Source organism: Macaca nemestrina, chromosome Y (assembly GCF_043159975.1).
Source record: "Macaca nemestrina isolate mMacNem1 chromosome Y, mMacNem.hap1, whole genome shotgun sequence".
NCBI classification, from domain to species: domain Eukaryota; kingdom Metazoa; phylum Chordata; class Mammalia; order Primates; family Cercopithecidae; genus Macaca; species Macaca nemestrina.
In genome coordinates, this window is record NC_092146.1 from 3,514,943 (window position 1) to 3,659,121 (window position 144,179).

The 144,179-nt window shown below is 44.3% G+C and overlaps 1 protein-coding gene and 1 non-coding gene across 5 annotated transcripts; both read left to right on the forward strand.

Annotated features, from left to right (window-relative positions):
- Nucleotides 1-8,355: 8,355 nt before the first annotated feature.
- LOC139360993 (cAMP-dependent protein kinase catalytic subunit PRKX-like) lies at nucleotides 8,356-107,984 on the forward strand. 4 transcript variants are annotated; one of them, XM_071089489.1, is made up of 9 exons: nucleotides 8,356-8,915; nucleotides 37,539-37,707; nucleotides 60,049-60,312; nucleotides 66,427-66,546; nucleotides 81,887-81,982; nucleotides 86,758-86,815; nucleotides 93,830-93,907; nucleotides 98,397-98,545; nucleotides 102,122-107,984. In XM_071089489.1, the coding sequence occupies exons 1-8, from the start codon at nucleotides 8,750-8,752 to the stop codon at nucleotides 98,520-98,522; spliced, it is 1,077 nt and encodes a 358-aa protein (XP_070945590.1). In that variant the 5' UTR covers nucleotides 8,356-8,749; the 3' UTR covers nucleotides 98,523-98,545; nucleotides 102,122-107,984. The 4 variants fall into 4 exon arrangements, with proteins under 4 accessions (XP_070945590.1, XP_070945591.1, XP_070945593.1 ...); XM_071089490.1 differs by having other exon boundaries at nucleotides 98,397-98,523; XM_071089491.1 differs by lacking the exon at nucleotides 93,830-93,907 and having other exon boundaries at nucleotides 8,357-8,915.
- LOC139361012 (U6 spliceosomal RNA) lies at nucleotides 105,084-105,190 on the forward strand. The gene has a single exon (XR_011618585.1). It is a non-coding gene; the product is annotated as a U6 spliceosomal RNA (small nuclear RNA).
- Nucleotides 107,985-144,179: the final 36,195 nt, after the last annotated feature.

Sequence of the window (144,179 nt, forward strand, 5' to 3'; positions counted from 1 at the left end):
CAATGGTGCCATCATAGCTCACTGCAGCCTCAAACTTTTGGGCTTGAAAAATCCTTCCACATTAGCCTCCCTGGTAGCTGTGATTACAGGTGCACCGTCATGGCAGCTAATTTTTCTATTTTTTGTAGAGATGGGGTCTTTTTATGTTGCCCGGGCTGGTCTTGAACTGCTGCCTTCAGGCAATTCTCCCTCTCAAAGTGCTGGGACTGTAGGTTCATGCCACCATGCCTGGCTAATTTCATCTTTAAAAACTTGTTTTTCTCCCAAAGATCTGTACCAAGCCCATTAGTAAGAATGTAGCTTATTTATAACAGGCATGAGTTTCTCAGAAGGAAAAGCTTGCAATATGTCAACTCTCTTATTTTTCTTTCAAAGTAGAAATCAATCCAGTTCTCATCACAGTTAATGAGAAATGTCAGGTCAGGTGTGGTGGCTCACACCTGTAGTCCTAGCACTTTGGGAGGCCGAGGCAGGTGGATCACCTGAGGTCAGGAGTTCAAGACCAGCCTGGCCAACATGGTAAAACCCCCTCTCTTCTAAAAATATAAAAATTAGCTGGGCGTCGTGGCGTGCACCTGTAATCCTAGCTACCCAGGAGGCTGAGGCAGGAGAATTGCTTGAACCCAGGAGGCCAAGGTTGTGGTGAGACAAGATTGTGCCATTGCACTTCAGCCTGGGTGACACAGTGAGACTCTGTCTCAGAAAAAAAGAAAAAGAAAAATGTAAGTAACACTTCCCTGCATGGAAAGACAAAAGGCAAAGTTTATACTATTAAATTATTATTCATTAGTGAAGCAAGAAATGGAGTTTATTAACCAAACAATTTTGTCCAGTCCTTTTCTTGATTCTATTTTCAGGAACTTTATTTATTTATTTATTTATTTATTATTATTATTTTTTAGATGGAGTCTCACTCTGTCCCCCAGGCTGGAGTGTAATGGCATGATCTCAGCTCACTGCAACCTCCGCCTCCTGGGTTCAAGCAATTCTCATGCCTCAGCCTCCCAAGTAGCTGGGATTACATGCACCTGACACCATGCCCAGCTCATTTGTGTATTTTTAGTAGAGATGGGGTTTTGCAATGTTGGCCAGGCTGGTCTTGAACTGCTGACCTCAAATTATCCACCCACCTCAGCCTCGCAAAGTGCTGAGATTATAAGAATGAGCCACCATGTCCAGCCCTTGTTTTAATTTTTAACTTAAAACATTTTTTTTAGAAAGGGTCTTGCTCTGCCACCCAGGCTGGAGTACAGCACTGTGGTCATAGGTCATTGCGATCCTCACAAGCTGAAGTGATCCTCCCACATCTGCTTCCCAAATAGCTGGGACTACAGACATGTGCCACCATGCCTAGTTAATTTTTGAAGTTTTTATAGAAACAGGGTCTTGCCACAATGCCTAGACAGTTTTTGAACTCCTGGACTCAAGCAATCCTCCTACCTCAACCTCCTAAAGTGTTAGGATTACAGGAGTGAGCCACCTTGCCTGGCCTCAGCAACGTTTATTGTAATTTTCCCAAGCTTGTGTGGCAAGCAGAGGAAGAGAGGGATTACTGGGTATGGAAAACCACAGACCCCTTTGGTCCTATAAACCTATCTCAAGTATCCCAAGTAGGGTGGGATACTCAAGCCTATGCCACAGAGACGCAGAAGAACAAATGCCCCACCATGCAACCCCCAAGCCCTGCAGCCATCCAACAATGCCCCTGAGAAAATAACACTGCCTCCCTTTTTCATGACCAATTTCAAGCAACACTGAGGAGTGAGGTGCTGTCTTTGTAAACTGGGTTTAGGTCCTATTGTTAGATGCAGATGCAGTTCTAGAAAAGACTTTAAGCACAAGAAAATTGGTAGCAACGGCTCTAGGTGAGGTCAGAGTTTGGAGGTGGACATCCTGTGGCAACTTCATACCTTACCTTGGGTAAAGGGCATTCCAGAGCCTTCCTGTAGTAAGCAGTAGCAGCAACCTAGAATGTGATACTGAGACCTAGGTAAGTCCTTGACCCAACCTCTTCATTGAATAAAGAGAAATGCAAAGTTTTGTTCCTGGAAGGACCTGCAAAAAAAAAAAAAAAAATTAAAAAGGACAGAGAAAGAGAGACAGAGAAAAAGAAAGAAAAGAAAAAAATGAAAGCTACAAAACTACTAAAGATATAATAATATTTTAAAATTTTTATTTTGCTATAGATTGGGTCTCTGGGTCTCCCTCTCCTGGTCTCAAGCAAACCTCTTACCTGAGCCTCCCAAAGTGCTGGGATTATAGGCATGACCCATTGTGTCTAGGTGAAAACAAATTTTTTGAATGTTTTCAATGTGCAAAGAATCGATTCTGTGTTTCTGAAGTGATAGAAGGAAATGGAAGGTCTACAGATGCATAACCAGAAATAGACAGGCTGCTTGTTTACAATAGTGTTGCCAGTAGTATCAGTACTTAAAACATTTTTACATTTTATTTATTTATTTTGATTGACAAATAATAAATGTACCTATTCATGGGGTGTATGTTTTGATGCATATACTGTATAGTGATCAGATCAGGGTAATTAGCTTATCCATCATCTCAAACATTTATTACTTCTTTGTTCTAGGAAGATTTGATATCCTCCTTCTAGCCAGTTGAAACTATATAATACGTGTGTGTGTGTGTGTATGTGTGTGTGTATATATATATACACACACACACATATATGGAGACAGGGTCTCATTCTGTCGCCCAGACTGGAGTGCAATCTCAGCTCACTGCAACCTCCACCTCCCAGGTTTAACTGATCCTCCTCTCTCGGTCTTCCAAATAGCTGGGACTACAAGCATGTGCCACCACGCCTGGCTTATTTTTCTATTTTTAGTAGACATGGGTTTTCACCATGTCAGCCACACTGGTCTGGAACTCCTGACCTCAAATGACCCACCTGCCTTGGCCTCTCAAAGTGCTGGGATTATGGGAGTGAGCCATGGAGCCTGGCATATATATATACACACACACGTATATGCACACACACGTATACATACATACACATATATATACACAAATATGCACACACACACACACATATATAATTTTTTTTTGAGACAGGGTCTCTCTCTGTCACCCAGGCTGGAGTGCAGTGGTGTCATCACAACCACTGCAGCCTCAACTTCCCAGACTCAAGGAATCCTCCCACCTCAGCTTCTTGAGTAGCTGATACTACAGACATAAGCCACCATGCCCAACTAATTTTGTATTTTTTGTAAAGACAGGGTTTCATCTTATTTCCCAGACTGGTCCGAAACTCCTGCCCTCAAGCAATCCTCCTACCTTGGCCTCCCAAAATGTTAGGATTACAGGTGTAAGCCATTTCACCTGGCCTATATCATTTTTAACTCCAGTTATCATGTAGTGCTATAGAACTCTAGAATGTATTCCTTCTATTTAGCTGTAATTTTCTTAGACAAGGTGGCATGAAAATGATATCACTGTAATCCCTAAAAACCAACAAGGAATGAGGTTTCAGAGTCACAGGGGACCTCCGGAGGAAAAACGTCAGGGGCAGAAATTACTAACTGTTGCTGTGCCAAGAGTATAGTCTCTGCTCACCTGGCTCTCTGCCATCATGGAGAACCATTATATTTGCATTAGTAATTATGGTTTTATCAGAGGAGGATATGTGTTTCCTTCAAGAGGTAGATGTGAAATATTAGGTTGGAGCAAAAGTAATCGCTGCTTTTCCCATTACTTTATTTTTATTTTTTAATTTGTGTGTGTGTGTGTGTCTCTGTGTGTGTGTGTGTGTGATGGAGTCTCACTCTGTCACCTAGACTGGAATGCAGTGGCTTGACCTTGGCTCACTGCAACCTCCTGGGTTCAGGCGATTCTCCTGCTTCAGCCTCTGGAGTTGCTGAGATTATAGGTATGCACCACGACATCTGGCTGATTTTTGTATTTTTAGTAGAGACAGGTTTTCTCCATGTTTGAACATCACAGGTAATGTTGTACTCAAAGAATAATATTAATGATATGTATTGAAGTGAGTCAGTAAGAAAGACGACTTAGGAGTGAATTCACCATGGTTGGCTGCAGTAGCTCACACCTGTAATCCCAGCACTTTGGGAGGCTGAGGCAGGAGGATCGCTTGAGCCTAGCAGTTTGTGATACCTGCCTGGGCAACATATCAAGACCCCATCTCCACACACACACAAAATTTAATTAGCTGGATGTGGTGGCACTTGCCTATAATCCCACAATTTGGGAAACTGAGATGGGAGGATCACTTGAGGCCAGGAGTTTGAGGTCAGCCAGGGCAACATAGTGAAACCCCATCTCTATTTAAAAAGAAAAAGATTATGGTCACCCATCACTGTGTTTTGTAATATGTTAATGAGAGATCCTTTAAATATTTAGATCCCTATAATGTCAATGTGGGAAAGCAAAGAAGTGTGTGAAAACTCTTAACCAAATCTTCTGTTTCCTATAATATACAACACTGGCCTTGTTATTTGGAATTCACTTGAGTCAGATCCTTATTTATTTATTTATTATTTTGAAGACGTGGAGTCTTGTTCTGTCACCCAGGTTAAAGGGCAGTGGTGTGATTATGGCTCACTGCAGCCTCAAACTCCTAGGCTCAAGTGACTCTGCCACCTTGACCTCCCAAGTATGTTGGGATTACTGGTGCATGCTACCATGTCTACAGTAGGCTGGAGTGCAACGGTGTGATCTTGTTCACTGCAATGTCTGCTCCCCAGGTTCAATTCAAGCAATTCTCCTGCCTCAGCCTCCTTAGTAGCTGCGATTACAGATGCTTGCCACTACGCCCAGCTAATTTTTGTATTTTTAGTAGAGATGGGATTTCCCCATGTTGGCCAGGCAGGTCTGGAACTCCTGACCTCAGGTGATCCACCCATCTTGGCCTCCCAAAGTGCTGGAATTACAGGTGTGAGCCCCTGAGCTCAGACAAGAAGATGTTATATATACACACACACACAAACACACACTATGGAATACTATGCAGCTGTAAAAAAGAATGAAATAATACATTTTGCAGCAACAGGGATTGAAGTAGAGGCCATTATCTTAAGTAAAATTACTCAGAAACAGAAGATCTGCACTTGTACCTTCTCAATATATAAAAATGAAAAAATAAAAAATAAAATGAGAACAAAAAAGATTTTATATCAGCATATATAGAAATATTTTATGTAGCATTTATGCAAAATATATTATATGTCATATATATGCATACTTAGGTACACATACATATACACAAGTATATAACATATCTAACTCACTATATATAACATATAGTGGATATATGTACACTATATAAACACACATACATACACAAACACACACATACAGTATACATGCTTAAAGAGTGTTCACCTCCCTTCAGAGATGGTAGATTTTTTTTTTTTTTTCAGTCAGGATCTCATTCTCTTGCCCAGGCTGGAGGGCAGTGGCGCAGTCATAGCTCACTGCAGCCTCGACCTCCTGGGCTCAAGGCATCCTTGTGCCTTTGCCTCTGTGCTGGGATTATAGGTGTGCACCACCACACCTGGCTAGTTAAAAAACTTATTTTTGATAGAGATGGGAGGTGTGTTCCAATGTTGCCCAGACTGGTCTCAAACCCCAGTGCCTCCCAAAGTGCTGAGATCACAGGTGTGAGCCTCTGCGCTCAGCCAGATGGTACAATTTTGATTCCTCTCATATTTAACAACACCTGCACCTATCATTGTATTGAATTTATAGCTCATTCTGGTTTAGGGTCAGGGACTTATTCCTTCGGAATGGCAGAGTTCAGCATTTCCTGACTTCACTGCAAATTAATGCCACTTCATTAAGGCGATAATGACCCTATCATGCCTAACTCACAGGGATTTTCCTTTTTTGTCTCTTAAGTAATAGGCTGTGGTTTCTCAAGGATTTTTATGATCCTTCCAGATGAAAGCTGCTTTGTCAAGCAAGGTGTTGAGAAACGTGCAGGGTCTGTTTCTAAGAAGAGGTTGCTATGTGTTCAAGTTCAGAGTGGGATCGGTGGAGTCAGACTAACAAGCTGCCCAAGCAGAGTTTGACGCTGCAAATCTGCGCCACGTTCTTCTTCCTGCGCGCAATCTGCAGGCAAAGACATCTGCTTAATTGGGTGTGAAACCCAGGCCTTGATTAAAAGGACTTTATGAGGCCGCAGCCTTGCATTTCCAAGGTCAGGCCCTAGTGGAGACGGCGCGCGTTCCGCGGGGTGACACGAACTTTTCCTGAGTGCGCGTTCCTGGCTGGCCCTTAACCCCTCAGCCAGGCAGGGCTTGGCAGGGCCGTTTCCTGTCCTAACCAGGGTCAAGGGATTGCACAGCTTGCTGGTGAAGCTTGCTTGGCAGGGCCGTGACTTGTCCTAACCAGGTTCAGGGAATGGCGGGGGCCTGCTGGTGTCGCACATGTTTTGCATTCCAGCTCAGGATTTTGCAGAGCATAGAGAGCGGTGTCACCCCTGGGGGGATATGCCACCCACAAAATGCAGGTGGAGGCTGGGGCGAGGCTGGCAGCTAGGGGCCAGAAATCCAAAGCCTGAACCGAGTTCAAACTTCCTGACTCCCACTCACTGTTAGCTGCACAAGGATGGCTCGGCCTGGTCCCCTTAAAAATGTGTCCATTCTGACTTACAGGCCGCTTTGCCTCTCAGAAGGCCCCCCTGACCTGCGGACTGAGGGTCTGGAGACCCTTCCAGTCTCAGAATCGCTGAGATCCCTCAAAACAAAAGACGTTTGCGGTTTGACCCCTTGTTGCTCAAAGTGTAGTCGGCGAAACGGCAGCCTGGGCTGCCTTGGTAGCGGGTCACGGGCGCAGTGTCCAGGCCATGTCAGGCCTGCAAGTTAAGAAGTGTCTGCATTTCCCTGGGGAAAGTGGTGACCAAATGTCTAGCTATATTTGCATTTCAAATCCACACGGATAGAGTTTTTAAATATAAGTATGTTCTACTATTGTCTGAGCCACACTTAAGCCAGGAAAAACAAAAAACAACTTTGCGTTTCTGAAATTGAAATGCGTCTGCACAATTCTTTTTTGTTTTTTTTGACCTTTTTTTTTTTTTTTTAAATACTTTTAAGTTCTAGGGTACATGTGCATAACGTGCAGGTTTGTTACATATGTATACTTGTGCCATGTTGGTGTGCTGCACCCATCAACTCCTCAGCACCCATCAACTCGTCATTTACATCAGGTGTAACTCCCAATGCAATCCCTCCCCCCTCTCCCCTTCCCATGATAGGCCCCGGTGTGTGATGTTCCCCTTCCCCAGTCCAGGTGATCTCATTGTTCAGTTCCCACCTATGAGTGAGAACATGCGGTGTTTGGTTTTCTGTTCTTGCGATAGTTTGCTGAAACTTAATTGGTCACTGTTTGAAACGCTCCAGCGACAACCCGATAAAGAATTGTGCAGTGAGACCATCCTGGCTAACCCGGTGAAACCCCGTCTCTACTAAAAAAATACAAAAAACTAGCCGGGCGAGGTGGCGGGCGCCGGTAGTCCCAGCTACTCTGGAGGCAGGAGACTGAGGCAGGAGAATGGCGTGAACCTGGGAGGCAGAGCTTGCAGTGAGCTGAGATCCGGCCACTGCACTCCAGCCTGGGCGACAGAGCAAGACTCCGTCTCAAAAAAAAAAAAAAAAAAAAGAATTGTGCACAAGTCTTTATCGGGTTGTCGCTGGAGCGTTTCAAACAGTGACCAATTAAATTTCACGCGCTACATTTGTTCGGGAGATCTCTCAAATCTGTCTCTCCTGAGTTATTTAATGAAATGTTTATTTGGAAAGAATTCTTGATCCACAGGAAGCTGCAAAGAAACGCACCGGGTCGCGCCCGCCCTTCCTCTCCCCTTCCAATTAGAAATCTGGAATCACCAGGCCTATAGCGACACCAGGCCGCTGACCTTGTCTCCCAGACCCAGCAGACCCTCTCGGGGATCCGCGCGCAGCGCGCGTCTTGAGTAGCCAGATTAATCCGAGTCCCACTCCTCACCAAACGCCAATTGCAGGTTTTATTTGTGAACTTCACTTTTGCTGAGCAATGCGCTCCCAGTCCCCGGGCCCTCCAGCCTCCCCCTCTCGCCTCCCGCCTCCCCATCTTCTGGGCTTGGGTGCAGCGACGCGGATGACCGGCCAGTGCGTCCCCAGGGAGAAGTCAGCCTGGGTCCCACCCCAGGGTCACCCCGGGCGCAGAGGGGGCGTGGGCACCTTCCCAGAGCCGCCCCTGCCCTAGACGGCTGGAGTCGCCCGCACGCCCACGTCTCCGGCTACTGAGATGGGTAGCGGCGGCTGCGGAGCCTGCGCGAAGGTGACGCCCCAGCCCCGCGGCCCGGTGGGGGCGGGGAGAGGCCTGACCACGCCCAGGCTGCTTCTGCCCGCCCCATCAGCGCGTACGCGGCTACCCAGGTGGAGCACGCGGCTGGCGCGAGACCAGGAATACTCAGGACCCCCTGGCTCGCGCACCCAGAGCCAGGGCCGCGGCCCCCGCCTTTCCCGCAGCCTTCTGGCATTCGGTGCCGGCCCCGCGAGGCCAGCGGCTGCTCGCTCCGGGGTCGTTGCTGTTTGTGCAGTGAGCGCCGCCCCACCATTGTCCCGGTCGCTCTGTCAACAGCGCCGGGCCGCGCACCAGGAGGCTAGGGCGCGCATGGGGAGCCTGCGTTGATGCTGTCGCCGCGCGGCCCTCCTAGGCTGCGTCCCGGGAAGCCCGGCTACCTGAGCACTCCGGCCTGGCTCGGCGCCCCGGACCTGAGTGCGTTCCCATGGAGGCGCGCGGGCTAGGCCAGGAGGCCGCAGCGGCGAACATCGCCCTAGAGGTGGCGGAGGAGACCCCCGACTGGGTGCCCGCGCTCTGCCCTAGCTCCGAGGCGCGGTCGCTGGAGCCGCCTGCCTACCGCCTGCAGGACTTCGACACGCTGGTCACCGTGGGTGAGCGAGTGCGCGCGGAGACTTGGCCCGTAAGGGCGCGCGGCGCGGCCGGGACGCTATAGTCAGACAAAGGGCCCCGGGTGCTGGCCTCCTGGGTAGGGCCCTACCCCGCCGCTCTGGCTCAGGGTCCCCGCGCGGGGTTGCCCCTGCCACTGGGTCTCCTAGAGGGCCACTCAGAGAACTGGAGCGTACCCACACCCCCAGCCCCGGCGAGTCCCCCAGACCGGCCCGGCCGGTTGCGTTCCCTGGAACACCGACGGCTCCTGTCTGAGACCACCCTGCATCCACCGCACACACAGCAGTCTGGGGCTGGGTGGTCCGACGTCACCAAACTTCCTGTGGGTCCCCTCGCCTCGGCAACCTCGTGCGCCTCCCATACGGCGGCTCCAGGGTCTCGGGCGCGAGTTCTGAAGGCCCCTGCGGGTCTCCTCCAGGCCAGCCTCCCTGTTTGCCTAGTGGCAGGGTCCTCGGCGGGGAGTGTACAGGTTTCTCCACCGGCTGCGGGAGCAACTGGGCTCCAGGGAACAGGTATTCCGTGGCTTTGTGGGGATGGGGACGGCGGAGTTGGGAAAGGATCCTAACATGTCCTGACACTGCCTGTGCTTTTCGTCTTGTTCGTCTGAAGTGGATAATTACTGTATTGGGCGCTTTCTTCGTTTCCTTTGTCCTCTGTCTTTGAACTTAACCCCGAATGGGCAGCTTGACAGAGATTTCGAGTTCTCGGTACGCTTGGATCCGGACACGCGCTGGTTTATGGGACAGCCCTGAGTGGGTCAGAATATCCCAACCGAACATGGGAGCTGAGTTTAAACAGTTGTCACCAGCCCGCCTGTGCCTCTTAGGGACTCTGTGTGGCTAAGTGGGGTGTTGGTTGTCAAGAAAATAAACGGGAGAACAGAGGGGGTGTCCTGGGTGTGTTGGTGATGCGGGGGCTCTCAGGCCCTCTAACTCCTGTTTGTCCTCACATTTTGGAAAGGAGGAAGCTGGGCTGGGAATCCCAAGGGTTCAAGGTCATACTTTATGGCATAGGAAGACCCGCGGGCATAGCCAGTGGGTCTTCAGAACCGCTGAGGAAGAGGGGACTTAGCTTCCTTCAGTGAGTTCTTTGCCACTTAGACCTTGAAGGAAGGGCCCACGAATAAAGCCTGAGTTTGGAAAGACAGTGTGGGACGAGGCCCTCTCTCTCGCTCCCTCCCTCCTCCTATCTCATTCTCTATCTCTTTCTCTGTTTTTCTTCTCTCTCCCTTTCTGTGACCCTGTTCGTGTATTTGCATTTCTCCTCCTCTGTCTATGCCTCTCTCCCTGTCCCCTTACTGTCTTGGTCTCTCTGCTCTGTTTCTGACTCCCTCCCTTCGCTCTTTCTGCTTTCCCTCTTCTCCTGGTCCCCCCCCCCCAAGGTTGTCGTGATCTAATCTTAATGCTGTGTGTGTTTTGCGGGGAGGAAGGGTGGGGCAGGAACCCTGACTGCTTCAGCTGCCACAATCGGTGGAAATACAACTCGACAATGGAAAATGGATGAGATCCAGCCTTTCCTTGGCACTCAGCACCAGAGTTTGTCATTCTTTGGGGCACCCACATGGGTCTCTTGGGAAGGGTGGAGCTGGAGCTGGAGGCCGGGGCAGAGAGCAGGAAGCGGGCCCCAGGGCGGCAGAGGTGAGGAGCTCTGGTGTGACAGGGGGCCACTCAGTTTGACATCAAGTTAGCTTAGGGTGCCCAGCGGGTAACCTCATTTTAAAAAATAGAGTGTCATTTCCTCTGGGGACCAAGCTGGCTGGGCGGGGAGGTCAGCTGTTTTTTTTTCAGTCCAGTCAGTGCTCTCTTAATGAGGATGATGCTCTTTTCTCAAGTATAACTTCTGGTGGGCTCCAAGGGTGTGACAGGAGAGGTAGGTATCCCATATTCATTGGACAGCAGGAGACCAGGACCCAGGGGGTGTGTGTGTGTGTGTGTGTGTGTATGTGTGTGTGTCTGGAACACTCTCTCATGACAGCTTCACAGCTACCAAAGCTGTGACGTTAACTGCAGCATTTTATCCGAGCCCTTTTCTTTATTGTTGATTAAAGAGCAGTCTAAGTGTGATTCACCTAAAAGAATTAGAATAAATTCTAAAATATACTAAGCGTTGTAGAGCCTTCACGATTGTATCTCTGAGCCACAATCTACAGCAGCTTTGGACTCTTTTCCAAGGCTTGATGAAGAGTGAGGAACGAGCTCGAGTCTCAGTCTGGAGTTGACACCCAGTCTGGCTGGGTGTGACCTCTCTTCATCCTAGGCTGTCCCTGCAGGAACATAAGTTTGCTTTTCAGTGCTCTTTTCCACTCATTCCTAATTCTCTCAGGCCCCAAACAAGCACCCCCAGGAGTACTGAACTTTTTGGGGGGTGGGCGGAGGGGATCTATATGCAGATTGCCAGTTGAACAATCCTATTTTCTATGACTTAAAGCCAATCACAGGCTGGGTGTGGTGGCTCTTGCCTGTAGTCCCAGCACTTTGGGAGGCCGAGGCAGGCAGATCTCTTGCGCTCAGGAGTTCCAGACCAGCCAGGCCAACATGGCAAAACCCTGTCTCTACTGAGAAAATATAAAAATCAGCCGGGCGTGGTGGGAGGTGCCTGTAATCCCTGCTTCACAGGAGGCTGAGGCAAAGGAATTGCTTGCACCCAAAAGGCAGAGGTTGCAGTGAGCCAAGATCACACCCCTGCACTCCAGCTTGGGCGACAGAGGGAAAAAGAAAAGAAAGTGTCAGTGTTCTAGATTGACCAGTTTCCTCCAGTTCAGGTAGTTAGGAAAAAGAGTGCAGTTTGCACTTGTGAAAAATCTGATAATGGATTTTTTTTTTCTTCTTTGTGCATAAAGGGATTCTGTAGTACGTCTTGTTTAAAGGCTGATTTAATAGTTTTAGGAACTTTGTATCAGAACAGCCATACTACTCCTTAGAGAAAAAAATGGGTTTCAATCTGGTTCTTCACATTTCTGTTCATATAACCAAGCTGTGCTTATTTCTATGAGGGAAAACAATTGTGCTTTAAAAAAGGAAAATCTGGGCCGGGTACAGTGGTATGTGCCTGTAGTCCCCGCTATTTGGGAGGTTGTGGTGGGAGGATGGCTTGAGGCCATGAGTTCCAGACTAGCCTAGGCAATACAGAGCGACCCTCATCTCTTAAAAAAAATAGTAATAATAGCTAGTTGGGCATGTTGGTGCATACCTGTTCTCTTAGTCACCTGGGAAGTTGAGGCAAGAGGATCACTTGAGCCCAGGAGGTCAAGGCTGTAGTCAACCATAGTCATGTTACTCTACTCCATCCTGGGTGATAGAGTGAGATCCTCTGTCTAAAAAATGAAACAAAATCAAATAAATATATGTTATGGAAGTGAAAAACTTACACTACATAGAGAGGATGACTCTCTGTGCAGCAATCTACCAGCCTTATTTTATCAATCTTCCCACTTAAAATGATTACTTGAGAATTACTTTCTCTATATATCAGATAAAAAATACTTAGGTGTGGATGGGCATGATGGCTCATGCCTGTAATCCCAGCACTTTGGGAGGCTGAGGCAGATGGATCATGAGGTCAGGAGATTAAGACCATCCCAACCAGGGAGTCTGAGGTTACAATGAGCCGAAATCACGCCACCACATTTCAGCTTGGGTGACAGAGCAAGACTCCATCTCAACAACAACAACAACAACAACAACAACAACAAAACTCAAAAAGCTTAGGTTTTTTCCTGAAAGTGTTTTTATTGAATCATTTGGCATCTACGACCCAGTGCTTGTTTCTGTGGGCACCCCGAGTGTTAACCTGTCAGGAAGGAGGTAATTCAGCAGGTAAACCGGTGGCCAGGCTTTGGGTCCACATTTCGTTTTCCTTTGCTCAACCTAGTTCGCATTTGCTTATTTAAAAAAAAGGGAAGTAATAACAGAACCTATCCTACATGGTTACTGTGAGGAAGACTTCAAAGTTCCTAGACCAGTATTAAAAATGTGTGTATTTTGAAATACAGACTTCATAGGAGATTTCAAAAACAGTACCTGGAGTCTCACGGACCTTTCAGCCAGCTTCCCCATAGTGACGTCTTCATATCCGTGGGACAATATCAGAACCATGTCATCGATGTTGGTATATCCCTATTAAAGAGAACACATACCTCGTTCAGCTTTTTTTTTTTTGAGACAGGATCTCACTCTGTTGGCCAGTCTGGAGGACAGTGGTGTGATCTCAGCTCACTCCAGCCTTGAATTCCTGGGCTCAAGTGATCCTCTCAACTCAGCCTCCCGAATAGCTGGAACTACAGGCATGCACCATACCCGGCTAATTTTTGTATGTTTTGTAGAGGCAGAGTCTTGTTATGTTGCCAAGTCTTGATCTCCTGGTGTCTCAAGCAATCTTCCCACTTCAGCCTCCCAAAGTACTGGGATTGTATACAAGCATGAGCCATCGTGCCCGGCTTGTTCAGCCTTTGTTAGTTTTCAGAAGGTGCTCATTTGTGTTTGCAAGTGTGTGTATAGAGTTCTGTGCAGTTTTACCCAGTGTGTGGATTTGGGCAGCTACCACCCTCCAAACCATGGTGCAGAATGAATTCCCTCACCACAGACTACTTGGTCTTCCTCAACACATTTTTTTTTTTAACTTTCACGTGGTATACTATCTGAAAATACTGTATATTTTTTAAGAGCTAGTAGATCTTCATAATTAATGATACATGGTTCTGAAATCTGAAGTGTTTAATACTGGTAGTTTTTAATCCCGTCCTTGGTTTTTAGAAATAAAGCTTGGAGTTGTAAGGAAAACGAGCCCTTAGACAAAGGATTTCTCAGCAAAACAAATTTACTGCTGCACACGAGGGTGCCCTCCCATATGGCTGGTTGCCCCAAGAGCACCCCGAACAAAGGAGAGTAGAAGTTTTTATTCGTAAGGCAATTCCTGTCCCTATGTCCTTTCCCCGTTGGCTGGGGTCAGACTGCACAATCTAAACTAGACCCGATTGGCTTAACATTTAAACTTTCTTTAATGATAAGGTGGGCACATGATGGGAGAGAGGGGAGAGGAGGAGGCGGTCGTCTGTGCTGAACTAGAGAGCCAGTCTTTTCCCAAATAAGGGAAGGAATGTGAGCTGGTGCTGATAACGCCACTGGTACTGTGGGCATGCCTGGTCATGTAGTAAAGTCAGAAAGAAGAAAAGGAGAAGAAAGAGATGCAGGGGTGGATACTGGGAATTAAAGAATAAAAGGTTCTCCTAAACTGGGCAGAATTTTCCTTTCCTCTCCTCGTTGCTGGGGTCTTATTAATACCATAAGATAGTTCATTCAGGCTGTTGTACAAAACACCACCGACTGAGTGGCTTTTTTGTTTTTTTTTTGAGACAGAGTCTCACTCTGTTGCCCAGGCTAGAGTGTGGCGGTGCAATCTAGGCTCATTGCAAGCTCCGCCTCCTGGGTTCATGCCATTCTCCTGCCTCAGCCTCCTGACTAGCAAACCACAGACATTTATTCCCAGTTCGGGAGGCTGGAGGTCCAAGATCAAGGCGTGGCAGATTGGGTGTCTGGTGGGGACCTGCTTCCTTGTTCATAGATGGTGCCTTTTTGCTGTGTCCTTACATGGTGGAAGGGGTGAGGGAGCTCTCTGAGGCCCCTTAATAAGGGCATTAATCCCATTCATGAGGCTCCACCTTCTAATCCTATTCATGAGGCTCCACCCTCACGACCTCATCACCTCCCTAGGGCTTCACCCCCTGACACCATTACCTTGCAGGTGAGGATTTCAACACAGGAATTTTAGGGGCACACAGACATTGAGTCCATGGCATCTCCACCCTGTCTCTCACACCAGCATGCAGCCGGCACGAATGGCATCTGAACTGGTGAGATTTTACTGTGTGCATAAATCAGCAGCCTTGTGGGCAGTGTTGACATAGCAATTAGGAGTGTTGTTTGTGGCCTAACAATACACAGAAAGTGGAGCTCAGCCCTTTAATCTTGTTTATCTTGTGTGGTTGCCCCGTGTGAAACCGGCTCATGCATGTAGGAATGACAGTTTCCATTTAAGTGCATCACACAAATGCCAGGAGATGAGATAAAATATTACACATCAGAGAACATTTCCAAGGATAGAAGTCCTGCCGGTTTCTCCTCTTCATTGTTTATTTCATTTTATTTTTTAAATTTAATTTAGTTTTAAGTTAAAATGCATGTTACATTAAATTTAAGTTAAATTAAGATACATGTGCAGGATTTACTTTAAGAAAAGAGACGGGGTCTCACTGTGTTGCCCAGGCTCGTCTTGAACTCCTGGGCTCAAGCATTCCGCCTGCCTCCGCTGCTGGAACATAGATGCCAAGAGTGCCGGGACCTCTGTGTGTTGGAGTCACTTTCATCTCCCACATTCAGAGAACAGACCCGGCACTTAGTGCGTGCCCAAGACCAGCCACTGCATGGATAGAGAGATCAACCCTCCTCATGTGCCAGGGGTTTCCCGAGGTGGGAAACCTTCAGTGCTAGCCAGGAAAGTCGCAGTCAGAGACAGGGACAAGCTGGTCACTCTGTGTGTGAATAAAGAAATGATGGATGATGGCACTATCGACAGTTGTTCTTATGACACTCACTGATGCCAAGTACTGGACGGGTACACTATGTACATTAGTTTCTCTATGGGCAGAAGCTCCACCATGACAACATTAGCGTTATTTTCTTTTTTCTCTTTTTTTTTTTTTTTGAGACAGAGTCTTGCTCTGTTGCCCAGGCTGGAGTGCACCGGTGCAATCTTGGCTCACTACAAGCTCTGCCTCCCAGGTTCACATTGTTCTCCTGCCTCAGCCTCCCAAGTAGCTAGGACTACAGGCGCCTGCCACCATGCCTGGCTAATTTTTTGTATTTTTAGTAGAGATGGGGTTTCACCATGTTAACCAGAATGGTCTTGATCTCCTGACCTCGTGATCCACCCGCCTCGGACTCCCAAAGTGCTGGGATTACAGGCATGAGCCACCACCTCTTTTTTCTTTGTTTTAAAGACAGAGTCTCACTCTGTAGTGCAGTTTAGGGTATAGTCGTGCAGCCATAGCTCACTGCAGCCTCCACTTCCCTGGCTCAAGCAATCCTGCCACTTCAGCCTCCCAAGTAGCTGGAACTACAGACATGCACTGCCACACTCAGTTAGTTTATTTATTTATTTTTGTAGGGATGGGTGTTGCTATGTTGCCCATGCTGGTCTCGAACTCCTGGGCTCAAGTGATCCTCCCACCTCAGCCAACCAAGTAGCTGGGACTACAGTTCATGGGCACGCTGCAAAGAAGGGAGACGTTAAAGTTTTGAAAGCAGCAGACAGCCACCTCCAGGAAGAGACATGGTTTGTGAAAATCAAACGAGGGCGAAGGCATGACAATCGCGAGCTCAGCAGATTGACGCTGCAGTGGGCTGAGATCTTGCTACTGCACTCCAGCCTGGATGGCAGAGACCTTGTCTCAAAAAATAAAAATTCATGGGAGGCCAGTTGTGGAGGCTTGCGCCTGTAATCCCAGTATTTTAGGATGCTGAGGTGGCAGCATCGCTTAGCCCATGAGCTCATCTGTCTGGGCAATGTAGTAGGACCCCATCTCAATTTTTTTTTTTTTTTTTTTTTTTGAGAACCTGGAGAACGATTCTCCAGGTTCAAGTGATTCTCCTGCCTCTGCCTCCCAGGTAGCTGGGATTACAGGCTCCTGCCACCGTGCCTGGCTAATTTTTGTAGTTTTTAGTAGAGACATGGTTTCACCGTTTTGGCCAGGCTGGTCTTGAACTCCTGACCTTGTGATCCACCTACCTCAGTCTCCCAAAGTGCTGGGATTATATGCATGAGCCACCACGTCTGGCCAAAAAAAATTTTTTTAAAGTAGCTGAGTGTGGTGGCATGCACTTGTATGTAGTCCCAACTACTAGGGAAGCTGAGACAGGAGGATTTCTTGAGCCCAGGAGGTAGAGACTGCAGTGACCCATGATGGTGCTTCTGTGCTCCAGCCTGGGCAACAGAGCAAGACCCTATGTCAAAAATAAAGAAAAGGAAGTATCAAGGCACATGATTACACAATGCCTGCTACACTTAGAGTCTCCAAAAAGTGAACCTTTTCTGTCCATCAGTTTCCTCTTCTCCCCAGTGTGAAACTGCATATGCCTTCCCGGTGGCCAGGTCTTGCAGAGCTTGGTGGCAGACTTTTTTTTCCCCTGAGATGGAGTTTAGCTCTGTCACCCAGGCTGGAGTGCAGTGGCAGTCTCGGCTCACTGCAACCTTGACCGCCCAGTTCAAGTGTTTCTTTTGCTTCAGTCTCCTGAGCAGCAGGGACTACAGGTGCCTGCCACCATGCCCAGGTAAGTTTTGTCCTTTTAGTAGAGACGGGGTTTCACCACTGAGATAATAAGTTGCAGGTTTCTTGGTCTGTTTTGGAGGTTGAAGCCACAGGAGTCCTTTTGAGAATGAATGCAGGGTGTAATTGTGTTAGTTCGCTCTGACTGTCATAACAAAATACCACAGACTGAGTGACTTATTTAATAGAAATTAATTTTCCCACAGTCCTGGTGACTAGAAGTCTGAGATCACGGTGTGGGCAGGGCTGGTTCCTTCTGATGCCTCTCTCCTAGATAGACGCTGTCTTCTCCCTGTGTCCTCACAGGGCCATCCCTCTCTGTGTCCTCATCTCCTCTTTTTTTATTTTTGTTTTTTTAGAGATAGGATGTTGCTCTGGCCCAGGCCAGAATTCAGTGGTGCTATCATAGCTTCCTGCAGTCTTGGCTTCCTGGGCCCACGCAACACTCCATACCTCAGCCTCTTGAGTAAGCTGGGACCACAAGTGTGCACTACCATGCTCAGCTTATATATACACATTTTTCCTAGAGATGGAGTCTCCCTATGTTTCCCAGACTGGTCTCAAATTCCGGCCTCAGTCAGTCCTCCTGCCTCAGTCTCCCAAAGTGCTGTGGTTACGGTATGAACCACCACACCCAACCTCCTCTTCTTACCAGGATAGCAGTCCTATTGGATCAGGGCCCACCCTAATGACCTCATTTTACCTTAATTAACTCCTCAAGGGCCCCATTTCCAAATAGCCACATGCTAAAGTCTGGGGATTAGGGCATCAATATACGATTTTTCGGGGGACATAATTCAGATCATAGCCCCTATGCAAATTGTAATGCATCCAGGGATATGTTGGAAATTCTCCTGAAGCAATATTGTAGTGTCACCACAATTAAAACTGACTTCTTAGAAGATTCCCCTTTTTGGTTGACTTCTGATATCTCTCTCATGTTCCTTCATACTGTCTTAGTCTTGCATGGTTGCTGGAATGAAGGACCATAAATATAGTAGCTTAAAATCACATACAATGAAGAGATACCTGCACTCTCAGGTTCACTGCAGCACAAGTCACAACAACCAAGATAGGGCAACAACCCATGTGCCCGTCAGCGTCTGTACACAATGGAGTACTATTCAGCCTGTAAAGAGAATAAAGTCCTCTCATTTGCAACAGTGTGGATGCAACTGGAGGTCATTATGCTCTGAGAAATAAGCCAGGCACAGAGAGATAAATACTGCACAGAGAGATAAATACCATTATCTCCTTTTTTTGGACAGGGTCTCACTCGGATGCCCAGGCTGGAGTGCAGTGACATGGTGTCACTGTAGCATCGATGTCCGAGGCCCAACGGATCCTCTCACCTCAGCCTCCTGAGTAGCTGGGACTACAGCGTGTGTCACCACACCAGGCTATTGTTTTGATTTTTTTGTAGAGATAGAGTCTTGTCATGTTGCCCAGGCTGGTCTTGAACTCTTGACCTCAAGTGATCCTCCCAGTTTATCCTCCCAGAGTCCTGGGATGAGAGGCATGAGCCACTGCACCCTGCCTGACCTATGCACTTTAGAATCCTAGAAGCAAATCTTGTATCCTATTGGAGGAGCAAGACAGAAACACAGGTGCAGGTGCTAGAGGGCAGATTGTTTGCACAGAAACCTGGGCATGTGGATGAATTTGGTAATACCCACGTGTGTGTGGGTAAACTTGGCCAGCCCCTTTTTTTCCAAGGTTCCCTTGTGCAAGAAGAATGAAACCAGTGCAACCAGTACTTTGAAGAAACTCCTCCTTTCTGGAGCGTTTTCACGCTGTGTTTCTCACGTGGGCATGTTTTCCCAGTATCTCCGATTCTGTGCTGTGTTGGTTGAGACAGGATGATGGACATTTTGTTTCCCCATTAGGATCTTAAGTGAAAGTCCATTTGGCATTTACATTGATCTGAGTAGGAGAAAACATGATAAACAGCCATTAGAGGCCGGGCCGTGGGGGCTCACGCTTGTAATCCCAGCACTTTGGGATTACTGCATCTTGAGATCAGGAGTTCGAAACCAGCCTGGCAAACATGATGAAATCCGTTTGTATCCAAAAATTAGCGGGTCGTGGTAGTGGGTACCTGTCATCCCAGCTACTCAGAAGGCTGAGGCAGGAGAATCACTTGAACCCAAGAGACAGAGGTTACAGTGAGTCTGTGCCACTGCACTCCAGCCTAGGTGATAGAGTGAGACTCCATCTCAAAAAAACAAAAAACCCAAAACACATTAGATGCATTTGAAGCCGCCCAGCAGTTCTCCCATGATGGTGGAATAGGCATCCGGGAGACTCACCCTACCCTGTCTGAACACCTTTAGCGAAGATGTAAATGACTTGCAGAGGAAGGAGGCGCAGGTTCGAGGATGGAAATTCCTTCCGCTCCAGCACTGGTGGCGTCCACCTCCACCTTCCTGTGGTCTAAGGAAACCGCACGGAGACTGTCAGTGTGGGAGGCGGTTGCCGGTTTGGTGAGTCTCCCTACGGAGAAATTTCCTGTGGGACGCCTCTGGGTAGTTCTTCTAGCTTTTAATGTCTTCTGTCAGATGATACAGTGGCCAAGTCAAGGGATTATGATTTTGTTTGTTTTTTGTTTTTTAGAGACAAGGTGTTGCTCTGTCGCCCAGGCTGGAGTGCAATCAATCATAGCTCAGCTGCAGCCTCAAACTACAGGGCTCAAGTGATCCTCCTACCTCAGTCTCCCAAGTAGCTGGGACTGCAGGGACACACCACCATGCTCAGCTCATTCTCTCAGAAGGTGGAGAGAAGAGAAGAGAGGAGGACAGAAAACTGTCCATATGACTAGTTTGGGTCTTTCCATCCTGCTTAATCCAGAACTGTCAAGGTTAGACCCTAGTCATTTCTCTAATATGTTTGAAAAATAGGGCTGGGCACAGTGGCTCATACTTGTAGTCCCAGGACTTTGGAAGGCCAGGGTGAAAGGATCACTTGAGTCCAGGCGTTTGAGACCAGCCTGGGCAGCATAAGAAGACCCTATTTCTACAAATGGAGAAAAAAAATTAGGCAGGGGGACGCATGCCTGTGTTGCCAGCTATTTGAGGGGCTGAGATGGGAGGATTGCTTGAGCTCGGGAGGTAGATGCTTCAGTGAGCTGTGATTGTGCTACGACACTCTAGCTTGTGTGATGGAGTGAGACCCTGCCTCAATTAAAAAAAAAAAAGAAAAATAGACCTTCCTTCTGTACAGTGTCTTCCCTGCAGGCCTCCATGCCCTTGTACCTGTTTAAAAATACTTAGCATTTTTCACCAGGACATAGAAAAAGGAAGTTGTCTCACACGGTGTCCCGTCTCACGGGATCGTCAACGTAGACCCTAGAAGAGGGAGTGGCAACTCGGGCGGACAAGAGACACGAGAAATGGAGACAAGACAGTATCCTGATCAAGTCTGGTTTATTGGTGGCAGCGTAATGCCTTATATAGACCAGCAGGGGCGGAGGTTGGGCCAGGGCGATGACGTGGCCCTGCGGTGGGTGTGGCCAGGTAGGTTTCGGTTTCTTCGATGGGACGTCATGTTGCGCCTGCGCCGTCCGTTGGTAATTTTCCGTGGTGCGGAATGGCACCTGCGCTGTAAGTTGATCATCTTCCCGGGTGCAGGAAGATGGGTGGTGAAGAACCCGGAAGAGTGCCATTTTGTACTGGCGTATGAGACAGCAGAACAGGGAAGAAAGTAAATCTAGGAAGGAGGCATAGAGTAGAAACTTATAGAGCTCAGGCATCAGTTGTCAATTATTATCGCTATGGCCGGGCCACGCGGGGCTCTGGACAACACGGTTCCTGTTAAATTGTGCAAGTCTACACAGATCCTTGCAACATGTGCTACCATTTACTTAGCATGCATTGTATGTGGGCATTACATGATTCTCTGAGGTAGTTATATTGGGGAGGCACCCCATCAAAGAGATTTGGAGGGCAACCTGTGGAGGGTTCTTTTAAAATCGTTGACAACTGATTTGGTGGATGTTTTCACCTTGGTGAATCATTCCCTTGGGAGTCATTTTGCAGAACAAAGGGGTTGCATGCAGGTGTGGCCAGAGAAACCTTGGCACAGAAGAAACAAGTGCTTTGTAATGCTTAGGGCACCTGGGATCTCTTCGGATGGGCGGGCCTAGGGGGACCCTGTGCGAGCCTGCCTACATTTATTTGGGTATGCGAGCTTATATTGGAGTCTTGGCAATGAGAGGACAAGAGTGGAGGGAACAGAGCTGTTAACAGAAAGGGGTCCATATCCAAAGAGGGTTCTTGGATCTTGTGCAAGAAAAAATTCAGGGCAAATCCATAAAGCGAAAGAAAGCAAGTTTATTGAGAAAGTAGAGGAATAGAAGAATGGCCACTCCATAGGCAGAGCAGCCTCGAGGGCTGCTGGTTGCCCATTTTTATGGCTATTTCTTTATTATATGGTAAATGAAAGGTGGATTATTCTTGCCTTCCCTTTTTAGACCATATAGGGTAACTTCGTGATGTTGCCATGGCATTTGTAAACTGTCATGGCACTGGTGGGAGTGCAGCAGTGAGGACAACCACAGGCCACTCTTGTTGCCATCTTGGTTTTGGTGGGATGTGGCTGGCTTCTTTACTGCAGCCTGTTTTATCAGGAAACTCTTTATGACCTGCATCTTGTGCTGGCCTCCTATCTCATCTCGTGAGTTAGAATGCCTTAACCATCTGGGCATGTGGCCCAGCAGGCTTCATCCTCATTTTATCCAGCCCTTCTTCAAGATGGAGTTGTTCTGGTTCAGATGCCACTGACAGAGCTAACTTATGGTTGGAGACAATGTCATAGGGAATTATTCTTCAAAGACTGCAAAATTCAGCTTGGATGAGATTCCAAAAGTCAAAAGGGTGTTGAGAAAACAACTTGTCTAGAATTTCCTCTTCATGGGCTATTGATTCTCTTTATAATAACACCTTAAGAAAAAAATAGACCAGGGTGCGGTGGCTTGCACCGGTAATCCCAGCACTTTGGGAGGCTCAGCCACAAGGTCAGGAGTTTGAGACTTAACCTGGCCAACATGGTGAAACCTCGTCTCTACAAAAAAAATACAAAAATTAACCAGGCATGGTGGTGCTTGCCTGTGGGAGAATTCCTTCAATCCAGGAGGCAGAGGTTGCAGTGAGCTGAGAGTCTTGCCACTGCACTCTAGCCTGGGCGACAGAGCAAGACTCTGTCTCAACAACAACAACAACAAAAAGAGAAAATAGGTGACACGTAGTGGCTCACGCCTGTAATCCTGGTGCTTTGGGAGGTCAAGGAGGGAGAATCATTTGAGGCTAGCACTTCTAGACTAGCCTGTACAACATAGTGAGACCCTGTCTTTACAAAAAATAAAAAAAAAATTAGCTGTGTATGGTGGGTCTCATACCTGTAGTCCTAACTATTCAGGAGGCTAAGGCAGGAGAATCACTTAAACCCAAGAGTTGGAGGCTGCAGTGAGCTATGATGGTGCCACTTCTCTCTAGCCTTAGCAAAAGAGCAAGATGCTGGAAGAAAAGAAAGAAAAAAAGAAAGGGATATAAAACATAAAAAAAAAGAAAATAGAAGAAAATAGAAAAATAATAATTTATATAGAAAAAAATTCATAATGATGCAAAACGTTCCATGGACACAAATATAAATAGTTGTTGTGCATGATTTTGTTTATTAAAGCTTTTTTTAGTTCTTCTGTAAACAGTTTAGTATTTTCTTTTGAGAACAAATTCTGTCTTGTCAACTATATTGATTTTCAGACTGGGTGTGGTTGCTCAATAACCTGTAATTCCAGAACTTTGGGAGGTTGAGGTGGGAGGAGCACTTGAGGCCAGGGGTTCGAGACTAGCCTCGGCAACATGGTGAAACCCTATCTCTACAAAAAACCAAACAACAATTAGCCGCTCATGGTGGCACATGCCTGCAGTCTCAGGAACTTGGGAGGCTGAGGTGGGAGGATCACTTGAGTCTGGGAGGTTGAGGCTGAAGTGAGCTATGATTGTGCCATTGTACTCCAGCCTAGGTAACAGAGTGAAACTATGAAAGAAAAGAAAGAAAAGAAAAAAAGAAAAGAGAAAGGAAGGAGGAAAAGAAAAAAAGAAAAAAGTAAAAGAAAAAAATATGTAGTAAAAGTCAGTAATGTCTGGAAATATTCCCTAGATGGTTGAATACAAACTGTTGTTGGATGTGATTTTATCTATTAAGGCTCTTGTTTAGTTCATTGTTAAACGGTTTAGTATTTTATTTTGAGAATAGATTCTGGTTTATCAGTTGCATCAGTCTTTGCAAAGAAACTGCTTTGGGTTTCTTTAATGTTTCTCTGTTGATTTCCTGTTTTCAGTTTCATTACATTTTGCTCTGGTTTTTCTTTTTTCTTTTCTTTTTTTTCCACTCATTTTAGGTTTCTGGAATTTTCCTGAAGCATTGTATTTTGATACAGATTCTGAGCTGGTGCTTTGGCTGTCCAAGCCAGAGGGTCCTAGAAGAAGTAGAATCATAACCGAGGAAAATTTAGGAAACCCCTCCCCTTCTGACCTTCAAAGGTCTTCAGGGCAGCGCCACAATGCACCGCCTGATTTTGGTGTTTCATAGTCTGATGTGTTCACAGTTTGTGACTATTAGACTCTGATTGAGCTCTGCTTTTTTTAAAGTTTCTGTTACCCAGCTGGTGCTGTTTTAGCTCCAGCTTCCTACTGTGTGTAATCGGCACGCTAGTTGCCTCTTTACTCAAAAAGTCACAGAAATAACTGCAGAGAAAACAAGTTAGCTGCCACCTGCTATAGAAGCATGTCATTAAATGTGTTCCTGGTCCCGTGCCTGCATCACTCTGGTCTCTGCCTCCGTCTCCACATGGGGACTTCTCCTCTGTGTCTCTGTCTCGTCTTCTGTGTCTATTTATTTATTTATTTATTTATTTATTTATTTATTTATTTATTTATTTTGAGTTGGAGTTTCACTCTTTTGCCTAGGCTGGAGTGCAGCGGTGTGATCTCGACTCACTGCACAATCTGCCTCCTGGGTTCAAGTGATTCTCCTGCTTCATCCTCCCGAGTAGCTGGGATTATAGGCACCTGCCCCCGGGTTATTTTTCCATTTTTAATAGAGACAGGATTTCACTGTGTGGCTCAGGCTGGTCTCAAACTCATGTCCTCAGGTGATCCACCTGTCTTGACTTCCCAGAGTGCTGGGATTACAGGCATAAGCCACCATGCCTGGCCATTTTTTATTCATTCTCTTCTGTATCTTAGAAGGACACCTGTTGTTGGATTTAGCTCCCACCCTAAATCCAGGATGGCCGCATCTGGAGATTGTTTACTTAATAGAAACTACAGTGACCTTATTTTCTTTTTTTTTCATTTTTTTTTTTTTTTTTTTTTTTGAGACGGAGTGTCGCTCTGTTGCCCAGGCTGGAGTGCAGTGGCACTATCTTGGCTCACTGCAAGCTCTGCCACCTGGGTTCACGCTATTCTCCTGCTTCAGCCTCCTGAGTAGCTGGGACTATAGGCGCCGGCCACCATGCCTGGCTAATTTTTTTGTATTTTTAGTAGAGAAGGGATTTCACCATGTTAGCCAGGATGGTCTTGATCTCCTGACCTCGTGATCCACCTGCCTCAGCCTCCCGAAGTCCTGGGATTATAGGCGTGAGCCACCTTGCCCAGCCACGACCCTATTTTCAAGTAAGGCTCTATGCACAGGTACCACGGGTTAGGACGTATTTTTGGGGAGCACCATTCAACCTAATCCACCCCTCAACCTAAATATGTCCACTGGGTTCAACATGAACTGTGTCCACTTCTCCCAAAGAGAACAACTTAAGAGACCCCTGTGCACCTGTACACCTTGCCTGAGTCATCAGCACTCACTGCTTAGATGCCTAAATCCTAAGCCGTGATCATCTCCGCCCTCCCTCTTGCAGCCCAGTTGAGCCCATTCTCTGCCCAAGCACCTTATAAACAGGCTTTTAACCCTGCATCTCCACATGTTTCACACACTGATTTCATACATTATAGTATTTAATGTTCTTTTACTGATTTTTCCCAGTGGGGAAAATGTCAAGGAAAGTAACTGAGTTTGACAGTTTTAAATTTATACATTGTGATTCAACATTACTTTGAAACAGTTATTTAATGCAGTGCATCGGTTTCGTTTATCAATTTAACATAAATTGAACCTATGTAGATGAAATATTTCGATAGTTACATTTTAAAAGGTGAGAAAGTTATGCAGTGAAATGCATCTCTGTTTTTGTGCCTCACCTGTAGAATTTGCCCTCTCCTCCTTTCCAGGTTCCCATATTAATGTGTCTTGTATATTTCTCCAAAGTCCTTTCTCCATGTAGAAGCAAATATCACTTATGGAGAAGAGCCTCACTTTTTTTTTTTAAACAGATTGGGGTCCCACTCTGTTGCTTAGGGTGTAATGCAGTGGTACTATCATATTTCACTGCAGCCTCCAACTCCCGGGCTCAGGCAATTCTCCCATTTCTGCCTTATGAGTAGCTGGGACTACAGGCACATACCACCACACCCTGTACATTAAAAAAATTTTTTTTGTAGAGATGGTGTCTGGCTGTGTTGCCTAACCTAGTCTTGATCTCCTGGACTTAAGTGATCCTTCTGCTTCAGACTTCTAAAGTGTTGGGTTTACAGGCATGAACCACTGCTCCCGGCCTCCACCCATCTACAGGTGTGGAACAAGAGCATGTTCTCTCCCAAGCTAATGTGGCATGTACTGGCCTCCCAGGCTGTAGACAAGATTGATGGGGACTGTGCCCACTTCCTGATTTACTTTTTTGTTTTTTTTGGAGACAGAGTCTCACTATGTCAGTCAGGCTGGAATGCAGAGATGCGATCTTGGCCTATTGTAGCTTCTGCCTCCCAGCATTCAGCATTTCTTCCACCTCAACTTTCTGAGTAGCTGGGATTACAGGAGCCTGGCACCATGTGCAGCTAATTGTTGTGTTTTTCATAGAGATGGGGTTACACCATGTTGGCCGGGCTGGTCTCAAACTCTGGCCTCAAGTGATCTGCCCGCCTCGGACTCCCAAAGTGCTGAGATTACAGGTGTGAGCCAGTGTGCCCAGCTGGGTTATAACTTTTTCTTTTTTTTTTTGAAACGACCTTTTTTTTTTTTTTGAACAGCCTGTTGCCCAGGCTGAAGTGCAATGGTGCAATCTTGGCTCACTGCAATCTCAGCCTCCTGGGTTCAAGTGTTTCTCCTGCATTGGCCTTCTGAGTAGGTGGGATTACAGGCATGCACAATGCCTGGCTAATTTTGTATTTTTAGTAGAGATGGGATTTCTCCATGTTGGTCAGGCTGGTTTCTAATGCCTGACCTCAGGCGATCCACCCACCTTGGTCTCCCAAAGTTTTGGGATTACAGGCATGACTCAGCGCACCTGGCCGGTTTTTACTTTTTTGAAGTGCATTTTCCACATAGGCATCTCTCTTGGAGTGTCCATGAGGAACACGATACTGTCCTTTTTGGTGTCTCTGCAGGGCCACTGTGACACTGTCTTCTTTCAAAGATTTCTGTCCATAATGTCTCAACATTGACTGTTTGGGTTTTTTTCTCTTGCATTTTAGGGAGAATTGGGGCTCATCCATCCTCATCTCTCTCCCATTGAATTGGTGCATCCTGTTTTGTTAGCACCTGGGATGCCCATGTTCAAGGTTCCTTAAGCACCTCAATTTAAGGAAAGAAATGCACATATTTAAAATATGTGAGGTAAGTGTGCAGGGTGACAATGGGCAATGCATGTGTTTACTTTGGGGACTGTTGTGTCAGCTGTTTTTGAGCCGTAGGTATTCTTTTAGGAATTTTTTTTTTTTTTTTTCTTTTTGAGACAGAGTCTCATTCTGTTGCCCAGGCTGGAGAATATGCAGTGGTGTGAGTCTCGGCTCACTGCAAGCCCTGCCTCCCGGGTTCATGCCATTCTCCTGCCTCAGCCTCCCAAGAACCTGGGACTATGGGCGCCTGCCACCATGTCAGCCTATTTTTTTGGATTTTTAGTAGAGACAAGGTTTTGCCGTGTTAGCCAGGATGGTCTCAGTCTCCTGACCTCATGATCCGCGTGCCTTGGCCTCCCAAAGTGCTGGGATTACAGGCATGAGCCACCGCGCCCTCCTGAGGCTTAGGAATTCTTATAGTTGATTGGCATTTACAATTTATTAAGGGACTTTTTAAGTGTATAATCCTCAAAACTTCTAAAAAAAAATGGTGATGTTTTGTTATCCAAGTTACTTTGACATCAACCATTTGCTGTCCCACCACATAATTTCTCATTATGTTACCTTATTACTGGCTGAGTTAATATGCTTACTGGGGACCTGTATATGACTTCTCCCATTAAAAGTAAGTTAAGTCTGGGTGCAATTGCTCAAGCCTGTAATCCCAGCACTTTGGGATGCTGAGGTGGGAGGATCACTTGCGCCCAGGAATTTGAGACCTTCTCGGGCAACAAAGAGATCTCAAAAAACAAAATTAACCAAACATGGTGTACATGCCTGTAGTATCAGCTGCTTGGGAGGCTGAAGCGGGCTGATGGCTTGAGCCCAGCAGTTTGTGTTGCAGTGAGCCGAGATTGTATCACTGTGCTGTAGCCTGTGGGTCAGAGTGAGACTTGTCTCTAAAAAAAAAATAATTATTTAATTACTTAAAAATAAATAAATAAAAGCAAGTCCAAATGGAGATGGTTGGTGGTGTTGGTTGGAATGGATGACATTATGAATGTATTTAACACCACTAATCTGTACACTTAAAGATGGTTAAGATGGTAAATTTTATGTTGTACATATCTTACCATAATTAACAAATAATAGATTTAAAACAAACAAATTAAGTATATTCAATGCCAGGTGTAGTGGCTCACGCTTGCAATCTTAGCACTTTGGGGCGTTGAGGTGGGCAGATTGCCTAAAGCCAGGAGTTCAAGACCAGCCCTGTCTCAAGTAAAAAAAAAAAATTGACTTTCATTCTGGATCGTAAATAGAGACATTCTTTCCTAGAGCTGGCACTTGAGGGAACCTGCCTACATGTCTTCAATGGACATCTTAAGACTTATGTTTTGGACATATTAGACTATTGGAATAAAGGAGCTGAGTTGGGAGTACAGACTCCTTTTCTTATCCATTTCCTTGTGTGGCAGGAGATTTTGCTCCTAGCCCGCACTTACTGCTGTGAGATCGTTGATGCTGCAAGGTGAGCTGTGCTGTTCAGGTCCTCATGAATGCCCATGTTCCGTGTCATGCAGAATAAGAAGAAAGGAATACCAGCTCTATTTCTATGAAGCTTGCTTTTGTTGTTGTTGTTGTCGTCGAGAGGGGGTTTTGCTCTGCCGCGCAGGCTGGAGTGCAGTGGTGCAGTCATGGCACTCATTGCAGCCTCTACCTGCTGGGATCAATAGATCCTCCCTGCTAAGCCTCCTGCATAGATGGGACTGCAGATATGCTCCACTACACCCAACTAATTTTTAAAGTTTTGTGGAGACACGGTTTTGCAACGTTGCCTACCCTGGTCTTGAACCCCTGGGCTCCAGTGACCCACCTGCTTTGGCCTTCCAAAGTGTTGGGATTATAGACGTGTGCTACTGAGCCTGGTCTTGCTGAATTATTATTTATTTTATTTTTTTAAAATTCCTCTTAGCCTATCTTGGGGGAGGTGAGTCAGTGTAATTCAGGTGTACATATAGCAAAATCACCCATTTTAAGTGCACCCTGGAAGGAGTCTTTGCCAAATGGATAGGACTTGGTAACCACCACCACTTGGGACATTTGAGAAGCCGATGTTGGAATGTTTTCACACGGATGCATTCATTTACTATGTTTATTATTCTATGTGATTTGCTTTCTGTGTGTTATTTCACTTAAACCCAGCAGGGGTAAAGATTATGATCCCTATTTTGCAGATGAATTTTAAAAGGTTAGGGGGCTTGTCAAGGTCATGCGGCTTTTAATCGTGATGGGATGATGCCTCTTGAATGAGGCTTAGAGTAGTAAGATGGCTGAGGAAGGAAAAAAGTAGAAAGGAGAGAAAAAGAAGGAGGAAAGGAGGAAAGTAGGCAGAAAGGAAGGAAAGAAGAGGGAAGGAAGGAGAAAGGAGCAAGGAAAGAAGAGGAAGGAAAGAAGAAGGCAGAAAGGAAGGATGGAAAGAAAGAATGAAAGGAAAGAAGGAAGGAAACAGATGAAAGAAGAAGGGAAGGGCTGAAGGAAGGAACAGGTCCCTTGTTCAGGTGGGTTTATTCCCAGGAACGATCTGGGAAATAGTGTGTATGTAAAGATGGAAAGTGTGTATGTAAGAGCTATTTTAGGCCAGGCGTTGTGGCTCATGTCTGTCATCCCAGCACTTTGGGAGGCTGAGGCAGGAGGATTGCTTGAGGCCAGGAGTTGAAGACTGCCCTGGGCAACATAGCAGGACCCTGTCACTATAAAAAATAAAGAAATTAGCTGAGTGTGGTGGCTTATACCTGTAGTCCCATCTACTCAGGAGATTGACACAACAGGTTTAGGGAAAAAGAAAAACAAAATAAAAAACAGGCTGGGTGCAGTAGCTCATACCTGTAATCCTAGCACTTTGAGAGGCCAAGGTGGGTGTATCACGAGGCCAGGAGTTTGAGACCAGCCTGACCAAGATGGTGAAACCCCGTCTCTACTAAAAATACAAAAAAATTATCCAGGTGTGGTGGTGGGCACCTATAATCCCAGCTACTTGGGAGGGTAAGGCAGAAAATTGCTTCAACCGGGGAGGCATAAGTTGCAGTGAGCCAAGATGGTGCCACTGTACTCCAGCCTGGGCGACCGAGTGAGACTGTCTCAAAAAAAAAAAAAAAATTAGCTGGTTGTGGCGCATGCTTGTAAATGCTAGCTACTTGGGAGTCTGAGGCTGGAGGATCGCTTGAACACAGCAAATGGTGGTGGCAGTGAGCTGTGATCGTGCCACTGTGCTCTAGTCTGGGCCACAGAGCAGAACTCCATCTCACAAAATAAAAATAAAAATAAAAACATACAAACAGAGATGAGGACACAGACAGACACAGAGGATGGCCCTGTGAGGACACAGGGAGAAGACGGCATCTCCAAGCCAGGAGAGAGGCCTCAGGAGGAACCAGCCCTGCCCACATCTGGGTCTCTGACTTCCAGCCTCCAGGCCTGTGGGAGAAGAAAGTTCTCTTTAAGTCCCCCAGTCTGTGTTATGTTATTATAGTAGTTCAAGCAAAGTACTTTATTTACATAGAAGTCTGCCAGAATTATGGGCCCTGAAATGCTTTCCAGGATGAGTTGAGGTCAGATGGAGCGTAATTTATAGGTTCTTTTTTTACATTTACTATTAGCCACTGTGTTTTTTTTTTTTCAGCAGAGTAGTGAATACGGCAGAAACTGAATTAGTTGACAGCTTAAGTCAGATCTTTATGCATCTCAGAATATTTGTACTGATTAAAAGAAATAATCAGCACTTGATAGGTTGGAAGATTGAGACCCAGAAAGTAATCTCTCCCTGTGACGACCAAATTCTTGCTTGACTACCTTGGGTTTTTTTGGATGAAAATGTGTTTCTTATATCAGTAGAGATTATGAAGGTATTTAGGTACCAGTGACTAAAATATCAGCCATAGGTTTCCTGTTTGTTGTTGTTGTTGTTGTTGTTTTTGGTGGGTTTTTTTTTTTTTTTTTTTTGAGACAGGATCTTCCTCTGTTGGCCAGGCTGGAGTGCATGATGTGATCATAGCTCACTGCAACCTCAGCCTCCCAGGCTCAGGCAATCCTCCCACCTCAGGCTCCCAAGTAGCTGGGACTACGGCTGTGCACCACCACACCTGGGTAATTTTTTATTTTATTTTTCTAGCTGGCATCTTTCTATGTTGCCAAGGCGGGTCTTGAACTCCTGGCCTCAAGTGATCCCACCATTTTGGCCTCCCAAAGTGCTGGAATTACAAGCGTGAGCCACCCCGCCCTGCCTAGTTTACAATTTGAACTTGGTTTTTCATCTCAGCTCCTTTGAAGACTTCTGTCTTCTCCCATGTTTGGGGTGGCTCTGCGTTGTGGACATTCCTTAGTGATCAGCCTGGGAAGGCTCAGACATGTCTAGGCTGCCTTCATAGGAATAGGGATTAGTAGCTCCTTAGCCCCTTTCTTTCCTGGGTTGTTGCTGTTTGCTGAGGTCTGCACAGTTCAGACCACCCTGGAAGCCTCTCTCAGGTTCTCAGAGACAGTGGAATTATACCTTTGACTCTGAGCTCGCAGCATTGCTAGGGAATGTGCTTGGCTGAATTTGGCACTGATTGGTTGAATTTGTACTCCCTGGGCATATTTGCTTTGGTAACAGATACTACAGACTGGGTACCTTGAAATAACAGAAGTTAATTGTCTCACAGTCCTGGAGACCACAAATCTAAAGTCCAGATGTGGCATGGCTGCGCTCCCTCTGGAGCCTTTAGGGGAGGCTCCTTCCTGTCCCTCCCAGTTCCTGGGGGCACCAGGCGTCCCTGGGCTTGTGGCTGTGATGTGGTCTCTGCCTCCGTCTCCACATGGCCTTCTCCTCTGTCTCTTTTTCCTGTTTTGACTCTTATGAGAACACCTGTCATTGTGTTTAGGGTCCACTCCAATCTTGGATGACCTCACATTGGGATCCTTAACTTAATTACACCTGCAAAGACCCTTTTTCCAAATGAGGTCTCATTTACAGGTTCTGTGGGTCAAGACATGACATATCTTTCTGGGAGAGCATAGTTCAGTCCACTACAGTTGTATCCAGTTCTTTCTGGAGGCTCCAGGGGAGGCTCCTTCCGGCCTTTTCCAGATCCTGGGGGCTCCAGGTTTCCCTGGACCTGTGGCTGCATCACTGCACTCTCTGCCTCTGTCTTCACGTGGCCTTCCCTCTGTCTGTGTCTCCTTATTAGTTTCACCACTCATACTGGACTGCCTCCAGGATCACCTCACCTTAATATATATCTTTTTTTTTTTTTTTAATTTCATTTTTTAAAAGTGGAGATGGGGTCTTGCTGTCTTTCCCCGGCTGATGTTGAATGCCTGTGCTGGGATTACAGGTGTGAGCCATTGTGCCCAGCCTTTGCGTATATCTTAATTACATCTGCAAAGACCCTATTTCCAAATAAGGTCTCATTCACAGGTACCAAGGATTAGAACATCAATGTGGCTTTTCCAGGGCACCCAATTCAACCCACACAAATGGGGAGAGGGGAGATTGGCTGTATTTAGGTGATCCATGAAAGGCTGAGCTAGCTGTGGGATGTTGCTCTTGCAGCACAGAGGAAGAACTGGGCTCAGATGGTGTCAGCTGTTAGTGTCTGAGATCGTCCGTGAATCTACTCTCAGGGGTGTGCTGTAGTGAGACACAGTCCTTCTCTGTACCCTCCTGACCCTGTCCCATCTACCCACGGACCGCAAGGGAAAGTACTCAGGGTTGGTTGGTTTCTTTTCCCTTTTGTGACCGCGTGAAATTCCATGTCACAGTCCCTGTGTTTATTCCATACAGATCTCCTGAAGTGTTTTGAGTTCTAGCAAAATTTAAAAATATAACCAAAAGAGACTTAAATCCATGTTTCTCCTTTTTCTGGGCACTTCTTTAGTATGAATGGGCTTCATGATGATAAACACGGAGGCCTGCTGTCTTTCCTTCTGTCTCTGCTGGCCATCTCTTTCCTTTCCTCCGAAGTCACAGGCAGGCGGAATTTTGGGTTTGTTGGGCTTGAGGAAAAGAGGAAAAGGGCATCTCTTTTCACAGTGAGAAACGTGTTTTTTGCGCTTTCTCATACCTCACTTTGTAGATTTTAAAATTTTATTTATTTTTCTTTAGATTTCTGAACCAAGATATTTATTTATTTATTTATTTATTTTTGAGACAAAATCTCCTTCTGTTGCCCAGGCTGCAGTGCGGTGGTGCAGTCTCAGCTGTCTGCAACCTCCACCTCCCGGGTTCAAGAGATTCTCGTGCCTCAGCCTCTGGAGTAGCTGGTATTACAGGTACCTGCCACTGTGCCTGGCTAATTGGTTTTGTATTTTTAGTACAGAAGTGGTCTCACTAAAATTAAAAGAAAAGACATAAACTCCACATCAGATTTCCCTCGTGTGTAACACTACTACTTAGCTTGGAGAGAGATGGAGGGGATTTCTAGGGCGGGGAATGGACCACTTACCTTCAAGATTTCTCTTATCAGGAAGGAAAGATCTGACCTACCTAGAAACACTTGAAAAGACTATTTTTTTATGTCTTATTGGGCAAAGCTGGGTCAGATGTGGCCACCCTTAGCTGCAGAGAAGGCTACAAATAGACATTTTCTACTCAAGTGGGATAATGGTAACTGGGGAATGTGTACTGGAGAGCCTCCGAACACCAAGCAGGGAAAATCTACCAGCACCATTAAATGTTCCCTTTGTCTTCTGTGCACTTAAGCTGATAAACCTTTAACATTACAGCATGCCACTTCTGTCTGCTTTGAATAAGGTTGTTTACCGACATACTTCTGCAGTCTGATTGTGGCGTTGACGGGACTGACCACATCTCCCAGGGTAGTGCAAAGATCTGCTGCAGTGCACGAATAACATGTTTTGAGTTTTGTATGTTTATAACTCACACAGCTCAGAGAAAGGTTTAAAGAAGTCACAGAAGCGTGAAAAAATCTGTTGAGTCATAGCTGTTGTTCTTAAAGTAGGCATGGAGAATTATCTCCATTGATGGTCAAATACAAGTGCTAAGAAGACCGAATGTTATGGAGTAAACACAGCCAGGTAATAAATAGCTTCCCTGGAGTGGTGATAGAGAAAGGTAAATAAGGAGGAAGGAACCAGACAGAGGAAGAAAAGTCAAGGACCATATTCATTGCCTTACTAGAATTTTAGGGTGTGGCAAGAATTTAATGTTTCCCAGTAATCTGTATGTTCTGTTGGAAAGAAGAGCAACAGGAGACTAAAAGGTTACTCTGTTGCCCATTTCATAGGTCTAATCCCAGGCAAAGCTTGGGTAGGATGCCAGTGTTCCTGATTCCTGATTGTGTTTTATCCAGTTGAAACATCAGTGGCCATAGTCAAACACCTAAACTGGATCAGTTCACAGTCCTCAAAGCCCTTCTCCCACTTCCTGTCTTTGACGTCATTCCACCTAATTTTGTCCACACCATGTCGTACTGTAATAAAACCTATTTTATTTCCAAATTAACTAAGAGAATATGCTTTAAAAATTTGTTACTATTTCATTATTTGTTTACTTTAAAAAAAAAATTTAACACTTGTCGGCTATTGACATTGTTTAACTTCTTACACTTTTTCTTTATTTTGTAGTTCACTTTCTGTTTCTACCGTAATAAAATATTCATTATTAGGAACTTCTTTTAATAGCCGAGGTTACTTCTCCGCCCTTCCCAGTCTGCCCTATAAGCTAGTAAATTCATCATTCATTAGCTTATATGTTTTAAAACACGGGGATTTTAGTTTATAGCAAATACTTTAAAAAATTATTTTCATGTTACCATGTACAATTAGTGGTGTTCCAGATTCTTGGAAGGAAATCCATTATATGGTTGTGGTCTTTTTTTCTTCTTAACCCAATCAGGAATACCCAGTCACAATTTAAAAAATTATTCGCCCTTAGTGGTGCACAGCCCATAGTTCCAACTACTTGGGCTGAGGTGGGAGGATTGCTTGAGGCTGGCAAGTCAAGGCTGCAGTGAGCTATGATTGTGCCACTCTGCACTCCAGCCTGGGCAACAGAGAGAGACCCTGTCTCCAAAAAACAGACAAAACAACATAATGTGATCTACCCTCTAAGCAAATTTTCATATATACAGTTTCACTATTGTATATGTGAGATTTTTATATATAGAACTTCACATATCAATTCAGTTTTGTTAACTATAAGAACTGGGTGTATGGTAGATCTCTATGGTTTACATATCTTGCTCATCCTTTAATCAATATGTTTCCCCTTCCCCCTCAAGTCCTATCTTTTGATAACAGTCGCTCTACTTCTATGAGTTTGACTATTTTAGATTCTGCATTAGTCCATTCTCATGCTGCTAATAAAGACATACCTGAGACTGGTTAGTTTATAAAGGAAAGAGGTTTAATGAACTCACAGTTCCACATGACTGTGGAGGTCCCACAGTCATGGTGGAAGGTAAAAGGAGGAGCAAAGTCACATCTTACATAGCAGCAACCAAGAAGAGAGCACAAGCAGGGGAACTCCCATTTATTAAAACATCTGATCTTGTGAGACTTACTCACTATGGGAAAAACCCACCCCCATGATTCAGGTACCTCCCACCTGGTCTCTCCCATGACTCGTGGGGATTATGGGAGCCACAATTCAAATCAGACTTGGGTGGGGACACAGCCAAACCATGTCAGATTCCTTGTATAAGTGAGATCATGCGATATTTAATGTTTGTTTTTCTGTGCCTAGCTTATTTCACTGAACATAAAGGCCTCCAATTCCATCCATGTTGCCGCAAATGACAGAGTTTCCTTGTTTTTTAAGGCTGAATGGTATTCCATCATGTATATGTACCATGTTTTCTATATCCATCTGCCCTTGGACGGACACTGAGGTGGTTTCCATGTCTTGGCTGTTGTGCATAGTGCTGCCATAAACATAGCAGTGCAGGTGTCTGGAAGATCCTGGTTCTCTTGAGTTTTGCAATCTAGCATAAAGCAGGCACAGGAGTATCAGCAAATGAATGGATAGGTAAATGGATTAATATTGATTAGTGAGCTTTGCTCGTCAACAGATGCTGGTTCCTCAGAAGGATATACTTCCAAACCGTCCTTTCTCTGAATGTCAGTTTCTGAGAAGCCTGCTCTGCTGTCTGGGGTGAATGTGATCACATAATATGGGAGGGCAGTTTTGTTTTAGTTGCTCATCTCTGTCTGAAGCTGTGAATGGGTTGTTTAAAAATATTGCTGAGGAAATGACTTGCATGTCAGTAAGGGGCTGCTAACGCTGGGATCAAGGTAGATCAAAGGCAATTTAGTGATACACTAGAAATCCTGCATCAGTCGCAGTGGCTCATGCCTGTAGTCTCAGGACTTTGGGAGGCTGAGGCAGGAGGATCGCTTGAGCCCAGGAGTTCAAGGCTAGCCTGAGTAACGTAGTGTGATCCCCTTCTACAAAAAGTACAAAAATTAACCGGGTAGGCTGAGGCAGGAAGATTGCTTGAGCCCAGGAGGTGGAGGCTGCAGTGAGCTGTGATGGCGCCACTGCACTCCAGCTTGGGCGACAGAGTAAACTCGTTTGTTCCCAACCCAAGAACATTTATGCTACGTGGAGAATATTTCAATATGCGCGTGAACATATATGCACACCTTGTAGGATCAGTGTGTTACAGGAAGAAGAGGAGGATGAAGAGGAAGAAGAGGAGAAGGAGGAGGAGATAGAAGGAGGAGGAATAAGCATAGCTTGTTTAGAGATTCTGAGTTTCTTTTATATCTCATTGTTTATTAGATTTCTTCATTTAGATGCACCCCAGTGAGAGGAGGACGGTGAGGAGGAGGAGATGGAAAAGGAGGAAGAAGTAGAAAAGAAAAGGAAATAGAAGAGGAGGAGGAGGTGAAAGAGAAGGAGGAGAAGATTGAGGAAGAGAAAAAAGAGAAGGAAGAGGTAGAGGAGGGGAAGGAGGAGAAGAGAGTGTTTGGATTGAAACTGTCCCAGCAGAATACTGTAGAGCTGTTGGTTTTCTCTGGTATTTGTAGTGGTTGCCGTTGTTGTTGTTGTTTTCTGTTTGTGGGCACCTACAGCACTTCATCCCAATCCACAGCAGATTGTAGAATATGGACTCCGTGCTTTGAGCAAGCCTTCGTGTGCGTTAAGGAAACAGCCGTGTTGAGGAGGGCTGTGTGTTTTACACCCTGTCTGGATTTCTGATGAAACCAGAGAGCCTGAAGAGAAAAAGGCATGTTGCACAAATCCGTTTACTCTTACTCTAATGCTTCTCCATGTGGGTGTGTGGGGCGTGTGGGTGTGCTGTCTGCAAAGACTGATCTGCAGATTCTATGGCCAGTTTGTCCCCAAATTGAAGAACCGTTCAGAGGCAGATGGCTCTCTCTGTCTCCCTCTCTCTCCCTCTTTCTCTCTCTGCAATTTCTGTATTCAGTGGAAAATTCCAGGTGAGCGCCTCTCACTAAATGCCATCAGCCCACGTGTGCCGTGACACTCAGTCTCTGAAAGTTTCGCTTGGGGTCTGTGTTTGCTGTCCTGGTGCAGCCCCCCGCTGATTGCGTGGCTGCGGTGGTTTCTCCCTTTGTCAGGAGACTTAATGGCCTCTGTCAGTTTCTTCTTTCTCTAGGCACTGGGACGTTCGGGCGGGTGCACCTGGTGAAGGAGAAGACAGCCAAGCATTTCTTCGCTCTCAAGGTGATGAGCATTCCCGATGTCATCCGCCTGAAGCAGGAGCAGCACGTGCACAATGAGAAGTCTGTCCTGAAGGAAGTCAGTCACCCGTTTCTCATCAGGCTGTGAGTCCCCTCCTGAGGCCTCTCCCCACACACCCTCCCTAGGCCCCTGTGTGTCTCTTCTTGTAAGAAGCAGGGTGGGCCGAGACCGTGGCCTGCGTGCAAAGCCTCAGGCCACAGCAGTCTCCACCTGTCAGGTCTTATCAGCCTCTGATCTCGGAGCTGGAAAACCTCCAGGGCTCCTGACCTCCATGGCTGACCAGGTCCAAAAAGAAATGCTCAGTGTTCAGAAGTCCATGCCCAAGGCCCCTAGCTCCTCTCCTGGGTGAGCCAAGTATCTCTGCCTGGAAAAGGATGCAAGAATCTTTGTCTCCTCACCTCCTTGGGTTCTGCTTCTATAGCTCTCTGGAGAACTGGTTAAGTTGATTTTTAAGGGACCACAGTCTTTTGGACGGGGCTGGGCTTCAGGTTTCGTGGGTTTCTGGTTGACTGTGGATGAGAAATATCCCATTTAGATGCAGCCCACACCCTTCCAGCTGATGGTACACAACAGTCTTATGTCCTAGGGTAGGTGTGTGAGTCCATTCGGGCTGCTATAACAAAGGATCTTAGACTCGGTAATTTACAAATAACAGACATTTGCTTCATGGTTCTGGAGGCTGGAAAGTCCAAGATCAAGACATGGCAGATTCAGTGTCTGGTGAGGACCTGCTCCCTGGTTCATAGATGGTGCCTTTTTGCTGTGTCCTCATATGGTGGAAGGGGCGAGGGATCTCTCTGGGGTCCCTTTTATAAGGGCACTCGTCCCATTCATGAGACTCCACCCTCATGACCTCCCAAAGGACCCACCATCTAACACCATCACCGTGGCGGTGAGGATCCAACATAGGGATTTGGGAGGACACAAGATATTCAGACCATTCCAGCAGGGTAATTCCGTTTCCAGCCAGGTGTCTTAGACAAGGATGTCCTGCGTGTCTCTCCTTTCCCTCCATGGGTGCCTTCCATCCAATTCCCCAAGTCTTCCCTCTGCCGTCTTATTACCACGCCTCTCCTGTCCACCTATCCATCTTCTGCTTTATCTGGGTCCCGTCTCTCTGCCCTGATTTTCTGTACTGGCGTCCCTCCTACCTGATCTTTCTCTCCCAGCCTTGCTCCCCTTGAAGACATTCCTCACTTTATAGCCTCACTAGTCCTCCCAGGTACCTTTGCAATGACCTGCCTCTCTCTGGTCATTCTCAGGGAACTCCTGAAGTATCCCATATAAAGCCCCAATAATGTGGCATCCTCCTACCAATATCCTCATGGACTGGCTTTCTGCCAGCACCTCCCTGCAGGGGAAGGTAGAAGGTGCTGTTTACACGCTCACTATGGGGCTTCTCCTAGACCATCCCTCCTTGACAGACCTCCTTCTTTGTCTTTATTATCGTGCTTCACTTCCCCCACCTAAGAAACACACTTGTTTTCCCTCACTTACTTGCTGTCCCCGGGACACAGGGTGCCTCCTATGATGTTCTTGAAGCACCTTATGTGTAGTGGAACAAGTACACCTGCCTTCTCTAGACCCAAGGTGGCCTGAGCTCCAAACAATATCATATGCAGAGGATGGGTGCAGTGGCTCATACCCGTAATCCCAGCACTTTGGGAGGCCAAGGGAGGTGGATCACCTGAGGTCAGGAGTTCCAGACCAGCCTGGCCAAGACGGCAAAACCCTGTCTTTACTATAAATGCAAAAATTAGCCCAGTGTGGTGGCATGCACCTGTAATCCCAGTACTCAGGAGGCTGAGGCAGGAGAATTGCTTGAACCTGGGAGGCAGAGGTTACAGTGAGCCAAGATCTCGCCACTGCACTCCAGCTGGGGCAACAGAGCAAGGCTCTGTCTAAAAAAAAAAGACCAACCAACCAACCGAACAAACAAACAAAACCACAGTTCTTTCAAAGGCTGGGCTTGCAGGTGGGACCCTTCCCTTTCTTGTTTGCTTCATTGCATCTTTCTGTGGCTTGCAGGTGTCCTAAGCATGGTACTGTGGGGTATGCGTGAAATCTTGAGTGAGGGGCTCCAATTCCGGGAATTCCTTCCTGTTGAAGGTCAAATTGTGTCTCCTGAAAAGATATGTTGAAATCCTCACCCTGGCTCCTGTGAATGAAATTGGAATGCTGTTTGCAAAAAGGGTCTTTGCAGATGTAATTAAAATGCAGTTGGGCAGGCACAATGGCTCACGCCTGTAATTGTAGCACTTTGGGAGGCTGAGGGGGAAGGATCACTTGAGCCCAGGTCTCACTTGAGACCAGCATGGGCAACATAGCAAGACTCAGTTTCTACAGAAAATTAAACAGTTAGTCAGGTGTTGGGTGCACACCTGTGCTCCCAGCTACTAGGAAGGGTGAGGCAAGAGGATTGCTTAAGGCCAGGAGCTTGAGGCTGCATGGAGCTGTGATGGCACCACTGCACTCAAGACGCTGTTTGTAAAAACAAAACGAAAAATGAAATGCAAGTAGGTTGGGCTCATGCTGCTGTACGGTGTGCTTTTAACTTTTTGTGACTGGTGTCCTTAAAAGAAAAGGAAGGAGACGCAGACACAAAGACGGCCGAACACCGAGAGAAGGACACCTTATGAGGATAGTTAGAGGTTGGAGGAATGGTGCATCTCCAAGCCAGGGGACTCCAAGGATTGCCAGCTACTCCCAGTACCTGGGAGAGAGGCCAGGGGCAGATTCTCCATCAGAGCCTGCAGAAGAACCAACCCCACCAACACCATCATGCTGAACTTTGGATTTGGGGTGCTAAAGTCATGAGAGAATACATTTCTTTCTTCCTTTTCCTGCTTTTTTTGTTTGTTTGTTTTTTGAGACAGAGTCTAGCCCTGTTGCCCAGATTGTGCAATGGTGTGATCTACTGCAGCCTCTGCCTCCTGGGTTGAAGCAATTCTCCTGCCTCATCCTCCCGGAGTAGCTGGGACTATAGGTGTGTACCACCACACTCGAGTTACTTTTGTATATTTAGTAGAGTTGGGCTCTCACTATTCTTTCTTTCTCTTTTGTATTCTCTCCTCCCTCCCCCTCCCCTCCCTTCCCCCATCTCCTCCCCCTCCCCTCCCCCTCCCCTCCCCCTCCCCCTCCCCTCCCCTCCCCCTCCCCCTCCCCCTCGCCCCTCCCCCTCTCCCTCTCCCTCACCCCTCCACCTCCCCCTCCCCCTCCCCCTCCCCCTCTCCCTCTCCCTCACCCCTCCCCCTCTCCCTCTCCCTCACACCTCTCCCTCTCCCTCACCCCTCCCCCTCTCCCTCTCCCTCCCCCTCCCCCTCCCTCTCCCTCCCTTTCCCCCCTCCCCCCTCCCCTCCCCTTCTCCCTTTCTCCCTCCCCTTCCTTTTCCCTCACCCTCTCCCTTCCCTTTCCTCCTCCTTTCCCCTTCCTCCTTTTCTTTCTTTTCTTTCTTTTGAGACAGGGTCTCACTCTGTTGCCCAGGCTCACTGCAGCCTCTACCTCCTGAGCTCAAGTGGGGTCTTCTACCTCAGCCTCCCAAATAGCTGAGACCATAGATGTATGCCGCCATGCCTGGCTAATTTTTAAAAACTTTTGAGGGATGAGGTCTTGCTCTGTTGCCCAGGCTGGTCTCAAACTCTTGGCCTGAAGCAATCCTCTGGCCTCAGCCTCCCAAAGTGCCGGGTCTGTAGGTGTCAGCCACTGTACCTGAACTGAGAATACACATCTGTTGTCTGCCACCCCACTCCCCAGTTTGTGAAACTTTGTTAATGATAGTCCTGAGGAACTCATGCACACCCATTGTACTTTCTGGAGCAGGAGAGCAGCCTGCAGGATGGGCTCCCAGGTGTTTTAAAATCTAAAAGCCTACAGAAGAATTGCATAGACATGGGGGTGGTTGGAGTGCGCAAGTGAGACAATTCCCTGAAATAGCATTCTTGAGCTCCTGCAAGTTAAAAAATAGGGAGGAGCTTGCAGAACAGAGCTTTAGTTAGATAGTTCTCCTTTCTTCAAGCCAGGATAGCTCACAGCTGTTTTCCTTAGCAGATAAGGTGGATTCCTGCAGGGACGTGGATTATGATTGTGATGTTCCCCGATTTCTTTTTTTGAGACGGAGTCTCACTTTGTCACCCAGGCTGGAGTGCAGTGGTGCAATCTCGGTTCACTGCAACCTCTGCCTCCTGAGTTCAAATGATTCTCCTACCTCAGCGTCCTTAGTAGAGTAGGTGGGACTCCAGGTGCGTGTCATCATGCCTAGCTAATTTTTGTACTTTTAGTAGAGATGGGGTTTTGCCACGTTGGCCAGGCCGATCTTGAACTCCTGACTTCAAATTATCCACCCACCTTGGCCTCCTTAGTGTGCTGGGATTACAGGCATAAGCCACTGCACTGAGCCTGCCCATTTTCAATTTTAAGGAACAAAGTCGTTTATGTTCCTTAAGTCTCATTTAAGCCCTAGAGACTTTAGATATTCTATCCAAAGTTATTTATTTGGTTTATTTTTATCTTTTTATATAAAAAAGTATATATATATATTTTTAATTTAGAGACAAGATCTTGCTGTGTGGCTCAGGCTGGACTTCAGTGGAGCAATCAGCGCTTACTGCAGCTCCTAATCTCCCAGGCTCAAGCCGTCCTTGTGTTTCAGTCTCCAGAGTAGCTGGGACTACTGGCATGCACCACTACACTGTGCTAATGTTTTTAGTTATTTTTAATGAAAAAAAAAAGTATTTTTCACAACCTCTTTGGTGAAGATAATGTTTTTGTTTTTTTAATAAACAGAATCTTGCTGTACTGCCCAGGCTGGGCTTGAACTTTTGGCTTCAAGCAGTCCACTTGCCTTGGCCTCTCAGTGTGCTGGGATTACAGGTGTGTACCACCATACCTGCCTCTTTTTAAAATTTTTTGTAGGAACCAGGTCTCACTTTGCTGCCCAGGCTAGTTTCAAACTCCTGGGCTCAAATGATCTTCCCACCTTGGCTTCCCATGCTGAAATTACGGATGTGAGCCATTGTACCTAGTCTATTTTTGTTTCTTAAGGAGTGAAATTTGTCTGCATCATGATAGCTTTCTGAGAGGACAGTTTGGATGCTTTGTGGGTTGTCCTTTGCCAGTACAGCTCCTCCAACTACTGGTTACAGTCGAAAGTGAGCTGTTATTTGTATGTTTAGTCTGCCTGGTGGTGTTGCCGAAAAGCATGAATTCTTCCTCATCATTTAAAGTCTGCATGGAATTTAAGGCCACTTGCAATATTATTCTTGGGAGGATTATATCCAGTGTTTTGGGAAAACATGGCAGGAGCTCATTTCACAATTCTCTGATTTGGGACTGAGCTGAGTGGCTAACACCTGTAATCCCTGCATTTTTGGAGGCCAAGGCAGGAGGATTGCTTGAGATCAGGAGTTCCAAACCAGCCTGGGCAACATAGTGAAATCTCATCTCTTAAGAAAAATATTAAAAAGAAATTTTAGCCTGGCCAACATGGCAAAACCCTGCCTCTGCTAAAAATAGAAAAATTTGCTGGGCATGGTTGTGCACGCCGGTGATCTCAACTACTTGGGAGACTGAGGCACTAGAATCTCTTGAGCTTGGGAGGCAGAGGTTGCAGTGAGCCAACATTGCACCACTGCACTCCAGCTTGGGTGACAGAGTGAGACTTCATCTTAAAAACAAAACAAAACAAACAAACAAAAAACACCAGAGAAAAATAAATAAAATTATTCAGTTTTGAAATAGTGCAGAAAACAAGGCAGGCTCTGAAGTCTGCAGCTCTTGTTAATGTTTTGGATCTAGGGAAATGATTGTCAACAATGAGCCTTTAAAGACTTAAGGGTGATAGCAATTTATAGGTGACTTTTAACAGTGATAGCAATTTACAGGTGACTTTTAACAGTGATAGCAATTTACAGGTGACTTTTTCCAAAATTTACAGAAAACATGTTTGCCACTTGGGCACGTTGACTCACACCTATAATGTCAGCATGTTAGGAAGCCAAGGTGGAAGGATTCCTTGTGCTCAGGGGTTTGAGACCAGCCTGGGCAACATGGCCAGACCCTGTCTCTACAAAAAGTACAAAAATTAGCTGAGTGTGGTGGTGGGTGCCTATAGTCTCAGCTACTTGGGAGGCTGAAGTGCAAGGATCACCTGAGCCTGGGAGGTGGAGGTTGCAGTGAGCCGTGATTGTGCCACTGTACTGCAGCCTGGGCGACAGAGTGAGACCTTGTCTCAAAAAAAGAATCCAAAAACCAATATGCACTTGGAGAGGGTGACGTAACTTAGCCCATGAGACCTCCTTAGTGACTTGCTGAGAATTGATTTTTCAGTGCCCTGCAGTATTATGATAACCCGCTATAGCATTTTGCTTTTTCTGTGCATGAATGCTTGAGAGACCAAGTGGCTTTAAGAAGTGCATTAAAGTTGATCCAGGGTATCCAGGCACTTGACATTCCCTATACGTAACACGAGAGAGAATTCTTGATCTGGCTAGCTCCGTGGATAAGACGCTCAAGGGTGTCCAGCATATCCCTGTGGATAAGATGCTGGAGGGTGTCCATTGTTGCATGATGAGGAGCATGTCTTAGAGGAGAATCCTAGATCCTCTGTGAGGAATTAATTTCATCCTTCCAGCTGTGCAGCTTCTCTTCTAAATGTATGTTGCCTTGTTTAACATCTGCTTCCCTACTGACAGTTTTAGGTCTCAGATTTCTTGATGAAAGTATAAAACAAGGACTTTCAGTGGAGGTGCTTCACAATTACGGCTGGATGAGTTTCTGTGGTGGGGACTCCCTGCACACTGTAGGGTGTTGGACAGTGTCCTTGGGCTCCACTCAGCATATACCAGGGCAACAATCCCAGTTACAAAAACTAGAAATCTCTCCAGACATCACCAGGTATTCCTTGGGGTAGGAAGGGCAAAGTTATCTCCACTGGTGAACCACTGTGATAGACAGATAATCAACAAATAGAGAGATGATAGGTAGGTATGTGTTGAGATGGATAGGTGATAAGTAATAGATATTAACATAGGTCTAAATGATAGGTGATTGATAGGTGAATAGATGATGGGTAGCTAATATTAAGATAGATATTAAGATAGGTGATAGATAATACATATTAATACAGACAGATAGCTACAGATGATGGCTATTGAGATACATATTGAGATGGATATGTGATTGATAGATTGATGACATTGCAAATAGAGCTCTCATGTTATGGAAAAACATGGAGTAGGTTTTGCTTGCATTTCTGGAAGTTGCATGGAGTGCTGCTTATGACAAGAATCAAGTTGAACAGTGACTGTTTGGAGTTCAGAGTTCCAGTTGAACAACATGGTGGGTTTGCAAATGGCGTTATCAGCATGTGGTTTTTGAATAGCTGCAGGTAGTAAGTTTGAAAAGACACCAGGGAATTTGTATAGGGCACACGAAGGACCACATTCTGTTCAGTGATAATTCCATTTCCCAAGGCCATCTCAGACTCTCACAAGAGCCAAGTAACTCAGTGTCCAAGGTGCAGAAGAAATGCAACAAAGTCAGTTTCCCAGAGAGGAAGTTTTGTGCTCCTCCCAAAGACCATGACCCTTCAGTCTTGATGCATACAGGAATTTCTGACATTTGGATCCAGAAAAGGGTTTCTCAGCCTGAGCACTGCTGACATCTGGGGCTGGGTGATTCTCTGTGGTGGGGCATGCTATGTGCACTGTAGGGTGTTGAGTAATGTGCCTGCGCCCAGCCTACAGATACATTTTGCTACCTGCCATGAGGGAGAATCTGTATTCAGTTTAAAATCATCATCATCCTGGGGAGACAACGTGCCTTAGCATGGCTGAGGCCTGGCTGCTGGTCCTTTTGAATGGGGCTTCCTACTGTGCTGTTGTTCTGGGTGGCCCCGTTGCAATGCTGACTGGACTTGCATCAAGTCAGTACAGAATGGATGGGATTTGCTAAAGGTGCCCACCTGCCTCCACCTCTTACTGGCAGTTTCAGGTATTGGACTTTTTCTTGATGAACGTGTAAAGCAAGGATTTTCAGTGGAAGTGCCTCACATTTACAGCTGGATGAGTCTCTGTGGTGGGGCCATCCTGCACAAAGTAGGGTGTTGGACAGCATCCCTGGGCTCCCCCAACCAGGGGACAGAAGCAGCAACCCCAGTTCTGAAAGCCAGGAATGTCTCCAGATGTCACCAATATCCCTTCCAGGAGGGAGGGCAAAGTTATCTCCACTAGTGAATCACTGTGATAGACGACCAACAGAGAGATGACAGATGGATATGATAGTAGGTATATGTTGAGATGGATAGGTGGTAGATAATAGATATTAATATAGGACTAAATGATGGGTGATGGATAGGTGAATAGATGTTGGGTAGCAGATGTACAGACAGATAACTACCTGTGCATGTGGAGTCCCTTGTTCCCTTTTCTGCCCCAGCCCCTGAGCCTGTAGCCCCACTCTTCTGTCATGATTGATTGGCTTATGGGCCAACCAGTGGTTCCAGTGCCATATTATTTATGGCAGAGCAGCCAAGCCAAGCCAGTGGGTTTGGTCTGTGGTTGGCAGGGCTTAACCAGCTTTCTTCTACGGAACTTGGAAGGCAAGAGGTCTCTCCACTCCAGGCCACATCCTTCTAGTTTCTGGATGACCACTCATTTCTCTATGCAAAGGAGTTCATGCAGAACCTCTTCTTTGGGGAGAGTGGATGCATCTCTTGGAGACATCATTTTTATTTGTTTGTTTTTGTTTTGATTTTTGAGATAGAGTCTTGCTCTGGTGCCAGGCTGGAGTGCACTGGCGCGATCTTGGCCCACTGCAACCTCCGCTTCCCGAGTTCAAGTGGTTCTGCCTCAGCCGCCTGAGTAACTGGGACTACAGGTGTGCGCCACCACGTCCAGATAATTTTTGTATTTTTAGTAGAGATGGGGTTTCCTCATTTTGGCCAGGATGGTCTCAATCTCTTGACCTCGTGATATGGCTGGAAACGTTGTTTTCTAAGTCTACATATTTGAGTGTGGTTGCCATCTTCATTGGTACTTGGGGTAGGAGTAAAACCATTCCTTTGTTTCCTCAGAGTTCAAGAAGAAAGAACACTGTATCCTCTCCTTTTATATTATTTTTGCTCTCTATTTGAATTTTGAAAACAAAAATCTGGAGGTACTGCTTCTTTCTCTCTTATCACTGCATGCAAAGAACAGAGACCACCGAGTAAAGGCAGGCACCCAGATCTTCTTGTTCTCTTCTGTATCCGAAACTGATACATTGCATTTTTAGTATTTGAGGGCAAAGCAGGTGCTTCGAAAAGGGAGGCTTATTTTATTATCTGTAATTTTCTTTTATATTATTTTTTTACCTTCATTCCCTTTTTCTTTATATGAAAAGGGAGGTTTAAATTCTTTCTAGAGAATACAATTGTAGCATCTTCTGAATAGAGTTTTATGTTTGATGCCGTGTCTTCCGGTGCCTTAGTCTAAGGAGAACTGCGTAGGTTGGGAAGAGTCCTAGTGATATGTGGAAAAGGGGCCTTACCAGCTTTGGAAGGCAAGAGGTAGGGGGTGAAGATGAAATGGACACCTAAGGAGAATTTTGCAGGAGGAGTAGGGGTTTATTGACTGAAAGGGGTAGGTGGTGGAAAATCATTCTAGACAGGGAGTGACACGGAAGCCATGAGTCACTACGGGGGCAGGAGGGACATAGGGGAGAAATTCAAATCTGGGTTCAGCCAGGAGGTGGACACAGGAATGCAGTGAGCTCAGATGTGTAGAAGACTGCCGTGGGGACTGGGATGTGAGGAAGGACTGGCTCTGGCTCAGCTGTGCATTTGGGCTGCTGGACATTGAGGAAATCCAAGGAGGGAGAGTGCATTCCAATTTGGGAAACTGAGGGCAAAACATCTGCAGGCAACTGTCTCAGAAGAGCGCCTGAGGCAGGGTCCTTGGAGGGAGGAAGCCACAGGTGGACGGAGCCACCTAGGGCTGCTAGGTCCCCTTGTTTAAGGGCTAGTTGCAGTGGAGCCAGGTCGGAAAGTAGAACCGTTCCGGAGCCTTGCGTGGCATAGAGAGATGTTGGAGGAGATGGGATGACGACGGCTTATTTTCTTCTTCTCACGACAAAAGCCCAGCTTTATGGCAGCCTCTGGAGGGAGGAGGACCAACTTCTGTATTAGGCGTCTCCAAATTAGTGAGGCTGATTTTCCTGTTCATTAAAACAAAAGCAAAAGCGAAAAAATCCCTTAGAGGAGAAGCCATCCCCGCAGACCCTGCAAATAAAAGACAGCAGATCAGCTTTGCAGATGGAAGGTGCTGCTGTCAGCTAAAGATGAGGACAGAGCAGCTCAGCCGAGGTCACTGGTGAGGAGGGGGATGGGACTGGGAAACCTCCCTTGTCTCAGTCATTGTCGATGACATTGACCCTTTCTTTATGTTGACTTTCCCCCCCGTTCATAGATGCATAGATTGCACTCTATGCTGGAAAACATTGTTTAAAATTTAATTTTTTTATTTTGCTAACATATATCACATAACATTTTACATTTTACTATTTTAACTTCCTTTTTTTTTTTTTTTTTTTTTTTAAAGAAATGAGTTCTTGCTCTGTTGCCCAGGCCGCAGTGCACTGGTGCAATCATGGCCCACTGCAGCCTCAACCTCCTCAGCCTCCCAAGTAACTGGGACTATGGGTGCGCACTACCATGCCTGGCTAATTTTTAAATTTTCGGTAGAGACAGGGTCTTGCTGTGTTGCACAGGCTGGTCTCCAACTGCCAGGCTCAAGCAGTCCTCCTCCCTCAGGCTCCCAAGTAAAGCTGGGAGTACAGGCACATGCCACCAGGCCCAGTTAATTTTTTAATGTTTGGCAAAGATGTGATCTTGCTTTGTTGCCCAGGCTGTTCTCAAACTCCTGATCTCGTTCAATCCTCCTGCTTTGGCCTCTCAAAGTGCTGAGATTACAGGCATGAGAGTCCATGCCAGCCTCATTTTAACCATTTTTGAAATGGGCAGTTCACGGCCAGCACAGTGGCTCACACCTGTAATCCCAGCACTTTGGGAGGCTGAGGTGGGCAGATCACGAGGTCAGGATATCAAGACCATCCTGGCTAACATGGTGAAACCTCGTCTACTAAAAATACCAAAAATTAGCCAGGCATGGTGGCGGGCACCTATAGTCCCAGCTACTTGGGAGGCTGAGGCAGGTGAATGGTGTGAACCCGGGAATTGAAGCTTGCAGTGAGCCGAGATCGCGCCACTGCACTCCAGCCTGGGCGACAGAGCGAGACTCCATCTCAGGAAAAAGAAAAAAAAAAAGTGTACAGTTCACTACTTGGGAGGCTGAAGCAGGAAGGCAGAGGTTGTAGTGAGCTGAGATTGTGTCGCTGCACTTTATCCTGGGCAATGGAGTAAGACTGTGTCTCAAAAAAAAAAAAAAAAAGCACGGTTTAGTGGCATGGAGCACATTCATGTTTCTATGCAACTGCCCCCCATCCCCATCCATCTCCAGAACTCCTTTTCATCTTCCCCAGCTGAAACTCTGTCCTCATGAGACACGCCCTAGTGCCCCTCCCTCCAGCCCCGCCCTGGCAACCTCCCTTGTACTCTCTGCTCTGTGAATTTGGTGATCTAGGAACCTTATATAGGCAGAATCCTACAGCGTTTGTCCTTTTGTGGCTGGCTTCTTTCAGTTACCGTAATGACCCTCAGATTCCCCCATCCTGTAGAAAGGAATTTCCCTGCTTTCTAAGCCTGGGTAGTAGCCCATCGTGTAGAGGATACAGCATGTTGTGTTTATCCATTCATTCATCCATGGACACTGGGGTGCCTTCCACCTCTTGGCTGTAGTGAATAATGCTGCTCTGAACACCATTCCGCAAATATCTGTTCCATTGCCTGCTTTCAGCTGCTTGGATACATTGTTTTAATTTTGTTGTTGTTTGAGATGGAGTCTCCCTCTGTCACCCAGGATGGAGGGCAGCGGTGCAATCTTGGGTCACTGCACCCTCTGCCTCCTGGGTTCAAGCGATTCTCCCACCTCAGCCTCCTAACTAGCTGCGATTACAGGCATGTACCACCACCCCCAGCTAATTTTGTATTTTCAGTAAATACAGGTTTTCACCTAGTTGACCAGGCTGATCTGGAATTTCTGACCTCAAGTGATCTACCCACCTGGGCCTCCCAAAGTGCTGGGATTACAGGCGTGAGCCACCACCTGGGCCCCTCAAATACATTTTTAGTATTATAATTAGATGCCTTTCCCACTGATGCAGGGCGCCTGTGCAGTGTTTTTAATTATGAATTGTTTTTGAGGCTTGCCTCAAGTTTTCCTTTCTTCCACTCACCCTTCCTCATTGCCAGGTAACTATTTGACAGCCTGGTGTGGGTCCTTCTGTACTTTTCTTTGTGTTAAAAAAGCCCCCACATGCACACACACAAGCACACACACACGTGCACATGCACACACACATATATGCATGCATGCACACACGCACACGTGCCCCATGCAGTTTTGGCCTCATGCCACTAGAGTATGCATCATTTTTGTCTCTTGTTTTCTTGGAGATCCCTCTGGGGTATTTTGAGGAAGAGAAGTTGTAGTATTACTATTGTTGTTGATTTTTAGACATTCAGGGACACACGTGGACATTTGGTACATGGGTGTATCGTGTCATGGTAAGCTTTGGACTTCTAGTGTACCCCTTACCCAAATAATGAACATTGTACCCGATAGGTAATTTCTCGGCCCTCAACCCCTTCCCAACGTTTCCCTTTTGGGAGTCCCTGTATCTGTTATTTCCATTTCTATGTCCATGTGGACCTACTGTTGAGTTCCCACTTTTGAGCGAGACTATGTGGTATTTGACTTTGTGTCTCAGTTATTTTACTTAGGATAGTGGTTTCCAGTTCCATCCCTGTCGTTGCCAAAGACATGATATTATTTTATGTGGCTTTTATATACTACATTTTATAAGCCACATTTTATGTGGCTTTTATATACTAAATTTTCTTTATCCAGTCATCTATTGGAATGGCGGTTATAAAAACTCAAAAAAATCCAGGCATGGTGGCCCATGCCTATAATCCCAGCACTTTGAGAGATCCAGGCAGGAGGATCGCTTGAGCCCAGGAGTTTTAGACCAGCCTGGGCAATATAATGAGACCCTGTCTCTACAGAAAGCTCAAAGAAATAGCGAGGGGTGGTGTTACATGCCTGTAGTCACAGGTCTTCAGGAGGCTGAGGTGGGAGAATTGCTGGAGCTCAGGAGTTGAAGTCTGCAGTGACCTATGATCGCACCGCCGCACTCCATCCTGTGCAACAACAGAGTGAGACCCTATCCAGGAAAAAAACAAAACAATAAGAAAACAACAGATGGTGTGGAAGTGGAGGAAAGGGGCCGTGGATGTGCTGCTGGTGCGGAGGAGGCCTTCCAGTGCATGCGGCAGGGGGGGTGACCTCACTTTCTCCTCGAGAGGAGCTCCTGTGCAAGGCAGAGTTGCAGAGGATGGGAGGGTGGATGTGACCCTAGGAGCAAGGCTGTGTGCCTGTGGGCACGCACTTCCTGGTGACGTTTCCTTGGACCCTGCAGTGGGAAACAGGAGCGCCTCTGCCCTCTCATTCCTCTTGCTCTGTATTTGCATTCGCTATCTTGCTGGTCTCCAGATTCCCAAGCGCTGCTGCCAACCCACGCCTTCAGCCTGCCAAGCTACACGTGTGTGCCCACTTCACCATTCCCTGAGCCTTCTGCTCAGATACCTCTCACCAAAAATAAGTTCCTGCTCTTCCTCCTTGCCCCTCAGCCCTAGTCAGTTCCTCATTTGCACTTCCCCATTTCGGAAGCGGTCCTTCCAGCTCTTGGGGCCCACCTAGGAACCATTTTTTTATTTCTTTCACTTTGTATTCACACTAATCCTGAGTCCTGTCCTTTTCTTTTCTTTTCTTTTTAAAGAGATGTAATCTTGCTCTGTCATCGAGTCTGAAGTGCAATGGTGCAGTCATGGCTGACTGTATTCTTGACATCCTGGACTCAAGGGATCCTCCCACCTCAGCCTCCCAAGAAACTGGGACCACAAGTACACACCACTATGCCCAGGGAATTAACATTTTTTTGTGTGTGAACAGGATCTCATTATGTTGCTCAGGCTAGTCTCAAACTTGTGGTTTCAAGCGGTTCCCCTGCCTAAGTAGCTAGGATTACAGGTGCACACCACCATGCCTTGCCCCTTTCCAACTCTAAAACCCATCTCCAGAGCCCATCCACGTCAATGCTGTCTTCACAGAAGCCACCATAGCTTATCTAGATGCCCTCCCCTGCTCTCCATTGATCTCCCATCTCTGCTGGACTCACCCCTTCCTCCCGTATCAGCCCAAACCTTTCTAATGTGAAAATAGGCAGGGCGCGGTGGCTCATGCCTGTAATCTCACCACTGTCAGAGGCTGAGGCGAGAGGATTGCTTGAGGCCAGGAGTTTGAGACCAACCTGGGCATTTTAGTGAGACCCCATCTCTAATTTTTTTTTTTGTGAAGACAGGGCCTTTCTCTGTTGCCCAGGATGGAGTGCAGTGGTGTCTTCATAGTTCACTGTAGCCTCATTCTCCTGGGCTCAAGTGATCCTGCCACCTCCCATGTAGCTGGGACTATAGCACCAGTACCACCAAACCTGGCTAATTTTTAAATTTTGGGAGTCTTGCTATGTTGTACAGGCTGATTTTGAACTCTTGAACACAAGTGATTTTCCTACCTCAGTCTCTGAAGTAGCTAGAAGTACAGGTACACACCACCATGCCTACCTAATTTTTAATTTTTTTGTAGAGACGTGGTCTTGATTTGTGCCTAGGCTGGTTTTGAGCTCCTGGGCTCAAGTGGTCTGCCACCTTGGCCCCACAAAGTGTTGGGGCATTTTGGCCTCCAACCTTCTTTTATGTCCCTCCGCAGTCTTCCTTTGGCCTTTATCTGTGGGGACAGAGATGCCTTCTGCCTCCCTGTCTCCACCTTCTACCTGGCCTTGCAAGACTCCCTGCAGCCATCCTTCCAAGTTTACTGTGTAATGTCTGTTCCTCATTAAGCCTGAAGAGCTCATGACAGTCACAAGATCTGCCCTTCCTGAGGACATTATGTACCGAGGACATTGCTTGGCACATAAGGGGCCCTTGTCCAAAACATCTGGAAACCAATAAAGAATGTGGCTGTTGAGTAACTGATTAATGTGTTGACGAATTCATTGATTCCTGAGGCTAGTACTTACCGTAAGGGTTAGATCTTGAACATGCTTCTCATATCCGTTGTGACAAACCCTGTTATCTTCTATTGCTTTTGAACTTTTATAGACTTGATGTTGGGGGCAGAGTCCCGCAGTTAACTGGAATCATTGAACTGATGCATCGGCTTCTAATTTTCTAAACTCAGATGTGAAATTACCTGTGGTCACTAAACTCCGTCCCATTCCATAGTCCCTGCACATGATGACTTAAGTTGTGTAAATGATTTTTGGAGATAGTAAAGTCAGCATCTCTTTTAACATTTTGTTCCTTATCTTTAGTGATACCCAGCTCTGTACAAATTCTGTCCACGTAAGCAGTCTTTTTTTTTTTTTCAGATAGGGTCTTGCTGTGTCACTGAGGCTGGAGTACAGAGGTTCAGTCATAGTTCACTGCAGCCTTCTACTCCTGGGCTCAGGCTGTCTTCCCACCTCAGCCTCTTAAGTACCTGGGACTACAGGCATGCACAACCACACCTGCCTAATCTTTTTATTTTTTTCCGGAAACAGAGTCTCCCTATGTTGCCCAGGCTAGTCTCAAACTTCTTAGTCTCAAGTGATTCTCCTGCCTCAGCCTTCCAAAGTGCTGGGATTACAGGTGTGAGCCACCACACTCGTCTGCAAAGTCTTACTGATAAAAGATTTGAAGGAAGGATGTCTCAGAGAACTTTTGTTTTTCTTCTAATATTTATTTAATCTTACTGAGCTGGGGAAAGGCAAGGGAATCCCAGTTTTCCAGATTTTTTTCCTTATAGGAATATGTTCTTACTTGGCTACCTCTCTTTATAAACTGTTACTTCTTAAAGATGCTGAAGGGTGATCCCGCATTAGTGTATAGGTAAAAATGATGTGTTCACTTCATATATACTGATTAGATGATGTTGTTAAATCTTGTAGTTTGTTGATGTTGATTTTACCAAGACACTTGTGGAACAAATATATTTTCATACAACCTTACACATCTCAGTAGTTTTCCCCACTCATGCAGTAACTTTTTCTCCCCTGCTTTCCCTCCTCCTTTCCCCACCTCTTCTTCCCTCCCCTTGTCCCCTCTTCCCTTCCCTCCTCTTCTTATTTGATACAAAGCCCTAACTCTCTTCCTCTACAGATCATCCTACCTGTGGTTGAAATTGCAACTTCCAGCTGGGCGCAGTGGCTCAAGCCTGTAATCCCAGCACTTTGGGAGGCCGAGACGGGCGGATCACGAGGTCAGGAGATCGAGACCATCCTGGCTAACATGGTGAAACCCCGTCTCTACTAAAAAAATACAAAAAACTAGCCGGGCGCGGTGGCGGGCGCCTGTAGTCCCAACTACTTGGGAGGCTGAGGCAGGAGAATGGCATGAACCCGGGAGGCGGAGCTTGCAGTGAGCTGAGATCCAGCCACTGCACTCCAGCCTGGGCGGCAGAGCGAGACTCTGTCTCAAAAAAAAAAAAAAAAAAAAAAAAAGGAATTGCAACTTCCACTGCAAGCCAGGTGACCGAACCTGAGATCTTTGTATTGTCAGGGCTTGCGTATTGTACATGCCTGCTAAATCCTGAAAGTTCTTTCATTCCTCCCTTCTAACCTACCCAAATCCTTCTAATCTCCCACTATGGTTAATTATCTCTGATGCTCCTGAAGGGTGACCTTCATTCATTTATCTCTGATGCTCCTGAAGGATTCTCCTACATTGTGACAAGGTGATGCATTGTTCCTAAGAGGATCTGTGCAGATTATTATCCCAGACTGGGGTAGATGGGGGAGGATAGAGGATATATCCAAAGAATGTGTTGATGTTTTGCAAACTAATTGACAGGAGAGAGAGAGAGAGACTTTCAGGATTTAGCAGGCATATAGAATATGCAAGCCCTGACAATACAAAGATCTCAGGTTCAGTCACCTGGCTTGCAGGGGAAGTTGCAATTTCAACCACGGGTAGGATGATCTGTAGAGGACGAGAATTAGGACTTTGTATCAAATGAGAGAGAGAGAGAATGCATCTTTTTCTTGCATATGTCAGCCATTCTCTTCAACTAAATTAATTGTTGTACACAGTGGTCTTGCTATTGCTTTGACCGTTTTTGTGGCCTGAAGAAATTTAAGAAGTCACTAGCTGATAAAAAGTCACGAGCTGACACAGAAGTTTATTGTAGAAGTTCAGCAGTATGATAGTATTTGGACCTTGGAAAATATTTTGCCATCAGAACAGTGAAATTGTGGTTGTCTTCTAAGCTCATCCACAAAAGTACAGTTTGACTGTCATGCATTTGAGATCCCGTGTGCTTAATCATGAAATAGTACTGAGAGTAACACTCCTGCCCAACCAGTAATGGTGCAGAGCACAACATTAGGTCATTTAGCTAGGAGAAAATGACTTGAGACGTCAACTGTAAGATGAAAGGAGCATGGGTGTGTGGTCGGTCTTTATAACTCCAACAGATTGCTCTGGAAAACAGTCACTACATACCAAATTTTAGCCAGTCGTAGTGCCATGTGCCTGTAATCAGCTACTCAGGAGGCTGAGGCAGTACAATCACGTGAACCCAGGAGGCGGAAGTTGCAGTGAGCCAAGATCATGCCATTGCACTCCAAGCCTGGGCGACGGAGAGAGACTCTGTCTCAAAACAAACAAGCAAACAAACAAAACAAAACAAAAAACCACTCCAACAAATACCTCTCCCTCCCCAGATACTCTTCCTGGATCCCTTTTGCCTCAAGACCCTAAATTTTGAACTTGCTGAGCTGTAAGAAGTCAGTGGAGAGGTAGGACACAGGTGCACAACCTTCAGTAACTGAAGGGAAAAAAACAAAAGAAATTTCTAGTCTGGGTGCGGTGGCTCAAGCCTGTAATCCCAGCACTTTGGGAGGCTGAGACGGGCAGATCACGAGGTCAGGAGATCGAGACCATCCTGGCTAACATGGTGAAACCCCGTCTCTACTAAAAAAAAAAAAAAAAAAATACTAGCCGGGCAAGGTGGCGGGCACCTGTAGTCCCAGCTGCTCGGGAGGCTGAGGCAGGAGAATGGTGTAAACCCGGGAGGTGGAGCTTGCATTGAGCTGAGATCCGGCCACTGCACTCCAGCCTGGGCGACAGAGTGAGACTCCGTCTCCAAAAAAAAAAAAAAAAAGGAAATTTCTAACCCTGAGCTCCCTTCAGCCACCCAGCTGCTGAGGGGCAGGAATCTAGCAGCAAGGAGGACAGAGGAAGGCATTCCTACAGCCTGAATTTGTGGGTCATTAGTCCCCCAACTCCAGCATTGTTGCAGAATCTGCAAATTTTAAAGTGCATTAGGTAATTTTATGTAAGAGGCCTATATTTTGCTAATACATATAAACTCTGTTTATATGTATTGTGTTTAGTCAAATAAATGTTTATTTAAAATTGACAGTAGCATGTTGTTTTATTTATTTATTTTTTTCTTTTAGAGACAGGATCTTGCTGTGTTACCCAGGTTGAAGTGCAGTGATGTTGTGATCATAGCTCATTGCAGCCTCCAATTCCTGGGCTCAAGGGATCCTCCCACCTTAGCCTCCTGAATTGCTGGACGCCACCATGCCTGGCTGATTCTTTTATTGTAGAGATGGGATCTTGCTGTGTTGCTCACGCTGCTGTCGAACACCTGGCCTCAAGTGATCCTCCTGCCTCGGCTTCCCAAAGTGCTGGGATGACAGGCATTGAGCCTCTGTGCCTGGCCTATGATTTTCCTATCATTAATCTCTGTGTCATTGTAAGCTGTCTGCTATGTCTTTGCTTTCATTCTACATTGTTTTGGTGGCATGGCCTGTGCTGACAGACGAGACTGTCTGGTCGACCTTGAGCATCGCTCCGTATCCTCAGGAAAGGTTTCCTGGGCATTGTTTTTGTTTTCTTCATACACCGACTGGCTGCAACTCATTGGAATGACATTGCAAGGGAGCATCCATGATAGTGTCATGATCAGTTGAAACATAACAGTATGTTTCCTGGTCATGGTTAAGGTTGTCCTTTATGCTTCTGATTCTTTTGGGTGCCATCTCCTGGTGGCCCTCTCATGTGCTCATGGAAACACGGGCATGCTGGTGTCTTCTAGGTCTCCAAAAACAAAGCCCAGGTTAGGCACAGTGTCTCACGTCTGTAATCCCAGCAATTTGGGAGAACGAGTTGTGAGGATGACTTCAGCCCTGGAGTTCAAGACCAGCCTGGGCAACACAGTGAGATCCTGTCTGTACAAATAATAATAAAAAAATGAGCCAGATGTGGTGGCATGCACCTGTAGTGCCAGTTATGAGGCTGAGGTGGGAGGATTGCTTGAGCCCAGGAAGTTGAAGCTGCATGAGTCATGATTGTACCATCTGTCAGCCTGGTGGACAGAATAAGAACCTGTTTCAAAAACAAACAACACCCCAAACAAAATCCCAAAGCCCTTGGTTCCAAATCTGCCTCATTTTCCCCCACCTCTTCTTTAGGCACAAACCTTCTTTCATTATCTGTGCAAATTGTACTTATATTTGTGCTGAGATGTTGAATGCACAGACGCACCTCAGTATCTTCTGTACCTACTTTCATCCCTACCTCTTCCTCTTCCTTGATCTCTCTTTGCTGCATTTTCTTCCACTGATCAACACCTTTGTAAGAAGGCACCTCGGGCAAGCTCCCACAAGCAAGTGCTTAGGAATACCTCCTTTGGGGCTTTTTAAAAGGGCTATCTTTTCCCAGCAGGTTTGGGATGCAGTCTGCTAGTTTATTGTTAATTCCCAAGCTTAGTGATAGTTCCAGGTTACTGAATCGGGTGTGATCTCTGAAGATCTGTGTGTTGTTGGTTAGTAGGTTAGGGCTGCCATAACAAAGTAGCATAGATTGGGTGGATTAAACAACAGTGGTTTATTTTTTTACCATTCTTGAAGCTAGAATTTTGAAAAGAATATTAACATGTGAGACCATCATATTTACTCTTCATTCATGCCAAGACAATCAGACATTTACCCATGTCCCAGGAGACACATATCTTAACATCTGCTGTTGTCTGAAAGCATCTCTCAAATTCATATAATGAGACAGTAACCCCAAAAGCTATGGAATTAAAAGATGGAGCATTGGGGGGAAGCAATTAGATCGTGAGGGTGAAGCCAATGAAGAGGACCAGTGTCCTTGGTGAAGGGGCCCAGGGGAGCCCGTTCCCCCTGGGTCCATGGGAGGACGTCACGAGAAGCGCTCTTCCCTCAGGAATGGGCCCTTACCACGCAGTTCATCAGCGGGCGCCCTGGACTTCCAGCCTCCAGAACTGAGAATAATACATGTTTCTTGTTTGTAAGGCCTCCTAGTATATGGTATTTTTGTGATAGCAGCCAGAATGTACTAAGATAACATGTATGTAAAATCTATGCAACTTGTGCTTTAAAATCCATCTGTATGCTTCTCCCAGTATCTGGTTATACACCTGTCTTAACATCTACACACATCTTAGCATCTACCTATACTGATGAATTACACCTATCTGTATACATTAGCACCTGTCTGTACCCAGAGTCACATCTACAGATATGCAGATCCTAACATCTGTCTGTATACGCACCTTAGCATCTATCACATATATTAGCATCTGTGGACCTTGAGAGCTTGTTTGGCATTTCTAGCAGGGGAGCGCAGCTACTCGTATACCCTTGACCGAAGACTAGTCCTCCTCTATTGGGGATGGTCATACTCTTTGACTGAACAGGCATGTTTGGGAGGGATGCACACAGAGCCATGAAGGAGGAAGAGGACAACCGCCTAGCCAGTCAGATCAGCTGAATCAACCTTGGCAATCAGTGATGAGCAGACGTCGCAGCCAGATTGCCCTCACATCCATATATTAGCATCTGTCTGTACCCATATCCTAACATGTGTCTACACACACAGAGTGACACCAGTATACATCCATCTACACCCATATCCTAACGTTTCTCTATACCTCTGTTAATATCTATCTATGTTCATAGTCTAACATCTGTCTTTATGTGTATATTAACGTCTGTCTATAACCATATCCTAGTATGTGTCTACACCCACAGAGCAACACCAGTCTACTTCCGCCTCCACCCATATCCTAATGTCTCTCTATACCTCTGTTAATATCTATGTTTGCAGTCTAACATCGGTCTTTACATGTATATTAACATCTGTCTACATGCATATCCTAGCATCTGTCTATACCCATATTATAAATCTGTTTCCTCCTATATGTTAACATCTCTCTACACCCATATTCTAACATTTGTATCTATCTATATTATAACACCTATCTACATCTATATCCTAACATCTATCTCTACCTACATATTAACATCTGTCTGCACCTATATTCTAACATTATCTATATCCATATTCTAATATTTGTCTACACCCATATATTAACATATGTCTACAGCCATGTCCTAACATCTGTAGCCATATGTTAACATTTATCTACACCTATATCCTAACATCCATCTACACCTATGTGGTAACACCTGGTTATATGCATCTACACCCATATCCTAAAATCTCTCTATGCCTACATATTAACATCTGTCTACACCTGTATTCAACATTTATCTATATCCGTATTGTAATATCTTATCTATACCCGTATAATTAATATCCATCTACACCTGTATCCTAACACCTATCTGTAACTACATATTAACATCTTTATATATCTGTATGCTAACATATATCTATATCCATATTCTATACCATATTGTAACACTGTTTACACCCATATATTAGCACCCATCTGCACCCATATACTAATGTCTGTCTCTGAGCACATAGTAATATCTATGTGTAGATGCATTCTAACACCTATCTGTACCCATATGTAAGGACAGATGTCTTTACCCATATGCTCATACCTGTGTGCTCCATGTCCCAGCATCTGTCCCCAGCTATTACTGCCTGTCTGCACACACATTTTGGCATCTAACTGCATCTGTACCCCAACACCTAGCGTACGACATATCCCGTCCCCTCCTGAGGCAGGGCCCTGAGTGTGTGCTGATGCCTAGCTCATGGCGTACTCCCGCCCTGCCGTGGTAGGGCCCTGAGCGTGTACTGACACCTAGCTGACGGTATATCCCCTCCCTTCCTGTGGCAGGGCCCTGAGTGTGTGCTGACACCTAGCTGCATCTGTACCCCAACACCTAGCTGACAATGTACCCCTGCCCTGCCCTGGCAGGGCCCTGAGCGTGTGCTGTCCCCGCAGGTTCTGGACGTGGCATGACGAGCGCTTCCTCTACATGCTCATGGAGTACGTGCCGGGCGGGGAGCTCTTCAGCTACCTGCGCAACCGGGGGCGCTTCTCCAGCACCACGGGGCTCTTCTACTCTGCGGAGATCATCTGTGCCATCGAGTACCTGCACTTCAAGGAGATCGTCTACAGAGACTTGAAGCCGGAGAACATCCTGCTGGATAGGGATGGCCACATCAAGCTCACAGACTTTGGATTTGCCAAGAAGCTGGTAGACAGGTAAGAGGAATGTGAGCTCAGACGGGATCTACGCTGCTTGGCAATAAGAAAGATCGTGGTAGTTGTGGCAGGTCAGCAGGGAAAGACTGGGAACCAGAGTTTAACTTTCATGTGTGGGAGACACTTGCAGCCAGGGATGAGAGAGCCAGGTTGACCTTGTTTGAGTGGGCTGTGATTGCTGGCAACTTCAATTGGACTGGAGGCCATTATCCTAAGTGAAGTAACTCAGAAATGGAAAACCAAATAGGATGTGTTCTTATAGGTGGGAGTTAAGCTGTGGGTGTGCAGGGCATACAGAGGAGTGTAATAGACACTGGAGAATCAGAAGTGGGAAGGGTGGGAGGAGCCAGTTACAGAGGTAATTTCCTGATGACAGATTGAGGAGGCAGTTGTATCTGTGTGTGTGTGTGTGTGTGTTTTTTGTTTGTTTGTTTGTTTTTAAACAAAACAGTCTGGGAACCCTCCGTGTTGCAATTATTCTCACTTTTCCCCTGACAAAACTGACAAGAACTGTCTATACTCTCCTACTCCCAAGTTCCCATTAATTACTGTTTTACTGCCTCAGAATGATGCCTTGAGGGATGAGGTGTGGAGTTTTGGTGAAGTGTTGAAGTTGGCAGGAAAAACCTGTTATTGCCAAATTTGGTGACAGTGACTTCATTTTACTGTGTCAGAATAATGAAGAGTGAATTTCAGTAAAGTATTTAAATTACCAGGAAAGACTGAAGATGGATATAGTAAGAAATGAGATTTGATCAAAAGCAAGACATAGGTTGGGCGTGATGAATGCAGCATTTTGGGAGGCTGAAGCAGGAGGATCACTTGAGCCCAGGAGTTCAAGACCAGCTTGTGCAACATAGCAAGACTCCCTCTCTACAAAAAATGAGCCAGGTATAACTATAGTCCTAGCTATTTGGGAGGCTGAGGTGGCAGGATGGGAAGTTGGGGCTATGGTGAGCTGTGATTGCACCATTGCACTCCAGCCGGGATGACAGAGTGAGACTCCATCTCAAAAAAATAAAAAATAAAAAAGGCAAGATGTGTTCCTATCAAGATTTTGATACCATCCTCATTAATTAAAGAGTTTGATAAAAGCAAAAAAGGAAGAAGAGAGATGTGGAGTCTGTTTGCAGTTGGTGGTGTTACTTTCCCTTGAGCCCTGTTTAATTTTGCTGTACTTCGTACTAGGAAGTGTGTATTACTGTGCCGAGGTTGGTGACAGGCACCCTTCTCCCTGCTGGTCAGTGGTGTCTAGGAGCCATTGTCACAGAGGAAACCCCTCCCAGTGCCTGGGCTGGCTATTGGAAGCTGTCCCATGCTTGCAGACGTGCACCTTCTCCCTTCACGGGCCTGAAATTCTCAACTGTTTGTTTCCATCAGGCAGTTCTAGGAACTGTGATTGTGTCCCCATAAAAAACAACAATGATGAAAAATTTTCCTTTTTCTGAAAAACCCCCACACCCCACTTCTTGATTGTAACCCATGATCCTACAAGAAAAGGTGTGTAGTATTTTCCCTGTGAGTACTGACTAGCATCTATTTCCTGCATTATCAAACCTAGAGAAAACACTGTCTCATACTTTTCTGATAAAAAGGAAAAACATGCATTTGTTTCTGAAATCAAGAGTAAAAGCTCTCATCAGCTGTCCATATTCTTCCTGAGCCCCACTGTGCCCATTAGGTGAGTGACATGCTCACCACGTCATACACAAAGCCGTGAGGAGAGACAGAGAGTGAGGCTGGTGATGCCACATGTTAGGACGTAAAGGGACTGGACTGAAACTCAACTTAGAGATGTCATCCATTTCTCTCTCTTTTTCTCTTTTTATTGTGGTAAAATGCCTTTAAAATGTACCATAGTAACTGTCTTTGTTTATTTACATTTAAAAAATTTTTTGAAACACGGTCTTGCTCTCTCAGCCAGGCTGGAGTACAGTGGTGCAATCACAGCTCACTGTAGCCTCCAACTCCTGGGTTGAAATAATCCTGTTGCCTCAGCCTCCTGAGTACCTGGGACTAGAGGTGTGAACCACTAGGCCAGGCTAATTTTTAAATATTTTTGTACAGACAGGGTCTTGCTGTGTTGCCCAGGCTGGTCTGGAACCCTGAAGCTCAAGTGATCCTCCTACCTTGGCCTCACAAAGTGTTGAAATTATAGGCTTGAGCCATTGTACCCAGCACATTTGAACCATCTTAATGTGCACAATCCTGTGGTATTTATTGCATTTATCATGTCGTGCAACCATCACCTTTCTCTAGTTCCAGAACATTTCGTCATCCCAAAAGAGAACCTGTACCCGTTAAGCAATTATTCCCCATCCTAAGCCAGGATGATCTCTTTTTAACTTGACTGCAGCTACAAAGATCCTGTTTGCACATGAGGTCCCACTCACAAATACTGGGGTTTAGGACTTTTTGGGGTGCACAGTTCAACCAATGCAGGTGTGGCGGAAGGTGTGGGCATTCAGAACACAGGAGTTATTGGATATCTATACTTCACAGAGAATCCTATCCTTAGCTCTGTTTCTGCTTCATTAAAATGGCCTCCTCCCTCCCCTCCCCCAGCCATAATGAAACTAAGAACAGTGAGAAAACAGAACAGCAGGTGTCACCTTCCTTCTACCCAAAAGACAGGTGAGCAAAAGGAGATAGGAACAGGGAAGTGGATAATTCACTGCCCAGACCAGTGGTGTCGACATAACTCTCAGACTGTCTCATCTCATACTCACGCAGTCGACATCTCTCTATAGCAGTGTATGTCTCTTTGTACATCTAGTGAGGCATTGGGGTTTTTGCAGGAAGGAGTGACTCTAATGGGGCCAAAGTCTTCCTGAGGCAAGTTAGAACCTGGAAACTTACACAACCTTAGCTGTGTGTCCTTACCCTAACATGGAGCCAAAAAGAGCCTCATCTTTCAAAAGGTAAGTGGAAGTTGCAGCTAATGCCTATAGGATGACTTCTGGCCACCTCTGCTTGGGCTTCATGTCAGCTAAGTTCTGTGCTTTTGGCTACATTCAGGCAATTTTGGATGGACTCGCCAGGTGAAAATACAAAATTAGTAGGCCAATAAGTCAGTTGTCTTGTAGAGTAACAGAAGTGTTGTGCATCGAATCAACTAGGGTATACTTGGAGTTGTTTCTGCTGGGAGGGGCAGGGGAGAGGACATTTCTAAAATAGTGTGCATTGTACTTTCCATTTGTAGATTTAAGTCTAATGGGTGAGAAGCACTTAATAGGACCACAAGGCGATCTTTGTTCCATGCTTAGATCTAGTGTGCAGAGACCTGCACATAAAGTAAGCCTCTTCCCATATTCCTCCATGGGAAGGTAACTTAATTTCTCTCCTTGTCTTCTTTGTTGACTTGTATCTGCCAGAGCCTGCAGTAATTTTTGTTTTTTTTTTTCTTTGAGACAGGGTCTTGCTGTGTTGTCCAGTCTGTAGTGCAGTGGCACTGTCATGCTCCCTGCAGCCTTGAACTCCTGGGTTCAAGTGATCCTGTCATCTCAGCCTCCTGACTAGCTGAGACTACAGACACCTGTCAGCATGCCTGGCTTTTTTTTTGAGATGGAGTTTTGCTCTTGTTGCCCAGGGTGGAGTGCAGTGGCGCAGTTTTGGCTCACTGCAACTTCCACCTCCCGGGTTCAAGTGATTCTCCTGCTTCACCCTCCCATGTAGCTGAGATTTTAGGTGCTCACCACCATGTCCAGCTAATTTTTGTATTTTTAGTAGAGTCAGAGTTTCACCATGTTGACCAGGCTGGTCTCGTTGACCTCCTGACCTCAGGTGATCCACCTGCCTCTGCCTCCCCAAGTGCTGGGATGACAGGGATGACACCGTTCCTGGCCTTTTTTTAGTAAAGAAGAGGTCTTGCTATGTTGCCCAAGCTGGTCTGAGACTTCTAGCCTCAAGCAATCCTCCTGCCTCAGCCTCCCAAAGTACTGAGATTACAGGTATGAACCACCATGCCTGGCTTTGTGGTACTTTTATTTCATGGATGGCCAAGAGAATTTGAAATTTGTATGGCAACCAGTTGTTATCCCAAGGGCTTACAGATTAATGTGGAAAAGTCTGTTGTCTGAAAAGAATTGGGGTATGGAGGTGTGGTGGGGAAGGGAGGAAAAGATAACAGTAACAACATTTTGGGTGGGTTCCTGCAAGCAGGAAGCTGAGGAGCTGAAGCCAAGATACATGCCCACACCACTGCAAACAGGGCGGACTCAGGCAACATGTGCTGGATATAAAATAGGCTTTGCACGTGCTTGATATATTGTGCAAAGAACTTGAGAGTGGATAAACGTGTACATTACTAGACTCCATGGAACTTGCTTTTTGTTCGGTTTACATTCAAATTACAAAGTAGAGTTTCTTCTTTCTTTGATGTGCCTGGGGGAGGGAAAGGTCTTTTGCAAAGCCTCTGTATTTTTTTCCCCTCAAAGGATGTTGCTTCTTTCTGCCTGTCTACAGACAGGCCCCACACACCAGGACAGCAAGCACGTGTCAGGAAGGGTGGATGTGGCTTGGAGGTGTGCTACGGGTCTGAATTGCTGAAAGCCTAAAGCAAAATTCTACCCAGCAGTAGAACGCTAATGGGATATGGCCTAGACATGGCGCCCTCTCTGGCGTTAATGATACTCAGCTCCTTTCTAGTCCATGAGGCTTCCATCTTCTGCTGCAGTCCTTGTTATCTTGTCCTGACTTTGTTTAGCAGATGCTTCTGTAACCAAAACACAGGTTCAGCTGCTCACCATTTGCAGAGTGCAGTTAGCAAGAGGTATGATATAAAGAAAGTGATTTTTTATTCCAGAGCTTTCTTAGGGGAAGAAGTACAGACTTTTTGCTTGAGGCCACCAGTTTGTTTTCGGAGCACAAAGCAGGCACTTTTAAAATGGCATGCAGGGGAGGAAGTATATTTCTGTCTTTACACTTGTTTCCAGGGGGCAATAAATATTTTTTTTTTTTTGCAGAAGGTCAAGAGTGAAAGAACACATATATAAGCTCTGCAGACCATCCAGTCTGTTACAAGTATGGACTCTTCTCTTGCACTTTTTGTGGTTTTTTTTTTGGAAAGAGTCTCCCTGTGTCACTCAGGCTGGAGTGTAGTGGTGTGATCTCGGCTTACTGCATCCTCTGCCTCCCAGGTTCAACTGAGTCTGCTACCTCAGCCTCCCGAGTAGGTGGGATTACAGACATGCATCACAATTCCCAGATAATTTTGTATGTTTAGTAGAGATGAGGTTTTGTTATGTTGGCCAGGCTGGTGTCAAACTCCTGGTGATCCACCTGCCTTGGCCTCCCAAAGTGCTGGGATTATAGGAATGAGCTCCTGCGCTAGCCTGAATGAGTTCTTGAATTATTCTTTTCAGTGCCACACTTTTTTGTTTGTTTGAGGGATAAAGGATTTTTAAAAAACATTTTATTTATTTATTTGTATATTCATTTTAAGAACTTCTGTTTCAGGTTCAGGGGTACATGTGCAGGTTTGTTATATGGGTAAACTGCATGCCACTTGGTTTACCAATTATTTTGTCACCCAGGTAATACACATCATACCTGACAGGTTATTTTCCCATCCTCATTCTCCTCCCACCCTCCATCTTCAGGCAGGCCCAGGTATCTGTGTGTCCTCCTCTCCGTGTAAGAGTGTAGCCAGTGTTTAGCTCCCACATATAAGTGAGAACGTGGCGTATTTGCTGTGTGATGTGAGTCCACTTAGGAGAATGTCCTGTTCACCTCCATCCATGCTGCTGCAGAGGACATGATCTCATTCTTTTTCCTTTAGTTTAATTCGTTATGATTTATACTGAGACAGGTATAAATAACTCATAAAAAGTCTGAGTTTTTTTGCTTCTGAGTAACAGTGGTAACAGTACCAGCAACAGTAGCAAGGATGATAAAACCAATTCTTTAGTTTCCAAGCCAGTTAAGAAATGTTACTATGGAAAGGAATCAGCAAAAACAATGTTACTGTCTTGACACAGTAAAATGTGTGCACAGGAGGGTAAAGGGAGCATGGTTTTACTCAACTAAGTTATTGTAACAATCAGAGCTTCTAAGGTGACTGCATTAGCCAAGCACCACTGAGTTTTGTGGGGTCTGTCTCTGTCGCCCATATAGGACTTGGACCCTCTGTGGAACACCCGAGTACCTGGCCCCGGAAGTCATTCAGAGCAAGGGCCACGGAAGGGCCGTGGACTGGTGGGCCCTCGGCATCCTGATATTCGAGATGCTCTCAGGGTAAGTGGAGTCTCCGTAGAGAATCTTCATCTTACAGGCCAGCACCCCCTTCCCCCACCCATTCATCCCCTCGGCCTTTCTGTAACCTTGAAAACAGTACGTGAGTATCACAGACACACGGTGTGGCTGCACACACATCTGCTGCCCTGCTGAGGTTGGCAATGTGAATTAGCAGTTGAGTTTGTTTGAATAAGAGGCAAAAAACCTAAACTTGTGAAGGAACCACCCATGCATGCCCATTGAGATTTTTATATTGAAATATCCATATCTTCCTTAAATATAAAATTAACGTTCTGGGCTGCTCCAAAGGTGGTGAGTTATCTCAGTTGGTTTTCACAGTTAGCTACAGATTGAACTCCTTGCTCTCCTCTTTTCCCCCTTATCACTTCTGTGTTTAATTAGTCTTAAAAAGAATTTAGAAATTAAAGTAAAAATGAATCTTCTGCACTGACCCTTGCTGAAGTAACCTGCGGAGCTCAGGAGGGCACAGGTTGGGTCAAGGTAAATCAGCCAACTACAATTGAGTGGCTTCTGCATGAACAGCCGGCGAGGAAGGTGAGAATATGTTCTCTCCTAAAACCGCACACCTGTGGCACAGGAAAGGGGTGCCGACCCAGACCCCAACACAGGGTTCTTGGATCTCTCGCTAGAAAGAATTCGGGTAAAGTCCATAAAGTGAAAGCAAGTGTATTAAGACAGTAAAAGAATAAAAGTGTGGTTACTGCTTAGGCAGAGCAGGCCCGAGGGCTGCTGGTTGGCTATTTTGATGGTTATTTCTTGACTGTACGCTAAACAGGGGGTGGATTTTTCATGAGTTTTCCTGGAAAGGGGTGGGCAAGTCCTGTAGCTGAGGAGTTCCTCCCCTTTTTAGAGCTTATAGGGTAACATCCTGATGTTGTCGTGGCATTTGTAAACTGTCATGGCGCTGGCGGGAGTGTCTTTTAGTACCTAATGCATTATAATTAATGTATAATGAGCCGTGAGGACGATCAGAGGTCACTGTTGTCGCCATCTTGATTTTGGAGGGATTTGGCCAGCTTAGTAGCAGCCTGTTTTATCAGCAGGGTCTTTGTGTTCCGACCTCCTATCTCGTCCTGTCACTTAGAATGCCTTAACCGTCTGAGAATGCAGCCCAGTAGGTCTCAGCCTCATTTTACCCGCCCCCTGTTCAAGATGGAGTTGCTCTGGTTCCAGCGCCTGTGATCCCTGTGTTGGGTGACATTTGGAAGTCAGGGGAGGTGCCGTCCTCCCTGCCACCACATAACAGAGAGGTCGGTCATTTGTTGGGATGTCAGCATGATTGAGTGTTCAAGTCTAGCATGTGCCTGGGACAACTCCACTATGACTTGACCAGAAACACAAAGGAAGCATGCAACACTTGGAAACCCAGGACGTGGGCGTCATCCTCATTCCATTGTTAGTACCCAGCATGTCCATTAATTCCCTAAGACGACTCAGTAGTGTGGCACTTTTCCAGAAAGGAACCTGTAGAAAGGAGTGAGCTATGTGTGTGCAGAGGAACTGTTGCACTGTGTGGCTCTGCACGAAAGGCTCTCCTCTCTGGGATGAAGACGAGAGGAAGCCCAGCCTGCGAGGGCCCAGAACACCGGTTGGGGGATCCTCTGCCGTGCTTTGCCACAGCCGATGCTCTGCCTTCTATGTTCTCTCTTTTCCTGTTTCCTTCTTTTTTCTGCTTGTCCCTGAGTCTCAAAGACAGACACCAGCGTATCCTTCCGTTGTCGCAAAAGCCAGGTCCTTGCTCACATCTCTCTGATTCCCTGCAGGGGGTCAAGACCAGAGATTTTTACTGGGAAACCTTCCCTTTCAGTTGGAAACAAAGGAGGGAAGGAGGAGAGGCATTCTCCTGCCTGGAAGGCGGGTCTCAGCCAGATCCTGCTGGCGGGAGCACCCAGACCCAGCGCTTGTTCCTGGGGGTGTGGAGCATGTGACATTCTAACATCCACCTTAGGAAATCCAAGCAGTCACTGACTTTTGTTTGGGGAGCAGACAGGGGTCATAGTCCCATGTGCTTATCTCTGCTGCCTTTTTTGAAGAAAGTGCATCCGTTAATTTCCCTACTAGCTTAGGGATTGGAACGATGTCAAACAAGCACTATCAAAGAATTCCATGATGAGAAGCAAAAGGAGAAGAATGGAACTTGCGAAAACTTGTATTTCATTGTGTCTGGCTATCTGTGTATATTTATCATCCATCAATCTACCCACCTGTCTTTTTATCTAAGTCTGCATACTTGTCCATCCATCCACACACCCACCCATTCATCCATCCATCCATCCACCCACCCACTCCTTTGTCCAGCTGTCTGTCCACCCAACAATCCATCCATTTGTCCATCCATCCATCCATCCATCCATCCATCCATCCATCCATCCATCCATCCATCCATCCCTGTCTATATGGTCTACCTTTTATGTATGTATATAAATATCTGTTTTTCCATTTAGCCTTATCTATCATCTGTCCAAGCTCTCATTTAGATATTTATATATCCATCTCTCTATCCATCTCTTTATGATGTTTTTATCTATCTGCCTACCTACCATGTAGTTACCTGTCATCTGTCATTCATGTATCAGTGTATCTACCTACTTCCTATTCATCTATCTTTCTGCCTATCCATCTGTTAATCATCTACCTTTCTGTGTAACTGAATACCTACTTACCTGTCCATCTGTCAATCATCTGTCTACCTATTCATCTTCCTGCTTTTCTGTGTATCTACCTACCTATTTATCTGTCAGTCATCTATTCACCTACCTACATACCTATCCATCTGTCTCTAGCTTTCTGTCTGTCTAGCTATCAAACACCTATACCTACCTACCTACCCGTTGGTCTGTTGAATTTTCCATCACTCTTTGCTGAGACATGCCTACAAATCAGAATCAAACTTCTCAATATGCACCCAAACCCATGATGTCCTAGGCAAACCCAAAAGGTTAAAAATAACTTAGGCAGGCCGGGTGTAGTGGCTCAAGACTATAATCCCAGCACTTTGAGAGGCCAAGGTGAGCGGATCACCTGAGGTTGGGAGTTTGAGACCAGCCTGACCAATATAGAGAAACCCTGTTCCTACTAAAAATACAAAATTAGCTGGGCATGGTGGCACATGTTTGTAATCCCAGCTACTCAGGAGGCAGAGGCAGGAGAATTGCTTGGGAGGCGGAGGCTGCAGTGAGCTGAGATTGCGCTGCACCATTGCACTTACTATCCTGGGCAACAAGAGCGAAACTCCCATCTCAAAAAAAATAAATAAATAAAACCACGCATATTGATTGGCATCCACCCAGGGAAAGGCACCACATTTTCCCTCTGTGATGACACTGACCACACGAGGGCAGCATTGCCTAAGGAGTGTTCATTGTATCCGATTGGGTAGAGTAGCGTATTGTTAGAATAGAATATACTATTAGAACATAATATTGTTAGAATATAACAAAATTATTAGAATATAGTTAAAACAATGTTAATCTCAGTATGCTGAAGTTAAAATACATGAAAATAAATTTAAAAAAAAGAATATTATAATTATAGAATTGCTGTATTAGAATTGTTATATAAAGTTATGAGAATTGTTAATGGGCTATAGTATATTAGAATATTTAAATATATTAGAATACAATAGAATGAAAAATAACCTAATTATAATATATCATTAGGCTAACTGAAAATTAATAATTAGTCCTGGTGTGGTGGTTCATGCATATAGTCCCAGCACTTTGGGAGGTCGAGGCTGGCAGATCACCTGAGGTCAGGGGTTCAAGACAAGCCTGGCCAACATGGTGAAAACCTGTCTATACTAAAAATATCAAGAAATACTAGCCAGGCATGGTAGTAGAAGCCTGTAATACCAGCCACTTGGGAGGCTGCAGCAGGAGAATCGTTTGAACCTCAGAGTGGGATGTTGCAGTGAGCCGAGATCGTGCCAATACACTCCAGCCTGGGCAACAGAATGACACATGTGTCTCAAAAAAAAGAATAATTAAATGAATAACCATCTCCTAATCCAGACCCCAATCTGCTGACCTGTGCCTTTCATGAGACAGGGAGCTGTTGATTCAGAGTAAACCTATTTTTATTCTCGGTTTTCCTAATTAGAGTCTATTTCTGAGTGCGTTTTTCTTCCCCGTTTCTCAGCAACCTGTGTCTCTTCGCACCAGTGGGTTTCTTGAGAGTGGCCAGCCTTGCGACCCCAACTCTCCCCAGGCATTTCTGGGCTCTCCCTCTGCTCTGACTGGCCTGAGCTCTTGCCTCGACAGACATGCAGGAGGCAGCTTTCTCACTGACTTCTGCATCCCCTTCTGCCTGCAGTACCTTTTCCTTGAAGCAGCTGCAGGCGTCCTGTCTACCTGTGTCCTTCTTCTCTTGAGAGCCCACATGTGGCTTCCTGGATGACTGGAGTAGAATTGGAAGCTCGTTATCATATGAGGTTCTGAGATGATCTGACTGTGGGTGGTCCACCCTCTTTAGACAACAGCCTGGCCCCTCCTTGTCTCCCCCCAGTTTTTTAAACATGCCTGGAAGCCCGACCTATCCCCCTGCCTACAGGCATCCCTGGGGCTGGCCCTTTCTCTTCCACTGCACATGCAGCAGGCTCACCTGTCACCTGCTCCCACAGCCCTCTGGGGCCTCCCTGTTCTCCTGGGCCATGCCCTGTCCGATCAGCCCATCTGTTTTCTTTATACTGCTTAGCAGCTCTGAAACCATCTTGATTTTGTATGTATTGCCTGCCTCTGAGATCAATGCTTCCAAGCTGCTCTCCTCACCTCCTCCAACCCAGAAACTTCTGGTGGCTAGAGGGAGGGCGTTGCTGCACACATAAGTGGAGCCGGCCTGCAGTCAGAGTCCTCCTGCTCCCTTCACAGCCCGTGTCTGCACCTTCCCTATTCCAGCTCCATTTGATGGATTCCCACTCTTAGCAGGATCAAGTGAGGCTGTGCCTTGTCTGTTTTATTGCTTTTACTGATTGAATTTTCCACTAAGAACAGGGAAAACATCTGTTTGGTAAAATCTGCCATGTGATTAGGAAGGAGATCATATCATGATGCAGATTTTATTTTCATGGAATGAGGCGTGTTTAGATCAGATGAAAATTGTGTGGCACATTGTGAAATAAAATCACTTACGCACTTTCCAGGGCCTGAGCTCAGCTCTGATTTCTCCCACCATGTTCTCTTTCTTATCCATTTCCATGTTTTTGTTCTCCCACAGTGTTTAACTAAAAAGTTAGGTAAAGGCTGGACATAGTGGCTCAAACGCCTGTCACCCCAGCACTTTGGGAAGCTGAGATAGAAGGATTGCTTGAGGCCAAGACTTCGAGATCAGCCTGGGCCACATAGTGAGGCCCTACTGGTACAAAAAATAAAAATAAAACTAGCCAGATGTGGTTGTATGTCCCTGTAGTCCTGGCTACTCAGGAGGCTGAGGGGGAGGACTGTTTCACCCAGGAAGTCAGTGCTGCAGTGAGCTGAGACTGCACTAGTGCACATCAGCTTGGGAGACAGAGCAAGATCCTGTGTCAGGAAAAGGAAAAAAGGAAAAAAAACAAACAAACAGCTAAAGCATCAAGAACAAAACACAGGCACACAAGGCATAGAGCAGAGTTTAGGGTAAGAAAAAGCCTCCATGGCATCTTGTCTTAGTTATGACAGTAGGGATTCTCAAAGTGGCATCCCAGAGGAATGTGGGGTTTCTGAAGTGTGTTTTAGCAGATGAGTGAGATCATTTTTCCAAAGATAAATCTGAATAGTGATGAATTTTCTTCACAGGTGTCAACTAAGACAATATGGCATAGCAGACAGGGTGCAGAAGATTCTAGAGAAGGTGGAATCTGTCTGCAGTGGAGCCTCTTCCATGGGGAGCATTAGGCATTGTGCAGTGGTTCTCAAACATGCAGGCCTCGGGAACCCTTCATCACACACCTCAGAGTTATTAACAACCCGCAGAAATTTCGTTTCTGTGTGTTACAGCTGTCCACGCTGACTACATTTGAAATTAAAGTGGGACTGAAATATAAATAAACAGAATACATAAATAATATATGTGAGAAGTTAATAATCACAGAGGTGAACATAAATGGCATTTTTTAATGAAAAATGTGTGTAACCACACTTTTCTAGAGTTGAAACCATTCAGGCTGGGCACGGTGGCTCACACACCTGTAATCCTAGAACTTCAGGAGGCTGAGGTGGAAGGATCACTTGAGCCCAGGAGTTGGAGGCCAGCCTGGGCGACATAGTGAGACCCCATCTCTACAAAAAATAAAATGAAATAAACCAATTGCCCGGGCTTGGTGGTGCACACCTGTGGTCCCAGTACTTTGGGAGGCTGAGGCGGGAGGATCACTGAGGCTGGGAGGTCAAGGCTGCAGTGAGCTGTGGTCTCGCCACCGCACTCCAGCCTGGGTGACAGAGAGAAAACGTTCGTGAGGAGGTTGGCCATGTTTTCTGGGTTTTGCGAATCTCTTAGTGTCCAGCTTTCACCAGGACTGCTGGCCTCTCCTCCCTTCATCTGCAGACTGTCTGCTGTGCTGCATAGCGTGTTGCTGAGTTGAGGCATAGGAAGAAAATTCATCACTATTCAAAGCTGGAGTCAGAAAAACGAACTCACCCATCCCTAAATTGGGGTCGGGAAGCCACTCTGGGACTGCACTTTGAGAGCCACTGCTGTGATGCCCACGCGAATGCGCCCGGGGCTATATTTTCAAACTCTCCGCTCAGCCCCAACCCTCACACACCCCAGTGCTTGCTCCTTCCGCTTTATCCGGCCCTTGAATTCCCCTGTCTCATCTCCCACCTCACCCACCCTGGTTCATCTGAGGAGCACAGATTTTATATGTATTTATGATTATGATTATGATTATTATTATTATTATTATTTTCTTTAGAGGGACTCTCTGTCTGCCACCCAGGCTGGAGCGCAGTGTGTGATATCAGCTCACTGCAGCCTCTGCCTCCTGGGTTCAAGCAGTTCTCCTGCCTCAGCCTGCCAAGTAGCTGGGGTTACAGGTGCGCACCACCATGCCTGACTAATTTTTGTAGTTTTAGTAGAGATGGGGTTTCACCATGTTGGCCAGCCTGCTCTCAAACTCCTAACCTTGAGTGATCCGCCTGCCTTGGCCAATCTCCCAAAGTGCTGAAATTACAGCCACGAGCCACTGTACCCAGCCTAGATTTTAGTTTTTAGTCTGAAGGTATCAGGACAGAAATCTTTGAGGAAGAAGTCAAGGTCAGATGAAATTCTAGTGACGACTTTCTTCTTTTCTCTAAAAACCTCTGCCTTTCTTCTCTTGAATGCATTTCCAAAGCACCTGTCTTCCAAGGCCAGCCCTGTTATTCTGAACTGGGGTAGGTAGTGTCAGCTGATAGTTTAGGAGGGTGTTTTTCCAGCTGAGGTCTCTGAGTAAGAGACCTCCTCTCAACACCACCTCTGCCAGGACAATCTATTTTAAGGGAAGATGTAGACAGGTGGAATGATTGTGTTAAAATTTTACTGGCAAATGATAGAGGTAGTGGTACAATTGGCAATAATTTTTTTTTTTTTTTTTTTTGGGAAACAGTCTTGCTCTGTCCCAGCCCAGGAAGAAGTGCAGTGGTGCAATCACAGCTTGCTGCAGCCTCTACCTCCTGGGCTCAAGTGATCCTCCCGCTTCCGCCTCCTGAGTAGCCAGGATAACAGGCACACGTCACCATGCCTGGCTAATTTTAAAAAAAACTTTTTTGTAGAGATTGGGTCTTGCTGTGTTATTCAGGCTGGTTTTGAATTCCTGGGCTCGAGGGATCTACCCACCTCGGCCTCCCAAAGTGCTGGGATTACAGGCATGAGCCACTGCACCCAGCAATTTTTTCTTTTGAGATGGGGTCTTATTCTGTGTCCGTAGTTGAGTGCTGTGGTGCAATCATAGCTCACTGAAGCCTCTACCTCCTGGGCTCAAGTGATCCTCTTGCCTCAGCTTCCTGGGACCACAGAAAGCTATATCTGGGAACACAGGCACACACCAGCACATCCAGCTTAATTTTAAATTTTTTGTAGAGATGCGGTCTCATTGTTTTGTCAAAGGCTAGTCTTGAACTCCTGGGCTCAAGCAATTCTCCTGCTTTGGGTTCTCAAAGTGCTGGGATTACAGGCACGAACCACTGTGCCCAGTATTTTCTTCTTTTGAGACAGGGTCTTACTCTGTCGCCCAATCTGGAGTACAGTGGCACAATCATAGCTCACTGAAGCCTTGACCTCCTGGGCTTAAGTGATTTTCCTGCTTCAGCCTCCTGAGTAGCTAGGACCACAGGTGCACACCACTACATCCAGCTAGTTTTTAAATTTTTTTGTAGAGACAAGGTCTTGCTGTATTGTCCAGGCTGGTCTTGAACTCCTGGGCTCAAGTAATCCTCCCGTGTTGGCCTCCCCAAATGCAGGGATGACAGGTATGAGCCACTGTGCCTAACTTGGACTTTAATTTTTAAGGTGAAAATCTTGAACTTGCATTCATGCTGGTTAGCAGATTGTTCTTGCAAGTATAGCTGTCACCACAGATCAATTTAACTTGTTTAATCATGCCAAATGCCATATAATGATAATTTATTCTCCACTTGGTAAGAATTGGAAGCAGTCTGTATGTTTAGAGACAGAAATTTGAGGGTTTCAGAGGGCACTGCCCAGGCGTCCGGGGGAGTGCTGTTTCTCAGACACACACACACGCACACACACACACCACACACACACACACACCACACACACACACACACCCCACACACACACACTCTGCTTTTTCTTCCGGTCAAGATCATCAGTTAGTGCTCACTTATTATTTATTTTTTTCTGCTTATTAAATACCTTTCCCATGATCTTATGTAATGTCTACTGTCCAAGAGCACTTCGTTTAATATTCTCCATAAATGTTTTTAGGTATGTATGACACGTTTCCTCCTGGAGTTTAATGCTCCATTCCTGTATTTGTGCATTTCCCCGATCAAGTCACACAGCTGAATGTATTCAGACAGGGTCGCCACCCAAACCCAGAGAGAAACAGGAATACAAGTCCCCCAAGTTTTGTTACAGAGAATGCTGCGGATGGGTGAGGGAGGACAGGCTCAGGAGGTTGTTCATGTCTGAGGCGGCAGCGTTGACGCAGATCGGACACGCAGATCTGACAAGTGTCCGTACTCAGAGCTCTGTTTCCCAGCCTGGCCTGGATGGTTTATCAGTACGTTGTGGTGGCTCATAACTGCAGAACCAGTGGACCAAAGAGAGACGCTATTGGAAAAGTTACTTTCATGCTAAAGTGCAAAACGAACAACTGAAATGTTATTTAAGAAGGAAGATATGCTGTGTTAAGGCCACATTGCACATACCTAATCATTTACCTTTCTCTCGTATCTTTCATTTCCTCATGTAACCCCTACCCCCACTTCTCTGTCACCTCTGCCATTGATTTCCATTTTTGTACTTTGTATTTCTCCTCTTTGTTTTTCTTCGAATTTTTCTTCACTGCAGTGTATTGGATAGTTCATGAGTGTAGTGCTACGTATGAACGTCCTGACGCTGCTGTTAGAAACTACCACAGACTGGAAGGTTTAAACAAGAGAATTTTATCCTCACCTAGTCCTGGAGACCAGAAGTTTGAGATCAAAGTGCCTCAGGACTGCGCTCCAGGGAAGGATCCTTCCTGCCTCTCCCAGCTCCTGGGGGCTCCAGGAGTCCCTGGGCTTGTGGCCACATCACTGCAGTCTCTGCCTCCACCTTCATGTGGCTTTCTCCTCCATGTCTCTGTCTCCCCTTTGGTCTCTTAGAAGGAAGGACACCTGTCATTGGATTTAGGGCCACCCTAATCCAGGACGCTCTCATCTCAAGATCCTTCAATTAATCACATCTGCAAAGACCCTGTTGCTGAATAAGGTCTCATTCCAGGTCTGGGCATTAGGACGTGGATGGATCTTTCTGAAGGCCACAGTTCAGTCCACTACAGGTGTATCCAGTTCCCTCTGGAGATGTTAGGGGAGGATCCTCCCTGCTTCTCCCAGCTCCTGGGGGTTCTAGGAGTCCCTGTGCTTGTGGCCACATGACTGCATCTCTGCCTCTGTCCCCATGTGGCCTTCTCCTCTGTGTGTGTGCCTCCTCTTCAGTCTCTTACGATGATACCTGTCATTGGATTTGGACCTACCCTATTCTAGGATGATGTCATCTGAAGCTCCTCGAGTTAATTCTATCTGCAAAGATCCTATTTCCCAGTAAGGTCCCATTCACAGGTTGGTGGGGCAGGATCACAGATGTAACTTCCTGGAGACCTCTCATTCCACCCACTCCACTGAATTTCGTTAAGGTCAGGAAGTGATTTGGAATCTACAAGAGAATTATTTTTGCTCATTGGCATTTCTGATCATCAGTGAGGGTATCATTTGAAAGCTCCATTTTGTAAGGTATTTCCATTGCTAGAATACCTGAATTGGAGTATCTAAGTCAAAAGAAGCTAAATAGAAAACATCACTTTAAGCCAATATGAGTCTCTTTCCTGGTCAGTATGAAAAAATGTCAGAAGTACAACTTGTGCCCCGGACATGTTGGTGTGTAGTATACACTTACTGGTTGATGATGTGGTTTGGCTTTGTGTCCCCACCCAAATCTCATGTTTAAATGTAGTCCCCATTGTTGGAAGTGGGACCTGGTGAGAGGTGGTTGGATCATGGGAGTGGTTTCTGATGGTTTAGCAACATTGCCCTAGTACTGTCTCGTGAGAGTTCTCAGGAGATCTGATGGTTTTAAAGTGTAGTACTTCCTCCATTGCTCACTGTTAGTCATGTGCCTTGCTTCCCCTTTGCCTTCTGCCGTGATTGTAAGTTTCCTGAGGCCTCTCCAGCCATGTGGAACTATAAGTCAATTAAGTTTTTTCTCTTTTTTTTCTTTTTCTTCTTCTTCTTTTTTTTTTTTTTGGACCCGGAGTCTCGCTCTGTCACCCAGGCTGGAGTGCAGTGGTGTGATCTCCCCTCACTGCAAGCTCTGCCCCCGGGTTCACGCCATTCTCCTGCCTCAGCCTCCTGAGTAGCTGGGACTACAGGTGCCCACTACCATGCCTGGCTAATTTTTTTGTATTTTTAAAAGAGAAGGGGTTTCACCATGTTAGCAGGATGATCTCAATCTCCTGACCGCGTGATCTGCCCTCCTCAGCTTCCCAAAGTGCTGGGATTACAGGCATGAGCCACCGCGCCTGGCCTAAACCTCTTTTCTTTATAAATTACCCAGTCTCAGGTAGTTCTTTACAGCAGACTGGAAATGGACTAATACAGTTGACTTCTAGGTGTTCTTGGATTTATCTTGGTCTTTGCAGTTTTAAGTATATATGTTTTTTAGTTTATTTCATGTATTTCTAAAATTTCTAGATATTACTAAAGTCTGTTGGTTTCTGCAGCAGGACTGCAATCTTTTTACTACAGTCAACAAAGCATAGCATGACAATCTTGTTTTCACACACGCACCGCTATTTTCAAGGCTGTATTTGCATGTATTTCTGTCTTTTTCCTGGTCTTCAGGGGTCAAGAAATGGTTTTCTTGGGGCAAAGAGCTTTGGTCAGCTTTGCAGACCTCCCAGTCTCAGCTGCAAATACAGACTCTGCTCCTGCACCTTAAAAGTAGTCACATGGTAAGACCGCATCCCTATAGAAAGTCAAAAAATTAGCCAGGCATGGTGGCACACACCTGTGGTCCCCGCTACATGGGAGGCTGAGGTGGGAGGATGGCCTCCTGGGGGAGTTCAAGGCAACAGTGAGCTATGATTGCACCACTGCACTCCAGCCTGGGTGACAGAGTCAAACCTTGTCTCACAAAAAAGAAAAATATGATAAACTCAGGCTCTTTCATTTGGCCTATACACATTTATTGATCACCTGTTGCGTGCCACGTACTGTTCCATGAATGAGGAGTATCAAGAAAGTCAGTGATGGGTGTGGTGACTCACATCTGTAGTCCCATTACTTTGGAAGGCTGAAGTGGGAGGATCACTTGAGCCCAGGAGTTTGAGACCAGCCTGGGCAAAATAGTGAGATGTCGTCTCTACCAAAAATTAAAAAAAAAAGAAAAAAATCAGCCTGGTGTGGGGGTGTGCACCTGTAGCCCCAGCTGCTCAGGAGGCTGAGGTGGGAGCATAGCATGAGCACTGGAGGTCAAGGTTCAGTGCAGTGAGCCAGGATCACGCTGCAGTACTCCAGCCTGGGGGCAACAGATCAAGACCCTGTCTCAAAAAAAAGTAGTTCACTTGCAGTTTATTGAGGGTGCCTTATAGTGCTGTGCAAACCGGCTCAGTACCGAGCTCTCCAAGGCAGGACATATCAGGTACTGCTTGTGCTGTAGACTGAAGGAAGCCTCGAGAAAGGTGTTCTATTCTTGGCCATAGTGGCGTATTCACCACTGTAAACTTTATTTTAACAATTTTTTAATATTTTATTTCATTTATGTACTCCATCTCGCTCTGTCACCCAGGCTGGAGTGCAGTGGCATGATCTCAGCTCACTGCAACCTCTGCCTCTCAGGTTCAGGCAATTCTCCTGCCGCAGCCTCCTGAGTAGCTGAGATTACAAGCACCAGTGACCATGTCCAGCTAATTTTTGTATTTTTAGTAGAGATGGGTTTCACCATGTTGACCAGGCTGGTCTGGAACTCCTGACCTCAAGTGACCTGCGTGCCTCAGCCTCTCAAAGTGCTGGGATTGCAGACATGAGCCTCGGCGTCCAGCCTATATTTTATTATTTTATTTCATTTTATTTATTTTATTTAATTATTTATTTTTTATTTTTTGTTTGACAAGGTCTCACTCTGTCACCCAGGCTGGAGTGTGGTGATGTGATCACCGCTCACTGCAGCCTTGACCGCCTGTGCTCAAGCGATCCTCCTCCCTCAGCCTCCCAAGTAGCTGGGACTACACTTGTGCATCACCACACTCAGCTAATTTTTTTTTTTAAAGGACTAGATTTGCCATATTTCCCAGGCTTATTTTATTTTTTAAATTGACACATAATAATTGTATGTATTCCTGGGGTACCTAGTGATGCTTTGATACAAAGAATGGAGTAATCAGATCAGGGTTAATTAGCGCATATCCATCATTTCAATTATTTACCATTTCTTTGTGTTACAAACATTGAATATCCTGTACGTGTTTGAAACTGTATGACATGTTATTGCTAATTAAAATCACCCTACAAGGCAATAGAACACTGGAACATATTCCTCCTATCTTGTATCCTTTTTTTTTTTTTTTTTTTTTTTTTGAGATGGAGTCTCGCTCTGCCGCCCAGGCTGGAGTGCAGTAGTGCGATCTCAGCTCACTGCAAGCTCTGCCTCCTGGGTTTACACCATTCTCCTTCCTCAGCCTCCCGAGTAGGTGGGACTACAGGCGCCCGCCACCTCGCCCGGCTAGTTTTTGTATTTTTTTTTTTAGTAGAGATGGGATTTCACTGTGTTAGCCAGGATGGTCTCGATCTCCTGACCTTGTGATCCGCCCATCTTGGCCTCCCTAAGTGCTGGGATTACAGGCTTGAGCCACCGCGCCTGTCCTTCTTGTATCCTTTAACAAACCTCTCCCTATCTTTCCCTTCTTCCCTTCCCAGAATCTAGTATCCTCTGTTATTCTTTATCCTTTCAGGAGATTAGCTTTTTATAGCTTTCATGTATGAGTAAGCACAAGTACTGTTTAATGTTCTTTTCCTGGCTTATTTCACCTAACGTAACGTCCTCCAGTTTCATCCGTGTTGCTGCCAATCAGAGGATTTTATTCCTTTTCACGGCTGAATAGTATTCTACTGTGTGTAGATAGCACCTTTTCTTTACTGTCTGCTCATCTGCGGGTGGACACCTAGGCTGATTCCCTATCGTGGCTGTTGTGAATAGTGCTGCGGTAAACATGGGCGTGCCGATGTCTCTCCGATATCATGGCTTCCTTTGCTCTGAACAGATACCTAGTAATGTGATGGCCGGGTCATGTGGGAGTTCCATTTCTAGTTTTTGGAGGAACCTCCATACTCTTCTCTATGGTGGCTCTACTAGTTTACATTCCCACCAACATTGCATGAGAGTTCCCTTTCTAGCCAGGCACGGTGGCTCATGCTGGTAATCCCAGCACTTTGGGAGGCCAAGCTGGGTGGATCACTTGAGCCCAGGACTTCAAGACCAGCCTAGGCAACATGGTGAACCCCCTGCCCCCTCCAAAAAGTACAAAAATTAGCCAGTGTGATGGTGGGCGCCTGTGGTCCCAGCTACTTGGAAGGCCGAGGCAGGTCGATCGCTTGAGCCTGGGAGGCAGAGGTTGCAGTGAGCTGAGATTGCACCGCTGCACTCCAGCCTGGGAGACAGAGCGAGATCCTGTCTTGAAAAAAAAAAAAAAAAGAGTCCCCTTTTCTCCACACCCTCACCAGCATTTGTTATTTTTGTGTGTATGTGTCTTTTTTTTTTTTTTTTTTGAGACGGAGTTTCACTCTTGTCGCCCAGGCTGGAGTGCAATGGCTTGTTCTCAGCTCACTGCAACTTCCACCTTACAGATTCAAGTGATTCTCCTGCTTCAGCCTCCCGAGTAGCTGGAATTACAGACGTGTGCCACCATGCCTGCCTAATTTTTGTATTTTTAGTGGAGATGGGTTTTACCATGTCGGCTAGACTGGTCTCAAATTCCTGACCTTAGGTTATCTACCCACCTTGGCCTCCTAAAGTGCTGGGCTTACAGTGTCTTTTTGGTAATGGCCATCTTAACTGGGTTGAGATGATTGTTACCTCATTGAGGTTTTGATATGCATTTCTCTGGTGATTAGTGACACTTAGCATTTTTTTCATATACCTGTTGGCCTTTTCCATGTCTTCTTTTGAGAAACGTCTGTGAAGACCACTTGTCCATTTTTTAATTGGACTGCTTATCTTTTCGCTGTTGAGACGTTTGAGTTCCATGCTTGGTCACGGTGGTGGATTCACCCCGGTAAACATGAGAGAGCATTTCCATCCAGTGTTTAGTGCACAGTTAAGGAATGGGCTGGTGGCCCCTCTGAATAAGATGCTCAAAGGAGTTGCCTTCTGCCTCAAAGGAGTTGCCTTCTGCCTCTCAAATAGTCTTTATATTCTCTCCAAGGGAGCTTCCCTTACATCGGGCTGCGGCACACGATGCCTTGCCTCTTAGAATCATCTGAGTGTCACGTGCTTTCAGATCGTGACAACTTCAGTGTGCGGGGAAGAGTGCACGTGAAATAAATTATCTTCTGCCTGTGTTAAGCAGAAATAGCTATTGTTACAAAGCAGGGATTTTTTTCCATGCTTACTCCCCACTAAATATACATGTTTGTTTTTCTAACAGGTTTCCTCCATTTTTTGATGACAACCCGTTTGGCATTTATCAGAAAATTCTTGCAGGCAAAATAGATTTCCCCAGACATTTGGATTTCCATGTAAAGTAAGTAAACCGTTTGCCTCGTCATGGGGTGTGTTTATTTTAAAGTGTCTAAAATCACCATGAAAACACGCACTCAGCAGGATACCATATTGTGGTATTACATGTGCTGTGCATAAACTATTTTGGACAGTTATCTTTTCCATAAGAAAAGAAAATATTTTAAGTATTCTACTTTTCACATTTTAATGATTCTTGGCCGTATTTTATTCTTTTGGTGATATGTTATGTTTAAAATGAGCCAATGAATGAGTTTGTCATCGTATTTTATAAGAGAGCAGTTTTGGAATTTGTCAAGAAGGATCCTCCTAGTTCTGTGGCTCGTAGAACTGTTGATGGGTTTAGCAGAGTTTTATCTTTTCTCTCCTGCTTAAGTTATGCTCAACCTGTAAGTCCTTTTTAACATCAGCATTTTCAGTTCTGAGCATGTTGCTTTACGAACATTTACATAGTTGCTGGATATTGGCAACTTTGGATGCACATTTTATTAAGGTTGTTGCAATAGGGAGAAAAGATACTTTGTTAAATATAAGAATGCTTTTGGTTTTCTGGCTGCCTTACCCAATGTGGTCAGCTGGTAGCCATTTTTACTGCAATAAGCACTGATTTCTGTTTGTTTCCCTGTATTTTTCAGATGAGTTAATGGGTGCACCAGCCCCCTGGGCACAAACTAGAGCTGAATGCATCTAGTTGAGAATTAAAGTTTTATTTTCCATGGCCTATTTTCTTGTGAGCCAGTGGAAGTTCAGTTTGGAGAAGACTTATTTCAGGGCGACAGACCAGGTTGTTTTGAATATGCCCCTTATGGGGCCACTGGCTACGTTCAGTTGAGTTTCTTGGTGGCGAATGCACCCCATCCTAACCAGAGGTTCTTAGTCTGAACAGAAGATAAGGTCGTGTTTTATTGGCTTGAGCTTGTGTTGTGTTTGACACACCAGAGGCAGGCTTTAAAAGGCTTCAGCAAGAAAATGAGGCTCTGCTTAAGAATGAATCACTTAGAATGGACACCCTGTCCCTCAAAGACAGGGTAGTGTCAAAGGAAACAGCACCTCAGAAGCCAACTGCTCTGGAAGGAAATGGAAAGGATTGTATAGAACCTCTGTCTCAGGCCCCAAATCCTGTCTGAGTCGAGTGACATTATATCAAGTGGATGGCAAAGCACTTTTATGATTGAGTTTGGCCAGGTGAGGTGCTCATGCCTGTAATCCCAGCACTTCAGGAGGCTGAGGTGGGAGGATTGGTTGGGGCCAGTAGTTTGAGGCCTGCTTGGACAATGTAGTAACACCCCCCATGTCTACAAAAAATTAAAAAATTAGCTGGTCTTGGTAGCCTGTGCCTGTGGTTGCAGCTACTAAAGAGGCTGAGATGGGAGGACTGGTTGAGCCCAGGAAGTCGAGGCTGCAGTCACCTGTGATTGCACTGCTACACTCCAGACTGGGTGAAGGAGTGAGACCCTTTCAAAAAAAAATTTTAAAAATAATTTTATATATATATAGATGTATATGGGGCGGAGGGAGAGGGCGAGAGGTTTCCAATGTCCTGTGGAAACAAACAAACAAAAAAAGGAATTGCAAAAATAGAACACACCAGAAGCATAATCAAAGTCTGGTCTCTTGCCACTTCTCCTTGTTTTTCTCCTAGAGAGTAGGGAACCAGCGGTGACCATCTTGGTCCTGTCTGATCTAACATCCCTCTCTTTATGTAGCTCCCAGCCCCTTCCAGTGTTCCCCACAATGCCCCTGTCTCTTTACATACCCAGTGCGGGTCCACCAAGAGCAGGAACAGTGGTAGTTGAGTAAAACTTCACTTCTTCCCATTTTTTGTTAAATTTTATCAAATTGACTGAGAAGCAAGAGCTCAATGACTCGTATCTTTTTTTTTTTTTTTTTTTTTGGTAGAGATGGGTATGGGGAGGGCCTTGCTTCATTACCCAGGCTGATCTTCAACTCCTTGGCTCAAGTGATCCTCCTGCCTTGTCCTCCCCAAATGTTGGGATTACAAGTGTGAGCCACTGCACCTGGCCTTAGTGACCCATTTTTCTTATGCAAATTGCTGTCTCTGGTTGGCCGTGATGCTAGAACTTTGATTCTCAGCTTTTAAAGTGGTATGTTGCTTCCTGCAGTTTTTAACATTTGACTGGATAAACATTTTGCCTCGACATATGGCACATCAGAATTGACATTCCTTATAGAAATAAATACCATTCAAAAGAAAAGAAAAACACCAAAACAAAGCTCTGGGGCTTGTTACCAATTCAGCAGAGGTATTATCTTCTGGTGTTTTTTTCACAACTGAAAGTATCTGGATCTAAGAGGAGCCAGCTGGTGTCAGGATCACACATAAAGTTTAGAATTTTGGCTATGGTGAATCAAAAGAGTGCTGGCAGACATATCGCCTATCCTGGAGTCAAGGGACACGTCTATAGCTGCGGACACTTGTGGTGTTTCTTTAGAGGGCTTTGCATTTTTAGGGGGCCCCTACTCACCCACATTCTTTGCTTTCTGAACTGCTTTACAAGAATTTGCTTTGGTAGTTTACTTTTTCTTTTGAAGAGAAGGGTGTCTTGCTCTGTCACCCAGGCTGGAGTGCAGTGACACAGTCATAGCTCACTGCAGCCTTGACGTCCTGGGCTCAGGTGATCCTCCCACCTCAGCCTCCTGAGTAGCTGATGCTACAGGCATGCACCACCATGCCTTGCTAATGTTTTGACTTTTTGTAGAGATGTGGGGTCTTACTATGTTATCCACATGAGTCTCAAACTCTTGGTCTCAAGTGATCTTGCCACTTCAGCCTCTTGCGTAGTTGGGGTTACAAGCCACCATTCCCTGTATTTTAGATAAATCTTCATTTTCTTAGATGCCAAACTCAAAAAGAAAAAAAAACAAAAAACAAGGCCATCAAACACTTTGTTTTCTTACATGCCAAACACCAAAAAAAGAAAAAAGAAAAAAAAATGAAGTTTATTAAGGTGATCCCCAGAACATTCTGAAATAAACATGGGGCTTTTCTTCCTGTATAATTTACACCACTGCCTGCCCCATTAGCACACACACTTATAGCTGATTGGACTGGAATTATAAGGAAACAGAAGTTTATTTAAAATCTAAAAGCATAAAAAATCTTTGTTATAATCCCACTCCAGTCAGGTTTAAGTTTAGTATTGCACTAAGGGGGCAGACAGTGGTGTAAACTACATGGGGAAAAAGCCCCACATTGATTTGGGAATGTTTTGGGGGTATGGTGTTTGATGACCTTGGTATTTTTTGGCAAGGGGGAGGATGTCGAAATAATGAAGGAGAAACTCAGTAAGTACTGTAAAGCTAACTTTTCAGTGATGTTTATATTCCCCACCCTGCTCAAAGCTTTTCAGCCTTACAGGATGGATACAAAATCCCAGCCTTAGGTGGGCAGACAGATGGTCTCTGAGTTTTACTTTGAGACAGAGAAGCTGTGAAGTCTGACAAGTATCCCATCGTAATTCAGAAAGCATGGTGGCAGGAAACTGGTTAAATTTCTGATCAGACAGGACTGGCGAGATTCATAGTCTAGATGGTGGAGTCTGAGCCTGGGATGTCACCTGGCTTGTCGGAGACTCCGCAGTCCGTCACAGAACCTGGGAGTAACCCAGTCCAAGTTCGTGCTTCTTTCCCTGGGCTGTAGTTTATGCCAGGAAAGCCTAGATGCTTACACCAGGGTCGTGGGTATTGGATTATTTGGGGGGACTTCAATATATTATTATATCATATTATGTATGTTATATATAATATACTCAGTGTATTGTGTGTGTACACGCAGACACACATGATCATTTCTACTTGCATAAATATGCGTCTTAAAACTCACCTAATCTACTGGAAGTCTTCAACATCATCTCTAACTACCCATCCTAATTGAACCAGCTTGCTGTTTTTCTTTTGTTTTGTTTTGAGACAGAGTCTCACTCTATCACCCAGGCTGGAATGTAGTGGTGCCATCTTAGCTCACTGCAGCTTCACCTCCTGGGTCCAGGTAGTTTTTGTGCGTCAGCCTGCCAAACAGCTGGGACTATAGGCATGTGCCAGCTAAATTTTTTTGTTTTTTAAAATAGAGGTGGGGTTTCACCATGTTGGCCATGCTGGTCTTGACCTCCTGACGTCAAGTGATCCATGCCCGTCGGCCACCCAAACTGTTGGGATTACAGGCGTAAGTCAATGTGCTTGGCCTCCCCACGTGCTGTACTTCTGACATGGTCTGTTATTTAAAAAGGAAGATTACAAGTGAAGAAGCAGACTTAGGAGACTCATCCTAATGTGTGTGCTTATGGGAAAGCCAGCCTTTTACAACAGGAATTCCATCAGTAAGCAGACCCCCAGGGCAGCGTGTGACTGTTGATGCTGGTGAAAGCAGACCCCCAGGGCAGCGTGTGACTGTGGATGCTGGTGAAAGCAGATGTCTTCTATTTTGCAGGGACAGCCTGACAGGCATGTTTACGTTAAGTGTCTGGATCCTCCCTGCAGGCACATATAAATTTCACCCTTTTCTACTCAAAGGGGTAGTTTCTTTACAAACATGTAATCAACACTTTTCCCTTTACTTCAGCCATGCATGGGGCAGCCCAACCTTGCATAAGTTATTTGAGAGCTCATGATAGTATGAAATAAGCACTACAAAGTGTTTTGCCAAAGTGGAAATAGAACTGCCGTCCTCATATCAGGTAGATCTTATATCTGTTGCCATGTTGCATTTGCTGATGTTGATATAAATGATCTGCTTTTTTATTTTTGTCTCCTTTCCCTAAGAGACCTCATTAAGAAACTGCTTGTGGTTGACAGAACAAGGCGATTAGGAAACATGAAGGTCAGTATTTGATCCCATAGGTATTCAGTGGTACCCAATGTGCATGTCTGCCGTCTGACACCCACAATGATGTGTGCAGATATAAACCAAGCCTCAATGGTCTTTAAACTTTACCAAATTTAAAATCTGGTTTTTCATTCATTGTTTTTTAAATTTTACTTGAAACTACCAGGAAAGATCTATCAAATCTGGGTGTCTGGGTGCACAACGTCAAACTGGGTCTACACCGTATCTCCCCTCACCTCTGAGCAAGCTAATAGAGCAATAACAATTTATAAGTTATTATTCATTATTTTGTTTACTTATCTCATTTTTAAACAGCTTTAAGGAGAGTGAATTCACACGCCATGCCATTTACCTCTCTAAAATGTGGTGCAATTCAGTGGCTTTTAGTATACACATAATTATGTAACAGCCACCCCCATGGTTAATCTTAGAACATTTTTATTAGCTCAAAAAAGAAACCCTGCACCCTTCAGCTATCACTGTGCTAGTCTTTCTTCCTCTCTTGCCCTAAGTCAGTGGTCCCCAACCTTTTTGGCACCAGGGACTAGTTTCGTGGAAGACACTTTTTCCATGGAGCATGCAGCCTAGATCCCTTACATGTGCAGTTGACAGTAGGGTGTGTGCACCTATGTGAATCTAATGCCAATGGCTGATCTGACAGGAGGTGGAGCTCAGGTGGTAATACAAATGATGGGGGAGCAGCTGTAAATACAGGTGACGCTTCACTCATTCACCTGCTGTTCACCTTTTACTGTGTGGCCCATTTTGGTTCCTAACAGGGCATGGACTGCTACTGGATCATGGCCCTGGGGTTGGGGACCCCTGGGTTAGGGACCCCTAACCTAAGCAACCACTAATCTACTGACTTTCTCTCTAGGGTTTTATATTCTGGGCTCTGCTAAAAATGGAATTGTACAAAATGTCACCTTTTGTGTCTGGCCTGTTTCACTGAGCATGACATCTTTAAGGTTCATCCATGCTGTAGCCTGTATCAGAGCTTCGTTCCTTTTCCTGGCTGCATAGTATTCCACTGTATGGGTGGACCTTGTTTTGTTTATCCATTCATCCATGGACGGACACCTGGGCTGTTTCCACCTTTGTCTTTTGTGAATAGTTCTGCCATATAGGTGTATATATTTTTACGTATGCAAGCAATGATTTTAGAAGTTGTGCATCAGGTATGATTTCCACAAACTTTTTGTGTGGAAGCAAATACATAATTGACAAAAACTGTTCCATAAATAATATCATACCTTATATGCATGTTTTGGCATCCCTGAACCTGATAGAATTCATGGACTTTTCGTAGGCTGTTTCTAGCTCTGGACAACATTGGAGGGACTTATACATGGAGGGTCTTCCATGTACATCTTGACCCTGTAAATTCCCTTTTGGAGAGACACAGTATACCAGGGTGTGAGGGTTGAACCACTTGGCTCTCTTGGGTTTGTGTTGCACCCTCTGTGTGGTTTGGGAGTCTCTAGTGGCTGCCATAACAACTGACCACAAACTAGGGGCTTACACAACAGGAATTTATGCTCTCACAGTCTCAGTCCTAGAAGCCAGGACTCTGAAATCAAGGTGTCTCAGGCCTCCAGATGCTCTAGGGGAGGATCCTTTCTGCCTTTCCCAGCTCCTGGGGCTCCCTGGGCTTGTGGCATCCCTGGGCTTGTGGCCACATCACTCTAGTCTCTGCTTCTGCCTCCATGTGGTGTTTTCCTCTGTGTCTGTGTCTTCTCTTCTCTCTCTCAGAAGGACACGTGTCATTGGGTTCAGGGCCACCCTAATGCAGGAATATCTCATCTCAAGAGCCTTCCCTTAACTACATTTACAAAGATCCCTTTTTGCATGTAGGGTTCCATTCCCAGGTACTGGGAGTCAGGACATGGGCATATACTTTGGGGGCCTCTGCCCAGTGTGTGATAATGGTGTCTACTTCCTACTAGAGGCTCTAGGGGGGATCCTCCTCTGTGTTTGTGTCTCCTCTTCTGTCCCTTATGAGGATACCTGTCACTGGATTTAGGGCCTACCCTTCTCCAGGATGATGTCATCGCAAGAACCTTAATTTACTTACATCTGCAAAGACCCTATTTCCAAATAAGGTGATATTCACAGGCACTCGGGGGAGAGGACATGCACATCTTTTTGAGAGACATTGTTTACTCTGTAACAGTAGTCAAGCCTCTGTCCTTTACATTATTTGTAGACAGCAACTGATACCTTCAGGTCTCCAAGGAGCCTGTCCAGCCAGGTTGCACAGTGTGGATTCATCTGTACCACGGCTCTTCATAAAAGTGGATGGGTCCTGTATTAATGCCACAGCCATTTAGAAAAGAGCTGGGTCTCTTGCCGGAACTGCAGGGAATCACAGATGACCCATATCTAGAATCTGCTGGGAGTGGTGTAGTGATTGTCATAGGTGCCCTCCTAGGGGAAAGAACAAGTTTCCTCATCAAAGGAATTGGGGAAAAACTCACAAACTGTCAAACTAGGTCTTAAAGTCTAGTTAAAGCTTCCTGATAAGAAGATAAACTGAAAAAGACTCAAGAAAACATTGATTTTATTTTATTTTATTTTTGTAAAGTTAACAAATAAACATGGTTTTATTTATCATGTACAACATGAAGTTTTGAAATATGCACCCATTGTGGAATTGGTCCATTGAGTTCATTAACATATGCATTACCTCACATAATTACCATTTATTTGTGGTGTGAACACTTAAGATCTACTCTGAAAAAAGTTGTTTTTAAGAGATGGGGTTGTGATGTGTTGCTCAGGCTGGTCTCAAACCCCTGAGCTCAAGTGATCTGCCTGCCTCGGCCTCACAAAGTGCTAGGATTACAGGCAAGAGCCACTGCACCCAGCAAGATCTACTCTTCTAGAGATTCTTGAGAGTACATCATTAGTTATAGTCACCGAGCTGTGCAAGTGACTGACTGAACTTGTTCCTCCTGTCTCACTCACTTTTGTCTCTTTTGACCAATGACTTCCCATCTCAGTCCCTTCCCAGCCCCTGGTATCCACCATTCTACTGTCTGCTTCTATGAGTTCAACTTTTTTAGATTTCCCGTATAAGTGAGGTCTGACTGTATTTGTCTATCTGTGTCTGGCTTATTTCTGTCTCTTTCTCTCTCTCTTTTTTTTTTTTTTTCTTTTTTTTTTTTTTTTTTTGTGAGACAGTCTTGCTCGTTTGCCCAGGGTGGCGGACAGTGACGCAGTCTCCGCTCACTGCAACCCCTGCCTCCTAGGTTCAAAGGTTCTCCTGCATCAGCCTCCGGAGTAGCTGGGATTGCACCACACCTGGCTAATTTTTGTATTTTTGGGTGCAGATGGGGTTTCACCATGATGGCCAGGCTCTTCATGAACTCCTGACCTCAAGTGATCTGTCTGCATCAGCCTCCCCCAAAGTGTTGGGATTACAGGTGTGAGTTACCATGCCTGGACCTTATTTCTCTTAATACACTATCCTCCAGGTTGATGCATGTGTTTGAAAATGACCGCATTTCCCTCCTTTTCCTTGCTGAATAGTAGTCCATGGCATATATATCACACATTTTCTTTATCCACTTCCCTCTTGATGGGCATGTAGGTTGATTCTACTACATCTTGGCTGCTTTGACCTTGCTGCAATGAGCAGAGGGTGCAAATGATATACTCATTTGTTTTTTTCTTTGGGTGTATACACAGTACTGGGATTGCTGAAGCTTACTTTCTATTTTTACATTGTCAGGGAAGAAACAGTCTGATTAAAATGGAGGTATATTCCTGTGTAGCCCCTGGTCTATGGGTGCGCTAGAGAGGAATACTTACTCTTTCTCCTGCTCTGACCACCTCTCCATTCTCACCTGCACTGCCATCCTTAGCCTGGGTGTATCACTGCGTTCCCAGGCAGTTGTCATAACTGCTTCTGGCACCGCCCTCAACGCCCCTGACTTTCCCCATTTCTGTAGGAAGAGGGTCTGTCATTCATAGCCTGGGACCCCAGGGCTTTAGCTTGGTGCTCAGAACCTTCCAGGTTCCTCTCATCCTGTGCTTCTCTTCTGATGATTTCCTGGTCTTTCCCATGAACGTTCATGCAGCCAGGATGGATGAACCACCCAGTCACATATGTGTAACCATCATACCTTGTTGTTCTTCTCTCTTCACTTGGCCCCTCTTCATTCGGGGGTCTTCCCTTCTTCTGGAACCACATCCATTTTGTTGAACTCCTTCATCCTCTGTGGACACTGCTGTGCCATTCATGCTTGGAAAATCCCCGGCACATGGGTTCCTTTTTTTCATATTAGCTGGCCTTAAACACACATGTATTTGCACACACACTTTTTATATATAAAATGTAAAATATATAGAGAATTACATACAAATTTATTTATATAATATAAAGTGTGTGTATCTATATATACACATGGCATTTTTATGCATCATATACAAACTAGCATACAAAAAGGTCAAAGGAATAGATTTATCTATACATTATATAAATAGATAATTGCACATATATGTAGATTTATCTGTAAATTATGTATTTATATATTGATATTTGTATATCTCTATAAATATATAGTGTGTATATTACATATAAATAACTATATTTAGAAATATAAATATATAAATCTATATAATACATATATAAGTGTAAATATAGATGTACATATTATATCTATTTATATATGTTTATATATAGTATACAGATATACCTGTATATTTTATATATATATAAAATATAGGTATATAGATATAAAGTGTGAAGCCAGGTGCAGTGGCTCACACCTGTAATCCCAGGACTTTGGAAGGCCAAGGGAGGAGGATTGCTTGATCCCAAGTGTTCCAGACCAGTGCAGGCAACAACAGTGAGACCCCCAACTCTACACAGTATACAAAAATTAGCCAGGCATGGTGGTGCATGCCAGTAATCCCAGCTACTCTCAAGCTGAGGCATGAGAATTACTTGAACCCAGTAGGCATGGGCTGCAGTGAGCCAAGATGGCACCACTGCACTCCAGCCTGGATGACAGAGTAAAACTGCATCTTAGAAAAAAAAAAAAAAAGTAGAGTATAGTAAATAGATAAATCAGGGAGACAGTCATTTATTATCATTACCAACTATTAGGTGCTGCAGATAACATACGTGTTAGACTGTTATACGGCTAGCAGTGCAACAGGAGGGATGCGCTGTCCTGTGGTTACAATGGCCGTGACGTCACTAGGGGATAGGAGTTTTTACGATCATTATAATCTTATGGGAGCACCACTGTATATGTCATCCATTGTTGACTGAAGCATTATTTCGAGACTCATGACTGTAGAAACACACCCACACATACACTAACTTTTTTCTTTTTCTTTTTTTTTTTTTTTTTTTTTGAGACGGAGTCTCGCTCTGTCGCCCAGGCTGGAGTGCAATGGCCGGATCTCAGCTCACTGCAAGCTCCGCTTCCGGGGTTCACGCCATTCTCCTGCCTCAGCCTCCCCAGTAGCTGGGACTACAGGCCTTTTTCTTTTTTTTTTTTTGGAGACAAGGGCTTGCTCTGTCACCCAGGCTGGAGTGCAGTTGTGTGATCACAGCTCATTGCACCCTTGACCTCCTGGACTCAAGTGATCCTCCCACCTCGGCCTCCCGAATAGCTGGGACTACATGCACGCACCACCATGCCTGGCTAATTTTTAATACTTTTTTGTAGAGACCAGGTTTCACGTTGTTACCCAGGTTAGTCTCAAAGTCCTGGGCTCAAGCAGTCCTCTTTGAGGACTCCCAAAGTGCACTCCCAGAGTGCTGGCATATAAATGTGAGCCACTGCTCCCAACCCCCACACACTTTATATCATGCACATACACACACACACACACAGTTTGGATACTTATGTATGTAGAAGTGTGTGTATATATAAATATGTGTATATATTAACATGTGTATGTGTATATGTATATATAGATATATGTGTATAGATTAACGTGTATGCATATAAGTATGTGAATATGTAAATACATGTATATATTGTGTGTATGCATATGTGTGTATATATAAATGTATGTATATAAATGTGTGTATGTATATAAATATGTATATATACAAATGTGTATAAATGTGTATATGTGTGTATGTGTATATATAAATGTGTATATATTAACGTGTGTATGTATATAAATATGTGTATAGATCAGTATATGTGTATATATTAACGTGTATGTGTATAAAAGTATGTATATATCAATGTGTGTGTGTATATATAAGTGTGTGTGTGTGTATATTACTGTGTATGCATGTGAGTACCTACACATCTTTTAGTATCCAAATTAGAATTTTATCTGATGGATAAAATTTATTTTATTTTATTCACAACACTCTTACTTTTATTCACAACATTGCTGAAGGTAAAACTCAACAGCTATTATTTGTTGCCTTGGGAGGGATTTCAGAGGTCGTGATGGCCACAGTGTGAGCCAGCCGATGCCTGGTGCTACCCTTGAGCATGAAGCAGGCCGACTTGAATGCAGGTTGTTAATTGCCAGGTCATGCAATATCGTTCCTAAGATCTCTTAAATTGGACATCCTTAGTTTGAGTTCCCAGTCTTGTTATTTACTTGCTGGTTCCTACTAAGCAAATTAATATCTTTCAGTGAACCCTAGTTTCTATATCTGTAAAATACTGAATAAGTTTGCAAGATGAAAACAGGAGACAAACTGGGAAATTACTGGGTGTCCAATTTCATGTCGAGAGATGGAATCGTATTTATCATTTTCGTCTTTGGTCCGCAATGCCAACGCATTGCACAGGAGCAGAATGACTGGATTTGTTTCTGCAACAAAAAAGGGCAAACAAAACACTAACAGCTTTGCTGGCAGGTTTTCCTAGCAGCTCACCCTCCAGGCACAGTTATCCAAAATGCAGCAAACTTGTTCCATTTGTTTCAATACTAGAATAATGTAGAGATTCTTTGGGGTATTTTTCTTTCCTGCCGTGTCAGAATTCCACACACTGATGACACGTGTTGTTTCTTTTGAAGAACGGGGCAAATGATGTGAAACGCCATCGGTGGTTCCACTCTGTGGACTGGGAAGCTGTTCCGCAGAGAAAACTGAAGGTACAACACATATCAGTGGGTGACTCAGTACGCCCGAGCTCTCCCGTTAACAGGGACTGTCTCTGAATCCTGGGACTTCTTTATTGATGCCTGACATGTAATTAATTTGTCTAAAACCATTCATAAACCAAGTTCCCCACTCTGTGTCTTAGTGATAATTAGCTCCCATAAAGGGGTGAGGACATGCAATGTTTGTCTTTCCATGTCTGGCTTATTTTACTTAATATATGGATCTCAGTTCTATCCATGTTGCTGCAAGTAACAAGATTTCATTATTTTTTTTTATGGTCAAGTAGTACTCTATCCTGTCTGTATGCCACATTTTCTTTCTCTCTCTCTCCCTTCCTTCCTTCCTTCCTTCCTTCCTTCCTTCCTTCCTTCCTTCCTTCCTTCCTTCCTTCCTTCCTTCCTTTCTTCCTTCCCTCCCTCCCTCCCTCCGTCCCTCTCTCTCTCTCTGTCTCCTTCTTTCTTTCTTTTTCTTTCTTTCTCCCTTCCCTCCCTCCCTCCCTCCCTCCCTCCTTCCCTTCCTCCCACCCTTCCTTCCTTCCTTCCTTCCTTCCTTCCTTCCTTCCTTCCTTCCTTCCTTCCTTCCTTCCTTCCTTCCTTCCTTCCTTCCTTCCTTCCTTCCTTCCTTCCTTCCCCTCTTTCTCTTTCTCTTTCTTTTTCTTTTTTCTTTTTTTTAAGAGATGAGGTCTCACTATATTGCCCAGGCTGGTCCAGAACCAAAGTGCAGGGATGACAGGCGGGAGCCACCACACCCAGTCATATATCATATGTTCTTTGTCCGTTCATTCATGGATGGACACTCATCTCAGATTTTGAAGCAGATTTTAGGAGAACTGGCCTGATTCCTGACTAGCTCCCTCCTCTTTAGTGGAAAGTGGTAAACAGGATTACAGAGATAAGCATGTGTCTAGCTCCATGGTAATCATTCAGTGATAGTGGTGTATTATGTGGAGAATATTCTTTGGAACATTTCTGGCCAAACTGCTTATTTTTAAACATCTGGCTTTTTGTCTGGCTTACTCCTATAATTGCAGCACTTTTAGAGGCCAACTCTGGCAGATCGCTTGAACCCAGGAGTTTGAGACTGGCCTGGGCAATATGGTGAAATTCCATCTCTACAAAAAATACAAAAATTAGCCAGGTGTGGTGGCATATGCTTGTATTCCCAGCTACTTGGGAGGCTGAGGCATGAGAATTGCTTGATTCCAGGAGGCGGAGGTTGCAGTGAGCCGAGATTGCACCACTGCCCTGCAGCCTGAGTGGCAGAGCTGGACCCCATGCCAAAAAAACAAAAACAAAAACCCAGCAATCCCAGCGCTTTGGGAGGCCTAGGTGGGCAGATCGTGAGGTTGAGAGATTGAGACCATCCTGGCCAACATGGTGAAACCCTGTCGCTACTGAAAATACAAAAATTAACCGGGCATGGTGGTGCATACTGGTAGTTTCAGCTACTTGAGAGGCTGAGGAAGGAGAATTTGCATGAACCTGGTATGCAGAGGTGGCAGTGAGCTGTGATTATGCCAGTGCACTCCAGCCTAGTGACAGAGTGAGACCTCATCTCAGAAAAAAAAAAAAAAAAAAAAAAAATCTGGCATTTTTATAAGTATGCAATTCTTGTCCATTTGATAAATGAGACTACCTCAGAAATTAAGCAGCATGTTGAAGGTTACACAGCTGCTAAACGGTGTAACTATCACATGTACATAATTATGGGTGTACATGTTGTATTTCAACACATGTATAGAATGTATTAGCCAGGCATGCTGGCTTATGCCTGTAATCTCAGCACTTTGGGATGCCAAGGCAGGTGGATCAGGAGGTCAGGAGCATAAGGCCAGCCTGGCCACAATGGTGAAACCCCATCTCTATTAAAATTAGCTGGGCGTGTCCCAGCTGCTCTGGAGGCTGAGGCAGAGAATTGCTTGAACCCAGGCAGTAGAGGTTGCAGTGAGCCGAGATCGCACCACTGTACTCCAGCCTGGGTGACAGAGCGAGATTCCATCTTTGAAAAAAAAAAAAAGAATGTGTAATTATCAACTTAGGATAATCAGGGTATCCGTCAGCTCAAACATCATTTTTGTGGGTTGGGAATATTGCAAGTCTTCTAGCTATTCTGACATATACAATATATTGTTGTTAACTTTGGCCACCCAACTGTGCTATCAAACACTAGAACTTATTCCTTTTATCTGTTGGAATGTTTGTACCCATTAGCCAATGTTTTTTCATCTCCCCTTCATCACTCACCCACATACCCCTCCCACCCTCTGGTAATCATCATTCTACTGTCAGCCTTCATGAGATCAACTTTTTTAGTTTCCACATGTGAGTGGGAATGTGCTTGTATTTCTCATTCTGCATCTGGCTTGGTTTATTTATTATTTATTTTTTGTTTTCTGGGACAGCATCTCGCTCTGTTGCCGAGGCTGGAGTGCAGTGGCATGATCTTGCTCACTGCAGCATCCTCCTCCTGGGTTCAAGCGATTCTCATGCCTCAGCTTCATGTAGCTGGAATTACAGAGGCCTGGCTAATTTTTGTATTTTTACTAGAGACAGGGTTTCATCATGTTGGCCAGGCTGGTCTCAATCTCCTAACCTCAAGTGATCCACCAGCATGGGTCTCCCAAAGTGTTGGGATTATAGGCGTGAGCTGCTGCACCTGGCCTGGCTTAGTTTACTTGACATGATGATCTCCCATTCCATTCATGTTGCTGTAAATGACAAGATTTCATTCCTTTTTATGGCCGAATAGTTTTTCATCGTGTGTATGGACCACATTTTCTTTATCCATTCATCTGTTGGTGGACACTTAGGTTGATTCCATATCTTGGCTTTCGTGCACACTCTGCACTGCATATGTTACTAATTGGAGTGTTCAATGATAGTGTTTTCACCTTTGCACTTCAGAGTCAAAAGAATGGAGAATGCTTAGAAATATGCTTAAAAATGCTTATTTCCAGGCCTCAGCTCAGACCAGAGTTTCTGGGGCTGGAGCCTGGGCTGTAGTGCAGTGGAGTGATCTCAACTCATTGCAAACTCCACCTCTTGGATTAAAGTGATTCTTCTGCCTCAGCCTCCCAAGTAGCTGGGGTTATAGGTGTGCACCACCACATCCAGCTAATTTTTTTTTGTATTTTTAGAAGAGATGGGGTTTCACTATGTTGCCTAGGCTGGTTTCAAACTCATGACCTGAAATGATCCACTCTCCTTGGCCTCCCAAAGTGCTGGGATTATAGGCGTGAGCCACTGGGCGTGGGCTGATGCACATCATTTTGTTCAAAGTTTTACCTTTTCAAATACTTTATTTGTATTAAATTGCATTTAAAAAACAATTTGAATACATTTTATCTGTTCACATTGGTCAAAAACCAGGTCAATATTAAAACAGATATATTGTCAAGTCTCCCTCTTACCCCCTCCAAGCCACCTTTTATTACATTTTTCTGTGTATCCTTCTAGACTTTCTTTGTGCTAATAAAAACCCACATGGATACATGCATTGTTATTTTTGCCACTCATTTACAGTAATCTAGGGAAGCATAGTATGTACATGATTATAGTCTTGCTTTTGGCACTTGACTGTATAATCTGGAGACCTGTCTACATACCTGGGTAGCTTCATATTTTATTTTTATTTTTATTATTTATTTATTTATTTTTTTGAGACAAAGTCTTGGTCCATTGCCCAGGCTGGAGTTCAGTGGTGTGATCTTGGCTCACTGCAACCTCTGGCTCCCAGGTTCAAGTGATTCTCCTGCTTTAGCCTCTTGAGTATCTGGGATTACAGGCACCCGCCACTGTGTCCAGCTAATTTTTGTGTTTTCGGTAGAGACAGGGTTTCTCCATGTTGTCTGGACTGGACTCGAACTCCTGACCTCAGGTGATCCACCCGCCTTGGCCTCCCAAAGTGCTGAGATTACAGGCATGAGCCTCTGTGCCCAGCCAGCTTCCTCATTTAAAAAAAAACTGCTTTGTATTCCATCACATGACTGTACCATAGCTTAGTTAGTACTATATATGTATATATTTTGAGACAGGATCTCACTCTGTCATTCAGGCTAGAATGCAGTGGTGCAGTCATGGCTCACTTGCAATATCGACCTCCTGGGTTCAAGCAGTCCTCCCACCTCAGCCTACTGAGACTATAGGCACATAGCACCACACCTGGCTATTTTTTGTATTTTTTGTAGAGACGGGACTCCCTGTGTTCCCAGGCAGGTCTCAAACTTCTGAGGCTTAAACGACCCTCCTGCCTTAACTTCTTAAAGTGTTGGGATTATAGGCGTGAGCCCCCACACCTAGCCTTATTCACAATATTTTAATTCAAAGATTGCCGTGTTCATAAACAAAGGGAAGACCGCTTTAGTGTTTTGCAAATCATTTTCATTTTTAGGTACAGTGACAGAAGTAAAGGGGTGTGTGCAGCATCCAAGCGTCCCATTCCTTTCTAACCATGTCTTTGTGCTTCGGCCATGTCTCACAGCCTCCCATCGTGCCCAAGATAGCTGGTGACGGTGACACGTCCAACTTCGAAACTTACCCCGAGAATGACTGGGACACAGCCGCGCCCGTGCCGCAGAAGGATTTAGAAATCTTCAGGAATTTCTGAGGTCAGGAGCTCACATCTGGAAGGTATATCTTTATATTTAGTAATTACCATAAAATGAGACTGACTCGACCCCACATCCAGGTGAGGCTGCATTTACTGAATGGGGCTTAACCTCATGTGCACAGAGGTCAGCAGTGAAGCAGAGCAAAGGGGAATGATTCCAAGGGTCAGTGACATAAACACAGCCATGCCTGTGACTCCAGGTCAGCATGTGGTCGGAGGCATCGGCGTCACAGTTCAGAATCCATCTTCTGCGTCAGAACCTGCACATCTAAATAAGACCCCTGGGTGGTTTGTGTGTGCCTGAACATTTGAGAAGCCCAGCTCTTCTGGTCCCTGTTCCAGAAACCCTGAGTGACAGGCGAGCTTCCTTACAATAATTAACAAGTATTTTCAAAAGTCTCTTAGGTCCCCTTTGGTTAAAAAATAATAAGAAGAAACATACCCTCATAGGAAATTTGCTAAGCTTGACTGAAGATGACTGGAAAGGATTTTGAGTCTATTACTTCTTTGAGCCTTTGAAGGTCTGTTATTATTTTTTAAATAATAATAATATTTTTTAGAATCCCTCATGAAATTTGCTAACCTTTAATTTAAGATGACTGAAAAAGGGTTTTGACTGTTACTTCCTTGAGTCTTTGAAAGTCTATTATTAGTTTTTAAATATGGATTTAAAAGAGCTTTCAGTTACTCCTCAATTCTAAATTGCTCGGTTATATGGCTTCAATTAGATCTTTCTTCCTGCAACATATGAGCAAGAAAAATACTAGTGAAGCAAAATATTGTCAGTGATGTGTCTACTCATTGACATAGCTTGTTTTTCCCACATTGATTTCCATTCCCATAATTTTCCTGTAGTCTTCCCAGTTACGTGAAGTGGAAAGCCAGTTGGCTAACCAATATTTGAAACAGACACCAAATGTCACAGTTGCTGATTGGGGAGAGGAACCAACCTGCTGAAAGACAGGGTGAATGAGAGCCCTCCATCCTGGGCAGGTGTTTCCATGGATGTATCGAGAGGAAAACTGGATAAAAATTAAAATAATAGAGAACAAAATGATAGAGGAATAGGTGGCTATGACCTCGAGAAGATAACCTGTCTCTGTGGCATGGCTTCACCTCTCAGTATGTGATGAACACTTTTACTTCACCTCAGTATGTGATGAACGCTTTTACAGTGGTGACCGGTTTGTGTTAACATGAAAGCATGTAACTTTATGAACATCGTAAATGCTCATGAAATCCAGTTGTGGGTTTTAAAAATCATAAGATGTTCCTGAATGTGTTTTCCTCTTCGTGTTTCTCTGGTCTACTCTGGGGCTTACATTTTTGCTGACTTACCCATAGCATCTTATGAATTATGTCTCTCCAGGAAATCTTTGAAATGATGTAAAAACTGGTTTGCTTTAGTATGAAGGACCCCTAGTTGATCAGCCATATACTTTCTCTAATAGAGACCCCCTCAAGTGTAAAATTTACTTAAATAACAAAAAAGCTTCCATTGGATGGATTTTTGTCTTATAATCAGTGAATAGTTTCATTACATTCTGTCCCCATCTGCCCCTACTGTCCCTGAAAAAGATTTCACACATGGGAATAACCTTTCTCAGTCTAGTTTGTATTCTTGAGAAAGTATGTGTAAGTATTGTTTTTGCTAAGTGGAATTATCTTTTAATTAATTAATTAATTATTTTGAGACAGAGTCTCACTGTGTTGCCAGGCTGGAGTGCAGTGGCATGATCTCAGCTCACTGCATCTTCTGCTTCCTGGGTTCAAGTGATTCTCCTGCTTCAGCCTCCTGAGTAGCTGGGACCATAGGTGCATGCCACCACACCTAGCCAAGTTTTATATTTTTAATAGAGATGAGGTTTCACCATGTTGGTCGGGCTAGTCTTGATCCCTTGATCTTATGATCTGCCCAACTTGGCCTCCCAAAATGCTGGGGTAACAGGCGCGAGCCACTGTGCCCAGCTGAAATCATTTGTGATATAGCTTGTCTAGTGGTCAGGGCTCTGTTTAATGATTTTTCTTTTTTTTTTTTTAACAGAGTCGCACTCTGTTTCCTAGGCTGGAGTGCAGTGGTGCTATGTCAGCTCACTGCAACCTCTGGCTCCTGGGTTCAAGTGATTCTTCTGCCTCAGCCTCCTGAGTAGCTGGGATTACAGGTGCCTGCCACCCTACTAGGCTAAGTTTTTGTGTTTTTAGTAGAGACAGGGTTTCACCATGTTGGCCAGGCTGGTCTTAAACTCCTGAGCTCAGTTGATCCGCCTGCCTTGGCCTCCAAAAGTCCTGGGATTACAGGTGTGAGCCACTGCTCCCAGCCCATATGCAATATTTTAATCTATTTCAGTAATTTTATCGAAACTAATTTGTATACCAAACACATCTCTGGCATTTTCAGTGAAGACGGGTGAGGTTCAGGAATTTTGTGCAGGAAGATAGTTCTTCATGAAGCCAAATCTTCTCCTGTAAATAGGACACCAGTTCAGATGAATCACTGCACTTGAGGGCAGCTTAGAAACTATGCTTTAGCCGTTCGTCTTTGTTTGAATCACCCCACATGCCTTTCTGAATGTAGAGGAGGAATTTAAGAGAACTGACTCACTATGTCTTTTATTTTACTTTGTGATAAAGTATTTTCTGTCTTGCTGTAAGGTTCTCTGAGGAAGCATGTTGAACTGGGGATCCCATTTTTGTTGTGTAGCTCATCATCTATTGGTGGATAAATTTTATTTATGGATAAGATAAGCATATGATAGAACGTTCTTTAGGCTGGGTGTGGTGGCTCCTACTTGTAATCTTGGCAGTTTGGGAGCCTGAGGTGGGAGGCTTATTTGAGGTCAGGTTTTTGAGATCAAGCCTGGGCAACATAGTGAGACCCCATCTCTACAAAGAATAAAAAAGCCAGGCGTGGGTGATACATACCTGTTGTCCCAGCTACTCTAGAGGCTGAGGTGGGAGGCTCGCTTGGGCCCAGAAAGTTGAGGCTGCAGTGAGCTGTGATTGTTTCCCTGTACTCCGGCCTGGATGGCAGAGTTAGACCGTATCTCAAAAATGAAAACAGGGCTGGGCAAGATGGCTCACACCTGTAATCCCAGCACTGTGGGAGGCTGAGGCGCATGGATCATCTGAGGTCAGGAGATTGAGACCAGCCTTGCATGCAAACATGGTGAAACCCTGTCTCTACCAAAAATACAAAAATTAGCTGGGCATGGTTGCAGGCGCCTGTAATTCCAGCTTCTCATGAGGCTGAGGCAGGAGAATCTCTTGAACCCAGGAGGCGGAGGTTGCAGTGAGCTGAGATTGCGCCATTGTACAGCAGCCTGGGCAACAAAAGCAAAATGCCATCTCAAACCAACCAACCAACCAACCAACCAAAAAAAAACCCTTACCTTTGAAACATTCTTCATTTCCTTTTTATTGGCCTCTCCTTTTAGAATTCAGGCTTATGGATCCTTGCAAAAGAATTACAAAGGGAAGTTTTCTTTGTTGTCACTTAGGAAAAGGAAACCTTTGTGTTATCATTGAGATGATCATGAGTACGAAATTCATCCAGTTACTGAGAAACTCACAAAATCTTTCATCCTATTTCATGCTAGAAACAGGAAGATTGGAATCGGCCTGGAACAAAGAACTGCACCTAAGCAGACCAGAAGTAAAATGTCTTCTTCACGGCATAAGGACATTTCCACTTTTCTGTGTACCTGTGTGTATAGAAATAGATCAGAGCACAGTTGAAATTAATGGAACTGGCATTATTTAAGCAACTGGAATTCCACACTGTAGGAAGGTTTTGAAAATTGTTTGATTGTAGATTTTGTCTTATCTTTTAGTGTTGTCTTAGTTTTTCTCATAGACTTTATAAGTTTGAACTGGACTCATTCGATTATAACCATAAATTGTGTGTGTGTATATATATATATGTAGAAGTCATTATGGCAGATGCATACAAATTGTGCAATGATGTAAATATTCATACTTCACAGAGCCTGTAATTTTTATTTTTCAATTTGGTTTTTCAAATTTTCTTCTCTTGGGGACAACATCTGAAGGGTATGTTGCATGCATTTTTTAAAAAATCATCTCATATGCATTTTATAGTTTGGGGGAAGAAAATATCCGGGGGGTGGGAGGTGTCTACATTCAATATCTTCAGTGCCTCCTACCTAGTAATGTGAGACTTTAAAAGGAGAAACATGGAGAAGAAGATGTGGGAGCGAATTTATTCCAGGAATCTACAATGACTTTGAAATTGTTGGAGCAATGTACTGTATTCAAAAAACCTGTGTCACATTCAAAAATTTCATCTGGGCTAGGTGCAGTGGCTCGTTCCTGTAGTCCCAGCACTCTGGGAGCCTGGGCTGGGAGGATTGCTTAAGACCCGGAGTTTGAGACTGGCCTGGGCAACATAGTGAAACCTTGTCTCTACAGAATTTTCAAAGATTATAAAAATTAGTCGGATGTGGTTGTGCATACCTGTAGTCCCAGCTATTCAGGAGCTGTGGTAGGAGGATGGCTTGAGCTCAAGAGGTTGAGGCTTCAGTGAGCCGTGATTGTACACTGCACTCCAGCCTGGACGACACAGCAAGACCCTGTATTAAAAAAAAAAATTCATCCTGCACAGGTAAATGGCTACCTATTAAAGTCCCAGTTGAAATGTTTTGAACAAAATACACCTCCCATACTTCCCAAATAACTTTTAAGATCAGTTCACCTGTAAGGCTGACCTTTATGCAGATATTTTATTTCACCTGTAGTTTTGGGAAAAGCGACAAACAGATGATCTATGGGACGTGAGTAAGTGGCAGAATTGAAAGGAACCTCACCTGTTTCTAATTTCTCATAAATGTTCATATTGAGTGTGCCTAATAATCTTCCTCAGTAGATCATGCTGTTTTATGCGGAATAATCCAGGAGTGAGAGTCATCTCTTGGGAAGTGATTGGGGAGACACCCCGAAGGAGCAGCCTCCAGATGTTCTTCTCTGGGTGTTGATGTCATGACAGCCATACAGTGAGTTTGTCCTGAAACATCTCTCGCTAAATGTGGGTCATGCTAGACACAGCATAAACTGTGGGCGTGGGATCTTGCTTTGTAAGTAACTCATTTTTTTCCTTGCTTTTTCTCTGGACCATCCTGGCTCAAAACTTGCTGTAGACATCTGAACAGGGTGCACCTTTTCTCTTTACTCTGACTCAGCTTAAGTATGGCATTGCTCAAATCTGCTGTGTATGAGGTCACAGGGCCCAGCTGTGGCAGGAGTGAGAGCATTGAAGAAGTAGACTTAGAGCCTTCCAGGAATTCTTCGTTGACAACAGGGATACACTCAAGACCTCCAATACTTTCTTCTCCACCTCTTCTTTTTCTCATGTCCTGCTTTCATCTGTCTCCTTCTGCACCCAGAGTGGGGGTGGAATGTGCCCTTGCCATGTTTTGGTGAAAATGTGTGCAGTGAGAAGACAGTTGGGTTCCCCCTGGCTCCTTATCTCTTCTCAAAACTCAATAGCTCAGGTTCTCTGGAGCCATCGTGCATTCCTTGCTATTGGAGCTGTTTTTTCAAGCAGTACCTGCGAAGATATTTCTCCCTCTAGCACTTGCTACCTCTCTTCTGCACACACATCACACATCTAGTACTGTGGAGAGTGTCTATTAGGAAAAGCCATTCAGTTATTTAAAAGTAGAGAACTGTCAAGAGAAATGTAATCAGATTTGGCCAGAGTTCGCCTACAAATAAGAAGGCACTGGGTCAAGCTCACGTCTGTAATCCTAACACTTTGGGAGGCTGAGGTGAGAGGACTGCTTGAGCCCAGGAGTTCAAGACTAGTCTGGGGACACCTCATCTCTACAAAATACAAAAAAATTAGCCGAGCATAGTGGAGCATGTCTGTAGTCTCAGCTACTCAGAAGGCTAAGATGAGAGGATCACTTGAACCCAGAGAAGTCCGGGTTGCAGTGATCTGAGATAGCACCGCTGCCCACCAGCCTGGGTGACAGAGTGAGACCCTGTCTCCTCCCTCCACACACACACAAAAACACCCAAAAAACCTCAGTGGCTTTTTGCTTTTGAAGATGGCATGAAGAGAACGTCCACTTTAAAGCTTTAAAAGACAGTGAAGCTGATTGTGGTGGTTCACTCTTATAATCCTAGGATTTGGGGAAGCTGAGGCAGGAAGATTGCTTGAGCCTGGGAGTTTGAGACTGGCCTGGGTAGCATAGCGAGATCCCATCTCTATAAAAAGAAAAAAAATGTTAAAACACAGTGAAATTGCAGAAACAGAACATTGCCACTGTTTTTCATCAGTGACCTTTTCTTCACGTGGCGGTTTACTCAGTAGGTGAGAAAATTAGTAGGTTCAGTAGAATAAAGTCTTTACAATTAATCAGTCAGTGGAAAATGATGTTCAGATGGTGAAATGTGGAAATGTTTTAGACAACTGTATTTTCAGCCTGTGCGTCTCACTCACCATCTTGTTGGGATTAACAGTTGAGGGCCATCATTGTCTAAACATGTAGCATGCAGTTTCCCATCAGTTTCACCGTGAATGTGAAAAGGTGAAACTGGTGCTGACTTCGGCAGCAGGTATACTAAAATTGGAATGACACAGAGGAGATTAGCATGGCTCCCTTTGCAAGGAAGATCCGTATATTCATGCAGCATTCCAAATTTTTTTTTTTTTAAAAAGGTTATACTGTGCACTGAGATGTGGAGCTAGAAGGAAAAGCATTAGGTCTCATGTTTGCTGACTATAAAAATAAATCATAGTAATATTATTGAACATTCTACTTTAAAAATTATTAATAAAACCATAAATGAAACACTTGAGCACATTTTAAAAAGTACATAGACCCATGAGTCCATATGCCTATTTTTAGGTTGTCTGTTTTATTATCCAGGATTTCATACTCAGATGAAAATTAGCATCAGGAAAGCCTGAAATGCCTTAATTGTGAGCTGATATGCAGGAAAATGAAATATGCAAGCACATGGATGACCTCGTTCTTTACGGACATTGTTATCAGCCTGTAGCCATAGAGAACAAATGAGAAATTAGAAGCAATTCCAAGAACGTGTGATGGTGTGAAACCCACTTTTGACCGTCATGCACATTTCAGCATTTGAAGTGACACGGGCTACCTGGTAACTGCCCATGGCGGGGTCATAGTTTAAAGGGCCCAGTGTCATGTAGAGGTTAATTTAATCAAAATTAGCTAAAACATGGAACAATCACTATTAATAATTTAAAAAGAGTTTACCTGGCAGAGTGCTGTGTCTCATGCCTGCAATCCCAGCACTTTGGGAGGCCCAGGGAGGCAGATCACCTGAGGTCAGGAGTTTGAGACCAGCCTTGCCAACATGGTGAAACCCTTGTCTCTACTAAAAACACAAAAATTAGCCAGACGTCGTGGCACGGGTCTGTAGTCCCAGTTACTATGGAGACTGAGGCAGGAGAATATGGAACTTGGGAGACAGAGGCTGCAGTGAACCAAGATTGTGCCACTGCACTCCAGCCTGGGCAAAGGAGCGAGACTGCATCTCCCAAAATAAAAATAGTTGACCTGGGTGGATTTTGCAACATTTTTGCATAGATGGTCCTGTGAAACAATCACTGTGCAAAATGTGGAGGAAAATTCATTACAATAATCACATAATTTTGTATCAGAGAAACATTACAAATTTACTTTGCTTATGTAATTTTATGAGTTGGAAGTATTTTCTTAAATTGGAATACTGTAAGAGAATATCTTTAAGAAATGGATATGTTACAACAAGAAGTATATTGGGGCAAGTCTTGTTTTTCTGAAGGGAAATGCCACCAGCCTGCTTTCATAGGCATTCATAAAGCCTGGAAGGAAATAAAGTCAAACAAAATAGTATACATTGTATCTACTGAATTCTTCTAATTCTTTGCAACAAAAGTCTAAATCCTGCTTAGCCTAAACGTATCTATAGCCAGTGATGGGCACATTATATTTGCTGTCAGCATGATAGAATAAGAAGCAGAAACCCCCCAGCAGTGGGGTAAGATTGTGCGCTTCGTCCCCTCAAAATGCTGTTCAGCCCCACTCCCTCTCCGTGCCCATCAAACAACTGCACAATCACTTGTTAGTGAATTTCTCATTCAGCGTTTTGTTTCTTTCTGTCCACACTTAAAGACCAAATCATTTGTTTGCTTCGAAGAAAAAGCAAAAACAAGAACAAAAACACCAAATCATTTGAAATCACTACAAATTAAAAAAAATCACCAGTGAAACCAAACAGTTGAGTGGTTCGTGATGTGTTCGCCATTTCTGTGTTTGACCTACGTGGCCTCTAGTTCTTTGGACCATTGTAACTGTGAAACTATGGCTTAATACTGTTAAAGACCCCAAGGCTCAACTCTGTAGCCAGGGTGCACCTCAGGCTGCACAAATACCACACCAGAATGTCATAGGCATTCATGGCTCCACCTACTGAGTGAACAGAGTGCAAGACAGCACTGGCTTGGGTTTTATTTTTGTAGCCAGTTAACTTTGCATCAGGTCTACACAGTCCTTGCAGCCTTTGATTTCTCCAGTTGTAGAGATTTGAAATGGGGTGCCCGGGTTCCTCTCATCTTTCCTTCAATCTACCAGCATGCATTTTACACACATTGGAGGAGTCGTATGCACTGTTTTTTTCTCTGTTGCTGACGGAGGCAAGAAGGCCTTCTAATTAGTCTAACTTAAAGGAATGGGATTCACTTAACAAAAGCAAGAAGAAAAGCACGTGAACGGGTGTTGATGCATTTGGATAGTTTCTTTGAGGGGGGGTGTGTGTGCGTGTGTGTGTTTGTGTGTCTTGGTGAAGGTGGGGGGGCTGTATTTTCACCAAGCTTTTTCATAATCAAGTTTGCTTTGCAAACCTTATGGCCTTGCACCCCGCAGAAGAGTCCTTCCTAATAACAGGGGAATGCCCTGTCAGGTTCTCTGTAAATTATTGTGTGTCGGGAGGTTCTGTTGAGGCTTAGTTTGATCTTCCATGGTGGACACGTCTGTTCTGTATGTAAAAGGCATTACAATTGTGTTCTAGCGGATGGGATTTGAAGCCTTTCCACGGTCCTTATCCTGTGAGATGGCTGTTGAGCTCTGCTCAGCTGTTGTAGCTGAATTCTTGTTTTGCGCTGAACATTGGGCAGCCTCACCGTGTTGCCACCATGCTTCTGGGGCCCTGTGACTGCCGCCGGATGCCGCGCACACAGGCAGAGTGCCTTTGCAGGTTTGTGCACCCCTTGGCGAGCGAGAACTGGGAACCCCGCGGGGTGACCCCACCTTCTCATGGGGGGTCAGGGAGGGGAGTGCCTATTTTTAATCCTGTCTGTTTGTTGCACAATGGAAATCACTGTGATTTGTACATATGCCCTAGGAAAATTTTACTGCTGTCTAATTTATGTAATAATACTGTTGATTCCAGGTTTGTTTAATAAAACTTTTTATCTTTTCAGAAGTCTGAGTCTCGTCTGCTTCTGTCTCCAAACAAGCTGTGGCTTTTCTCCTTTAGTCTAATCCAGGGATGGGCAATTATCTGTAGGGGCCACATGGCAGATACTTTCTGCCTTGCAGGACACACGGTCTCTGTTGCACAGAGTACAAAAAAGCTGCTATAATTAGGCATGGAGGTGCATGCCTATAATTCCAGTGCTTTGGAAGGCCAAGGCAGGAGGATCGCTTGAGCCTAGAAGTTTGAGACCAGCCTGGGCAATGTAGTCCCATTTAGTGACCTGGGATCCACCTTGAAGCACTGACTCCTTCCAGGTTCACAGAATACATAGGAGAACCTACCATTTTAATCATTTGCCTATATCTTGATCCTATACCTTTATTTTCTTACTCTTCACCTGATTTGGCTATTCCTTAACACTTTCTGTCCTTTTATCTTCACTGAAGTTTAGCTTAGTTTTCTGCCTTTAAATGTGTTCTTCAAGTAATGACTGATCATCCTCGTTCTAGGCTCCAAAGATTATAGTAGATGTACTCTTTCTAGACAGAATAAATTTTGATGGCACATTTTAAAAAAAATTTATCTTTTTGAGGGTTTGGTTCTTCAAATTTGAATTAATATTTCAAATGGCTTAATTATTTTTTTAATTTTTTAATATTATGTAAATATTGTCATGTTTTGTATTGTAAATGTTACAGCATTTGTGACAATGAAAATAAGTCTTAAAACATATCCCAGAAATAAAACCACTTCATAATGTGTAAAAAGTTCTCTATCAATATCTACTTTGGTCATTGTCATATGGGCTTCACAATTCTCTTACAATTTATAAAATTTGAGCTAGGCAACCTAGTGAGACTTTGTCTCTACAAAAAAATGAAAATATTAGCTGGATGTGGTGGTGCATGGTGTAGTCTTCACTACTCAGGAGGCTGAGGTAGGAAGATTGCTTGAGCCCAAAAAGGGTGTGTGTGTGTATGTGTATGTGTATAGATAGATGATAGGTAGATATAGATGAATAGATAGATGATAGATAATAGGTTGATAGGGATAGAGGTTTATAGGGATGGATGATAGGTGGTTAGATAGGTTGAACGATAGTTTCTTATGCAAATGCCCAGGGTTTCTCTAACTGAGCACTGCTGACATCTGAGGCTGGGTGATTCTCTGTGATTGGTGCCATTCTGTGCATTATAGGATGTTGATAGACATCCTTGGTCTCTACTTCCCAGATACCAGTATCCCCCCACTTGGCCCCCACTCCTGTGGTGACAACTAAAAATGTCTCCAGACATTTACAAAAAGCCGCTGGGAGGTAAAATCTCCCCTGGTTGAAAACCACTACTTAGAAAAATAAGATTGGGGACCATTTGGGAGCCATCAAGTGAGAGCAAAACAGAAAGAACCAGGACTTAAATGGTGATCTTCCTTTAAGCTTTCACAGCAAGAAGTAGAAAAGAAGTATAAAGATCTCTTGCAGTGGGTGTTCGAAGGATTTTTTTTTGATGTGTGTTGCCTTTCCTTTCTCTGAATTCATCTCGGGATTTTACTCAATGCTGCCAAGTCAACATTTGGTCTTTGCCAAACAGAAAATATTTCTATGAACAGTGTAGTGAATTGTAAGTAAGAGCCTGGGGTGCTTGAAAGTGCCTTGAGTCATGAGTCAGAGACCTGGGTCAGGCTCTGCTTCTCACTGGGGCCATCGTGGTGGACATGTTTCTTAAGCTGTTTTCCATATTAATGGATCCATTCTTCAAATAGGGGCAGTAATTATTCCTGTGGGCTCCCTTTCTGATCAGAAACCTCCAATAGCTCTCTTGCACTCAGAGGACAAAATAATATCATAACAGTGTAGAAGCGTCTCCATGACCCACTGTCAGTAATGTCCCAGAGTCTCTCTCCAGGGCATCCACTGTCAATGCCTGGACTGTGCTTCAGAACACATCCCAAAATCTCCTGCCATGGGACCTTTGCTCTGGCCCTTTTCTTTCTTCTAGATACAAGCATAGCGTTCACCTTTACCATCTTCAAACTCTTTGCTCAAATTCTTCTCAATTCCTCCAGCACTTCATTTAAAATTTTAACTTCTTTCCAACACTTGTCTACCACTTTTCTGAAACTTGTTTTTTTTACTCTCCATCACTGAGCACTTTCTACTGGTTTGTACCCTTTTCTTGTTTACTTTTTTTATTATCTTCCTCTTCCCACTAGAATGCAAACTCCAGGCAGGCAAGGAATTTGGTCTTTGGTTGGATTTGTTGTTGAAACCCTGGCACCTAGAACAATATCTGGTACTTAGGTGGTGCATTCCTCATGTGAAACTATATTAGTGATGATTCACCTTATCACCAGGCATAGCTACCTTATATTAATTTACAGTCATGATATGACATGAATAAGATGCACTGTAATTTAGGTGTCTGAGAAAAAGAGAATTAAGTGGTTTGCCATTTTTGTATTACAAACAATACTACATAAAATAATCAGGGCTGGGCACCGTGGCTTACACCTGTAATCCCACCACTTTGGGAGGCTAAGGCAGGTAGATCACCTGAGGTCAGGAGTTAGAGATCAGCCTGGCCAACATGGCAAAACCCTGTCTGTACTAAAAATACAAAAATTAGCTGGGCGTGGTGGCATGTGCCTGTAATCCCAGCTATTCAGGAGGCCGAGGCAGGAGAATCACTTGTACTGGGAGGTGGAGGTTGCAGTGAGCTGAGGTTGCGCCACTGCGCTTCAGCCTGGGCAACAAGAGTGAGATTCTGTCAAAAACAAAAACAAAAACAAAAAACAACAACTAAACAGTTGTTATATGTAAACTATCTTTCCCCATTCCTTCAACTTCTGAACTTTGCAACTAATCACATAGTAAAGGGTTTCTATGTCATGTTAGGTTATTAATCCCAAATAAAACTTTATTAATTTTATTTGTTATGAGTGCCCATTTTGTGTTTTGTTTCATAGTCTGTGTGTAAGGTGAATATTCACTAGTGGATGTGGACCTGCCATATTTCGGTAACATTTGGAAGTGAATTAGTAGATGTTTTGGAGTAGTTTATTGTCTCTTCTGCCAGTTATTTTGAATAATAGTGAGATTACAGTGCATGTTATTTCTATATTGAGAATTATTTTTGTTTATAAGTTTACCCTTCTGCTTTGTATTGGTTAAATAAAAGCTACTCATGGAAGATATTTTTCTGTTAAAATTTACTTTTAGGCTGCTGGAAATCTCCTTTTGTCCGAACTCTGTAGTACCTCAGAGTTTTTCCTACAGGCATTCTAGAATTTTCCCCCATGTTTACTTTTTGATTTATGTCCACTATCACTGGCATACTCATCACACCTTCAAAATAAGCCTGTAGCTGGCCAGATGAAAAGAACTCCTTAAATATCAGGCTACCATTGTCCTCTCAAGACTCTGAGGGACTAAGTCTCCTGTATGGTTCAGAAAACAAGACAAAAAAAAGAGCAACATTAAGAGGATGGAAAACTGTTGTGCCGGACACAGTGGTTCGTACGTCTAATACCAGCACTTTGGGAGGCCAAGGTAGGAGAGTCACTTCAGCTTAGGAGTTCAAAACTAGCCTGGGCAACATAGCAAGACCCTATCTCTACAAAACATAAAAAAAAATGAGTGTGGCCATGGTGTGCACCTGTGGCCCCAGTTCGGAGGCTGAGGTGGAAGGTTTACTTGAGCCCCAGAGGCAGAGACTGCAGTGAGCTAGGTTGCAGCACTGCACTCCAGTGTAGGTGACAGAGCAAGACCCTGTCTCAAAAATAAAAGAGGAGGCTGGTGTGCTGGTGAGCCAGTTACCCTGGGTAAAATAAAGCCCCGATTTGTAGCCTTTGCCAGTTTCTGTGTAAATGCTTATTCTTCCCACAATTGATTTCAAGCTGCCAACAGTTTAACAAGTAGCTCACAAAATTCTTGAAATTTTTTTTTTTTTTGAGACGGAGGTTTGTTCTTATTGTTCAGGCAACAATGCAATGGTGTGACCTTGGCTCATTGCAGCCTCTACCTCCTGGGTTCAAGTGACTCTCCTGCCTCATCCTCCCCAAGTAACTGGGATTGCAGGTGCCTGCCAGCAGCCCTGGCCAATTTGTTGTTGTTGTTGTTGTATTTTTAGTAGAGACGGGGTTTAACCATGTTGGCCAGGCTGTCTTGAATTCCTGACCTCAGATGATACAGCCACCTCGGTCTCCCAAAGTTCTGGGATTACAGGCATGAGCCACCATGCTCAGCTAGCTCTTGAATATTTTAACAATCACCTTGAAAGAGCTGAAACAAGTCAGAAGGCATCATGGATTTACTTAGGGTCCCCAGAGGAACCAAGAACCATTTGTAAGGCACTTCATCTTTCTTCCCTTTTCATGGTGGATTTGGGAACTAAGGGGCTTCCTTTAAGGTCTTCTAATCTTTTCCTTAGACTATCCTGCCTGCTAAGAGGGTCAGGAGGAATTAGCCCAGCCAGGAAGCCCCTACCCCAGAGCCAAGAGCCTCAGGAGCAAGGCAGAAGTGTGGCTTCTCCATCATTCATTCTTGTTCCTTCCAGTATTTTAAATGGACACTTTAGCACATGAAAAGAAGGTAGATAAATACCTCCTGCCACACCTATCACCCTTAAACTTGTTGCTTACAGGCATTTTACATTTTAACATTGGCAACCTGGCCTCTAGAAAATGTAATACTCCTCTTGTTTATTCCCCATCAATAGTTTAAAAAGAAAACAACCAAAACATACTTGTGAAATCAAGGTTAGCCTAAAGCTGCCTCCTTACATATTTTAAGTTCAGCCAAAGGTTTCTTAGTACATCGGGAACTCCAACAAGTGGAGGTGTACAAGGACTATGTATAGCGTACTCTTGTGCCCATCACTGAGTTTCAGCCAATCAAATGTAGCCAACTGTTCGAATTGTGCCCAAATAAGGCAAAAGCTGAGCTGTCACCAGTCCAGCTCTTTCTGAATCTCACTTCCATTTTCCGTATGTCGCTTTCCTTTTTCTGTCTACAAATCCCCTGCCACGTGGCTGCGCTAAAATCTCAGAGCCCACTCTGACTTGGGAGTCATCCCAATTTGCAAATTGTTTGCTTAATTCAACTCTTTTAAATTTAATGCAGCTAAAGTTGTTCTCTTAACACACTTTTCCTCAGACATTTGCTATCATAAATATTACTATACTTTTGAATTTTCTTTGCCAATTGTGTAGGTAAAAGGTATTTTTTGGTTTGCATTTTTAAATAGTTGAAGTTATAATTTAGGTTAATCATCTATTATACTTTTAAGGTTGCTGTAATTAATTTTAATTAATTTTTTTATTTCTTTGTTTTTTTTTAACACCTCGAGACCATTGAGTATATTTATTTTGAGTCATGAATGCTCTGTCTCCCAGGTTGGACGGCCATGGTGTGATTGTAACTTACTGCAGCCCCCACCTGCTGGGCTCAAGCAATCCTCCCACCTCAGCCCCCTAGTAACTCAGCTGGGACTACAGGCACCTGTCACTACATTCCCCTAATTTTAAAATTTTTTTTGTAGAGATGGAATCTTGCTCTGTTGCCCAGACTGGCCTCTAGTAATCCTCTCACCTCAGCCTCCCAAAATACTGGGATTACAGACATGAGCCACCACCCCTGGCCACCCCTGGCCACAAGTTGCTTTCTATATTTTTATTTTTTGAGATGGTGTTGGTTAGGTCAGAAGGTCTGTTCAGTTGTAATTTTTGCAAAGATGGTTTTAGCATTTCCTATGGTGGCCTCCCCTTTCCTTGAAACCACATCTAGCCTTACTATTTCATGAATGCATGTCTACTATTCATTTGTTCAGTGGTAGCAGAGTTAGATTGGATACGTACTGTTTCCGTCCCTGTTATGGTCCCATGCACAGATGCAAACTTGTGTCAGATGTTATTATCCTCTATGCTAAAGGAAAGAGTTAAGAAAAGGTTAAATTAGAATTCTTAGAAATACATAGAGGACTCCTTTTAGAACAGAATAATTGGAAAATTAGTATCTGCGGGGATAAGAGAGATCAGACTGTTACTGTGTCTACGTAGAAAGAAGTAGACATAAGAGACTCCATTTTGTTCTGTACTAAGAGAAATTCCTCTGTCTTGAGATGCTGTTATCTGTAACCCTAGCCCCAACCCTGTGCTTGCAGAGACATGCGCTGTGTTGACTCAAGGTTTAATGGATTTAGGACTATGCAGGATGTGCTTTGTTAAAAAGTGCCTGAATGCAGTACGCTTGTTAAAAGTCATCACCATTCTCTAATCTCCAGTACCCAGGGACACAAGACACTGCAGAAGGCCACAGGGGACCTCTGCCTGGGAAAGCCAGGTATTGTCCAAGGTTTCTTCCCATGTGATAGCCTGAGATATGGCCTCATGGGAAGGGGAAGATCTGACTGTCCCCCAGCCCCATACCTATAAAGGGTCTGTGCCGAGGAGAATTAGTAAAAGAGGAAGGCCTCTTTGCAGTTGTGGTAAGAGGAAGTCTCCTGCTTGTCCCTGGGCAATGGAATGTCTCGCTGTAAAACTCGATTGTATGTTCTATTTACTGAGATAGGAGAAAATCACCTTAAGGCTGGAGGTGAGACCTGCTGGCGGCAATACTGCTCTTTATTGCACTGAGATGTTTGTATATGTTTGTATATGTGCACATCAAGGCACAGCACCTTTTCTTAACCTTGTTTATGATGCAGAGACCTTTGTTTACATGTTTTCCTGCTGACCTTCTCCCCATTATTACCCTATTGTCCTGCCACATCCCCCTCTCTGAGATGGTAGAGATAATGATCAATAAATACTGAGGGAACTCAGAGACCAGTGCTGGCATGGGTCCCTGTATGCTCAGCACTGGTCCTCTGGGCCCACTTTTCTTTCTCTATACTTTGTGTCTCTTTCTTTTCTCAGTCTCTCGTCCCACCTGACAAGAAACACCCACAGGTGTGAAGGTGCAGGCCACCCCTTCAATTATCCTTCAAAGAACCCAGTCCAGATAGTATGGGTTCCAAGAAAGAGTACAAAATGGGAACATTTTTCTTTGTAACCAGATCATTGTGGGTCAGTGGGAATGATTATACGAGTTTTGGTTCTCTCAAGGCAGAATAATATGTATTATGTGTTTTCATGTTTTTTTTTTTTTCTTTTTCATAGGACTGACAAATGTAAGGTCTGTTCATTTATTTTGTAAATGCCTAGGACTGGATCATTTAGAATCTGCTTCAGGGTTATAAGGTAGTGACTGGAGCATCTCATAAACTTATATGTTTTAATTTTATTTCAGAAAATCCGGAAGTGGAAAGCAACCTTTATTTCTAATTCATTTCAATTCTATGGCAAGTCTTTCCTTGCATGTTTAAAAGACATGGTTTTGGCCAGGCGCGGTGGCTCACGCCTGTAATCCCGGCACTTTTGGAGGCCGAGGCAGGCGGATCGAGGTCAAGAGATCCAGACCATCCTGGCTAACATGGTAAAACCCCGTTTCTACTAAAAATACAAAAAAATTAGCCAGGTGTGGTGGCAGATGCCTGTAGTCCCAGCTACTCAGGAGGCTGAGGCAGGAGAATGGTGTGAACACAGGAGGCAGAGCTTGCAGTGAGCCAAGATCACGCCACTGCACTCCAGCCTGGGTGACAGAGTGAGACTCTATCTCAGAAAAATAAATAAATAAAAAATAAAGACATGTTTTTTATTTTCAGATAATTTAAATAGCTGAACCCCATCACATTCCACAAGGTGATATGTTTATTTCAATTTTATTTTTTGAGACAGGGTCTTGTTCTGTTGTCCAGGCTGGAGTGCAGTGGTGCAATCTTGGTTCACTGTAGCCTAGACCTCCTGGTGTTAACCTATCCTCCTGCCTTAGCCTCCCCAGTAGCTAGGACTATAGGCACAAAACACCACGCCTGGCTAATTTTTACATTTTTCTTGTAGAGATGAGGGGTTTCTCACTGTGCTGCACATGCTAGTCTCAAACTCCTGGCCTCAAGCAGTCCTCTTACCTTGGCCTCTCTATATGCTGGGATTACGGACGTGAACCATGGCACCAAGCATTATATGTTCAATGACAAATTGCGGGTATGAACTTTTAAAGTTATAGATACCCTCAGAACAAATTGTCATTGTTGGAGAGGTAAGAGAGAACCCTAAGCAGACTGTAATGCAAAAATGTTTGGCCTTCTTTAGAAGGCCAATGGTGAAATATTTCTCCCAGACCACAATGGTATCATTATCATCATAATGACTGGTTCCAATAGTTTCTTCAGAAGGCCAGTGGTGAAGCATCTCTCCCAGACCACAATGGTATCATTGTCATACCCTTCAGTACTTTAACAACAAAACAGAACAGCAGTAGTTTCAGTTCATAAAGTTGGTTTGCCAGATAAAATACAGGATGCCCCGTTAAATTTGAATTTGGGGAAAACAGTAAATCTTATCTTAGTGTAAGTATATCCCATGCAACATTCGGGTCCTACTTATAGTGGTTTTTTTAATTTGCTACACTGACAGCCCTACCTAAAGGGCAGTGTTGCAAATTGTTTGTGACAGATGAATAATCAGCTAGTGTTCCCCATATGCTTTTACTAAACAAGAAGACGAAATACAATTGACTTAAAGAAAACAAATGACAAACGTTAGCAAATAAGAGAACACACTTCCCATTTATGGAGTGGAAGGATTGACAATGAGAGAAATTGGATTTTAAAATAGTCTAAAGAGGAAGAAAACTAGCTGTTTCCAGGATGCCTCTGTGGTTGTTGGCTAACAGTTACATTCTTCCCTGCTACGGCTTTATCCTGACTTGGCAAAGCTCCGCATATTGGAGAGGAAAATTATATTCAGCCTATTGGAGAGGAAAATAATAATCAGTTTGCATTTGTTTCAGGACTGGACATTTGCTGAGCCCATGCTCTGCAGACATACAAGGCTATATATAAGACATCCTCAGTGATGGGAAAACAACTGCCTAGAAAGCAAATGTCTGACTTTAAGTATGGCCAACAGAAGAAAACCATGTCAGTTTTCAATTTTTTTTTCCCCCCTTGAAACGATCACTTAGTGTAGTATCTGCAGACACCACAGGCGTGCAGTCAGTACTCATTCCTACATTACAAAGAAAATGCGTGCGGCATGTGCTGTGTCAATTAACAATCACAACCAATAAAATGTGCACATCCACCAGACTTTTCAGGACAATTGCATTTTTATTGAGATTCAAGAAAAGCGAGAAACCAAGAGGTAGTGGAGAAAGCAAGAGATAGTGTATATCTTGCCATCTTGGAGAATAAAAAGAGGGAAAAGAGACACATGTTTGTGAGACATTTCCAGGGTCCCATGACAATGCTGGTGATGAATTGAGAACCATTAAAATCTTCCTCGGAATTCAGATTCTGAGAAAAAAGAGAAATAAAAAAGAATTGCCAGAATCATAGGATGCACAGAAGGCAGTTTCACTTGAGTTTACTAATGAGAAACTGGTGTAAAAACAAAATTTCCCGTTGTGGATTTGGGACATCAACACCTTGGACTCAGGGATAGGCTCCAGACTTACATCAACACTTTCGAGGGAGTGATTAACTGGGTTTTATTGGTAGGAATTTACACATTGCAATCCCATGTCAGAGTAAAGGGAACTGGGGTTCACTCCCTCTCTCCCTTGCCTTGCCCTCTTCTCCCCTTTCTTTCCTTCTACTTCTCTCTTCCCTTCTACTTCTTTTCTCTCTTACCCTCTACTTCTCTTTTCCCCTCCCCTCCCTTCCCTTCTCCCCTCCCATCTTCTCCCTTTCTCTTCTCCGAGCCCCTGTCTTCCCCTTCCCTCCCCTCTCCTTCATTCCTCCCTCCTCTCCTGCCCTCCTCCCCTTTTCCTTCCTCCCCTAACCCTCTGCCCTCCTCCCCTCTGTCCTTTTCCCCTCTGCCCTCCTCTTTCCTTTTCCCCTCCTCCCTTCTCCTTCCATCTTCTTTCCCTCCTCCTCTTCATCCCTCCCTCCTCCTCCCTTCTCCCCTCTGCCCTCCTCCCCTCTCCTCCCCTTCTTTCCCTGTCTTCCCCTCCTACCTCCTTCCATCCCTCCTTCTCTACCTGTCTCCCCTCCCTTCTCCTTTCCTCCTCCCTCCTTCCCTTCTCTCATTTGCCCCCCTCCCTTTTTCCCTCCACCCTTCCTCCCTCCTTTTCTTCTGCTGCCTCCCCTCTCCTCCCCTCTCCTTTCCTCACTCCTTCCCTCTCCTTTCCTCCCCTCCCTCTCCCTTTCTCTCCTATCCTCTGCTTTCCTGCCTCCCTCTCCCATCTCTCCTCCCCAGCACCCTCTTCCCTCCCCTGCCCCTCTCCTCTCCTCCTGAAGTTTCCTAATCATGGAGACATCTGGATTTTATGACTCTGTCACACAAAAATGGTTTTAATTAACCAAGAGAAAGTTTGAACCTGTGATAATAGTGTAAACCAAGAACAGAACTCTAAGCTCCTCAGTCAGTTCACTCAGCCAAGGGCATACTAGAGTTCATCTGAAACTGTTTAGGATCTGATTCGAAGTGTGGGTCAGATATGCCTGATACCCTCCTCCCTTTGATGTTCAGACCCCGCTGACCAGCATCCACATTAAAACAGAGACCTTAGTGTGTCTGGAATTGGTTCCTTCCGGTGGGTTCTTGGTCTTGCTGACTTCAAGTATGAAACTGCAGATCCTTATGGTGAGTGTAACAGCTCTTAAAGATGGTGTATCCGGAGTTTGTTCCTTCCAATGTTCAGCTGTGTCCAGAGTTTATTCCTTCCACTGGGTTTGTGGTCTCACTTGACTTCAGGAGTGAAGCTGCAGACTTTCACAGTGAGTGCTCCAGCTCTTAAAGGTGGTGTGTCTGGAGTTGTTTCTTCCTTCCTGTGGGTTTTTGGTCTTGCTGACCTAAGGAGTAAAGCCTCAGACCTCAATGGTGTTACAGCTCTTAAAGGTAGTGCAGACCCAAAGAATGAGCAGCAGCAAGATTTATTGTGAAAAGCAAAAGAACAAAGCTTTCACGGCATAGAAGGGGACCCAAGCAGGTTGCCACTGCTGGCTCTTGTGACCAACTTTTATTCCCTTATATGGCCCCACCTACACCCTGCTGATTGGTCTATTTTACAGAATGCTGATTGGTCCATTTTACAGAGTACTTATTGGTGCGTTTACAGTCCTTAGCTAGACACAGCGCCAATTGGTGCATTTTTACAGAGGGCTAATTGGTGCGTTTACAAAACTTTAGCTAACACAGAGTGCTGATTGGTGCATTTTTACACAGCCCTGATTGGTGCATTTACAAACTTTTAGCTAGACACAGAGCACTGATTGGTGTGTTTTTACAGAAGGCTGATTGGTGCATTTACAGTCCTTTAGCTGGACAGAGTGCTGATTGGTGTGTTTTTACAGAGAACTGCTTGGTGTGTTTACAATCCTCTAGCTAGACAGAAAAGTTCTCCAAGTCCCCACTTGACCCAGGAAGTCCAGCCAGCTTCACCTCTCATTAGGACTGACAAAGTAGACACCAAATTCCAGCCTGTCTCTAGCACATCACCCCATGACAGATAGCACGCCCTAAAGAAATAAAAGCATCTCTCTCCAAATCGTACTTGTTTGACATATTTTGAAATAGTCCTGCAAGGCTGTCTCATATGGGAAAAATCTATATTCTGAAGAGAATCCCATTCCTTTTCTAGGCCTGTTTCCCAATTCAGGAGAGAATCAACTCTGACAAGACACTTTTACAATCTAGGCTGGGAGTGGTGGCTCACGCCTGTAATCCCAGTATATTTGGAGGTTGAGGCACGCGGATCACTTGAGGCTAAGAGTTCATGACCAGCCTGACTAACATGGTGAAACGCGTTTCTACTAAAAATACAAAAAATTAGCCAGGCATGGTGGTGCATGCCTGTAATCTCAGCTGCTTGGGAGGCTGAGGCAGGAGAATTGGTTGAACCCAGGAGGCAGATGTTGCAGTGAGCCGAGATCACTCCTTTGCAGTCCAGCCTGGGCAACAAGAATGAAACTCCATCTCAAAAAAAAAAAGGAAAGAAAGAAAAAAGAAACATTTACAATCTATTCTTCCCTAAGTCTGCTGCCTGAAAGTTTCATCTGTATCTGTGGAACCTGGGGCTCCACAACTCCTCATAATGAAGACTACGTTCTGATTTTTTCTTATCTTGCCCAAATTCCTATCTAAGCGGTCTGGGGAGCCATGCCTGCAAATCAAAAATTCTTATCAGATGAGTTGTATTTAACCCTATATACCGTCACTTGCTTTCCAATCTGACTCTGGTATAACATTACATGACAAAGAAAATCAAATTATTATGACCCAAAACATGTTTCTTTGCCATTTTTTAAAATGGCCCTACAAAGCCATCCTTTGTGGGGGAAATTTTGCATCTATCAAGAATCTCTATTTACATAGCTGGATGTTTTTCTTCCAGGCCCTCCCAATTCTAAAGAGAGTAACTTAGAGTCTAGCACGTTTTTGAAGATCTGAATAGGAAACATTTGTTATCTATTATCTCTAAGGACAGCAACTATAAGACTTCAAAAGAACTTGGTCTTCACAATCTTTTATCTTAACCTGAACATTTTCTTTCCATCAATCCCAGGTCTTTAGACAAACTCAACAAATTGTCAACGAGAAAATGTTTACGTTTACCGATAGCCTGGAAGCCCCTACACCCTACTCCCCTCTTTGAATTTTTCTGCTTTCCTGGTCCAAACCAATGCATTTTCAAATGTATTTGGTTGATGTCTCATGCCTTCCTAAAATATATAAAGCCAAGATGCACCCCAGCCACCTTGGGGACATGTTCTCAGGTCCTGCTGAAGGCTGTGTTGCAGGCCATGGTCACTCATATTTGGTTTAGAATACATATCTTCAAATATTTTACAGAGTTTGACTCTTTTCATCGACAATAAGGCACACACTCCCTCCTACTGATTCCAGGTCTTTAGATAATAACTCAATCAACTGCCAATAAGGAAATCTTTCAGTCTATCTATGATGTGGAAGCTGCCCACACTTCCAGTTGTTTTGACTTTCCAAACCAGACCAATGTACATGTTACATGTTTTGATTGATGTCTCATGTCCCCCTACAATGTATAAAACCAAGCTGTGCCCAACCACCATAGGTACACATTCTCAGGGTCCCCTGGGGCTGTGTCACAGGCTACTGGTGACTTACATATGGCTCAGAACAAATCTCTTCAAACATTTTACAGAGTTTGACATTTTCATTAGCAATAGGATACATATTTATACAATCTTCCATTGGTTATTTTCAGCTTACATTACTTATGCACCAGAAGACCCTGTGTTTGAGGGTGTTTACATGATGATGCTATCCTTGTAGGCAGGGCAAAGAACTGCAGATCCAGAAGTGAGTGAGCATGGGATCCATCAACATGGGCCAAGGAGGAAATGTTACAGGAAAAAGGTCCAGACCCCAGGAGAGGGTTCTTGGATCTTGCATAAGAAAGATTTCAGGGTCTGCATTGCAAAATAAAAGCAAGTTTATTAAGAAAGTACAGTGGTGAAAGAACAGAGCCACTGCATAGACAGAATAGGATGTTCCTGACAGTAAGAGGATGATAGTGTCCGCCTTAGATGCAATGCTTGTGTTGGGACAACTAAGTTTCTCTTCAAAGACTTCCTGATCATAAGTTGTAAAAGTTGTAAATCAACCCTACCCCCTTTTTCTTCCTCCTCTTTTTCTCACAAATCACATGTTTACCCTATTTGGACAAAGTTTAGGTCTAAGCCATTGTGAGATCAGCTTAGATTTTGCAGCTCAACTCTGGCCAACAGGAGAAGGACACAGAAGCAGGAACTGTGTTAGTGTTAAAAACCCCTTCCTTCCTTTGTTTGGTGTGCTCTTGCAATTGGATCAAGCACAAGTCCTTCTGCAGAAGTAAAGTTGCCTTGCTGAGAAATTTTCTGTCTAGGCTCTGGTTTTCCTTTGTGGCTCCGAGCACTTGTTTATAACAACTTACGGGCTCATCTGGGATCTCATTCTCTTTCAGGAAGGAATAGTGATAATCTTTCATGGGGAGATGCATCCCACTGCCTTGTTGTGGTGGCCCCAGGGTGGCTTTCCTGTCAGGTGACTATACTGACCTGCCAATGCTAAGAGGGACCTAAAGTTCCCACAAGGAAAGCAGCCAATAAGGATGAAGCAAGTGCTCAGATGAATGTAAGAAACCTCCATTGGGAAAAGGGGGCATTTAGCCTCCAAGATACAAAAGTGCAAGAAATCTCTAATATGAGAGATTGAACTTACCAAAAGGGGAGGTTTAGCCTCCAGGATATGGGAGTACAAGAAATCCCGAATACGGGAGATTGAGCCTCACCAACCTCCAGGTTGGGAATCACCTCAAGTAAGACAGAGACTATGAAAGACCAAGCAGACAATAAAATTCCCCCTGACAGTCCCCTAGGCCTTATGTAAAAATACTGGAAAGATAATGAAAGGACCAAACACAAGAAAAGACAGCAAATGATAATAAAATATTGCTGTTTTATTTTGACTAAGGAACCCATCTTGAAACCTTCGGTTTTTTGGTCACAGTTAGGGTTGAGTGGGGACTGGATATGACAACTCCTAATCCAATATGTAAATGATAAAAGTCCAGTTTCTCAAGAGGAGATAGATTATGCTTTATGTTGGAGATAGGGACTTGTCCTCCACCCCCAAAGTTTGAAAAAGCAAAGCTGAACTCAAACTCAAAGTCCACAAGAGAAAACCTAGCTAAGTCATATTCTATATCTAAAGATGCATGGGATCCTCTAGACCGCCTCCCCCAACCTACTTCTCTGCTCCAAGCTGAACACTCAGCCCTTCCCCCACCTAACCTGCTGCCTCAAGATGAACACTCAGTCCCTTCCCCATATAATCCTGCCCTGTGGACCTTAATACTCCACACCCCTTCTGGGCAGCTACTCAAACATTCCCCCTCCTTAGAAAAGCTCCAACAGGAAACAGAACAATCCCAAAGGGATATTGAACACTATTCTTTCCCCTCTTCCTCCAAGAAGTCTGGTCCAACCCTTTTTCCCTTAAGGGAAGTACCACTGGGAGGGGGTAATATTGGCTTTGTAAATACCCACTTAACTAGCTGAGAGGTTAGGAATCTAAAAAGGAACTCAGATCACTGGTAGATGATCTTTTTGGGGTTGAAGATCAAATTAACCAATTTCTAGGGCCACAACTGTACACTTGAGCTGAATTAACGTCTATCCTAGGTATTCTCAGGAAAGGAAAGAACTATGATCCGCAAGGCCACTATAACAATCTGGGAGCATGAACACTCTCCTGGTCAAAATGTCCTTGCAGGAGAGCATAAATTCCCAGCCCAAGATCCTCAGTGGGATAACGACAATGTAGCTCACTGAGAGAACATGAGAGATCTCAGAGATATGATAATTAAAAGGATTAGGGCATCAGTTCCTCAAACCCAAAATATCTACCAAGCATTTAATGTACAACAAGGGAAAGATGAAGGGCCTATGGAATTCTTAAAGAGACTTAAGAAACTGATGAGAAAATATGCAGGTTTAGACACAGAGGACCCACTGGGACAAGGGTGCTAAAGCTCTACTTTGTCATCAATAGTTGGCCGGACATCATAGATAAATTACAGAACATAGAAAATTGGAAAGACCACCCAATAGAGGAATTTTTAAGAGAGGTCCAACAGGTATACATACAGAGGGATGAGGAAAGGCAGAAGCAAAAGGCAAAAATTATGCTGTCCACCTTACAACAGAGAACTCTTCAACAGGGAGACCAGGGAAACATAACTTGAAACCTCCTAAGTACCTGGCTACCACACCCTATCCAGGAGGTAAAAGGATAAAACATGAAACTCAGGAAATAGGGAGGGGCAAACAAATATATCAGGTGTGGAAACCCAGGTAGTTTAAAAAGGGAATGTCCCAAATGGGAGAGAGCAAAGAAAATCCTTCCATTCATGACATTTGAAGAATAGTAGGGGGTCAAAATCTCTGTATCTTTCATCTCGAGTCCCACCTAGAGCCCTTGACAAATTTAACATGGGACCCAAATCAAAGAGAGTCACTTTCATAGTCAATTCAGGAGCAGCTCACTCCTCCCTAGGTTTTCTCCCTTCAGGTTTAGCTTGCTCAGCAGTGGACCTTTCTGTCTCAGGAGCTAAAGGGGAAGGATTCCCAGGGCAAAAGTTCTAGAGTAAACCAAAGTCAAATATAATAATAAGTCACCCACTACTAAGTTCTTGTTGATTCCTGAAGCAAAAACTAACTTATTAGGAAGGGACTTGATGTTAGGGTTAGGCATTCGTCCATACGTTAATCAGGGAAAACTCCTTACTTACTTAAACCTACTCGCCACTTCTGAAGAAAGCCCAATCCATTGTGATGTATGGTCAAAGGAAGGAAATCAAGGAAAGCTATGAGTTCCTCCAATCCATGTCAAATTAAAAACTCCCAGGGAAGTGGTAAAAAGAAAACAATACCCTGTTCCCTTGGAAGCCAGGATAGTTTTAAAACCTAAAATTGAAAGCCTTGTCCATGACAGACTCCTTGAACCCTGTATGTACCCTTATAACACACCAATATTGCCATAAGGAAGCCAGATGGGTGATACTGGCTAGTAGTGCAAGACCTCCGGGCTATTAATCAAATAGTTCAAACCACCCACCCTGTTGTTTGCAATCCTTACATCATTGTCAGTAGAATCCCACACAGCCATCAATGATTCACGATCATAGATTTAAAGGATGCATTTTGGACTTGCCATTTAGCAGAGGACTGCCGGGACATGTTTGCCTTTGAGTGGGAGGACCCTCACTACCATCAAAAACAGCAGTATCAATGAAGAGTCTTGTAAAGAATCCCCAAATGTGCCCAACCCACAGCAGCAATTGTCTTGCTAACAGAAGAAAGCAGGACAATAACCTTTGGGGGAAATCTGATAATAAGTATCCCTCACCAAATGAGAACTATTCTTAATCAGGAGGCAGGGAGGTGGCTCACTGACTCAAGAATTTTAAAATATGAAGCTATCAAGAGGGATGACCTAACACTAACCACTGATCATTCACTCAATCCTGCAGTTTTGATTGAATTTCTCAATCCTGAGTTCTAATTTGATTGCACTGTGGCCTGAGAGAGAGTTTGTTATAATTTCTAATATTTTACATTTGCTGAGGAGTGCTTTACTTCCAACTATGTGGTCAATTTTCGAATAAGTGCTATCAGGTGCTGAGAAGAATGTATATTCTGTTGATTTTGGGTGGAGAGTTCTGTAGATGTCTATTAGGTCTGCTTGGTGCAGTTGGGTTCAATTCCTGGATATCCTTATTAACTTTCTGTCTCATTGATCTCACTGACTGTGGGGTGTTAAAGTCTCCCATTATTATTGTGTGGGAGTCTAAGTCTCTTTGTAAGTATCTAAGGACTTGCTTTATGAATCTGAGTGCTCCTGTATTGGGTGCATATATTTTTAGGATAGTTAGCTCTTCTTGTTGAATTGATCCCTTTACCATTATGTAATGGCCTTGTCTCTTTTGATCTTTTTGGTTCAAAGTCTGTTTTATCAGAGACTAGGATTGCAACCCCTGCCTTTCTTTGTTTTCCATTTGCTTGGTAGATCTTCCTCCTTCCCTTTCTTTTGAGCCTATGTGTGTGTCTGCATGTGAGATGAGTCTCCTGAATACAGCAAACTTGTCTCTTTATCCGTTTGCCAGTCTGTGTCTTTTAATTGGAGCATTTAGCCCATTTACATTTAAGGTTAATATTGTTATGTGTGAACTTGATCCTGTCATTATATTAGCTGGTTATTTTTTTCATTAGATGATGCAGTTTCTTCCTATCATCTATGGTCTTTATAGTTTGGCATGTTTTTGCAGTGGCTGGTACCGATTGTTCCTTTCCATGTTTAGTGCTTCCTTCAGGAGCTCTTGTAGGGCAGCCCTGGTGGTGACAAAATCTCTCTGCATTTGCTTGTCTGTAAAGGATTTTATCTCTCCTTCACTTATGAAACCTAGTTTGGCTGGATATGAAATTCCGGGTTGAAAATTCTTTTCTTTAAGAATGTTGAATATTGGCCCTCACTCTCTTCTAGTTTGTAGAGTTTCTCAGTTGGAAATGCAGAAATCACCTGTCTTCTGTGTCGCTCACACTGGGAACTGGAGGCTGTAGCTGTTCCTATTCGGCCATCTTCCTCACTCCTATATGTGTAATTAGTTCCAATGTGGAAAAGAAAATCACTATTGATTCTGTGAGGCTAAAACTGATGTGATGGTATTAGAAAGCCAGTGAACAAGTGGTGGCTGGTTTGAGCTAAAGCGCCTCCTCAGGGGAGCCTACGCTTGCTAAATTGCTGCATTATGGGTCTGGACCAAGGTGAGCTTCAGTTTCTGAGGCAAGTTCACTTACAGTAGGGGAAGTTATACATGGTGAAATAGACTTACAGTCACTCGTTGCTTATTCATTCTGAGAAATGCATCACTGGGCAGTGTTGTTGTGGAGATTTTAAAAATTGTGCACTTACACAAACCTAGATGGTCTAGCCTACTACACATCTAGGCTATATGGTATAGCCTGTTGCTTCTTTGCTAGAAACCTGTACAGCATGTTTCTGTACTGAATACAGTAGGCAATTGTAACACAAATCACTAGGCAACAGGAATTTTTTTTTTAGTTCCATTATAGTCTTGTGGGACCATGGTTTTATATGCCGCCCATCATTGGCCATACATTCTGTGGTGGTGCATGACTGTATCTGTTTTAGATAGGATTTCCTTTGTTTGTAACTTTGTTACCGGGAAGGGGGTCCCAATTCAGACCATAAGAGAGGGTTCTTGGATCTCGTGCAAGAAAGAATTGGAGGCGAGTTCATAAAGTGAAAGCAAGTTTATTACAAAAGTAAAGAAATAAAAGAAAGGTTATTCAATAGGCAGAGCATCCCAACAAGCTGCTCGTTGCCCATTTTTATGGTTATTATTTGATTATATGCTGAACAAGAGGTGGCTTATTCACAAGTTTTCTGGGAAAGAGGTGGGCAATTCTGGGAACTCAGGGTTCCTCCCATTTTAGATCATATAGGGTAATATCCTGACATTGTCATGGCATCTGTAAGGTCTCATGGCACTGGTGGGAGTGCCTTTTAGCATGTTAGTGTATTATAATTAGCATGTAATGAGCAGTAAGGATGAGCAGAGGTCACTCTTGTCATCATCTTGGTTTTGATGGGTTTTGGCCAGCTTCTTTACTGCAACCTGTTTTATCAGCAAGGTCTTTATGATCTGTATTTTGTGTCGACCTCCTATCTCATTCTGTGACTTAGATATCAATATCTGTCTGTCTATCCAACCATTCATCTACTGAATCTATTATTGGTCATTATCTATATCTATAGGAGTTAAAAATCACCACCTTCATTTATCATTCCTTCATTGGCAGTTGTAAAGGCAACTAAGTAGTCTATTCATTTACTCAAACATTTATTCCGTGCTACCATTTACCAGCATTGCGCCAGGAAACAGAGGAGGACCTCTGAGCCTCCAGGTGCTTTTGATGTGTGTGGTGGGTGAGTGGACACGTAAACAACAGTGTCCATACCTCACCTCTGGGAATGTAACCCAGTAGGTCTCAGCCTCATTTACTCAGCCCCTATTCAAGATAGAATTGCTCTTGTTCAAATGCCTCTGACCACTTGAAATTGATACAGTAAAATACCTTTGCTGCATAATCTGTGGTGGTTTCTCAGGTAGTACAGTCTCATTGGATTTTCAGACAAAGCACTAATCATGTACACAGTCAAGGCTTAACATTTGTGAAGAATGAAGGCATTACATGATGTGTTTGCATATCACATTTTGACTTTGTTTTTTTTTTTTTTTTTTTTTTTTTTGAGACGGAGTCTTGCTCTGCTGCCCAGGCTGGAGTGCAGTGGCCGGATCTTAGCTCACTGCAAGCTCCGCCTCCCGGGTTCACGCCATTCTCCTGCCTCAGCCTCCCGAGTAGCTGGGACTACAGGCGCCGCCACCACGCCCAGCTAGTTTTTTTTTTTGTATTTTTTAGTAGAGACGGGGTTTCACCGTGTTAGCCAGGATGGCCTCGATCTCCTGACCTCGTGATCCGCCCGTCTCGGCCTCCCAAAGTGCTGGGATTACAGGCTTGAGCCACCGCGCCCAGCCGACTTTGTTATAAAATACCAATATGAACTGTAATGGAGATTTTAAAATTTTTTCTTCAGGAGTAATTGATTTTCTTTCATTAATCATCTGTCTTGCATCCCTTATTCTCCTAGAAGTTAAAAGTTTATATAATCAAAAGAAGATTCAGTCTATTTTTTATTTATTTTATAGGAAGTCACTGAATATTTTTTATATGTACAAGTCTTCTGAGACTACTTAATATACTATTTTGACCTTTCTTCTTTTAAAGCATGAAGTCATATTTTTTTTCCTAAGGGTAGAAATATGGAAGAGATTTAAATGATGATCAAAACAGCAAATCCATGAATTTTGAATGGCTTCTAAGCTTGAACGTTTTCTAAACTTGTTTCTAAAATCAGATTTTGACTCGCTGGCCTTGCACAAATTCTTATTTTTTCTTCAACTCACCTAAGATTTAATTTTATATGATGGATAGCTTTTCCTTCCAATTATACTTAACGTCTTTGGAACATTTCAAATATATGCAAATAATCAAAAAGATCATTTTAAATTTTCTTTCCCCTGGCCCAGGACATACTTAAAAAATATGATTTAAATTGGGTGATGATTTTCTAGAAAAATTTCATCTCTATGAGAAGGAAGGAATTGAGCAAATTGAGGGAAACATAGGGAAATAAAAATTAAGTTTACAGTCCTTTCTACATAAGTAAATGTAAAATTAAGTTTACACTTCTTTCTACATAAGTCAATAAAAAGTTAGCAAATATTAGTAAAATTCCCTCAAAGGTCCCCACCCCAAGTAAATGCATATGTGTGTGTGCAAGAAGCATTATAATGAAACACTTAACTTGCCTTACCCTGAACTGGAACAGGATGGCTTGGGAAGGAGGTTGAGGCAGGCTGGCTGAGGGATATCTATTGTATTGCAAATTTTGCTGAAGGGACTTTCAGAAATGAACTATTTTTTCCCATCTCCTTTCAGCAGTTTTCTGGAGCTGGAAATAAAGAAAAACCTCTTCTCCTGACTTACTGGACCTTAGGAGTTAAAAATCACTACTTTCATTTATCATTCCTACGTTGGTAGTTGTAAAAGGAACCAAGAGTCTATTCATTTACTCAAACATTTATTCGTGCTACCATTTACCAGCATCGCGCCAGGTAAGAGAGGAGGACCTCTGAGCCTTCAGGTGCTTCCGATGTGTGTTGTGGGGAAGTGGACATGTAAACAAGTCATCATGGATATGGTGTGTGATGGGTGCAGGGGACAGCGAGGGGCCTCAGAGAAGCTGGGCTGACCAGGGGACAGGCATAAAGTGGTGTTGGAGTGAAGAGACAGAGACGGCAAGGAAAGCTGTTCCCAGAAACACCCACTAGGAGTGATTAGATTTAGAAAGAGCCACTAGGAGTGATTAGATTTGAAGGGTGGGTAGGAAGTGGATGAGACCAGTCAGTGAATGTCTTTGTTTACCATGTCACTCATTTTCCAAAAAAAAGTGTTTCATTTAAAATATTTGTACATTTTAAAAATCTCTATCAGTCTTTCTCTGTGTGTATCAGCATACATATAATAATAAAGAGATGAGAATAAATAGAATAGATAAAATTATAATAGATGACAGATAGCCTAAATTGATCAAGCAGATAGATAATGATAGATGATACATAGATCCACTAGATAGATAGATGGATACACAGATAAATAGATAAATATATAGATAATGACCAATAATAGATTCAGAAGATGAATGGTTGGATAGACAGATAGATATTGATAGATGATAGATTCAATAGATGAATGGATGGATAGATAGGTATCTGATAGATAAGGATAGATGACAGATTCAGTAGATGGATGGACAGATGATAAATAGCTAGCTAGTTAGATAGGTACATTCCATAGACGAATGAATGGATGGATAAATGGATGAATAGATGGATGGATAGTTATAGCTAGATAATTTTACCAGTTTTAAAAAATTTCAGCAAATATCTAGCTTACCATTTTTATTTTTCATAAGGTTTATATGATAATTTATGTGTTTTCTGGATGGTTTAAACAGCTTTTGGAGATTTCAAGCAAATACTCATTGACTTTCAAATTTTGTTTTTCTAGTAGCTTTCGGAGGAATGTCGAATTTATCTGCTTTCCCATAGTCATTACAGCACTGTTCACAATAGCCAAAATATGGAGCCAACCAAAGTGTCCATCAGTGGATGAATGGGTAAAGAAAATGTGGTTTGTATGCACAATGGAATGGTAAAGAGGAAAGTGTTAGCATTTGCAACAACATGGATGAACCTGGAGGACATTATGTTAGTGAAATAAGGCAGGCATAGAATGACTGCTCTGTGTGGGAGATGTGCAAGGGGAGAAGAAAAGACACACACACAATACCCTTAAGGGTAAACAACCTTTATCCCATGTAAATGGCAATGGAGATATAATAATCAAATGATATAATAAGCAAATTGATATAATAAACAAATTTCAATGGGAAGGGGAGAGGGAAAGATATATATATCATACATATATACACTCATATATATGTGATATGTTATATATCACATATATCATATGTATGATACATATATCTTTTCCCTCTCCCCTTCCCATTCCATTTCATATAATATATATATTTACACTCACCAGACTATAGAAAATTCATCACTAGACAGGGAAGCAACAGCCTGGGCTCCAGAGTCAGCCACCTGTCTGTGCACAGACAGCGTGGTCTCATGAAACTTTGGCATGGTCTGGGACCCTAGCTCATTTTGTAATGAGTTGTGTGGCATGAGGCCCAGTCATAAGGGCTGCTCATGACTGGACTCAAGGAACACAAAAAAGTCAACTTGCTTTTGCAATTCTCTGCTGTTTTTCAATAACTATTTCTGCATAACAGCACTGGATGAATGCCTCAGGGGACTCACACAACCTGTTCCAGGACTTGGTGACCAGTGTTTGTGTCCATGTTTAATTGAGTTCAAATTTATATATTCAACTTTTCCATTGGAAAATTCCATATTTCCAATGACATATACTGCATGATCTCATATATGGAGTCTTTGTATTATTTAGTTCAAGATGCTCACTGTGAGCACCGTTGACACTTGTGCCTGGAGGAGTCTCTATGGTACGGCTGTACTGTACACTTGTACGATGTTGAGCAGCAACCCTGGGCTCCACCCACTAGAAACCAGCAACATCCACTCTCCAATCATAACATAAAATGTCTCCAGACATTGCAAATGGCTCATGATGGTTTGAAAGTCAAAGAGAGTACAGTACCCATGACTTAACATGTGTTTCAAAATGACTTAGAAAGAAAGTCAGCCTCCCAAAGTGCTGGGCTTATAGGCATAAGCCACCATGCCTGGCCTAAATATTTTTATTTTTAATCATTATGAGTACATAATAGTTGTACTTATTTACAGGGTGAATGTGATATTTTGATACAAGCTTACAATGTGTAATAATCAAATTACGGTAATTGGGGCATCTATCCCTTCAAGCCTTTACCATTTATTTGTGTTAGGAACATTGCAATTCCACTGTCTTAGTGATTTTAAAATATACAACGAATCATTGTTAACTATTGTCCCCCTGTTGTAGTACCAAATACTATACCTTCTTGCTTCTATTCAACTATATTTTTGCATTCATTAACTATCCCCACTCTATCGCCTCCTCCTCGATACTCTTCCCAGCCTCTAGTAACCACCATTCTATTTTATCTCCATGAGTACAAGTTTTTAACATTTTTACCTCCAATGTTTAAGTGAGAACATGTGAAATTTTACATCAGGAGTACTTTGATTTTTTTAAAATTTGAATAGCTTTAGGGGTACACGTGGTTTTGGTTATGTGGATGAGTGAAGTCTAGGACATTAGTGTGCCCATCACCCGGGTGTTGTACATTGTACCTAATAGGTAGTCGTTCATCCCTCACCCCACTCACACCCTCCCACTTCGGAGTCTCCAATGCCCATTACAGTACTCTGTATGCCTTTGCATGCCCACAACTTAGCTCCCACTTCTTTTTTTGAAGCAGGGTCTCACTCTGTCACTCAGGATGGATTGCAATGGCATGATCATGGCTCACTGCACCTTCGACCTCCTGGGTGCAAGCAATCCACCCGCTTTAGCCTTCTGAGTAGCTGGGACCACAGGTGTGCACCACTACTCCCAGCTAATATTTTCTATTTTCTGTAGAGATGAGCCCAGGCTGGTCTTGAACTTCTGATTTCAAGTATTCCTCCTTCCTTGGCCCCCCTAAAGTGCTGGCATTATAGGTGTGAGCCACTGTGCCCGACCAGCTCCCACTTGTATAAGTGAGAAAGTATGGTTTTTGGTTTTCTATTCCTTAGTTACTTCCCTTAGAATAATCACTTCCAGTTTCAACCAAGTTGTGGCAAAATACATTATTTCATTCTTTTTTTTATATCAGGAGCTTTTAACATGGGTCATTTGTCCCCTACATAACATGTCTGGAGATATTTTGGTTGTCACAGCTGGGAATCGGTGCTGTTGGCATGGGTGGAGCCCAGGGATGCCGCTCAACACCCTGCAGTGCACAGGACACACCACCACATAGAGTCATTCAGCCCCGAATTACCCAAAATGCTCAAATTTAAGAAACCCTATACTAGGCCAGGTGCAGTGGCTCACACCTGTAATCCCAGCACTTTGGGAAACTGAGTCAGGAGACTCACTTGATTTCAGGAGTTTGAGATCACCCTGGCCAACATGGCGAAATCCCATGTCTACTAAAAATACAAAAATTAGACAAATGTGGTGGTAAGTGCCTGTTGTCCCAGGTTCTCAGGAGTCTAAGACAGGAGAATCACTTGAGCCCAGGAGGTAGAGGTTGCACTGAGCTTAGATTATGCCACTGTACTCCAGCCAGTCTCCATCTTGAGATACAAAAACAACAACCACCACTACCCTCTAGGGTCCAGCCCCATAGGGTCTGTGGGTTTTTCTCCTTGTGTGTGCAGATGAGAGATTGCAGGAATAAAGACACAAGACAAAGAGATAAAAGAAAAAACAGCTGGACCTGGGGGACCACTACCACCAAGACACAGAGACTGGTAGTGGCCCCGAATGCCAGACTGCACTGATATTTATTGGATATAAGACAAAGGGTCAGGGTAAGGAGTATGAGTCACCTCCAATGATTGACAAGATCACATGAGTCATGTGTCCACTGGACAGGGGGCCCTTCCCTGTTTGGCACCTGAGGTGGAGAGACAGAGAGAGAGAGAGAGGAGAGAGACAGCCTACGCCATTATTTCTGCATATCAGAGACTTTTAGTACTTTCACTAATTTACTACTGTTATCCAAAAGGCAGAGCCAGCTGTACAGGATGGAACATGAAAGCGGACTAGGAGCATGACCACTGAAGCACAGCATCACAGGGAGACGGTTAGGCCTCTGGATAACTGCGGGTGTGCCTGACTGATGTCAGGCCCTCCACAAGAGATGGAATAATAGAGTCTTCTCTGAACTCCTCCAGGGAAAGGGAAACTCCCTTTCCTGGTCTGCTAAGTTGTTGGTGTTTTTCCTTGACACTGATGCCACTTCTAGACCACGGTCTGCTTGGCAAACAGGTGCCTTACCAGACGCTGGTGCTACCACTAGACCAAACAGCCCTCTGATGGCCCTGCCCGGGCATAACAGAAGGCTCATACTCTTGTTTTCTGGTCACTTCTCACTGTGTCCCCTCAGCTCCCATGTCTGTATGGCCTGGTTTTTCCTAAGTTATAATTGTAGACCAAGGATTATTATAATATTGGAGTAAAGAGTAATTGTTGCAAACTAATGATTAATCATATTCATACATAATCATGTCTATTATGTATATCCAATATAACTATTCTTATTTTACATATTTTATTATACTGGAACAGCTCGTGCCCTCAATCTCTTGCCTCGGCACTTGAGTGGCTTGCCGCCCACACTCCCCTATCTGGAAAAAAAAACCCCCACAAAATCAGTGTAGATGCACACACACACAAGCACACACATCCATCTACAACATTCAATAATTAAGTTGCTTAGGGCAAAATGGCATCATTTATGAAACACTTGTGACCCATTTATCTAAGAAAGCCTATTTTGACTTAGAAATCATCTTTGAAAAAATTTTCCAGCCTTATTGAGGTATGATTGCAAAAGTAAAACTATAAAGTTGTACAACATGATGTTATTTTGACATAGGTGTGCATTATGGGAAGATGACCTCAATCAACATATCCATTACCCCACAGTTACTTTTTTTTTTCTTTTGAAATGGTATTTCACTCTGTCACCTAGGCTGGAGTGCTGTTGTGTGATTTCACTCACTGCAACCTCTACCTCTCAGGTTCAAGTGATTTTCCTGCCTCAGACTCCTGGGTAGCTGGGATTACAGGTGACCGCCACCATGCCCAGCTAATTTTTTGTATTTTTAACAGAGATGGAGTTCCACCGTGTTGGACAGGCTGGTCTCGAACTCCTGACCTCAGGTGATCCACCCCTTGGCCTCCCAAAGTGCTGGGATTAACAGGCATGAGCCACTGTGCCTGGCCTACCTATTTTTTTTTCTTTCTGTGTGGTGAGAACATTTGCAATCTACTCTTTTGCAAATTTCAAATACAAAATTCAGTAATGTTAAGTATAGTCACCATGCTATATATTAGGTGTCCAGAACTTAGTCATCTTATAACTGCACGTTTGTACCTTTTGACCAACATCTTCCCAGTTTTTCTAGCCCTGAACCCTTGGGAATCATTGTTCTGTTCCCTGTTTCTCTGGTTATCTACGTGCAAAAAAATAAAATTGGACTCCTGCCTTACTTCATACACAAAAACATCAACTCAAAATGAATGTAAGACTTAAAGTTAAAACCTAAAGCCATAAAAATTCTAGAAGAAAACATAGAGGGTAAGTGCCTTGACGTAGATTGGCAAGGATTGTTTGAATATCATGCCAACAGCATGGACAATAAAAGCATAAATAAATAAGCAGAACTACATCAAACTAAAAAGCTTCTGCACAGTCCAGGAAAGAGTCAACAAAATGAAAAGGTAGACTGAGGATTGGGAGAAAATATTTGCCAACCACATTTCAGATAAAGGGTTCATATCTAAAACATATGAGGAACTTGTACAACTCAATAGGCAAAAACGAACAAATGAAAAACCCAAATAACCAATTAAAAATGAGCAAAACACTTAAATAGATATTTTATCAAAGTAGACATGAAAATGGCCAACAGATGTACAAAAAGGTGCCCCAAATCACTAATTGTCATGGAAATGCAAATCAAACTTACCACTACTGCTGGGAGTGGTGGCTCATGCTTATAATCCCAGCACTTTGGGAGGCTGAAGTGAGTGGATTACCTGAGATCAGGAGTTCGAGACCAGCCTGGCTAACATGGTGAAACATCATCTTTACTAAAAATACAAAAATTACCTGGGCATGGTGGCATGTGCCTGTAGTCCCAGTTACTCCAGAGGCTGAGGCAGGAGAATTGCTTGAACCTGGGAGGCGGAGGTTGCAGTGAGCCGAGACCATGCCACCGTGCTCCATCCAGCCTGGGAAACAGACCAAGACTCTATCTCAAAAACAAACAAACAAACAAATCAACAAAAAACCACCATGGAATGGCGTTAGGATCCTAACCACCTGTTCGGATGGCTAGTGTCAAACAGTGAAGAGAAATTCTCTTACATGTAAGAAGGAAAAAGCGATCTGTGTTTGTCTTGCAGATGGACTGAAGTGTGTCCTCAACAAATAGGAAGGTGTTTTCTTGTCTCTGCAGGAGTGCGTTTATGCTAACGTCAAGTTACACAAGGTGAAAAAGTAAATGTACCTGTTATTATCACCATTGATTGAGTGGATTAAATTTAGAACTGAAATATGTCTCACTATAAATGACAAACAACTACAATTCCAGACACTTGCCTTGAAATCTTTACAGAAATTCCTCATTGTTGTTTTATTTTTTTAGCTTCTCTCTAAATGTCTTAATAAACCATTTATCTATCAGATAATCACAGGTGGGGAGATATGTGTATTTTTCTGTTTCCTTAACTTCAAATGCTGCCTGAAACTGATGGCTGTTTGGCAAGACTAAATTCTAGCATTCCATTTCCTGGCATTGTGTAACACAAAATCAGGTTTCATAGGGTTTTCTTAGATCTGTTTCCCTCTGTTTCATAAGATTTCAAGAGTCCTATATTTATTATGTGGCTGGTAGAAGACAAATACATACAGAGTAGATTGGTGTGTGTAACGTAAACATTTAGCACTGTCTTGGCAACAATTAAATCTACAGAGATGCTTTGGGGAAGTAGGCAGAATGTCCCACTATTGGGAATTTTATAAGATGGGAACCTCCCAGTTTCTTTCTATTGCACTGAGTGGGTGAATATACCAGGAAAGGAAAGAAATAAATAAAGAAAACATGAAAAAGACCCCAGATTGAAAGCAATGCTGTTTTTGCCATCCTCATTAAATCAAAGCATGTGGTGACAATAGGTCGTCTGAGGTCAGCGGGCACCCAACCAGGAGGTTGATATGTTTTCCTCATAAAACACAACTAGAAGATAATGGCTTCTAGTTTCATCCATGTTCCTGCAAAGGACACGATCTCATTATTTTTGTAGCTGCATAGTATTTCATGGTGTACATAGACCACATTTTCTTTATCCAGTCTATCATTGATGGGCATTTGGGTTGATTCCGTGTCTTTGCTATTGTGAATAGCGCTGCAATGAACATATGCATGCATGCATCTTTGTAATGGAATAATTTACATTCCTTTGGGTATGTACCCAGTAATAGATATTACTGGTATTATATATTATCCCAGTAATTATTGAGATCACTGGATTAAATGCGATTTCTGGTTTTAGATCCTTGAGGAATTGCCACACTGTGTTCCACAATGTTTGAACTAATTTACATTCCCACCAACAGTGTAAAACCATTCCTATTTCTCCACAGCCTCAGCAACGTCTGTTTTTTCTTGACCTTGGGGGAGGGAAACGAACACACGGGGGTCTGTGGTTAGGTGGGGAAGGAGAGCCTCAGGAAAAATAGCTAATGCATGCTGGGCTTAATACCTAGATGATGGGTTGATAGGTGCAGGAAGCCACCATGGCACATATTTACCTATGTAACAAACTTGCACTTCCTGCATATGTATCCCAGAAGTTAAAATCAAATAAAACTAAAAACATCTAGCATATTTTTATGTCAGATGAATGACAAAGAAACTTTATGGATCATGACAAGAAAGTTTCAGGGCTAAGTACCAAACACACACAAATTATACCCTAGACTTTGTTTCTGTATTGGTACTTGACCAACTGTCATGGATGGTATATGCTGGCATGCTTGGAATTTAGTCTGAATAAATATTTTTATTAGTGCTGAAAAAAACACACTGCTCCTTCTTTTCCAATAACTTTTTTTTTTTTTTTTTTTTTTTTTTTTTTGAGACTGAGTCTCGCTGTGTCCCCCAGGCTGGAGTGCAGTGGCTGGATCTCAGCTCACTGCAAGCTCCGCCTCCCAGGTTTACGCCATTCTCCTGCTTCAGCCTCCCGAGTAGCTGGGACTACAGGCACCCACCACCACGCCCGGCTAACACGGGGTTTCACCGTGTTAGCCAGGATGGTGTCGATCTCCTGACCTTGTGATCTGCCCGTCTCGGCCTCCCAAAGTGCTGGGATTACAGGCTTGAGCCACCGCGCCCGGCCCCCAGGTGGAGTTTTAACTGGTATGGGGTGCTCCCATATCAGGTTCCAGTTATATCTGACAAGTTCTTGATGTTTAGGGGCAAAGCTATCAAAGGGGACCCCAGGATGGTGAGTTCAGGATCATCATGAAGCTCCCTAGTTTTGGTGTTATTAAAATGAGCAAATTGTTTAGGACAAGCCAGGCAATTAGTTTTGTTGTATACATGGGCAATGGCTGACATTGTAGGGGCCAAGGGATGAGAAGCATTGCTGCTTCTAACAGCCTGATAGCAATAAAGTCTTCACATTTGCCTCTTACCTGTTACTACTATCCCTGCAATAAGAAGAATAACTAAATAAAATACTATAGCAGTGAGAGTTTCTGTTTGATATTCCACTCAGGAAGTGCCACAGTGTATAACCCCAGCACAAAAAGCAAAGTAAACAAGATAATTCCTGCAATTAAGAAGTAGTAGATGATTTCCATCTGAACTTCTACTTCTCAAAATATTGGATTTCCCTGTGGGCATCTATGAAGTCACAAATTTGGTCCCACAGATAATTAAAGTTTCTCTGCAAATATGCATCAAAAAGAAGCTGCAATGCCTGATAGCGGCTCTCAAAATGAAAAATGGAAATAGCTGAAAGAATCTGTTAAAGGTGGTAAAGGTGAGATTGAGGACAGGTAGTCCTCAATCATTTACTTATCTTTTGTAATTCTCAGTTTGAAGTTCCCAGGTCCTTTACCCTGATATCGAGAATGTTCTTCTGGACCATCAGGGGTTGCTCCTTCTGCATTCCAGGCCTTGACTTGAACGTGATAAATCCAAGAGTTGAGTCCCACAACCTTCACCACCAAGGGGGTAGAGAGGAAGATGATGTAAGGTCCCTGGAGTAGAGAGGGGAGGAAAAAGAGGGGAGAGCTTTCACCACTACCAAGTCTTCTGGGTTGAATAAAGATAGTCCTATTTATTGGGGTTGGGCTTCTGATAGTTGTTTTAATTCTTGCTGGAAGTGGGCCACAGAGGTTATATGTTTACCCACTTTAGAAGTTTACTGGTTTAATAGAAGAAAATTATTGGTAAGGAAAGGCCAATCACATGTTATTTAAAAAGAGCTTAAACCCAATTAGAAGGTATGTTCCTCACCACAGTAAGGTCATGGGAAGGAGAGTAACCCAAGGGAGGTGAGTTTCTTGAGGCAGCTTTCTGAGGTTCCTCTTAAGGACATTATTTGTTTTTTCTGCTTTTCCTGAAGTCTATGGTCTCCAGGCGCAATGTAGATGATATTGTATGCCCAGTGGTTTTGTTACTCAGAACCTCTGAGTAACAACCTCCTTGAATGAGGGGCCACTGTCACTTTAGAGTTACTTGGGGAGTCCAAATCGAGTTATCTCATTAATTAGCATGCTCATCACCTCAGATGACTTTTCTGTTTGGTATGGAAATGCCTCCACCCTGTTAGTAAAGGTATCTGCCCATACTAAAAGATATTTAATGCCTTTTACTTTGGTATACGAGTGAAGTCTATCTGCCGGTTTTCCCGCAATAACTCCCTATCCATTGAATTCAGGGTTTGAGGGAGGAGCTGCCTGAGGTTTTTTTGTTTTTGTTTGTTTGTTTTTTGTTTTGAGGCGGAGTCTCGCTCTGTCGCCCAGGCTGGAGTGCAGTGGCGCCATCTCCACTCACTGCAAGCTCCGCCTCCCGGGTTCCCGCCATTCTCCTGCCTCAGCCTCCCGTGTAGCTAGCTGGGACTACAGGCGCCGTCACCGCACCCGGCTAGTTTTTTGTGTTGTTAGTAGAGACGGGGTTTCACCGTGTTAGCCACCATGGTCTCGGTCTCCTGACCTCATGATCCGCCCGTCTCGGCCTCCCAAAGTGCTGGGATTACAGGCGTGAGCCACCGCGCCCGGCCGAGGATATTATTTTTAAGGCAAGTTTCACAAGCATTAGCAACCTGTTCGGTCTTTAGTAGACTTTCCCCAAAAAAACTATCTTGGGGCACCCTGATAAGCTTTGTCCCTACCTAGGTGAAATGTTTGGTGGTTGAGTTTAACAACTTTAGGCTGACAGAAGGCTGGCAAATGTAGTTTGCTATCCTCTAATTGTAACCGTCCCAAGGGCTTAAGAGTGTATCCTTGAGAGGTGGCCCATTCTATCTTTGCAGGAGAATACTGAGGTCTTATTTTTCTTATAGAGCTCTCCCAGATTAGAGGGGTGTCAAGTGTGTCAGACCTCTCGGGTCTTTTTGCTGCTGATTTGGCTGCTTGATCTGCTAGTCTATGTCCGGCGGCCATGTCATCAATCCCCTTCTGGTGTCCTCTTCGTGGGTTACTGTCACTCTCCATGGAAAGAAAACTGAACATAACAGTCTACCTATTTCCTTGTGGTATTGAATGGGAGATCCATTAGCCACGAGGAAGTGTTTTTTCTTCTAGATAGCACCATGGGCATGAAGACCAAGGAAAGCATACTTAGAATCAGTATAAATGTTAACTGCCTTTCCTCAAGGGCTTAATTCAAATATTCTGTGAGAGTGACTAGCTCAGCTAGTTGAGAACTTGTGCTCGGTGAGAGGGGCATGCTCTCAACAATGTCATCCTAGGTGACTACTGCATATACTGCCATGTTCTGCAAAGGAACTTCAGTCTGTAAAGAGAGTCCAGTCTGAGTTTTCTAGGGGACTTTCTCCAAGGTTCTCCCTGACTGCATAGGCATGCACTACTATCTGTTTACAACCTTGTTCAGGTTCTTCAGTTTCCTCTGGGAGGAAAGTGGCAGGGTTTAGGCAAGGTCAGGTGTTTAACTGGATGGCAGATCCTTCTAGCAGCAAAGCTTGATATTTGAGGAGGCAATTTGTCTATTAGCCAGAGACTCCCTTTAAAAGATAGCAGTCCTGCTATATTATGTGGAGTGTAAACAGTCAAGTTATTCCCCATGGTTAATTTGGTGGCCTCTGGCACAAAGCCACTGCAGCAACTGCTCAGAGGCAGGCTGCCCGTCCTTTAGCCACCAGGTCAAGCTGTTTCCTTGGTAACCAACTGGCTGCTGGGCTGGACCTCGGGCCTGAGTTAAAACTTCCAAGGCTACTCTTTCTCTTTCTGAGACATAAAGTTTGAATGCGTTTCCTGTGGGAAAACATAGGACAGGTGCTTTAAGTAAAGCTTGCTTTAGCTGGTTAAAGTCTTTTTGGGCTTCAGGTTCCCAGGTCAAAGAATGAGTTTAACTGCTTGAGTTTTTTATATGGTGATCTGTTTCACCATACCCAGGAATCCACAATCTGAAAAATCCTGTATTACCTAAAAATTTCCTTAGCTGTTGGAGAGTTTTGGGAAGGGGGAAAGAAGGAATGGGCTTAATCCTCTCTTCACCCAGCATTCTTATTCCCTCTGACTGGGGAAAGCCTAGGTACTTCACTGAGCTTTGACAAAACTGGGCCTTCAATTTTGAAACGTTATACCCTCTGTCAGCTAGAAAATTAAGAAGAGGTTAAGTGCCTTCCTGAGAAGCACCCCTCAGATGAAGCACAAAGGAGAATGTCATCAGCATATTTTATTTTAATTTTAACTTAAGGATGAGAGAACTCAGCAAATTTTAACTTAAGGATGAGAGAACTCAGAGATGTCTCATGACAATGCACAATCAAACAAGCGAGGGCTGCCTCAGAATCTCTGAGGCAGTACCATCAAGGTTAACTGGGTGGTCTGTTGGGGGGTAGTCCTTGAAGGCAAACAAGTATGGGATTCAGGGTACAATGGTCTACAGAAAAAGGCATCTTTCAAGTTTAGAACTGTGAAAAATTTTGTTCCCTCAGGAATTTGAGTTAGCAATATGTAAGGATTAGGAACCACTGGATGAATTGGTTAATGGGACAGAGGTCCTGAACAAGCCTCCATTCCCTATTGGGTTTCTATACCCCTCACACTGGGGTGTTACAAGGGCTGTTGCAGGGCATAAGGAGGCCTTGCACTTTTAGATGATCAGTGACGGCTTCCAGCAATTTTCTAGCTTCTGGCTTTAGGGTACATAACTTCTGGCTAGGAAAAGAAGTAGGATCCTTAAGGTGAATTTGGACTGGTATAACTGTTATAGCCTGGCCAGCCTTTCCCTGAGTTGCCCATACATCTGGGTTAATAGTGGTTTCTACTAAGGGAAGGTAAAGAGTTTGTTCTGGAGTCATTAGGATGGTGGCTCCCGTACAAGCAAAAATATCCCTGCCTAGCAAAGGAGTGGGACTTTCAGGCATAATTTAAAATGCATGGGTAAACAGCAGGTCTAATTGTTGGATAGTATTAAAGTTAACACTTCCGTAAAGAGGCTAGGCTATTCCACCCTGGCCCTGATAAGAAGGCCATGCCCTTATACAAAAGAATATGAGTTACTTTTTCTTCAGGGTCTGAGGGGCAAAGAAGCCCCAGTGTCTCAGGATGCATGTGAGAGGAGTGCAGGCTGAAGAGGATTTGTTATACATTTAGAAAAGAAAAAGAGAAGGCATTCATTAGTTTCCTCCTTCTTTTTGGAGTGACCCAGGTTGGAGAGAAAAGGCCAAAAGGGCATCCCCTTTCACCCCTTTCCTCCCATCCTCTGGGTCCTGGTGACCATTACGGGTGCCACCCATGGATGCCTGTATGACCTTCATTCATGGATTTGGAGAAGTTAGTCAATAGGAATAGTTACGGTTATCTGTACAACAGTCTAGTCACATACTAGTGTATGGTTATCTGTACAACACCGTAGTCACACACTGGTGCTTCCCCTTTAATTACCTAATTTTGCATGAATGGTATGGTCCCCAGGTCCCCCAGGTAGAGGGATCATGGAAAAAAACATGTAATAGTTGTGCTTGGGCCAGGCCCCCTAATGAAGGGAAGGTTCTGCTTGTAACATGTTAATTATTCTTATTTTAAATTCCAGGTCTCATAGTTCCAAAAATCTTGAGTTTTATCTAAGTCTAGTTTCAATGCTTACTTGCTCTCCTCAGACCGCTCTTTCTTGCTGCTTGTAATGCTTTATAATTTTTGGTTGAAAGCCAAACATGACATATGTGATAATAAGTTTTGAATTAATTAGACCTTTAAGTGTAAGGTTTTGTTTGGTTTTGTTTTTGAGACAGAGTCTTGATCTGTTGCCCAGGCTGGAGTACAGTCATGCAACCTCAGCTGACTGCCACCACCACCTCCCAGGTTCAAGCAATTTTCCTCCCTCAGTCTCCCAAATAGCTGGGAGAGTTTAACCTTACAGTGTTAAAAGAATTTTGCATGTGTGACTACATTAAGGATCTTAAAATGGAGAGGTATCCTGGGAGATCCACAGTCAATGCACTGAAAGACAATAATTTTTTTCTTTCTTTTGAGGCAGAGTCTTGCTCTGTCACCCAGGCAGAGTGCAGTGGCAAAATCTCAGCTCATTGCAACACTCTGATCCAAGATCAAGGTGTTGAGATCAAGCAATTCTGCCTTAGCCTCCCAAGTAGCTGGGACTACAGGCACATGCCACCATGCCTGACTAAAGTTTGTATTTTTAGTAGAGATAGGATTTCACCATGTTGGCCGTGCTGGTCTCAAACTCCTGGCCTCAAGCAATCTGCCTGCCTCAGCCTCTAAAAGTGCTGAGGCCCAAACCTGGGCCATGTGTAAGGTTTTATGTTAAACTGGGTAAGGATTGAGCTATGTTTAATGTTTATTGTAGCTCTAGATATCAGGAGCTTCCTCTAGTATTCTGTTTTTCTATGCCCTTTTATATTTGTGTTTCCCCAGTAGCTGCTTCTTCCTTTTCTTTTTTTCTCCATCCTTAGCTCCTTCTTAGAGTATACAACTGCTGCTTCTTCCTTTTCTTTTTTTCTCCATCCTTAGATGTGGCTCAGGCCTGTAATCTCTGTCACTTTGGGAAGCTGAGGAGTTTTGAGACTAGCCTTCCTAGCTGACCCTGTCTCTCAGGAAAAAAAGGGAGTAAAACCAAAAAACCAAAAACAAAACAAATAAAACCACCACTAGGCATGATGTCATGCACCTGTAGTCCCAGCTACTCAGGAGGCTGAGGCAGGAGGGTCACTTGAGATCAGGAGGTCAAGGCCGCAGTGAGTTATATGATCACATCACTGTACTCCAGCCTGGGTGACAGAGCAATTGCATGGCTCAAAAACCAAAACAGGAAAACGAAAGGCTACTGGATTTTGGTAATTGCCCTCTGCCTAAGTAGAATAAGTTTCTGTTAGTCTTTTCACATGACTATAGATCTCTGTGATGGAAAATGTCCTAGATATTTTTCCGTTTTTCTTGACAAAACCAGGAGGTCCTTTTTCTGAGCTATTGAAT

Bases quoted from the DNA above. Each gene is read 5' to 3' on its own strand.
- LOC139360993 (XM_071089489.1), top strand. From the start codon at position 8,750: ATGGAGGCGCGCGGGCTAGGCCAGGAGGCCGCAGCGGCGAACATCGCC. The intron at 8,916-37,538 runs GTGAGCGAGTGC...TTCTTTCTCTAG, and splicing joins CGACACGCTGGTCACCGTGG to GCACTGGGACGTTCGGGCGG. The intron at 37,708-60,048 runs GTGAGTCCCCTC...CTGTCCCCGCAG, and splicing joins CACCCGTTTCTCATCAGGCT to GTTCTGGACGTGGCATGACG.